General features: G+C 54.5%; 5 protein-coding genes across 6 annotated transcripts; 3 read left to right on the plus strand and 2 right to left on the minus strand.

The window, feature by feature from the left end:
- The first annotated feature begins 3,555 nt into the window (after positions 1 to 3,555).
- On the plus strand, positions 3,556 to 11,280 carry DAPK2 (death associated protein kinase 2). Its single transcript, XM_087703926.1, has 8 exons — positions 3,556 to 3,777; positions 5,585 to 5,723; positions 5,866 to 5,995; positions 6,207 to 6,255; positions 6,469 to 6,495; positions 7,848 to 8,000; positions 8,485 to 8,530; positions 9,671 to 11,280. The coding sequence occupies exons 3-8, from the start codon at positions 5,878 to 5,880 to the stop codon at positions 10,298 to 10,300; spliced, it is 1,023 nt and encodes a 340-aa protein (XP_087560052.1). The 5' UTR covers positions 3,556 to 3,777; positions 5,585 to 5,723; positions 5,866 to 5,877; the 3' UTR covers positions 10,301 to 11,280.
- Positions 11,281 to 16,258: 4,978 nt separating this feature from the next.
- HERC1 (HECT and RLD domain containing E3 ubiquitin protein ligase family member 1) lies at positions 16,259 to 67,184 on the plus strand. Its single transcript, XM_087703927.1, has 78 exons — positions 16,259 to 16,331; positions 22,107 to 23,062; positions 23,825 to 23,920; positions 24,566 to 24,760; positions 25,271 to 25,582; positions 25,732 to 25,828; positions 25,982 to 26,125; positions 26,815 to 26,942; positions 27,410 to 27,554; positions 27,643 to 27,818; positions 28,717 to 28,847; positions 29,594 to 29,759; positions 30,007 to 30,132; positions 30,385 to 30,606; positions 31,003 to 31,155; positions 31,320 to 31,452; positions 31,944 to 32,135; positions 32,245 to 32,466; positions 33,004 to 33,177; positions 33,664 to 33,778; positions 33,880 to 34,000; positions 34,255 to 34,426; positions 34,561 to 34,867; positions 35,824 to 35,944; positions 36,129 to 36,180; positions 38,955 to 39,223; positions 39,785 to 40,000; positions 40,707 to 40,827; positions 40,969 to 41,206; positions 41,701 to 41,891; positions 42,115 to 42,270; positions 42,435 to 42,541; positions 42,950 to 43,060; positions 43,192 to 43,368; positions 43,746 to 43,985; positions 44,315 to 44,398; positions 44,895 to 45,406; positions 45,987 to 46,753; positions 47,340 to 47,538; positions 47,635 to 47,795; positions 47,891 to 48,007; positions 48,404 to 48,635; positions 48,863 to 48,987; positions 49,984 to 50,204; positions 51,190 to 51,461; positions 52,200 to 52,252; positions 52,336 to 52,536; positions 53,072 to 53,246; positions 53,368 to 53,638; positions 54,300 to 54,513; positions 54,638 to 54,843; positions 55,170 to 55,297; positions 55,580 to 55,707; positions 56,224 to 56,424; positions 56,565 to 56,695; positions 56,859 to 57,058; positions 57,581 to 57,695; positions 58,005 to 58,151; positions 58,371 to 58,472; positions 58,620 to 58,793; positions 59,141 to 59,434; positions 59,655 to 59,720; positions 59,796 to 59,921; positions 60,151 to 60,289; positions 60,714 to 60,895; positions 61,042 to 61,197; positions 61,317 to 61,439; positions 61,835 to 61,937; positions 62,067 to 62,236; positions 62,344 to 62,482; positions 62,764 to 62,933; positions 63,382 to 63,551; positions 63,644 to 63,809; positions 64,357 to 64,433; positions 64,787 to 65,039; positions 65,298 to 65,450; positions 65,688 to 65,993; positions 66,504 to 67,184. Exons 2-78 carry the CDS (start codon positions 22,133 to 22,135, stop codon positions 66,687 to 66,689), a joined length of 14,571 nt encoding a protein of 4,856 aa, XP_087560053.1. The 5' UTR covers positions 16,259 to 16,331; positions 22,107 to 22,132; the 3' UTR covers positions 66,690 to 67,184.
- Positions 67,185 to 67,778: 594 nt separating this feature from the next.
- FBXL22 (F-box and leucine rich repeat protein 22) lies at positions 67,779 to 69,991 on the minus strand. The gene is made up of 2 exons (XM_014058707.2): positions 69,310 to 69,991; positions 67,779 to 68,140 (listed from the first exon to the last, which is right to left on the minus strand). Exons 1-2 carry the CDS (start codon positions 69,642 to 69,644, stop codon positions 67,798 to 67,800), a joined length of 678 nt encoding a protein of 225 aa, XP_013914182.2. The 5' UTR covers positions 69,645 to 69,991; the 3' UTR covers positions 67,779 to 67,797.
- Positions 69,992 to 72,200: 2,209 nt separating this feature from the next.
- On the minus strand, positions 72,201 to 84,800 carry USP3 (ubiquitin specific peptidase 3). 2 transcript variants are annotated; one of them, XM_087703928.1, is made up of 15 exons: positions 84,651 to 84,800; positions 80,295 to 80,355; positions 79,379 to 79,510; positions 77,906 to 77,989; positions 77,010 to 77,091; positions 76,308 to 76,390; positions 76,001 to 76,114; positions 75,484 to 75,597; positions 75,051 to 75,197; positions 74,647 to 74,753; positions 74,449 to 74,529; positions 74,221 to 74,339; positions 73,641 to 73,754; positions 73,466 to 73,533; positions 72,201 to 73,029 (listed from the first exon to the last, which is right to left on the minus strand). In XM_087703928.1, exons 1-15 carry the CDS (start codon positions 84,739 to 84,741, stop codon positions 72,864 to 72,866), a joined length of 1,563 nt encoding a protein of 520 aa, XP_087560054.1. In that variant the 5' UTR covers positions 84,742 to 84,800; the 3' UTR covers positions 72,201 to 72,863. The 2 variants fall into 2 exon arrangements, with proteins under 2 accessions (XP_087560054.1, XP_087560055.1); XM_087703929.1 differs by having other exon boundaries at positions 80,295 to 80,420; positions 84,651 to 84,764.
- Positions 84,801 to 92,282: 7,482 nt separating this feature from the next.
- CA12 (carbonic anhydrase 12) lies at positions 92,283 to 107,579 on the plus strand. The gene is made up of 11 exons (XM_087703617.1): positions 92,283 to 92,431; positions 93,377 to 93,397; positions 95,382 to 95,561; positions 95,859 to 96,001; positions 97,064 to 97,159; positions 98,137 to 98,200; positions 98,827 to 98,984; positions 99,460 to 99,586; positions 103,814 to 103,840; positions 104,709 to 104,793; positions 106,549 to 107,579. The coding sequence occupies exons 1-11, from the start codon at positions 92,359 to 92,361 to the stop codon at positions 106,649 to 106,651; spliced, it is 1,077 nt and encodes a 358-aa protein (XP_087559743.1). The 5' UTR covers positions 92,283 to 92,358; the 3' UTR covers positions 106,652 to 107,579.
- Positions 107,580 to 109,074: the final 1,495 nt, after the last annotated feature.

The raw sequence follows: 109,074 nt of genomic DNA on the forward strand, positions 1-109,074 counted from the left end.
GGCTGCCCTTTGCCCCTTGGCTCCGTCACCCCCCCCCCCCATCCGGCTGTGGCTCCCTCAGAGGGGCCGGTCTTCCGCTTAGCCTCACTGGGACCCTCCGAGGGACGGCCTCTCATTCCGGGCATAGCTCCCTTCTATCTTTAGCCTCTGGGAGGGTCACTCTGGCCATAGGAAAGGCAGCGGGGGGGGGGAGAGGAGGCTGGCTGGATCAGCTTCCCCCACCCCCACCCCCAGGCCTCTTGTGCAGCACCAGGGAGCCTGGCTGGCAACGGAGGGGCGGGGGGGGGGCAGCCTTGGAATTGGCCAACCCAATCCAGCTTCCCGGAGTGCCAGAAGGGCAGCCGAGGGGGGCCGGGTGGGTGGGCCACGATGTCTGGGCACTGCTCAGCCTAGGGGGCCCTGCTCCTGCAGGGGGAAAGACCCCCCCCCCCTCATGGCCATGGGGGGAGAGAACCAGCCGCCTCGCTTAAGGAGGGACCAATCTATCGGGGGGGGGGTGTCTTAGGGGACCCCTTTGACAGAGGAGCAGCCCAAACAGATTTGCCCTAACAGACCTGGGAGACCTGCTTTTGGGGGGGGGGGGGGCTGGCTGACCCTTTTAGTGGGTTCGCACAGCCACAATGATGGTTTCAGCCTCCACGCTGGGGGTTGCAATCTACGGTGCGACTTCGACCCCCCCCTCGGTCCCTTTACCTCTCGCCTTTATGTAGGAAGGCCTGCCATCTCCTGCGGTGGGGGCCTCTAACCGGGTGACCTCAGCTAGGTTGGATAACAGGTCCCATCGTCCCCAGCCAGCCTAGGTGGGCCAAGGAGCCTGTTTTGCAGCGTGTGAATGCTCTCCTGCTGAGGTCACCTGGCCAGTGTAAAGAGGGCAGCGGCTGGACAGCCTCCCCCTGTCGCCTGGGCTCTCGGACGGGCTCTGGGTGGTGCCACTGCAGCTGCAGTCCCCCCCCCCACCACCCCCCGGGTCTCCCCTGCCCGACTTTCCTCTCTGCTTTGGAGCTGAGCATCCCTTTGGCCCAGCCGGGATTTTGCGTTCCCAGCTCGGAGCAGCTGCCTCTGCTGAGCATCGGGGCTCTTAAGGCGCCTCCAAAAATACCCACTGCCCTTCATGCCCAGCACGTGACGCCGATGTTTAGATGGCATGCGAGCTGCAAGAGCTGCGTTCTCAGCCGCCTGTCATCTGAATATGCTTTTCCCAGTTCAGATTGGTTTTTATGGTTTTATTTGTATTTGTAGGCCGCCCTTTTCCCTGAGGGGACTCAGGCGGCTCACAGAAAACCAAGGGAGGGGGGAATACGACATTGAGATTACAACACATAATAAAATAGCAAACAACATGCATACTACATTCGGGCGGGGTAACAGTCCTTATCCCCAGGCCTGACGGGCGAGCCAGTTCTTCAAGGCTATGCGGAAGGCCTGGACGGTGGAGAGAGTACGGATCTCTACGGGGAGCTCGTTCCAAAGGGTCGGGGCCACTGCTGAGAAGGCCCTCCTCCTTGTAGTTGCCAGCCGACACTGGCTGGCCGATGGAATACGGAGGAGGCCTAATCTATGAGATCTTATAGGTCGTAGGGAGGTAATTGGCAGAAGGCGGTCTCTCAAGTATCCAGATCCACTGCCATGTAGGGCTTTATGGGTGATCAATAGCACCTTGAAGCGCATCCGGAGATCGACAGGTAGCCAGCGCAGCTCGCGGAGGATAGGTGTAATGCGGGTGAATCGAGGTACACCCGCAATCACTCGCGCGGCTGCGTTCTGCACTAGCTGAAGTCGCCGGATGCTCCTCAAGGGCAGCCCCATGTAGAGCACGTTGCAGTATTCCAGCCTAGAGGTCACAAGGGCCCGAGTGACTGTTGTGAGGGCCTCCCGATTCAGGTAGGGTCGCAACTGGCGCACCAGGCCAGTTGCGATGGGTTTGTAACCCGGGTCTCAAATGCCGAGAGCGCTCAAGTTCCCCAGTTTCAGACAAGGGTGGGGGGGGGGGGGCTTCTGCTTGTTCCCTGCCAGAAAGAGCCCCCACCCACCCCCTTTGCTTATTCCCCAGAGGCCACGAAGCCTAGCGCCATCTGGTGTCTCAGTTGCATCCCTGCACTGCCCACCCAGCCGGCGCCTGGTGCCCCTGGGACCTTTGAGAGCTGGGATATTCTGAGGAGGGGTCGGAGGGGGGAGGGGGGCTTTGCCTGTTCTCCAGCCTCCCCAACCCCTGGAGCCCATCTGAGGAAAGTTTGTGCAGCTGCTTCCTCCGTGTTTGGCTTGGGCTCCTTTTGAGCTGCTTCCTGCCAGGAGGCCCCTGGGGGCATATTAATCCACACCTGGAGGAAAGAGGGAGCCCCCCCCCCACTCATCTGGTTTCCTGTTTCTGACTTTGGCCTGCTGGGGGGGCGACCTTGGGACTCCGATGGGCAGCTGGGCAGAAAGGCTGCCCCCTCCAGCCTTGTCAACCTTTCTCCCCACAATGAAAAGCAACGTGTCCTTTCTAAGTGGGTTGTAAAACTAACCTACTACAAATTGGCCCTTCACGATCCAACACTTTTATTGCTTGGCTGTGTTGGTCTAAGATCAGATGGTTATGGATTAACTCTTTGGCATAGTTAAGGTTGAAGGATGTTTAAATAACTGTAGTCAACTAAAAGTGGAGGTATAATGATGCCAATATGGTAAACATTTGAGTTAAGATATTTGAATTAATATGAATTAATGGAAGAGATGCACCAAAACATGTTGTAACCAGCTGATATACTTTTTTTAAAATAATATATACCTGTGTTCTTTTTTTTTTCTTTTTTCTTCCCTGCCTTGTTTTTTGTTCTTTTTGTCTTTTTTCTTTTTTTTTTCTTTTTCTTTTCTTTTTTCTTTTCCCACTGGTGTGGGCATGCATTGTTCAAGAGTATTATTATTATTATTATTAATATTTTTAAATAATAATTACAGTCAAATGAAAATGGATATATGATGATGGTGACATGTATGAATATCTGAGTTAAAATGCTCGAGTTAACATGAGTTATGTTTGTTGACTGTGGAGGAGAGGCACGAAAGTCTATTTGTGACCGACTGATACACTTTCTATAGCATGTAAAGAAAGATGTTGTACTTGTTTTAAATTAAAATTTAAAAATTTTTTTTAATAAAATAAATAAATAAAAGCAACGTGTAAAGGGGGATTCAATCGTCCAGGCCAAAAGTACCTCAAAAGGTTCAATCGTGGCCACCGGACCAAAGTTGACTGAAAACAACACTCGGACTCTCTGCCTGCCCAAAGCCTCCTTGGGACGGAAGACTTGGAGGAGCAGCGAAACGTCTCTGTTTTAATCAACTTTGGTCCAGTTGCCACGAAAAGCATCACCCGGGAGAAGCTTTTGGCCCGGATGACGGAGTCTTCACTGGCGTCTTGGAATCCTCCCCCTTGCGCAGCCCTTTCCCGGATCTCGGCCACGAGGTGCAGCAGGGGGGGACAGCCAGGGAGCCCCCCCCCCTCTGCCTCACCAGACCTTGCCCCTCCGCCTCACTCCCCAGTAACCCCCCCCCCGGGGGGGGCTTTGCTTGCAGTGGGCAATTCGCCATCGTGAAGCGTTGCCGGGAGAAGGCCACAGGGCTGGACTACGCGGCCAAGTTCATCAAGAAGCGGCAGAGCCGGGCCAGTCGCCGCGGGGTCCGGCGGGAGGAGATTGAGCGGGAGGTGAAGATCCTGCAGCCGATTCTGCACAGCAACATCATCCAGCTGCACGAGGTGTATGAGAACAAGACGGACGTGGTCCTCATCCTGGAGCTGTGAGTGGGGGCTCTGGGGGGAGGGTGTTGGCTGCTCCCCCCTCTTAGAGGAGTCTCTGGGAAGGGTGGAGGGCATTAACTCTTTCATTGCTGGCTGGGGAATTCTGGGAGTTGAAGTCCACCGATCTTAAAGCTTGAGAAAACCCCATTTCCTCCACACGGAGAATCCTCCAGTTTATGAGGCGATTCTGGGTCTCTGCTTCTTGTTTGCCTAGAATAAAAACCAATCTAACTGCAGATCAGTTGAGGGTTCCTGCTCTGCTTATGGAGATCTTCTCCCTTCACCCAGGCAATGGCTGAGCCACCTGTGGGCCTCCCACCAACCCCATAGTACAGTGTTTTTCAACCTTGGCGACTTTAAGTCCTGTGAACTTCAACTCCCAGAATCCCCCAGCCAGCGCAGGTGCGCTGGCTGGGGGATTCTGGGAGTTGAAGTTCACAGGACTTAAAGTCGCCAAGGTTGAGAAACACTGCCATAGTGCCTCCACTTGGCTCCTCTGGCCTAATAACAGTGACTCTGCCCTGCCCTTGTTTGTTTATAAAACTTATAAAGTTTTAATGAAGTGAATATCATTTCAACAAGAAGGAAACTCTTCCAAGTTGTTGGTTCAGAACAAAGGGAGACTCTCCCAAATGGTTGGAGCTTGGAAGACGAAGCTATAAACCCAAACTAGAGAAGGATGTAAAAAACCCCAGCCACCCTTTGAAGTGCAAAATGCCCAAGTTTCTCAGCCCTTCCAGGTAAATATGGGTCTAGGGTCTCTGCGAGGGTTGAGATGCTCAGAGAGGGTCTCTACAAGCCTGGATCAACGCTGAGCATCGCCTTGCGATAAACGTCACTCACGTAAGCTTAGTGTAAATTCCTCCATCCAAGTTTCTGGATCTCCATTATTGCTGGATTAGAGCCAAGGTGGCGCAGTGGTTAAATGCAGCACTGCAGGCTACTGCTAGATCAGCAGTTCAGCGGTTCAAATCTCACCGGCTCAGGGTTGACTCAGCCTTCCATCCTTCCGAGGTGGGTGAAATGAGGACCCGGATTGTTGGGGGCAATATGCTGACTCTCTGTAAACCGCTTAGAGAGGGCTGAAAGCCCTATGAAGCGGTATATAAGTCTACTGCTATTGCTATTGTTTGACGGAGTGCAAAGCAAAGTCTCCGGTCACAGTTGCAGATCTGCCACCCAGCAACAGTCCTGCAACAGGCAGGAGCATTTGGGGCATTTCTGTTTGTCTCGATGGTTCTGGGACTAATCGAGACCCTCAGGATTGTCGTAGCTCATTTCTCAGAGGGCAGGAAGGATGCCTGATTGGGGGAAGGAAGTGGTGTCCTTCCAGAGGCTGTTCTCACAGGCAGGCTGCCAATGCGGGGTGGGGTGGGGTGGCTGCAGAAGGAGCCTTGGGTTGGTCGGAGGACGGACCTGTCCCAGCACATCCAGACGAGCCGTGAACCTCGAACCAGAGGGCTTAAACCCAACCACAGAGGGCTCAGCTGAGGAAAGAAGAAGGGAAACTCCGTACACCAGAGGAGCCTCATCCAAATTGCAGCATCTTCCCAGGAGCAGCAGCAGCCCTTGGCTGAAAGGGAAGCCCCCCTTCCAACCTTCCCGGGTGTTTTTATGAGGACGGATCATTTCAGGGCATCCTCTAGGCCAGGGAAGGGAAGGCAGAGGAAGGCTGTTCTCCTTCCCACAGTTGAGATTTGTATAAGTTGCTCCCCGTCTGTCTATGACGTTATTTCACTTGGGAAGAATCGTCAAGACACGCAGTGAACACGGGGCCGCCGTGCGCTTCCTCCCCTTATTTCGCAGAGTATCCGGAGGGGAACTTTTTGATTTCCTGGCCCAGAAGGAGTCGCTGAGTGAGGAGGAAGCCACACAGTTCATTAAGCAGATTCTGGACGGGGTCAACTACCTGCACGCGAAGAAGATCGCCCACTTTGATTTAAAGGTGAGGAGCGGCTGCCGCTCTTTTCCTCCTGTCCGGACAGTCCAGCCGGGGGTGCAGCCCCCCTGAGCCCCCCCCCCTCCCCGGCTCAGCCTGAGATGAGGCTGATGCTCTGCCCTTCTCTGCTTTCCTCCCCCTCCTGAAGCCTGAGAACATTATGCTGCTGGACAAGACCCTCCCCATCCCTCACATAAAACTCATCGACTTTGGCCTGGCCCACGAAATAGAAGACGGAGTGGAGTTTAAGAATATTTTTGGGACGCCAGAATTCGTAGGTAAGTTGGTGCCCTTTTGCCCTCCACTGATCCAGGGCCCAGGGTGGCAAGCTCCCTCAGTCCGGGGGCCCTGCCTCTGTCTGCCAGGAGTGCAATTTCCTTCCTGGCCGAGGGTGATGGGCCCCGTCTGTCCCTAGCAGGTCTGAGAGCCTTCAAGTCGGGGCAGGAAGCCTTTGACGCTCTGACCCCGGGGTCCCCACTCTCCTTCCAGCTCCAGAAATCGTAAACTACGAGCCGCTGGGACTGGCAGCTGATCTGTGGTGAGTCTTGTCTGCCTGTGTTGGCTGCCCCTCCCGCCTCCTTCCTGAACCTGGTCCCCTTCGGTTGCTCTGGCTGACGGTTGCCTGCTGGGTCGGAAAGCAAATCAGCCAAGAGAAGAGAAGTTTGCTGTTGTTTTCCTTACAGCCCACCCGAGTGAGTGATTGGCTTTAGCCTAAATCTGTGGGTTTTCTTTCTTCTCCCCTTTTCCCCAGGAGCATCGGAGTCATCACTTACATATTGTAAGTACTGGATTATTCGTTCCCCTTATTTATTCTACTATGCATTCATCTCTTCCCTGCTATTTTCACCTCCACATTTCCTGCAAGAGGTACAATCAGTGCCCCTCCCCACTTTATCCTCACAACGACCCAGTCAGGTCAGTCGCTAAGAGAGGAAGAATCCTGTCTCAGGCAGCTGATGGCAAAAGTGGGGGTGGGCTCCATTCCCCCAGCCCCTCCCGAGAAAGAGGCTGCACAGGCACTGGGAGGGGAGGGAATTATGGGGAGGGGCTGGGAGGAAAAAGACAAGAATTGAGCTGCAGAACAGAAGAGGCCGAAACGGAGGAATTAGGCAGATTGGATGGAGTTGCATAGAACTAATTGTTGCAACTAAAAACATCCTAATAGACCAGCAAGGTGGTGGAAAGCCAAGGCTGGCCCCACAGGGGTCCTTGGGCAGGGGAGGGAGAAGATGCTCCATAAAGGGCTGCCCACTTTCTGCTCAGTCGCCCCAGTGAAATGCCCACAGCTGGCCAGGTGAGTAAGCCCACAAGGCCACTGGGAATCCCTGGCCGCAGTTGCACAGAGCCAAGAGCCAAGAGCCAAGGTGGCGCAGTGGTTAAATGCAGCACTGCAGGCTACTGCTAGATCAGCAGGTCAGCGGTTCAAATCTCACTGGCTCAGGGTTGACTCAGCCTTCCATCCTTCCGAGGTGGGTAAAATGAGGACCCGGATTGTTGGGGGAGATATATGCTGACTCTCTGTAAACTGCTTAGAGAGGCCTGAAAGGCCTATGAAGCGGTATATAAGTCTACTGCTATTGCTATTGCTATTGCACAGGCTGCTCACCAGGTGGCAGTGTGGAGCTGTCTTGGGAAGGCTGCAGGCCAGAGAGGAACCTCGGCTGCCTGTCAAGGGAGGAGGGCTTTGGGGGTCCCTGGCATGGACCTCCCAGCCCAGCAGGCTGCACTTGCCCCCTCTTCCTGGCTTCTGTTGTGTGTGCCCAAATTCCTACCAAGGCAGGAAGAGGAGAAAGAGCTCTGGATCTGGGTTGCAGTTGGTTCCTCCCTCCCTCCCTCCCTCCCTCCCTCCCTCCCTCCCTCCCTCCCTTCCTTCCTTCCTTCCTTCCTTCCCTCTTTCCTTCCTTTCCTCCCTCCCTGTGCCAACTGAGCCACCAGGGAGCCTCCCTGGGCAACACAAATGCTTGTCTTGGTTTCGTAACCAGATTCTCCAGGGCCTTCTCCTCTGCCCATGGTACTTGGCGCCTTCTGCCTCCACCGGCCTGCCAAATCTGCTCCTGATGCTCTGCCCCCCCTCCTCACTCCCTCCCTCCCTGCAACCCACTCACACCCCCCCCCCAATTCCCCCTGCAGGCTGAGTGGTGCTTCTCCGTTCCTGGGGGAGACCAAGCAGGAGACGTTGGCCAACATCACCGCCGTCAGCTACGAATTTGATGAAGAATTCTTCAGCCACACCAGCGACCTGGCAAAAGACTTCATCCGGAAACTTCTGGTGAAAGATACGCGGTACGTCGTCCTGAGCGTTTGGACAGAAGATGGCCTGGGTTGAGGGTCCGGCATCCAGCCCAGGCAGTGCCTAGATGATCCCTGCATCTGAGAAGGAGAACTTCTGGGGGGCTCTAAAGATGCCTCACTGGGGCTCAAGGGGGGAAAGGGGAAGGCCGTCTCGGTTCAGTGTGGGGGGGGGGGCAAAGGGCTCTGCTGATCGGGGCTGCCAGAGACGCGCCGGAAAGGAAGAATTGGGCATTGATGGGGTTCTCTTCCTGGGCCCCGAATCTAGGAATGAATTTCCCGTGAGCCCGTGTGGCTTTCAGCCATGGAAGATGCTTCGATTGTAGATAAACAGGCTTAGGTGCCCCCCCTCCCATGCACTTTCTGTTTAAGCCCAGGGAGGCACCGGGTGGTCTCCTTTCCACAGGTGGGGGAGGCATTTGACACATGCTTCTCGCTGGCAGCTCAGGGACTCACTTAGCTCTTTCTCCCCTTTTAGGAAACGGCTCACAATCCAGGAAGCACTCAAGCACCCCTGGATCAGGGTGAGTCACGAAGGGGCCCGGAGGTTTTACCCTGGACGGGAGGAGGACATCCAGGTGCTGCTGAAGCGGGACAGAACTTCGTATGGCCGTCCCTACCTGGGCAGGGGAAGCCCCCCCCCCTTCCTCAGTTTCACCCCCTGGTTTTCATCCTTCAGTAGCGGGAGGCCAATCAGCTGCCCCTTGGGGGAATCCTTCCGTCCCTTGCAGTTCTCGGCTGCAATTCTTGGCCCAGGGGCTACTTCTGGGGTCCTTTTCAGAGGAAAGGAATAAAGCAATCAGGCCTAGCTTTAAAAAAAAAATCCTTTTCTTGGACATATTATTTATTCCATATTTGAGATACAATTTTCTGTCCTGGCACACACGGAGTCGTCCGTACCCGTCTGGGCTCTTGGCATGGAATGATGCAGCTGGTCATCTCGGCTTCGCTTGTTTGGGTCTCGTTGAATGCCGAATTCTCCCCTCCTGCCCTTCTTGGCGTCTCTGGTTGCCTGTAAGTGCAACTTTCCAGGAAGGACTCGGGGAAGGGAGACCCGCACTGGGGGTCAGCCCCCGCTTCCTTGTGGCCTGCATGCCAAAGCCAGGGGGGGTGTCTTGAGGTCAGCATTTCCCAGGTGGATTTTGGAAATTCCAAACCAATTGTAGAATATCAAAAGCCTCTGAACGCTGGCAGTCACCTGTAAACGGATCTGAATTTTTATTTTATTTTTGGATATCCATGAAATGAGTTGGCGCACAATTCTCTCTCTGCTGGGCATCCCGTGTAAGGCAGGCTCTGCCCCGAGTGCGTGTTCCCTCTCGAGGGCTGGAATTTAGCTTTTCCTGGGGCCCCTCCTGCTGTAAAGGCTGGTGGGAGAAATTTCTGGTTCCAGAAATGATTCTGTTTTGACAGAGGCCAGTCCAGAGTTGTGTAGAGATGTGGATGCCATTTCCCTTGTGGGAAGGCTCCTGTTTCACCAAGATTTTGCAAGAAAGATACCAAGTGCATGAAGAGGAGGCAGGAGGAGGGGTGCTTGCTTCTGGCACCTGCACGTGTGTGTATTTGCACCCTGTTGTGATGATGATGATGTTGGTGTTGTGGTGTCTTTAGACCCTTGTCGTGAGATGTTCTTGGTCAATAACCCTCCTCCGGCTTCTCTCCAGTCCAAAGAAGGCTCCAAAGTCCAAGGCCACCGGAGGACCGAGCACAGGCCGCTGAAGACCAAGTGGCTGAGAGATTACACCATCAAAAGCCACTCCAGCATTCCTCCAAACAACACCTATGCCACCTTCGAACGCTTTGCCCGCCTGGTGGAGGACGTCTCTGGCATGGAGAAGAGCTTCGGCACCCTGGCCGCCTCCCACGACTCCTTGCAGGGGGATCTCGACACGCTGGTCTCCATCTACGACGAGAAGGAAGCTTGGTACAAGGAGGAGCACGAAAGCGTGAAGCACGAGCTTTCCCAGCTGAAGTACGAATACCGCAAGATCGACTCCCTGAAGAAGCACCTGAAGGAGGACGTCCAGGCGGTGGGCGCCAACCTCACTGGGGTGGCGGGGAGGTACAGGGGCCTGCAGTCGCACTACGAGCGGCTGAGCAAGGAGCTGTCGGAAGAACTCCGGTGGATCCAAGACTTGACGGGCAGCTTCTGCTCTGAGGGCAGCAACGAGGGCTACGCGCCGGCCAGCTTCGGCTGCGTCTTCCAGAAGGACCTCAACGAGCTGCTGAACAGGTCCTGCTACGAAGAATTCCTGGCGGCCTTAAACCTGAGCATGACAAAATCCAGCCAGTGATGCTGCTGAAAAGAGAGAGATTTCTGCTGCTGCTGCTGCTTCGGTCCGAATCGGTGAGGAATTGCTTGGACGGGATCCTGCCCCATTCAGGAATCCTGCGTGTTGAACTCACACGATTGGGTTTATTTTTGAACAATGTTATTTGACAGGCCCTTGTTACCACCGCATTTTTACATATTTTTGTCCCTGTGAAGATACGTCCCAGTGGAGATGCCTTCGGTTCTGGATGCCGTGTTTGGGTCCCAATGAATTTCTAATGAGGCTTTGCCTATTTTTTTTTTTCAAAGCTGGCCCTATTTTTATCCTTAGGAAGATGTCCCGGGCTTCCCTTCACCTCTCCAGGCCTCCTCAAGACTTGACTGCAGTTCAGCATCCTTAAAAGCTTATTTATTTATTGCTGAGTTGACGTTGTAAACAGGCATTGATTTCCTCTCGTTTTGAAATTCCGTATGAAACTATTTTTAATAATGGAGCCAGATGCGAAGTCGCTTGGGCTCTGCAAAGCTCTCTCTCTGCAGGCTCTCTAGCCGAAAGCCAATCTTGCAAATACCTTGGAGAATAAATGGAGGATTCCGAATGGAGCTGCTCCCATCCCTGTCCCCCCCCCCCCACATGGGCTGCTGCGGAGGGCAGGACCTTCAGCCTGGACTTTCATCTCCCCCCAAACCAACCAACAAGGAAGACATCGGATCTCTCTGCAAAGGGAGAACTGATTTCCGTATTCGGATAATTGGGAAAGGAAAGAGGGAGCGAGACGCGAGGAGCACCCCCTGGATGGCTGTTCTGCTCGCCTCCTTCAGGGAGCTTCCTCGTCTCAGAGAAGGAGACGCAATAAATATTTGTTATTTGTGCAATGTGCTTTCTGGGCAGAGCTTGTGTTCAGAGGCCCCAAAGGACGATCTTGCTCCTTCTGGCCAATCCTGCTCGCTCCCAGGCCAGGCGCCTTCCTCACGCAGAGATTCCTTCCCCTCTCAGCTCGGCTGCAGTGGACACTCAAGATTCAAAAGATGCTCCATGAGGGGGGTGAAAAGGGAGGGGACTGTTAGCAGATAAGGGCTGAAATAAGTGGGGGGGGGGGGGGCTGAGACGCCAGCTGCTTGGTGGGCTCCCTTCTTCTCAAGCCCAGGAAAGGAAGGAAGCTCGGATCTTCTCGAGCCTTGAACCCAGGCCAAGTCCTCCTGGGGCCTGAAGCTTCTTCCACCTTTAGTGCTGCTTCTTAATGTTTATGCCCCATCCAAAGTCCTACGGAGTTGGGCAGCAGATAAATATAGTAAATAAATAAAAACACAGGAAGTGAACAAATCCTTGAGAGAGCAGCTTGGTCAGCTGTTTGTGGCTCTTCCCCAGCCAAGATTTACATACCTGGATCTGGGCTCCTATTTCAGGGGCAAAACATTTAAATCTGTAGTTAGGGCAGGGTGATGGGTACTACGGTGATTTTATACGGGGAATTTAGTGTGTCCAGCACGTTACAGAAACAAGGCGATGCGTCTTCCTCTAAGGAACGGGAAGATTAAAATCTAACACCTGGATGGGAAGGACTGGAGAGAAAACAGGGGAACAAGGTGGCCGAGGTTAAGAAAAAAGCCAGCCTAAATGTGAACCAGGGACACGGTGGCTCAGTCGCTAAGACACCGAGTTTGCCGATCAGAAAGGTCAGCGGTTCGAATCCCTAGCGCCACACAACAGAGTGAGTTCCTGTGACTCGTCCCAGCTTCTGCCAACCTAGCAGTTCGAAAGCACGTAAAAATGCAAGTAGAAAAATAGGAACCACCTTTGGTGGGAAGGGAACAGTGTTCCTTGCGCCTTCGGCGTTGAGTCATGCCGGCCACATGACCATGGAGACGTCTTTGAACAGCTCTTGGCTTTGAGACGGAGATGAGCACCGCCCCCTAGAGTCCGGAATGACTAGCACACATGTGCAAGGGGAACCTTTTATCTTCACCTAAATGTGAACCAAGCAATGCCCGGTGCATTTGAACACTTTCTCCTGGGGGGGGGGAGGGAGAGCAGGGGAGGCTGGGCCTGATCTTGTCGCCTCTTGTCTCCAGCCCATGGACAGCCACCAAGCCATGGTAAGGAGAGAATCGCTCATTAACTTGGAGAACTTCAAAAAGCAGTATGCCAGGAGGCGGTGGAAGGTAAGAACCTGAGCTGTGACCCCAGGGAACAGAGACACCAAGAGCTGCCAGGGAGTCTGTGCCACGCAGCTTCCCTTGGGAGCCTGTAAACAGCCTTCCTTCCCGGGGGAGAACCGGGGGCTCCAGTCAAAAGAGGGAGAGGATTTCTCTGGAAGCCCCCAGCCCAAGAGCGATGGTCAAGGGCTATTTGGCCAGGCAACCAGCCCGGCTCCTTGGGACCTCGGCTAGAGGCTGCTCTGGATCCTGTCTGGACTGGCCAGAGGAGGCCTTGAGGAGGGCATGGCCTTCCTCTGCTCCTCCTCCTGGTTGTAAAGTTGGGGAAGGTTTTTGAACTCAAGCCTTGTTGGAGAAGGGCCTGGCTTGCTCCTTAGACTTTCAGGAGGAGGAAGAGAGGCAGAGGTGGGGGAAGAGCGTGGCATAAACCTTCCTGCCGTGGCTTCCAGAGGCGGCTATTGCTTATCAGCATGAGGGGGTCCCTGAGTTGGGTTCCTGGGCTGTGACCGACTGCCTCTTCCTCCTCCCCAGCTCACCTACAGCATCGTGGCCCTCTGCAACCATTTATCTCGCTCGCTGGTGCGGAAAGTTTGCTTAATGCAAGAAGACAGTTTGGTAAGTGGGTCGAGCACAAAGAGTTGGCAAGTGAAGAGTCCACTTGGGGGTCTGGCAGTGCCTCCTCCTCCTCCGTTGAGATCTTAAGAGGTGCAGGGACCTGGCTGATTTTAGAACCAGCCTGAGAACCTGGCTGCCCCAGGCCAGCTGGACTGCACCTGCTAACCCCCCCCCCGAATGCCCTTCAGCACCTCCTGGGAGACGGACGTTTCCCCTCCATGTCCCAGAAGCTTCTAGGGCAGGACTGTCCTGCAGCAAAAATCTCTCAGCAGCAGCAGCAACCCAGCTTCATCCCAGCCTTGAAATCTAGGGGGTTTTTTTGCCCACGGGTTCTGTGGGCGTGGCTTGGTGGGAGGTGTGGTCACATGGCTGGGTGGGCGTGGTCAACTTTTTTTCCACTTTTTAAAGCATTTTTTTCCTGCCTATTCCAGTGTTTCTCAACCTTAGCAACTTGAAGATGTCCGGACTTCAAGTCCCAGAATTCCCCAGCCAGCATTCGCTGGCTGGGGAATTCTGGGACTTGAAGTCCAGACATCTTCAAGTTGCCAAGGTTGAGAAACACTGGCCTATTCAACCGAACTGGTAGGGAATAAATGCTTTAAAAAGCAGGGAGGGGAGGGGGGGCTTTCCATGATCAGGCGGCTTACAGCTGAGCCACACGATTGTTGGAAACTTTTTTTTAACTACCGGTTTGCAGAACCAGGGACACTCGTCTCTACCGGTTCGGCTGAACCAGACCGAACCGGGAGGATTTCACTCCTGCTTGATCCTGGTGAGGAGTTTGGCTCAGGCTCCCCTTGCTGGTCTTGCCAAGGAAGAGGCCCTCGGGCTGGTCCTTGTGCCCGTCAGCTGGATTGTCTCCTCCAGCGGCGGCAGGTCTCCAGCCTGAAGATCGCACTGCTCTCTGTTTCAGCGCCGTTGCGAAAGTGACCACGAAGAAGACCTGCCCAGCCGAACGGCGGCTTCCCCTTGTCTCCTGAGGCGGAGCAGCAGCATCTCGTAACTGGGAGCCGACGGTTGGACGGCGGCAGCCCAGAGCCGAGCTCAAGGGCTGGGCTGGTGGCCTTCCACCCAGGGACAACATAGGACCCAAAGCTTCCTGCAGGAGCTGCCCCAGGGCAGGAGGAGCCTGGGCAGAGGGCGGAAGGACACAACCTGCTCTCCCTTCCTTTTGACCTTCGGAAGAGATGGGGATGCCACGGGATTGCTCCGGGTCCCCTTTGCCAGCAGCCTAAATGCTAAGAATACACATGGTGCAATGTTGGGCATAGAGGATGGAAGGAAGGAGGGACGGGGGGAGAAAGAGGGAGGGAGGGAAGGAAGCTCAGCTGGATGACCAGTCAAGCAGGCTGAATCCCTTCGGACGCCTTTGGAAAGACACAGCAACCCCCAAGGGAGCCCAGGATTTTCCGTAAACCTGGTGAGCTTCATGCTTCAAATCTGGGATCTTCCCCACATGGATTTCATTCTTGATTCTGTCTCTGTCTGTCTGTCTGTGTGTGTGTGTCCGTGTGTGTCCATCCCGTGTTTCCTTCTAATGAGGAGGTTTCTGCAAAAATAAAAGTTATATATGGCGTAGCAGGTTCAGCAATTTTATTAGCAACTTGTCTCTAAAACGTCTGGGTTTCCCGATAGGCTGTGCATCATGGGTCCTCTGCCCTGATGAAGGAGCGTCTTTAAGAGTGTCGGCCCAATCTCCATGACCGAAAGGCGGCCTCCTTTAACCCTGTGCCATCTGCAGGAGGGAGAGCTGCCCTGCTGCCTTTCCAAACAGCCCCAGCTGTCAAATGCTGCCCTTCTGTGAGCCTGGCAGGCGAAGGGTTGCCCCAAAGACAGGCAGGGCACCTGAGCCGCTCATGGCTGGGGCAGGGGGGGGGAGATGCCCTCTGCAGCCAGGACCCCTCCTGGAGCCTCTGCAGCCAGGGGGAGGCAGCCTCTCCTCTGCCAAAGGGGCACCTGTATGGCAGGAGTGAAGAGGGGAGGCTGGCTGGGGGGTCTTATACTTTCCCTGGGAACCCCTCCCCACACACACTTGGGATTAATTCTGCGTTGGGGGTGAGACTAGCTTTATTTTTCTTCTTTCCTGCCCTTCTCTCCGTGTTCGTTTGAGGATCCCCTTTACTCAAACAGAGGATGGAGTTTGGAAGCAGATTCTGGATTTTAGGCCAGGGATCTTGGGACACAGGCATCCCATGGACACTCCCCGTCCGTCCCCATCCCCTGTGCTGATGCAGCTGCGTCCCTCTGGGCTGAATTTGGACCCCCAGCAGATGTTTGCGGCAATGCACAGCCGGGCGTTTCTGCAGCCACCCAGCTAAGGAGCACAGGAGAAGGCACGGAGGGCCCTGTCCTCTCTGGCCAGGCCTTCTGAGGAGGGGGCTGCCCAGGAGGAAAGATCCAGTGGAAGGAAGGAGCCTAATCCATCCTCTGGAGGGACCCCAACACATCCTTTGTGTCCCACAGAAGATCAGTGGAGGAAACAATTCACAGGAAAGCAACTTTCCAAACTTGTCAACCTGGATTTGTCTTTCTCTCATCTATTTACAAACCCCGGTTCCTCCACCAGTTATCACAGACACTGCATTCTTTTATGTAGCACATACAGAATAGACAATACATTTGAGAAATGTATGCAATATCTATATAAAATATACACATTTGGAAAATGGGATGCACAGATGCAGGAGCGGACCCTCCACGCCCGCCTCTTCCAGGGACAAAGGGGGGGGTCCAACTGCGGGGATTGAGGGGCCTGAAGTGGGGAGGGGTCTTCGGGGCAAACCGGCTCCCAAAAGGATCAAAGGAGGCAAAAGAGAATAAAATCCAACGAAGACTCGGAATCCGAATTCCAGCCCAATGGCGGAGGAGGAAGGAGGTGTCGCTCAGGGGCGCCCACTCCAGCGCCCATGATCCACAGCCACTGGATGGCGGCTGATGGGAGATGGACTTGCCCCAGCCTGTCCGGGGGAGCCAGGAGGGAAGGACCGACTACAAAGCCCATCCCTCCCATCCCCTCTTGCTAAGGGACGGGACGGAGCCGTTCCTTTTATGCGGATGGGAACTCTAGTCGCCGAACGCCAGAGGGCGCCGTGGCGGCCAGCGGGGTCCTCCGGCCCGCCTGCCCCCTCCGCGCGGTGTTGCCGCGCGACGGAAGCGCGAGCCGGCGGCGAGTCTCGCGAGGCTTGGCTGGGTACCCCTCCCTCCCTGCCCCCCCCCTCCGCGCGGGAGGCTTCCTGCCGCCTAAGGAGCCGCGGGAGGATCCGAGAGGCGGCCGCGGACAGGTAGGGGCGGCGGCGGGCGGGCGATGGTCGTCGGGTCGGGAGGGCGGGAGCGTCGCCCCCTGGCGGCCCCTCCCTGCGCGGCTGGGCTGAGGCGGCGGCCGGCCGGACTGCAACTCCCGTCGGCCCGCCAGGCATTGTGGGAGGGAGGGAGGAGGAGGGAGGAGGGAGCGGCGGCGGCGCTGGACAGCTCCGAGGAGGCTCCCCCGCCGGACAGGCCCCCCCGCGCCCCCCAGGTAGTCCCCCCCACCGCGACCCCCCCCGCACGGGAGCGTCTCCTGGGGGGAGGGGGGAGGGGGAGGGGGAGGGGGGGAGGGGCGGCCCTTGGTGTGGCCGGAGCGGTTCCGCCTGGCTGGGAGCCTCCCGGGGGCTCCTCGGAGGGATCCTGTGCGCTGCTGCGCCTCTCCGGCCCTTTCGGGCGCCCCGGACGGGCCCAGGGAGGGCCGGGCTCCCGTGTGGCAGCTGCCCGTCCTCCGGCGCTCCTCTCGGGCCTTCAGCCTGGGCTGTCGGGGCTGCGGGGAGGCGGCGGCGGCGGCGGCGCTCCTGACGCCCTCCAGGTGCTCTGAGGGCAGCCGAAGCCCCTGGGCCCGGAGGGAGGGTCGCTTGGGCCGAGGCTGGCAGGGCTGCTGGGGACGGAGCTCTCCTTACGGCTCTTTCTCCGCTTCTGCTGCCCGAAGAGGCCCGCAGGGAGAAGGGAAGGTGGGGAACAACGGGAGGGAGGCCCGAGGTGGACCAGGCCGCCCAGGGAGGCCTTTGGAGCTCCGTCCTTGGGGGCGATTCTCTCTAGGCCGGTTTATCTCCCGCAGCCAGTCGGGCTTTAGCAAAGGGATGGAGGCTTGGGGGGGGGGGAGTTTGAAGAGCCCTGGAGTCCCCTGGAGAACCTGCGATGGAAGGATCAGGGGTTTCGCTTTTGGGGGGTGGCAGACGTCGCACTCCTTTCATTCTGGGGCAGCAGCAGGAGAGAAATGGGGGGAAGGACCCTCTGGAGCTCAACCTTCCTCTGGGGGCTCCGTGGACGCCTGCGGGGGGGGGGAAGGCTAGTAAGGAGAAGGGGAAAGGCCGGAGCCTTTGGGGGCCCTTTGGGGGCCCTTTGGGAGGGTTCCCTGGAGCCTGGGAATCGGCCAATGGCAGCCTGCCTTCCGTGCCTGCCTCTTGTGACCGGTCCAGGGTCATGGAGCCAACTGGAACGTTTCCAGGCAACCCTGGTGAGAGGGTTCTTCTCTGGAACATTGGAGGGGATGGGCCATCACATTTAAAGAGCTCCCAAGGCCCACCTTGGTTGACATTGGTTGGTTGGGAACTTCATAGTGTGAAAGCATTGTTAATTATGTAAATCGGCTGTATAGAAATGTAGCAATCGATACTAAACTTTGCAAATCCACACGTAGCATGAAAGACGCACAGATGCTCCTCCGTGGGAAGGTCTTTGTTGGCTATTCAGTGGCAGAACACTGAAACGGTCAAAGGTTATAAATAGGAGAAGAGGCTTCTTTTGCCACTTTGCCAGAGCAGACACAGCCAGGGCTGGACTAGATGATCCGGTGATGTGATTTGCTATGCACAGTTCGCACAAGCCCCTAATCCCTTCATAAATATAGCTGCATTCCACGGGGATAGTTTTTTTTTCTATTTACCTTGTAAGTCACTCCTTTGCCTTCATTTGAGGTTGGCTTGGAATTCAACCCTCTCTCTCACCCTCATTGTGTCTTACCGATTGCCCTCATTTTTGTTCTTCGAAGGAACGATTTTGGTTGTCTTGTGAATAAATAAAGGATAGCGGAGCAAATGTAATCTTTAAGTGTGTACACACATACATTTCTGGTGTACACATATAGTGTAAGAAGGCTTAAACAGCAGGATAGCATATCTGCAAGAGAAAGGACAAGTGAGTGCTCTTTTTTCTTGTACTCTTCAAAATACAAGCCTGTAAATGCAGTTTTCACAGAGAATATATTGGCAAATATATTTTCTAACTTGAAGGAGTGTCAGACGTTCTTAGCTTATCAACATATCAGATTCTAATTAAGTATTTGTTTTGCTGATGACACAAGTCCAACTTTTCTGTAATCTGTGCTAGTTTGAACTCTTTCTGCCCGTTGAAAATTGTAATTAGCAGCATCAATACAAATTATAGTTTTTACTCCATTTTTAAGATGTTTAATTTTGAATTTGTGTCTCTATTTTTAAATTGTTTTCGGCATATACAGAGCTAGAAACTCAGAGGAAAGAAAATACAATATCAAAATGCTGAATTCACCTTAAAGTAGAATTCTATCTTCTGTTATGAAGCTTTGTGGCGGCTACTGAGACTTGCTAGAACATTGTGGCTAACCTTGAATCTTCATTCCTCTTTGGGGCATAGAGAGCTGTCTCCTCTGCTTCTTTAGTCTTAGAAATGCCTAGTTATCTGGCCAGAAATGACAGCTGGTTTGGGCTTCTGCAATGTTGGGAATTTGTCCTTAATGGACCTCAAAAATGTCTGTATTATGTAGTAACTAAATTTCATACTTCAAGGATGGCAATTGAGCCATCTAGTTCTCAGCATTGAGCATTAAAAAGATTTAGAGACCGTTAATTTTGAGAAGCTTTTGCATTATTTAAAATAAAAAACACTTTATAAGAAAATATAATCATTGTTCAGATCCTAATTGGTGACTCATCAATTAGGACATTTCTTACTTGCATCTTTAGAAATGTGTTGATCCAATGAAAAACACCATTGTAGTGGTTGGTAACCATGATTGGTTTTGTCCATTTATGCATTGTCCTTTTTTGTAGATGGAATTTTGCAAAACAAAGGCAGGTGGTTCCTTGTTTTGACCTAAATGTTGTTGTTAGGCTGAGGAGTGAGAAAAATTGCTAGCTCACAATATAAAGGATGACAGTCAGCGAATGCAATCACAGGTAACTGGAAGGAAGACTAGATAATTCAGAAAATGTACGGCTAGAATGTCTTTCGGAGAGTTTCTGTATCTCAGCATGTGATGTAACATCCACATAGGGTGGACTTTCATTGTGATGACATCATCTTGGCTGCTTTGTTCTTTGGTGGAAAGGGGAAAGATGCCAGATGGATGCTTTCAGCTCAGTGATCCCTGCATTACTTGAGATATTGAGATATATATATATATATATTAATGTAAAGGATTGGGCAGCATCCTGACCATTCAGGAGTCCATGAAATGCTTTAATCCAAAGAGCTGCCTAGCTTGACCAGAGCCCAAGTCTGTCCAAATGAAATGTAAACTCTAAATAGGATTTATACTGCATTAGCATATCTCGACTATCCATTGTTTATTAGAATATTTTTGCAAAATTAGAAAATTCTCTCTAAAAATGCCCTTCCTCCTGGTGTCTGGCCTAAACCTCCTTTGGTGAAGTGCTCGCTCCATAGCTCTGCTCCTGCCCTGCTCTCTCTCCTGTGGGACAAGCCTTCGCCTATTTCATGTGGCTATAAAAAGTCACAAATGCTGCACTGTTGGAAGCTTTAATCCTGTTGCTCTTCCATTCTGCCCCCAGGTTGCTCTCTGTCTCCTTTGGCAAAGCAAGAAACCTCCAGTTGTTGGATTATGTCATACGCACCTGCCCTGCAGGTGAGGTTCTGGCTCCTGAGGTTTCGCCATAAAGGAAGTGCTCTTTGGGGACATCCGATGCAGTCTGGCATCTTTCCGTTTGATTATAAAATGCCAGCAATATCTTTTGCCTATTGCTGAGTTATGAATTTCATGGTTGAGTCATATTTGGGCTTCAATATCCTTTTTTCCCCTTTTATTCATAACTCTGGACAAAAAATCTGTGTCTGGGTTATAATCCCTTTAGTGTACAGCAAGAAGTTATTCATTAAATATTGTTTATAAATAGTGTTGTTTACGAGAAAGCTTGTCCTTTTAAAAAGAACAATGAACCCAGGAAAAATAATTTAAACATTAATTGGCCAAAGAACAAGGACATTTCTTAGTATCATACACAAATATTGATGACTGAATCATATTTAACCCTTTAACCCTGGGAAATATTGGATATTTTATTGTGCGGTCACCCCACCCTGAATCCCTCTGGGGACGAGTAATGAAGCTTGTCCTGTTTGAGCCTTTTCAGGCGGATTCCTTACAGCCCTGTTGCTATAGCAATGGACGTGTGACAGTGGTTCTTTCTGCAGCCCTCATCATGGGTGTTGGTATGCAGAACACACAACAAGCAGGGAAAAGAGTGTAATCTCTAGCATAAATCCTCCTCCTCCTGTATTAATGTTAGCGGTTACTGTCCCCCCCCCCCCCAGTTGCTTTGTGTATGTCTGCATTGGCATTCAGGTGTATCATACAACTGTATGCATACGTATCTACAGACCTTCTCATGAACATACATGAAGTTGTCTGTGTGAGTTTTAATGCAGGGCTGTCCCATTTCATTGTACCTATCCATATAATAAGACCACCAGTGGGGGAATTAATTTAGATCTTCTTTTCTGCTCATTGACACCAAGTGATCAGTCATACTCATTTCCCCAAATGCCAGTTGGCTGTGTTGATTATTATGTGGATCTCTTCCAATCTGATTTGCTTCTCATTTTAGGAAACGGCTGCTTTAAAGCAGATAGTACGGAAAAGAGGAGAGACGAACTCTTGGTTATCTTGAATGTCTCAGAAGCACCGTTGGCCATCATAGAAAACAATGGTTGGACAGCTCTGCTCTGTCCCATTGCTAGCCTCCCCTTTACGTTTTTAGTTTTAGTGGTGACTGGAATGAGCTGAAATGCAAATAAAACTCTCCGTTTGGTGGTATTGACACTTTGGGACAAATATGTGCATATGCAGCGGGATGTAATCCAAGCAAGGCAAGGGTCAAGGAGGGAAGACGGCTCCTCTGGGCAGAAGAATGACACTGTGCTTTGAGGACAGTGTGGTTGTGGTACGCAAGCAGGAGTTTGCACGAAGGAGGCCCAGTTCTGGGGTTATTTGGGGAGAATAATCTATAGCCTTATCATGGCTATCTGAAGAGTCCCAGCCACTGTGATCAGTGGGCGTTTTTTCCCCCTGGCAATTGTGTGGTCAGCATTTCACCAGGGACAATGGAAATCCAGGAGGTCTGAGATTGGGGTCTGGAAATGCCGTTTCATAAAAGAAGCTCTGGGTTTTTGGGACATACACTTGCCGCTTCATTTTAACCTACCAGGCTTCATTCGCGTTCAGTGAGCGTCCAGTTCTAAGGAGTTGGTGAAGAGGGATTCGGGAGAAGAGCGGGAGCTCGGAGAAGCTGGTGGTGGCGGCGGGTGACTTGCTGACAGAACCGCTTTCCTGCTGCCTGTGCGACAATTCAGCCAGCCAACCCTTAATCCCCAATTTGCAGGAAGGAGGCATGGCATGTGTGCTGGGATTCCCAGGGGTGCAAAATAGGTGGTTTGCTTTGCTCGGTCTCAGCACTGAATCCCCGAATTAGTAGATGAGGGGGCTTTGCAGAAGGACTTTGACAAGCAGAGAAGGCCTCCGACTGAAGCAATTGCTTCCTCTGTCATTTTGCCAGGAGTCAGCGGAGCAAAAGGCAACTAGGGTCCTTCACACAGCTTTACTTTTGTGGTCCTAATGCAGCTGATACACAAGAATATTTTCTCTTGTAGAGGGAAAGAGGTTCTTAATTCAGGCTTTGATTTTGCTTGTTAATGCACAAATCGGGAAGGTGTGGTTGTTGCTTAAACTTATTACTTAAACGTACCCATCGTGCTGCCCGTGGGCGAGGGAGGATAAGGCCGCCGTTTAGTCACCAATGTCTTTTGCGTCCTAGAGCGTCTGGCCCGTGGGTAGGCCAGCATGGCGGCCATGGTTCCCCCTGTGAAACTGAAGTGGCTGGAGCACCTCAACAGCTCCTGGATCACGGAGGACAGCGAGTCGATCGCCACCAGGGAAGGCGTCTCCGTCCTCTACGCGAAGCTGGTCAGTAACAAAGAGGTGGTGCCCCTCCCCCAGCAGGTCTTCTGCCTCAAAGGGCCGCAGCTGCCGGACTTTGAGCGCGAGTCCCTCTCCAGCGATGAGCAGGACCACTACTTGGACGCCCTCCTTAGCAGCCAGCTGGCTCTGGCCAAGATGGTCTGCTCGGACTCCCCCTTCGCCGGGGCGCTCCGGAAGCGCCTGCTGGTCCTGCAGCGCATCTTTTACGCCCTTTCCAACAAGTACCACGACAAAGGCCGGGTGAAGCAGCAGCAGCACTCGCCGGAGAGCAGCTCGGGCTCCACGGACATCCACTCGGTCAGCGAGAGGCCCAGGTCGAGCACGGACGCGCTGATCGAAATGGGGGTGCGGACCGGGCTGAGCCTGCTCTTCGCGCTGCTGAGGCAAAGCTGGATGATGCCGGCCGCAGGGCCCGGGATCAGCCTTTGCAATGACGTCATCCACACGGCGATCGAGGTGGTCAGTTCCTTGCCTCCTTTGTCCCTGGCCAACGAGAGCAAGATCCCCCCCATGGGCCTGGACTGCCTCTCTCAAGTCACAGTCTTTCTTAAAGGAGTCACCATCCCCAACTCCGGGGCGGACACCCTCGGGCGGAGGCTGGCTTCCGAGCTGCTGCTGGGCTTGGCGGCTCAGCGCGGCTCCCTGCGGTACCTCTTGGAGTGGATTGAGATGGCCCTCAGCGCATCAGCCGTGGTCCACACCATGGAGAAGAAGAAGCTGCTGCAGAGCTCAGAAGGCCTGATCAGCTTCGATTGCTTCATGATGATCCTGATGCAAATGAGGCGGTCCTTGGTACGTACGCTCTGCTCTGGGGGTGGGAACGGAAGCGGATCTCGGCCCCTGTGGCTTCTTTGCAACCAGAGGTGGCATAATGTCTGTCCTGTCGGCCTCACCTGTGTGTGGTTGGTGGCATTTGAACCGTTTTTAAAAGAGCTGATCGTCTTTAAAGCCCCACTTTAAATGTTTGCTTTTGGTTCTACTATCAGTTATTTCTGATTCGAACATAGGAAATCACAATAAAATGTTAAATAAAATAGGCAAAACAGAAATAGCATCAGCAGCAACTTAGAACTGCGTTAGTTATTCCTAATTACTTGAGAGGTGCCTCTGCTTATTTTCTAGTTAATAGCAGCTACAAAAAAAAAATGCTCTTCTCATGTTAGTAGCTTGAAACATTGGCCCCTGTCCTGCCTGTCTCTCGTTCAGAAGAAGCAAATAAAAATACAGTCGTTCTGGTGTGAAACTAAAATAAATTAAAAGTAGAATGCCGAAGAAGATGCATACAATTATTTGCAAAAAGAATGAAGAGTTGAATGCAATCTGGGCCGGTCACTGGGACCGGAGGTTTAGTCTTCCAACCTTTTGGGCTCATCCTCAGGGAACGTCTCTCTCGCAGACTGTTGTGCCATAAAGTGCTGCTGTTCTGAGGAAATAAATTCCTTTTAAGTCTGTTTTATTTGGGGAAATATTCTACTGCTGGTGAGGTGTGTTTATATACCTTAATATGCGTGTGGTTATACTTCAGTCATTACTCTTCTGCAACTTATTTCGCAGGGGTCGTCTGCAGACCGAAGCCAGTGGAGGGAACCAACCAGGACCTCGGAAGGGCTGTGCTCGCTCTATGAGGCAGCCTTGTGTCTCTTCGAGGAGGTACGTCTGCCTGCCTGTGTCTGTCTGCCTAGCCACAAGTTAAGGGTGTAAAAAGCCTAGCTCACATTCTTCCAGTCGTGAATTTCTCACTCCTCTGAAAGTGTGAAGGGAACTTGGTATGTGTCCTTGATTCTGTGTCTTTGACTCCTGGGTTTTACTTCAATATTTATTGAATTCCTGTCCTCCTCCTTCCCAAGATTCAAGGTAATTAACTGTTACAGAATATAGAAGAAATGATGTTTATTGAATTTTGGCCTGGCTTTAAAGTAAGAAGGATGAAAACAAGCCCATTCACAGCAGCCCTGCCTCTGCTTAGCCGAGGCCAATTTCTAGGAGAAGGGACTCCACCTGATCTTTCCTTTTGGAGAACGGCCTTGGGGGGCACAGAAATCTCAGTTAAAACTTAAAAGAGAGTTCCGTCTTAATAGAGTCATATCTAATGCGCTCGGGCGGCTTCCGTGCCTGAGATGGAAAAGTGGGCTCAGATGCGCCGAGATTTTAGTCCTGTGTCTGAGAATTCCTGGACCTGAAACCTGACAATACAGCCAGGGCCCAGTAGGGGAAGGCGTAGGGTTCGTTTGAGTTAACCAGCCAGCCGGGCAGTTGCCTCCAGACGTTTCCTGTAAGGCCTGCTTCTTTGGCTAGGTCTGCCGGATGGCCTCGGACTACTCCAGGACGTGTGCCAGTCCCGACAGCATCCAGACTGGGGAGACTCCCATGGTTTCCGAGACCTGCGAGGTCTACGTCTGGGGCAGCAACAGCAGCCACCAACTTGTGGAAGGGACCCAGGAGAAAATCCTTCAGCCTAAGTTGGCCCCGAGTTTCTCTGATGCGCAGACAGTGAGTATCTGTGGTCGGGGAGCGTAGATCGCTTGGCGTAGTAGAAAAAGGGATCGGCTGCCTGTCAGCCTCTGCTTTGCTGCTGCTTCGGCTGCCATGAAACGGGGAGGGGGGGCATGGTATTTGGGAGGGGTTTACTAATTGTGCTGGAGGAAGATTTTGGAGTTCTGCTGCCTGTCGGACTACGCATGCGGAGGAGGTTCCCGCCAAGGCTAACGGCACCGACATTCCATCTTCGTGATGCCTTTTGAAGTTATCTCACACCTGACACTTAGGAGAATTATGATTGGACTGTAACTGTGATGCCAAGGGGTGGGGAATGGGTTATTCTATATATCAATCGCTTTTCGCGCCTAAATAATCAGACTTCACTTCGCTACGCCTTTAATCATTTATAATTAGTAAAAGTACACTTGATTTCTACCTATGGAGTCTCGTGCTTTTCTTTCCTAATTACCCAATGAAGAGGTGCTGACACTAAGTCTCTTGTTTTCTTTCTCCCCACCATAGATTGAAGCTGGCCAGTATTGCACCTTCGTCATATCCACGGACGGGTCCGTTCGAGCTTGTGGCAAAGGCAGCTACGGCCGGCTGGGACTGGGTGACTCCAACAATCAGTCCACTCTGAAGAAGTTGACTTTTGAGCCTCACCGGTCCATCAAAAAGGTGTCTTCTTCAAAAGGCTCAGATGGCCACACGCTGGCATTCACCACCGAAGGAGAAGTCTTCAGCTGGGGGGACGGCGACTACGGGAAACTGGGCCACGGAAATAGCTCCACCCAGAAATACCCCAAGCTGATCCAGGGACCTTTGCAGGGAAAGGTATGCCGTAGCAATGAAGCCACCGCCCACCTTTGTTCCTCTGCTTCTGCCCTTTTGTGCACGTCGCCATCCTGTCGCCCAGTTCATGAAGGAGCTTCTGCATGTGGGGCCGGAGTCTAAAGGGAGAACTTTCTTCCCCTCTTATCCAGGTGGTGATTTGTGTATCAGCCGGCTACCGGCATAGTGCCGCTGTCACCGAGGATGGTGAATTGTACACCTGGGGAGAAGGAGACTTTGGCCGGCTAGGTAAGAGGACTAATCTCATTTCCCACCTCCTTTAAACAGCGCTAATTAAAAAGAATTCGTTTGAAACAGGTTAGAAACTGGCTCTTAAGGTACGCCTGGTAGAATGCGAGGCGTAAAGAGACCCAACCTTGTAAATCCACTTTCTCTCACAAGGTCACGGTGACAGCAACAGCCGTAACATCCCAACGCTCGTCAAAGATATTAGCAACGTTGGAGAAGTCTCCTGCGGCAGCTCTCACACCATAGCCCTGTCCAAAGATGGGCGGACGGTTTGGTCCTTTGGAGGAGGAGATAACGGTAAGCGCCTCGGCTGAGTGGTGACAGTCTTGCTTGAGGCAAGGAAGGGTCAGCCTGAAAAAGGCCAAAATCCTATTTGGACTGTTGCTTTCATCTGCAGAAAGGTTTGCTCAGGTTTTAAGCCATCATCAATTGTAAACATTTGTTTTATTACGGATCAATCTGAACATGAAGAAATGCAGTAGCTGCTGTTTAGTCTTTCTCTCTCTCTCTCTGTCTTTCCCCCCTCTCTCTCTCTCTCTTTCCTCTCTCTCTCTCTTTCCTCTTTGGCTAGAGGTCCCTGCTATAGCCAGACTGGAGAGAGGCAGCTTGAGATCAGTTAATATTAGGTCTACCTTATCCTGGTTCACTAGCACCACAAAGACCAGGGATGCGCACTTGGGAGATAGGTGGGAACTCTGAGTGAACGTGAACTGGAGAGCAGCAGGTCGTGGCACTTGCCCACTGCTGAGACGGCCAGTGCAGCTAATCCGTGGAAGAGCTTGGCACGCAGGTTGGGGAGCAACCCTGGCTCTAGTCATTGTGGCATCATTGCGGTTTGCTGCTGCTGCTGCTGCTGATAAATTCTCATGTCATGGTTAAATATTTGTGATTGAAGTTGGCAGTTTATTTTAGCTGGATGTCAGTTGCCTCGATCTGCAGATTGTCAATTCTCTTTGTGTGTGTGTGTGTGTGTGTGGTCCCAACAGGCAAACTGGGCCATGGAGACACCAACCGAGTGTATAAGCCGAAAGTGATAGAAGCTCTGCAGGGGATGTTCATACGGAAAGTCTGTGCCGGAAGCCAGTCTTCGCTGGCCCTAACATCAACTGGACAAGTAAGCAGAACAAGTTGCGACTCAGCACACAAAAGAAACGGCGTCTCTGGCCCTTAGAAGGCGTTTGTGTCTCAGCGGCCGGACGGAAGCTGCGCTTGGCTTCCTTCGTTCCCCCGTCACGTTCAGTTGGAGCCACTTGCAAAACAGGGAAGAAATAATTGGATACAGAGCTTCCCTGATGTTTGTTTAGTCCAAAAATGGGCAAAGGCTCAATTGATAAGACAACCGAGCCTTAAAGCGTAACAACGCCTCTTCCTGCTTTTAAGTGGTCAACAGGTGCCCAGAGTTGGCTCCGCCTTCGTTCTTTGCAGGGGACGATGGCGGCCTCTGGAAACATCTGCACGGATTTTGTCAATTAAACGAGCAGGATTTCCGTAACCGTGCCAGAGTCCTTATCTGGGTTGTAGTCGGGGCCTTATGGAGTCTGGACTGTGAGGTTTACCCTTCTTTGCCCCTCTTCGATCCAGGTGTCTGCCTGGGGCTGCGGGGCCTGCTTAGGGTGCGGCTCCTCCGAAGCCACGGCCCTCCGGCCCAAGCTGATTGAAGAGCTGGCTGCCACGCGGATCGTGGACATTTCAATTGGCGACAGCCATTGCTTGGCCCTTTCGCACGGTAAGAGGGTGTGTGGCCCCTCGTCCTCCGGCTCAGTTGAACCCGGCACTTGAGACTTCTGTGACGACCCTGAACTGCTTCCCTTTAGATAACGAAGTTTACGCTTGGGGAAACAACTCCATGGGCCAGTGTGGCCAAGGGAACTCCACCGGCCCCATCACTAAGCCAAAGAAGGTCAGCGGCTTAGATGGAGTCGCCATTCAGCAGATTTCGGCTGGGACTTCCCACAGCCTGGCTTGGACAGCCCTTCCCAGAGATAGGCAAGTCATCCCTGCCCCGTGGGAGCTTCCGCGGCGTGTTTCCCTTGCCAACGCCTAATTGTAGTGCCTGATGTTTTTGAGCCCTGGGCCTTTTCCTCCGGGGACCCTTCGTCACCAGGGACCGCAGTGTGATTCTGCATTAACTGCCGCCTTCTAAGAGCCGAGGTGGCGCAGTGGTTAGGGTGCAGCACTGCAGGCTACTTCAGCTGTCTGCTAGTTCGGCAGGTCGGCGGTTCAAATCTCACCGGCTCAGGGTTGACTCAGCCTTCCATCCTTCCGAGGTGGGTGAAATGAGGACCCGGATTGTTGTTGGGGGCGATATGCTGACTCTGTAAACCGCTTAGAGAGGGCTGAAAGGCCTATGAAGCGGTATATAAGTCTAACTGCTATTGCTATTTTAAACTATACTAGATTTCAGTTTTGCTTGTATTTATTTCTGAACCATTCTGTGTATTGGACACAGAAGAAAGATAGCGGAAGGCTGTTGGGGAAAAAGTGGTAGCGCCCCCCCCCCCCCAAAAAAAGCACCTGTTTCCAGCACAGCATCTAGATCGGAATAAACAGGAAGGACAAAGAGAAACAGAAATGGCTGTGAGAATTATCAGGCGGCTTTTAGGTTTGGCTCTGGCTAGCTAGGGTTGAGGTGAAAACACTCAGCAGGTCAGTTTGGAGGCAGAACCGGGCAGCTGAGAGCCCTGGAGGAAGGCCGTGGCACCCTCTGCTGCCATGCTTCCAGTAAAGCTGCTCGGACGTTCCCCTGAAGACGAGCTGCCTTTGAAGGAACCCGGGTGCATTTCATCTCCGATCTCCTGTTCTTGGCTGTGCCTGGTTCTGCCCTTCAGGGGCTGTTAGTGGGACGGGTGTCTGTGTTCCTTAACCTTCCTTCCTCCGATTGCAGGCAGGTTGTGGCCTGGCACAGGCCGTATTGTGTGGACCTTGAAGAAAGCACCTTCTCCCACCTCCGTTCTTTCCTCGAGCAGTATTGCGACAAAATCAACAGTGAGATCCCTCCTCTTCCTTTTCCTTCCTCGAGGTATGAAACCTTTCCGGCTGCTTCTCTTGCTATTACCGTTACTAGTATGGAGGGTGTTTTCTGCATGTCCGTCTTCTTTTATTGTTGTAATATAGTTCCTTGTGTAGGTGTGTGTCCTCCATGGCCCAGTTCATACCAGGGCATGCAGAGCCACGCTGAACCACACAGGAGAAAACAAACTCCTAGAACCTCATAACATCCTGATAGTGCATAGCATAACAGTCTGAGATGTGCCCTACCAATGACGCCCAGGACTTGACCATATATAGACAGAACTTCCCTGAGCAGTAGATTAGAAATTGTACTTTTACAGGCTGTCTTTACTCACATGCTATTGCTCCTCCTGCCTTTGTCCTATCTCAATAAAAGGGGCTCTCAGACCCCCAATCTGGGTCGCTCCATCCCGAGAAACAACATTTCTCAACATTGGCCTCATGGGCGAACCATTTTATCATGAACGCAGAACTAGAATTCCTCCTTTTCAAGGTTTCTGATTTTTAGCAGGAATGTATGGGCTCTCCTGTGAACAACCGGAGGCTTTGCTGCCGGGTGGGAGAGGACGCTTGCTAGTTCCTCTTTCAGCCGTAGCACGAGCACAGAGCGTGGGACAAGGCCCACCGGAGCTTGAGGGTGTGGGGGGGGGGGCTCCCCCATTCGTGCTTTCAGCAGTGAAGTCAGAGGGGGAAGCCCATTTGGAAACGGGGGGCAGGAGAGGCCCCTGTTAATGGCGACGCCTGGTTTTGCAGGGAGCACCACACTTTCCTTAAGCTCTGCCTGAAGCTGCTCTCCAACCACCTGGCTCTGGCGTTGGCCGGCGGGGTGGCCACCAGCATCCTGGGCAGGCAGGCCGGGCCCCTGCGGAATTTGCTGTTTCGCCTGATGGATTCCTCCGTCCCAGATGAAATCCAGGAGGTCAGTCTCGGTCGGGAAGCCCCCTTTAGACTGTAGCTTCCCTTCTGGATCCCTTTGACTCTCCTCCGACCCGTTCGGCAGTCGCTCAGCACCGAGCTCTGAATTTCACCACAGCCTTGAGGGGAAACCTGGCAAAAAGTGGGAAGGAGCAACCGTTTCAAAACACCTTTGCTGAACCAGATCAAGTCTGTTTTGCAGCTTTCAGTGGAAGGTTGACGCCGTTTGGTCCCCCCCCCCCCAATTGCAGGTGGTGATTGAGACCCTGTCAGTTGGAGCGACGATGCTGCTGCCTCCCTTGCGGGAGAGGATGGAGCTGCTGCACTCCCTCCTCCCCCAGGGCCCCGACCGATGGGAGAGCTTGTCCAAAGGGCAGGTAAGGCGTACCTGAGCGTTTACGGGCTGCAGAGGATCCGATGCTTACTCTGCTCCTGAACTGCAAGTTCTCGGAACAGCTGAAAAGGGAGGGTGAAATTTATCTTTCAGGGAAACTAACTACCTTCTGTGCTGCCGGGCAGTGTGAAGGTCAAGTCAACACAATCGGCTGTAAATTTGCTGAAAACCATGTGTGAGGGATGTTGCTTTGATGTCTGTGGTGAAGGAAACCCTTTTCCTCCTTTTCCTTCAGCGAATGCAGTTGGATATTATTCTGACCAGCCTGCAGGACCACACTCATGTGGCCTCCTTGCTGGGCTACAGCTCCCCCTCGGACGCCACAGACATCTCCTCCCTCTGCCTCGCTTACGGGAATCTCTCTGACGCGGCCTACGGGGCCCAGAGCCACCACCCCGATACTCACCTGGCCGAAATCTTAATGAAGACTCTCCTGCGCAATTTGGGGTTCTATACAGTGAGTTCTCTGCCTGGGTTTCCCAACCTACTCCCCCCCCCCTTGCCCCCGGAATAGTTTATTCCAGAAACACTGGCCGGACCAGAGGGCTGATGGGGGAGGGGGTGCAGAGGGGGGAACAACTGTTTTTATTCACAGCCTTAAGTATTGTCCTCACTCTCTCAATTGGATTCATAATGTGGTTATGTCGTCTCATGGTTGCCTTTTCCTAATCAGTGAGAATTGTATTACAGCAAGGACACAATGTGGTTTTTTTTTAAAAGCAGGAATAGAAAGCAGCATTTTTATCGATAGACGCGAGGCTCCTATAGGAATGTGGGAATGAAGGAAATGCACGCAGGGAGGCATATTAAACTTGGGTGTGTGTGTGTGTCTGTGAATCTTCTGCCCCGGCAGGACCAAGCCTTTGGAGAGCTGGAGAAAAACAGTGACAAATTCCTCCTTGGGACGTCTTCCTCGGAGAACAGCCAGCCTGCTCATCTCCACGAACTGCTTTGCTCCCTGCAGAAACAGCTGCTGGCCTACTGTCACATCAACAGCGTTGGCGAGGTGAGTGCCACGGTCCTTGCAGCCACCCCCAGGGAAAGCCAAAGAGGGAAGGACCCGCTGGAGGGGAGTTTTAGGTGCACCCTTCTTGGCTAGAGGTCATCGGGGGAGCAGAGGAGCCCCTCGTTGGTGTCGAGCCCCTTCTGACGGCTCCCTCTTGTCAGCAGAACTCCAGCAGTGTGGCTCTCCTGCACAAGCACCTGCAGCTCCTCTTGCCTCATGCCACGGAGATCTATTCCCGCTCAGCTACTTTGCTGAAGGAGAGTTCCTGGAACGGCAGCGTAGGGGACAAGCTGAGAGGTAGGTGTGTGCGTGTGTGTGTGTGTGTGTGTGCGTGCACGCTGTTCATCTGACTGTGCTCAATAGTGACAGAACTACGTTTATCAGACTTTTTTCCTCCAATTTATCTTGGGTTTGCTGAGTGTTTCTATGCTGAAGTGCCCCAATACGGGTCAGGTCTGGCTTGGCTGGTCCTAGTCCTGGTTTAGAGTAACCGCTGGAGAGGCTTAGCCTGTGTCTTGGGGCCACGTGGGAGCCCTGGGGCTGCTTCTTGAGTCTGGTCAAGGGGCGCCAAAGTTATGTCGGGGGGGGGGGATTCTTGGGACTTGCCTGCCTCCAATTGAGGAAGGGAGGAATTCTGCAGCCAGGATTCTGGGAGTTGAAGTCCAGACAGACTGAGAGAAGGCATGAAATTGTAATCAGGGATACATCATCTCCCCCCCCCCGCTCTCTCTCCTGCTGCAGCCTTCCAGGCCTGCCCCTCATTCACGAGTCTTTTCCCCCCATTCCAGATGTCATCTATGTGTCTGCAGCAGGAAGCATGCTTTGCCAGATCGTGAATTCCCTGCTTTTGCTGCCTGTATCGGTAGCCCGATCTTTACTGAGCTACCTTCTGGATCTCTTGCCCCCTCTGGATTGCCTTAACAGACTCCTGCCGGCTGCCGTGCTTCTAGAAGACCAGGAGTTACAGTGGCCTCTTCACGGTAAAGCCTGACTCAGTATTTCCCTTTTCAAGTGGGGGGGGGGATTCCAGAGCGGAAATGGGCTTGTAATCCCACTTTTCTAAAAAGCGGAATTGCTCCACGTCCCCAGGTGGGCCTGAACTGGTCGATCCGGCTGGAATCCCCTTACCTCAGCCGGCCCAGGTGTGGGTGTGGCTTGTGGACCTCGAGAGAACCGTGGCTTTGCTGATTGGACGGTGCCTGGGTGGGATGCTGCAAGGGTCGCCGATGTCTCCCGAAGAGCAGGACACCGCTTACTGGCTGAAAACACCGTTGTTCAGCGACGGAGTCGAAGTGGACGTTCCCCAGTTAGGTAATCTGGTCAACGGCCTGAAAGATTTGCAGAAATGAGTCACAGTGGAATAATGCTTGTCAAAATAATCCAATAAGTTTCCAGAATTGGGAGGGAAGGGTGGAAAGATGCGATGGTGGGGGCTTTTTAGGTTAGGAAAGTGGGGCAGAATAAGAGAAGTATAAAAATATACACTGGGTTGGAGAAAACAGAGAAAAAACATTGTCTTCATTGTACAATATTAGAACCCATTGAGGTTGTGGAAAAGAAAAGAATCAGGGCCGGATTTTGGACAGATGGGAGCAAGCAAGCACTTCTCCCGGCCGTTAGCCCCAAAGAAACATCACCAGCTTGAGTGGCTTTAAAAGGGAGCAGTTGAAGGCCAAGCATGCTCCGTAGCCATGCTGGGGCTCCTCCGAACCCCGGTTGGTTCCCCTTAATCACCAAGTCTCTGAGCTGCTCCTGTTTCAGGCGCATCGAACTGCGGCTCCCATAAACTCAAGAGGGATTTGGAAAGTTGAGCTGGTAACGCTGGATTTGTGTCTCTGTTGCTTTCAGAGAAGTCGGTGAGTTCCCTGCTGGAGGTGGCCCTCTCCGGGAACGAGGAGCAGAAGCCTTTCGATTACCGCCTGCGGCCGGAGGTCTCCACCTTTGTGGACTTGGCCCTGGGCTGCGCAAAGGAGCCGTCGCGCAGCCTCTGGGTCAGCATGCAGGACTACGCCGTGAGCAAAGGTCAGCGCTGGGGAGCAGAAGAGAGAGAGGGAGCCTGAGACCCCCCTCCCTCCTGGCTCTCTCGGGGGATGGGTCGGGTGTGTCCCGGGTGAAAGGCTGAGGGGGGCTTAGTCCCCTCTTGGGGAAACAGCCCAGGTTTTCTGAGAGAGGGTCTGGCTCCGTTTAGCCAGGGAAGGCAGCCCCTGAGCCGCCTAAGGGGGCAAACTCGGCCTTCTGATCTCCAGGGCAGAAGCCCAGTTTTCCATCCTGTGTGCAGAGAGCTTTGATCCAGCTGGGAATAGGAGGGGGGGGGACTCCTCTGGGTGGCAAAACACTTTCAATGTCCCCTTCGAGCCCCCTCCCCAAATTATATTGTCTTCGCGGGGCTGGGGGTGGCCAATTTCCCCAAAGAGTTCCCCCAAGGGGGAACCACTGTGGAACCTGTGAGGCCGTTTCCACTCTGGATGCTTCCAAGGTGTTTTCTTCTCTTCCTCTCCTCCGGCCCAGATTGGGACAGTGCAACCTTGAGCAGTGAGTCCCTGCTGGACACCGTCTCCCGATTCGTTCTTGCTGCCCTTTTGAAGCACACGAATCTTCTCAGTCAAGCAAGTGGCGAAAGCAGGCAAGTATCCCAAGCAGAGTCTGAGGTTCTTATCTTCCGACTGGGGTCGTGTGGTCTCTGGCCTGAACCATGTGTGTGTGGGGGGGGGCTTGTGTTTTTAGGTACCAGCCAGGAAAAACCTTAGTAGAAATCTATCGCTGTGTGTATAAAGTTCGGAATCGTTTGCTTGCTTGCAAGAACATGGAACTTATTCCCACCCGCTCGTCTTCCAGGGACAGATGGGTAAGCCTGACGGGCAGCCCTTTCCTTTTCTTAAAGAGGGAAGGCATTTTAACGTGAAAGATCGCTGAAACCCACGTGAGCATTTCTCCGTGTTTTGCTTTTTCAATTGAAGTATTTCACATTGGAATCCTGTTGAAATAAGCTTGGTGTGAGAGCCAATGGGTTATTTTTATTCCATTGGAGGAATGGCTTTTTCCCCGTCTAATTGAAGCAGGGGGTCCGCTCACAGCACCTCTCCTTTGCCCTCTTTCCAGCTGTCGGATAATCCAGAATCGTCAGACATCGATGCTCAGGAAAGCCCCTTTACCCGCACCATTGACGAGGAAGCCGAAATGGAAGAGCAGGCCGAGAGGGAACGAGAGGAGGGGCACGCAGAGCAGGAGGAGGAAGAGGAAGAGAGAGAGCACGAAGTGATGACCGCCGGCAGTAAGTGGGCGCTGGGGCCGGGCGCCTCTGGCAGAGCTTTGCCCGGGGACCGAGACATTCGGCTGAAGAATTACTCTCCTCCTTGAGCTCTGCCGAGCAGTTAAGACCTTTTGTTTTTGTGTTGCATGTTACAGAAATATTTCAATGTTTCCTATCAGCCCGTGAAGTAGCTCGCACTCGAGACCGAGAGAGAATAAATGGCGGGCTGGGGCCGCAAGCGGAGGATCAGCCCCCCCAGGCCCAGCAGGAGCGGCGCGGCAGCAGGGACCTCCCGGAAGGCCAGGATGTGTACACGGCTGCCTGCAACTCGGTGATCCACCGCTGTGCCCTGCTGATCTTGGGGGTCAGCCCCGTGGTGGAGGAGCTGCAGAAGCGAAGGGAGGAAGGGCAGGCACAGGCGCTCTCGGGCAGCACTTCGGAAGGGGGCGGCCTCATGACCAGGTGCGAGCAGCTCGGCCCTCTTCTCCAGCCCCTGTGGCTGCACCTGGGCCCTTTGTGGCTGTCCGAGCGGGGGTGCTGCTTTTTCAAAAACTCCCCGCAGGGCTGTCCGTGGGGTCGTTGCCCGTCGGATGCACTTAGGTATCGCGGGAGAGTAGATTTAAGCCAAGGCGAGGAGGTTGTGGCTGAGTTCATGCCAGCAGAAGCCCTCAGTATGAGATTGAGATTTGTTCTATTTATATGCCGCCCTATTCCCAGAGGGACTCAGGGCGGCGAACAACTCAAAGGGGAAAGGGAACACAAAAGTACAAGACAAGCATTTAAAATAGCAACAGCCACACAATTGAGAGGGGAAGAAAGCTCATCGACCCCAGGCCTGCCGACACAGCCAGGTTTTAACGGCTTTTCGGAAGGCCTGGAGAGAGGTGAGGGTCCGAATCTCTGCGGGGAGTTCGTTCCAAAGGGCCGGAGCTGCCACAGAGAAGGCCCTCCCCCGGGTAATAGCCAGGTGGCATTGGCTGGTAGACGGAACCCGGAGGAGGCCTGCTCTGTGTGATCTAATGCAGTGTTTGTCAACCTTGGCAACTTGAAGATGTCTGGACTTCAACTCCCAGAATTCCCCAGCCAGCGAATGCTGGCTGGGGAATTCTGGGAGTTGAAGTCCAGACATCTTCAAGTTGCCAAGGTTGACAAACACTGATCTAATGGGTCTTTGGGAGGTAATTGGCAGCAGGCGGTCTCTCAAGTATGCTCAGTGGAAGAGCTCTGGGCGGTTCCTGGCCTGGCAGGGAAGCCGCCTGTGTGGAAATGGAAGGAAACCCTCTGAATTGGGAAGCTTTTCCTGGTCACGGCCTGTAACGGAGCATAGAGCAGGCCCTGAGACTCCAGGCAAATGAAAAGGCCTTTGCATCCTTGTGTCATTTTTTCCCCCCTCTCTCTTGTACCTTTATGCGAGGCAGAAGTGAAAGTCTCAGCGCAGAAAGTCGTTCGGGCCACACTACGTCAAGCTATAAACTGATGAAATCGAGGAGTGAATCTGACCTCTCTCAGCCTGAATCGGACGAAGAAAATTACTCGCTGGTGAGCAGAACCGATGCGATCCCAAAGGTGACTCTGTTCAAAAGCCCCACCTGTGTTTCTATCCCTCTCCCAGCCGGTGTTCCTGGCCTTCGCTTCCCTCTGTCCACTTCCATGCTACCCCTCTCCAGTCGTCATCCGGGGTTTAAAGCTTACTGTGAATAACGTTTTCTGTTCTTCTCTTTAGAGCGGAAGGCGAAATGTGGATCTGGATTTGGCATCGTCGCATAGAAAGAAAGGTAAACCACCTCGGAGCCCCGGCGCTCTCTGAAGCAGGGCTCTCCGGCCTTCGCAACGGGGAGACCCGTGGACGTCGACTCCCCAGAATTCCTCAGCCAGCTGGGAGTTGAGGTCCACAGGCCTTAGACGGCTGCTCTAAAGCAGTGACCTCGACCCTTTGCAGCTTCAGACGACCTTCCGAGGCTGCCGTGTGGCCCCGTTGTAGTGTGGGAGGTTCTGAGAAGGGGCCTGAGCGGAGGGTTCGCCAGCATATGAGCCGGCCTTGCTGGCCACAGCCTTAGCCAGCAGCGGTCAGAGTTGCATTGGAGAGCAGGCTGATGGCCAGAGATTGTCCCTAAGGGCTGCCTGCTTCCACGGGTTGCTTTACGAGGGGGAGCTCTCGGCCTCCAAATCCCTCAGCCGGCTACGCTGGGGAACGTTCAGGAGCCTCCGGGTGGCCCCGACTGGAGACCCCTGTCAATCCAAGCTCTCAGTTTCCAGGAAGTGCCCCTTGATGGCCTTTGCTTGCATGGGAACACAGCCCCCCCACCCCACCCCCATTTCCCCTGTATGGACAGATTGCAGATTGAATGTTGTCTTCTGTACCCAACGTCTCTCTTTGTCTTCTGGTTCTTGTGTGGTAGTGTGTTTGCTCCTTTTGGGCCAGTTGAGCCCCAGGAAAAAGAAGAGCTTCAAGCAAGTACATGATGGCATGTTCTGATTTTATATTCTCTCTCTAGTTCGCCTACATACTTTATAAAGCATAAAATATGTACACGTCCATCTTGAATATCGCATTATAGAAAAGTGGCATAAAAGGACAAGTAAACATTGGTGGTTCCCCTCCCTCCCCCACCCCCCTTTTGTCAAGGAGAGGCTGGAGCTGCCTTCAGGCTCTCTCCAGCACAGGCCTCCCCTTCCGCTTGCCAGGGGGGGGGTCCCTGGACCACTGCAGAGCCCTCTTGGCCCTGCGGCTCCACCAAGGGAGCCAGAAAGAGCAGCTGCCCAGCCGGGGCTTCCGGGAGAGGGTGGGTTAGCTCAGACCCCGAATCTGCTGGACCCTGGAGACCCCCCCCCCTTTGGTGGCCTTTTCCTTTTTGTGAAAGGTGTGAAAAGTCACTTTGGATGGTTTCTGTGGGTTCGTGAGAGCCGAGGTGGCGCAGTGGTTAAATGCAGCACTGCAGGCTACTTCAGCTGACTGCTAGATCAGCAGTTCAGCGGTTCAAATCTCACCGGCTCAAGGTTGACTCAGCCTTCCATCCTTCCGAGGTGGGTGAAACCCAGACTGTGGGGGTGATATGCTGACTCTGTAAACTGCTTAGAGAGGGCTGAAAGCCCTATGAAGCGGTAGATAAGTCTAACTGCTATTGCTATTGCTATTCTCCCTTCTCTGAAGAATATATTTGGTAAGGAACATGCTGGACCCAGGCCCTTCTGCCCTAGTACGTTTCTTCTGGGCTCTGCAGTTAAAAAAAAGTGCTTTTTTAAAATCAAGGATGTTGAAGGGAGCATCCCCATTTCCTCTCCCTTTTCTTCCACCCACCCAGCAGGTGGAGGAGAGGGAGAGAATTCCCCTCGGAGCTTGCTGAATGCAGGGCAAAGACCGTAAGGCCGGTTTCTGCTGAGCTTGCCCGTCTCCCCTCCCAGGACCCAGAGCAGCACAAAGAAGCCCCTGCGGGGGAGGGGGGGGAATCACAGGGCCCTGGTGGTGGTGGTGGCTGCGTGCCCTGATACTATGTGGCCCCTGCCTCCTCCTCTTCCTCGCCCTTCCTCAGACCACTCTCCCTCTCTCTCTCTTCACTGAGGAGGGGTCAGCATTTGGCATCTGCCTTCGGCTTCCGTGTTTGTGCAGCTCTCCTAATGCTCAGATAATAAGATATTTAGAGAAAGGAAGGTGGCTTCAGACTCACAACATAAAATCTCCCAAGCCTTTGTGGAGTTGAATGCACTTATCGCTGCTCTGGAACTCTAGAATGCAGGAGAATTACAACCGATGAAAGTTTGAGCAGTGGAGTAATTAAAATTATTGCAAAACTGAGGGTTTCGCCCCACTCCCCGGTTTCTGAAAGTTTCATATTTTTTGTGCAGACAAGGTTGCCCTTCAACATTCATTTTCTTTTGGTCCCTGTGCATTTACTTAAAGAGTGACAGCTTTTTGAAATGACAGGGTCTTCTCAACTCTGCATCTGGTTACGTGATGCCTCAACTTACGACCACAATTCTGGGCTTAATTGTGGCAGAGAGCCAGGGACTCTCTATAAGCTCAGCCACTTTGCTCTGAAGCCAAAGCCTGCAGCCAGCCCACCATTCGTGCCTGTTTACTTGACCTTTAGGCACCCCTCTGTTTACATAAATGTCCAGGAAAGCTATAAATCACCCACTCCTGCTTTACACTGATGCAAGTTAAACACAAACCTTTTTCTGCATTTGTATGTCAAGAAAAAAGTTTCTCCTCTTTGTGTGTGGCAAATATTCTTTCCCCCTCTTTACCTCTATGTCGTTTTATTTGCGTATCGCCCTTTGCCAACGTTCCAGCTTTAAGCTAAACAGTTTGAGTGGCTTCTGCTTTTAATTTCCTGGTGAGGCAAAACCTGTCGCCTGGAGATTTGCCAGCAAAACATACAGCTCTCATTTTTTTTTGGCCTTTGATGTGGGAAGCATTGCTGACCATGCGCATGAAATTGACAGGAACCCCCATTTCCATCCGTTTCGAACTGCAAGCCGCGCGTTCACTTCTGCCGGTAGGAGAGCTGCGTTGCCTTGCCGGTGACGGAACTCTGCTGTGTGTTTCTAGGCTCGCTCCACAGCCCGATTGAAACGCTCAGCGACTCGTGGACTCGGCTAAAGCAGCGCGATTGGCTCTCCAGCTCTTCTTGTTTGTTCAGGGAGTCTGAGGTTGATTTCACAAAGTCCGTCGGCATCTACACGTTGATCGACAACATGATTAGCTTCGTGAGTGGGGATGTAGGGAGCCCCCCAGGCTTCAAGGAGCCAGAAGAAAGCATGTCCACCAACCCCCAGGCCTACATCGTGGCCATGGAGCAGCAGCAGCAGAGAGCAGAGGTGTGTGGCATGTCGGGGATCGGGGCCTTGGAGCTGCCAGCGGCCACTGTGCTTGGAAGGGCCCCTTTCGGGTTCCCCCACTCTGGCAAGTTGGCTGGTTGGGCCTTTGTGCTGTGAAAAGTAAGACCGGCCTTCCCACACGACAGGCTCTGGGCCAAACCCTGCTGGCCTTAATACATCACCACGAAATACCAGAGACTCTCGGCACATTGAATGCCACTGAGCCCCCCAGGGATTCACAAAGAGTCGCCTCCCCCCCCAAGCCACGGGCATGGCCCTGGGGCTTCTGCATTCCGTTTCCTTTTGACGTGGCTGCTGTCCCAAACCCCGCACTCGGGGTATTTTCTGTGCACCTCAGGAGGGGATGTGCCTTCGCACGTGTTTAAGTCCTGTCCCCAGCGTCCTCTGGGGTTCTGCAGGCGCAGCCCAGCCGGTTGGAAACCTGCCCTTCTGTTTCAGGGCAGTTACTCGCCAGGGGCTCAAGCATCCCTGTTGCCGATTCCCCTTGCAATTTGCTTTCCAAGCAGCCGCCCCCAATCCCTTCTTCTCCCTCCCCCTCAGCTGCGCCTGGAGGCCTTGCACCAGATCCTGGTTTTGCTTTCGGGAATGGAAGAGAAGGGCGGCCTGGCCTCCCTCGGCAGCCGCCAAGGACTGGGATTCCAGTCTTCCTCATTTCTCACTTCGGTGAGGCTGCAGTTCCTGGCCGGCTGCTTCGGCTTGGGAAGCGTGGGGCACGCGGGAGCCAAAGGGGAGAGCGTCCGGTTGCACCACTACCAGGTAAGGGCCCCGAGGAGAGGAGGCCGTCGTGCGTGCGCCTGCTGGTCTCGGCTTCATGCCAAACTGGCGGGCGGATCTTCCTTAGAACCAGCCGGTGGTAAAATCTAAAATCTTTTGCCACCGGTTCTGTGGGCGTGGCTTGGCGGTGGTCATGTGACTGGCTGGGCGTGGCCAACTTCTTTTCACGTCTTAAAGCATTTTTTTCCTACTTATTCGCGCAAACCACTAAGGGGGAAAAATGCTTTAAGAAGTGAAAAGAAAAAAGGTTCCCACAGTCGCATGGCTCACGGCTGATCCACACAACCGTTGGAACGCATTTTTTTTTCACTTTTTAAAACATTTTTTTATTACCGGTTCTGCCGATCAGGCAGTAAAAAAATCTTTGAAAAGTGAAGAAAAGTTTCCGTCACAATCAGTTGAGCCCTGCAACCGTTGGAACCTTTGTTTTCACTTTTCCAAGCATTTTTTCCCCACTTATTCCCCAGAACCGGTAGTAAAAAAGTGATTTAAAAAGTGCGTGTGTCTGTGTGGGAGTTTCCAACAATCGCCCGGCACAGCTGAGAGTCATGGAACCTTTTCTTTCACTTTTCAAAGCTTTCTTTTTTGCTACCGGTTCGAGTGAAGCGGTCAAAACCGGTAGCATTTCACCCCTGGAGCCAGCCCTCAAGTGGGTCGGCTTGACTGCCCTGGCACTCTTTTTTTGCAGGATGGCATCAGAGCAGCCAAGAGAAGCATCCAGACCGAGATTCAAGTGGCGGTGCACAAGATCTACCAGCAGCTGTCGGCAACCTTGGAAAGGGCCCTTCAAGCAAATAAGCACCACATTGGTAAGAGGAGCGGATTGAATCCGGCGTCATTTTTATTCCTGGGAAGAAATGCGCCAGAGGCTCCTCTAGCTCAACCCTCTCAAAGTACGTCCTTGGTTTTCCCTTTGTGTTTGTGTGTGCCTGCGTGTGTGTGTGTATTAGAGGCACAACAGCGGCTCCTGTTGGTGACCGTCTTTGCCCTGAGTGTGCATTACCAGCCGGCCGATGTCTCCTTGGCCATTTCCACCGGATTGCTGAACGTCCTTTCTCAGTTATGCGGGACGGACACCGTCCTTGGGCAGCCCCTGCAGCTCTTGCCCAAGAGTGGCATTTCCCAGCTCAGCACAGCTTTGAAAGTGGCCAGCACGAGGCTCCTACAGATTCTGGCCATCACCACCGGGTAAGGACTCACGAGGTCAAACCTACCCCCCAAAACGGACTGGTTGAAATACTGAAGTTGTGATGAAAGCCCCAAATTTGCCTCCTTTGCAAAACCAGCAAATGCTGGCCTCCTCCCCCAACCCCCCCCCCTGCCCCTTGCCCCATCCCTCCACCGTCTGCAGGCACCTCGGGAGGGGCTCCTTGAAGGCCCAGCCTGGTGGAAAGACGGGTCCCTAGTGGACATCCTGGCGGTTGAATAAATCGGGCCTGAGGTCGGCATGGAGGGTGCTCCAGGGTCAGCCTCAGGCCACTGAATAGCTGCCCCTGGGTGAACGAGGGCAGCCTCAGGAAGCCGCGTCCCCCTCCAATAGCAAGTCAGATCGTTGGGCGGTTAGTTCAGGCAGAGGAGCAGGAAATCCCCATCCCGGGAACGTCCTCCAGATCTCTTCCCAGGGCTTGGCCACCTCTGTGTGACCACCCTTGACTCCCCCCCCTCCCACCTTTCTCACCTAGGACGTACGCAGATAAACTGAGCCCCAAAGTGGTCCAGTCCTTGCTGGACCTGCTGTGCAGCCAGCTGAAGAACCTGCTGTCACAAGCGGGGGTGATGCTTATGACCTCTCCCTTCGGAGAAAAAGAAGTCAGCGATCAGGATGAAAAGAAAACAGAGTCCAAAGGTGACCCTGAGAGGAAGGACTTCAAAGGTACGAGACTTTTTAAAAGGAAGGGAGAATAATGGTCGGGAGGCCTCGGCAGCAGGAGACGCTCCCTCGGCTGCTCTCAAGCGCCCGTCTCCTGGGCCACGGTGATTGCCAGCAGAACAATCCCTGCTGCCCCTCGCTTGCCCTGCTTTGCAGATTAGGGAATCTATGGCACGGATGCCTCCTCTGGCTGGCAGAGATTCATTCTTTCTGCTTGGTTTTGCAGTTGCCCTCCGAAAACAGCACGCTGCAGAGTTACACCTGGGGGATTTCTTAGTTTTCCTCCGAAGAGTTGTTTCTTCCAAAGCCATCCAGTCCAAAATGGCTTCCCCAAAGTGGACAGAAGTGCTCCTGAACATAGCTTCTCAGAAGTGCTGCTCAGGTACGGCCCACCCAGGTGGCGAAGGAACGTTGGCATCAAGCGAATAACCAAGATTCTTCCATCGCTACGTGGCGCTCGGGCTTTAGGGCAGCGCTTTAGAAACCGCCTGGGCGACAGAGGCTGCCCTTTGCTCAGATCCCTTTCCTCTGCCCTTTCCCTTCCAGGTGTGCCCTTGGTTGGCAAACTGAGGACCAGGCTGCTGGCCCTCCATGTCCTGGAAGCCGTGCTGCCGGCCTGTGAATCCGGTGTGGAGGATGACCAGATGGCTCAGGTGTTGATACTTTGGAGAGAATTTAGCATTTGCATCTCTAAGCTCAAAATTAGGTCTCTGCCTCCAACAGCCTCCCTGGCTCACTTCTCACCTGTGCCTCAGACGCTGCCTTCCCCCAAACAGGGTCAGGGGTCTCCCACCTCAGTTGGCAGCAAGAGAGGCCTCACCCCCTATCTCAGGGTCATCCCTGGCCGCCTTGCATTTTGCGACAGTTGGAGGGTGTTCCTTCCACGGGGATGGGGGTGGGGGTTGCATTGAAGCCCTTATGTAGCCTACGAGGGACCCCCGCAGCCCCCTTGGGGACCTTCAGAGGTGGCCTTTGACCTGAAAGAAGAATGGAGAAGCCTAGTTGCAGCCTTCCCCTTGCAGTTCATTGCACTGAATGCGCTGTGCTGATGCTCCCCACAGGTGATCGAACGGCTGTTCTCCCTCCTGGCCGACTGCATGTGGGAGAGCCCAGTCGCACAAGCCAAGCAGGTGCTTCAGATGAAAGAGAAAGAGCAGGAAATAAAGCTGCAGGTACCATTTCACCTCCTCCCGCCCTGAGTCCCTCGGGAGAGGGCGGCATACAAATATAATAAATGAAATGTAATAAATTGTGCTGGTGGGCTGCCTCCCACTGACGGAGCTTTTCCCCTCTGTCCCTGAAGAAGCAGGGGGAGTCTGAAGAGGAGGACGAGAACCTCCCCATCCAGGAGGTCTCCTTTGACCCCGAGAAGGCCCAGTGCTGCCTGGTGGAAAGCGGGCAGATTCTCACTCACGGCAGCGGGGGAAAGGGCTACGGGCTGGCATCCACGGGCGTCTCGTCTGGGTGTTACCAGTGGAAGGTGCGTAGACCGAAAAGAACAGGTCGGACTCAGGCCTACGGCGGACGATAAAATATCACAGCTGGAGCGACTCTGGTTCGCTTTCTCGGCATTTCTGGCTCCTCAGGACGATGCCGAAAGTGTATTAGAAATAATGGATTCAGTGGTATTTGATCCCAAGAAGGGGAGGTTTTCACCCAGGAATACGTATATTTCAACTGCCCATTTTAATTTTGGGAAGAAATAATCGAAGAGTTGCTTCTTTGCTAAAAAGGGGGGGGGTTTCCATTATTTTGAGCGGGTTGCCATACCCAGATGTTCTTCCTTTTGTCCCATTCTTACATGCGACGCACCCGTGTTCATAGTTAAAGTTCACACAGTCGTTCTGCACTTTCTAGTTTTACATTGTGAAGGAAAACCGAGGCAACGAAGGGACGTGCGTGGGGGTTTCTCGTTGGCCCGTTCATGATTTCAACCACCGCACCACCTCCGACATGTGGCTGTACAGAGCCTACAGCGGCAACCTCTACCACAACGGGGAGCAGGCCCTGACCCTGACCAGCTTCACCCAGGGGGACTTCATCACCTGCGTCTTGGATATGGAAGCAAGGACCGTTTCCTTTGGCAAAAATGGGGAGGTGAGAGGCTTTGGCCTAGTCCTGCCTTGCTAGATCTGCCTATTGCTTCACAAGCGGTTCCCGGTCAAGGTTGAAAAATCCCCTCGGTGGCAACGTTTCAACCTGAACGGAGGAAGAGAGGCACAGTCTGCATTTCCTGCCTATAGCGGGTCCATTCCCATGGGAAAGTTAGTGAACAGATGCGGTGACCTAACCAAAAATGAAAGGGAAGGGAATTCCCAGCCTCAGCTTAAGCAGGCAGAAATCTCATAGACCAACCTGGAGCCGAAGGAGAAGGGCTCCCTTGTGAATGCAGGTCTCCACTCTCCTCATTTTTCTTTTTCCATTAGGAACCCAAACTGGCTTTTGAAGATGTGGATGCTGGAGAGTTGTACCCTTGTGTGATGTTTTACAGTAGCAACCCTGGAGAAAAGGTAATGTGGAGACTTCCGAGGTTTTGGAGCCGATGAGCTCCCGGCCAGTTTGAAAGGGAAACGGGTTTAGAAGTAGCAACTGGGGAGGGAGCAGGGAGACCGGGACACCCAGAAGGGGGTTCAATTCCTTTGGGCTCATGGAAGCCGCCTGGGCTGGCCAAATCTACCTGGAGCCTCATCCAGGAACCTTTCTAGCTTTGCTGCCTGAAATTCCGTGGCTCTTAGGCATGCCAAGAGCGGTGAGGAGCCCGGCTCTCTTCCCTGCTTGAGCTTGCCTGCCTTCTCTCTCCTCCACCCACTTTCCCATTCCGCCCGCTTAAAATTATGCCCAGCCTTAGCTCCCTTCTGCCATCCCGGGGCACTGCGAAGGCCGGTACCTCTGTGTCCTGCTGAAGGGTGGCTCTAATTGGGGAAGGGGCCTTTCTGAGCTCGGTGCAGGGGTCTCGAAGGCCTGAGGGGCAGCGAAGCCACTTCCGGGGTGTCTCTGTCTGCCCAGGTGAAGATCTGCGACATGCAGATGAGGGGCACCCCAAGGGACCTGCTGCCGGGGGATCCCATCTGCAGCCCGGTGGCCGCGGTGCTGGCGGAGGCCACGATCCAGCTGATCCGCATCCTGCACCGGACCGACCGCTGGACGCACTGCATCAACAAAAAGATGGTGGAGAGGCTGTGCAGAATCAAAGGCTGCCTGAAGGAGGGCGCTCAGAGGCTGAAGAAAAGCCGCTCCCTGCAGAGCCGGGAGGAGAACGAGGCGCGCGAGGAGGAGGAGAAGACGAAGCCCTGCGGCCGCCCACACGGACTGGCCGACCTCTCGGAGCAGCAGCTGAAGACGCTCTGCGTGGAGGTCTGGCCGGTGCTGGCGGTGATTGGCGGGGTGGACGCCGGACTTCGAGTCGGGGGACGCTGCATCCACAAGCAAACCGGGCGGCATGCCACCTTACTGGGCGTGGTCAAGGAAGGCAGCGCGTCCGCCAAGGTCCAGTGGGACGAGGCTGAGATCACCATCAGGTACAGTGCTGGTCTTCAGCAGGTGGAGTCCAGGAAACGGGCTGTTGAGTTTGATCTCTGGGCTTGTTGCTTCTGGCATTTTAAGGGTCCGGAGAGCCGATCGTTTACGACACGATTCGCTCAAAGGAAAGACTGCATTAGAGTAGTGCAGCACCGCCCAGAGGCCGAGGCGTCTTCCAATACAGGGCTGGGCTGTGCCCTGCCGGGGGGGGGGGGGGGGGGGAGGGGTGATACCCCAGGTAGGTGCCAGCCATGGGGGCGGCTGTGCCTGTTGAGAGGCACTTTCCAAAGGCAGTTTAGGAAAGTCAGTGCAGGGTAAACCATCTCAGGCGGTTGGAATGAAATGCATCGTTTTAGAGAGAGAGAGAGAGAGAGAGAGAGACAGGCGGCTTGTTACTTTTGCGTTGAATGTCCCCCCTCCCCATAATCTCATTTCCCTGGTTTACCTTGACCTTTAGACCGTCCACCCCTCTGGGTTGTGGTACATTTTGCCTCTGGCTTTGCCTGTGTGATTTCCTGTGCTTTCCTCTCGTCTATCCCTCACTTGCTTCTTCCTGTGTCGTTCTGGTCTTTATTAAAGCTTCCCAACTTTTTGGTCGCCTAGTGATACGCCGCTCTATAACCTGGAACCTTGCGAACCGCTGCCTTTTGACGTTGCAAGATTCCGGGGACTGACGGCCACCGTCTTGCTGGACCTCACCTACCTGACCGGCATCCACGAAGACCCGGGCAAGCAGAGTATTAAGCGGCACGAGAAGAGACACAAACACGACCCGGAAGAGAAAGGAGACCCCGAGCAGAAGACGGAAGGCGACGCTGCCCCCGAGGCACGGGCCGCGCCCAGCACGGAGGAGCCGAAGGGCCCCGGGGCCAGGCTGGAGAGCGAAGGCTCCTCCTTCTCTTTGGACGCCATTTCCTTGGGCATGGAGTGCCAGCATCTGAGCGCCGAGGGCAAGAAGAAGAACCACGAACACGCCGCCAAGAATCACGAGGCCGCGCAGTCGGAAACCAGGGCCGTCCAACTGTCCTACCTTTACCTGGGAGCCATGAAGTCCCTCAGCACGCTGCTCAGCTGCAGCAAGTACGCGGAGATGCTCCTCATCCCCAAAGTCCTGGCCGAGAACGGCCACAACTCCGACTGCGCCAGCTCCCCCGTGGTCCACGAGGAGGTGGAGATGCGCACGGCCCTGCAGTTCTTGATGCGCCACATGGTGAAGCGGGCAGTCATGCGTTCGCCCATCAAGAGGGCGCTGGGATTGGCACACCTGGAGCGGGCACAAGCCATGATCTACAAATTGGTTGTGCAGGGGCTGCTGGAAGAGCCGGGCGGCTCCAAAGCCAAGCCAGGTGCGTCCCCGGAAGGCTGCAGGGGGTGGGAGGTCAGCGCGAGGCCCCTCCTGTGGCTCAGAAGGACACACAGATCTGGGCTTGGCCCCACGGCCTGTGGCTGCCTTTGGCCTGAGCCCCTCTCCCCTCTTTCTCCTCCGGCTCAGCTAAACAAAGGGGGCTTTTTAGTCCCAAACCTGGAAGAGCCCCTGCCTCTCTCTGCAAGTCAGGTGAGGGTGGCTGGGGGCTCCGAAGGTTTCGGAGGAAAGAGATTGGTGGGCCAAAAGGAAGGCGCAGAGAGCAGCAGCAGCTGGATTTGAGGCAGCATCCCTTGGTGCTTCCTGCAGGGCCCTGACCCGAGGCGCTGCGCAGGAAACGGTCCCGGAAGGGCCCTTTGGGTCAGCAGTAGGCAGGGATGCTGCTCCTCCCCTCCAAAGAGTTGCTTCCGGGCGTCCCTTGAGGAGCCGGCCTCCTCTCTGAGTGCTGCTGATTTGAAGCCCCAAGTGGAAAGGCCAGGCGTCCTGCGGTGGCTCAGGCCCATCGCCCTCGGCCCCCGGCCAGCGCCCTGCAAGGAGGCACGAGCGAAAGGGCTCCCTTTGCTTTGCAGAAATAGACCAGCAGGCCGAAGAGAATGACCAGAGCCAGCAGGCCCAGACCCCCGTGACCACCAGCCCCTCTGCCTCCAGCACCACCTCGTTCATGAGCAGCTCTCTGGAGGACACGACCACGGCCACCACCCCCGTGACCGACACGGAGACCGTGCCCGCCTCAGAGTCCCCGGGGGTTCTGCCACTCAGCCTCCTGAGGTACCTCTTGGTTCCCAGGCCTCCTTGTTTGGGGCCGCCATCCGCTGGGCGGGCGGCCTCGCCTTACTCCCTGCCTCCTTTCCTGTCTCCCCAAAGGCAGATGTTCTCCAGCTACCCCACCACGGCCGTCCTTCCCACCAGAAGGGCCCAGACGCCCCCCATCTCCTCCCTGCCGACTTCTCCCTCGGACGACGTGGGCAGGCGCCAGTCGCTCACCTCCCCCGACTCTCAGCCCGCCAGACCCGCCAATCGCACAGGTGGGCCTTCCCAGCACAGCCGCCTGGCTCCCCTTGTCGACTTTTGTGTTGGGCAAACGCAGGCGCTCATTTTTGTCCCCCCTTCCCCCTTCCAGCCTTGTCCGACCCAAGCAGCCGCCTGTCCACCTCTCCCCCTCCTCCTGCTGTGGCCGTGCCCCTGCTGGAAATGGGCTTTTCCCTCCGGCAGATTGCCAAAGCCATGGAGACCACAGGTGAGCAGACACACCTGGGCCAGGCAGGGGTCTTCTGCCCGTCCCTCCACCTGAGCTGCTGGAGAGGGCCTGCGGGGGGGGGCCCACGAGTGGCACGGGGGGGAGGGATCACGCCCCCCCCCCCCAAGGGAAGCCTTGTCCTCCCCTTTCTTGCATTTCACAAGGCCAGAAAATCTGGGTTCCGCCATTCCTTTGGCCCGAATTCATTCTGCGTGTGCATCTTGTGCCTCTGCGCCTAGTGTTGGGTTTCATCCTGTTTTTCTGGGACAATTACGGACGGTGAAACTTCAGCAGGGGATTCTGGGCTGAGCAAAACGATGCTTCCCTTTGTTCCTTCCAAGGCTGCAGCAGGAGGCTTTGCTGGGCCGTTCAGGTGAAGGTTTCTGGTTCCCACAGGTGCACGAGGAGAAGCCGATGCCCAGAACATCACCGTTCTGGCCATGTGGATGATTGAGCATCCCGGGAATGAGGAAGATGAAGAGCCTCAGTCAGAAGAAATGGTGGATGCCCGGCACGGAGGATTAGGCCCAGGAGGAGGGGGCAAGTCCAGCGACCAGAACTACCTGCAGTCTCCGGGAGACATGCCTTCGGCTGACGCCCCTGAATTGGAGGAAGGCTTTGGGGAAAGGTGAGCTCACTGCGCGGAACGTAAGGATTCCTTTGCCACCTCATCTGCCAGCAGCGGGTGTGACTGAAACTATTCCAGGCTCTGTTAAAGAAACGTAAAAAGGTGACCAGGCCCACATTTGAATGGCTGCTGGGTCTCTTGAGCCCATCAGGCAGCCTTCCGGTCCAGAGTGTTGTGCTTCCCCCTCAAGCCACGCCAGCGTTTCTGAGCTGTTTTTGTCCTTCCAGCCAGGAGAACACGGATCATGCAGAAAACGCAGCGTCCGGCAGTGGGCCTGTGGCCAGGGGCCGCTCGGCAGTGACCAGGAGGCACAAGTTTGATCTCGCTGCTCGAACGCTGCTGGCCCGTGCCGGTAAGTCTTTCAAATACTACATCACACCTTCCCTGCTCCTCCTCTGATTCCTTGAAGGTGCTTGCCCTGTTCTAGAGCAGCGGCTGACCAGCTATTCGTAAAAGAAGAAATGGGCCAGAAAAGGCAGCTATAAAGTCTGCTCATCCAGAGCTGAAGGAAAATTATTAAGATTTCAGCTTCGTGGGGCCACGCATGAAGGCTGCCCCAGAGTTGAGGGTGGGGAGCCTGCCCTGCCTCAGGAAACGAGGCTAATGTGGCACCAGCTTCCTTTCGGGGGGCAGTTACCTTCTTCCCCCTCTCAGTCCAGCGTAGTCGTCCCCGGGGTTTCCGGGGGGTACCCCCGCCAGACGGCCAGGCTAAGGAGCAGACGCCCTGCAGACCGAAAGCTGCTGCTCTCTGTAGGGCAGCTCTAGTAACAGAATCTTGCAAGGGTGGATGGGCTGCCTCTTCCTGGGGATTGAGGGCTTGGGGCCCCCTCTGATCCTAGCTGTAAGGTACCCATGAGGCCAATGTTGAGAAGACAGGAGACAACCTTTCTCGGGATGGAGCGACCCAGATTGGGGGTCTGAGAGCCCCTTTTATTGAGATAGGACAAAGGCAGGAGGAGCAATAGCATGTGAGTAAAAACAGCCTGTAAAAGTACAATTTCTAATCTACTGCTCAGTCTATATATGGTCAAATCCTGGGCGTCATTGGTAGGGCACATCTCAGACTGTTATGTTATGCACTATCAGGATGTTATGGCGTTCTAGGAGTTTGTTTTCTCCTGTGTGGTTCAGCGTGGCTCTGCAACTATATTACAACACCTGGCCTTGGTAGCAGCCATTCAAGGGCACCCTCTTCATTCCCTGCCCAGAGGCCTGGCTCAGGCTTGGGATAAAGTATTCATGGGAGGTGTCTGTCTGTCTGTCTGTCTCTCTCACACACACGCGCGCGTACAGACTGCTTTTGACTTGCCCAGTAAACTCTGTGGTTTTCCCCCCCCCCCGGTTGAAGCGGGATTGTACCGCTCTGTTCAGGCCCACCGCAATCAGAGCCGGAGGGAAGGGATCTCCTTGCCGCAAGACCCCAGCGCCCTCTACGACTTCAACCTGGACGAGGAGCTGGAGCTGGAGCTGGACGAGGAGGCCATGGAAGCCATGTTCGGGCCGGACCTGGCCGGGGACAATGACATTCTGGGAATGTGGATCCCAGAGGTACTGGACTGGCCGACCTGGGTGTGTGTGACGGCAGCTGGGGCTGCTGCTTTGCTTCCTTCTTGCTCTGTCGAACGTGACTTAACTCTGTGCCTCGCTCAGCCTCCGCGGTTAACGTGGCTGCGGCTAAAATGTGGGAAACTAGCACAGGTTCTCCCTTCTCTTGACTGTGGCTGCTTTCTGTTGGCCAACTCTCTTCTCTGCGGGCAACTCAGGCGTTCCTTTCTTTAAAAGCATTTCTAGAAATAGGTGCAACCCCACGCTTTAGTAATCAGAAATAGAAGCCTAATGCTTTTTCTCTGATTTAAATTAAAAAGTAACTGAAACAGAGATGGAGCTACCACGGAGAGGCTGCTTGCTTTAAAACTGGAGTTAAACTCGGGCAGTTCACCCTGTTGCTCAACGCTGCCGCCTCCTTCAGCTCCTTCAGGCCAAGGATCCAGGCAAAGCTGCGGAATCCTGGCCTCTTCAGAGCAGATTCCCTCCTGGGCCAGAAGCAGAACCAGGAGTCGCTTGCCAAAGCCCCCAAGCAGAACTCCCCCCAGAGGGGGCAGCCTAGAGGCAGGCTCAGCTCTGCCTGATAGGAAGGCGATTAGCCTGGCTTTCCTGGGGTCTCTTCCTCAAGGCTTCCAGAAAAGGAAATTCTTGGAACTGAACTTGTAGAAATTGCTCCCGTGAGATTGTACCGTGTATTAAGCTGCACTTGGGAGGACTTTTCCACCAAGGAGCAACACCTAATGGGGACACCAATATCGGTGCTGTTGATTGGTTTCCTTGCACATCGTCTTTCTCTTGTCTGCCTCTGGCTGGCGTCTATAGGAGATTATTGGGGGTGGGGGGGTGGGAAGCTCTTGGGGGGCAGGGGGGCAATGCCACCTGCGCCTCTGGCACTGAGCTGGAACGGAACACGTCGTCGGCTGGCTTTCATGGGGGTGTGGAGGAGAAAGTAGGAACGCGAGGTGCTTCCCTGTGCATGAAACCATAACAGCCTCATTGTGTCGTGCAGCATGTTTGTGAGTCTGAAGACAGGGACGAAGTGGTGGTGTGCGAGTTGTGCGAAGCCAGCGTGGCCAGCTTCAACCAGCACATGAAGAGGAGCCACCCTGGCTGCGGGCGCAGTGCCAACCGCCAGGGCTACCGCAGCAACGGCTCCTACGTGGACGGCTGGTTTGGTGGCGAGTGTGGAAGCGGGAACCCTTACTACCTGCTCTGCGGCAGCTGCCGGGAGAAATACCTGGCCTCCCTGAAGAGCAAGAACAAGTCCTCGGCCTCGGAGAGGTATGGGAGGTTGTGGGGCGGCCTGCCCACTCCGCCCCCTGCCCCCCCCCCGCCCCCGTGCGTGGGCTGTCGGGTGGGAGCGCGGCCGAGGGAAGGCTGACCTTTGTGGCCTGTCCAGGCTCCTCTTGCCCCTTGGGCTTTCCTTTGCGGCCAAAAGCCATTTGGAGTCCCACAGCCAGACCTGGGAGCTCTTTGGGGCAGCAGAGAGGTGGCTGGATGGGCAAAGGTTGGGTAGGGGGCCAAGAGGAGACCCACCAATCTCGGTCAGCCTCTCCTCCTCTTGGGAGAGAAGAAGGTTCCAGACTTCCTGTTGCCCTTTCAGTCCATGAGGCTCAAAGCTCAGCCCGTCCCCTGAGAGGCGCTCTTGGTAGGCACGCCCAGAGTTGAGGGACAGAATCGGGGGTCTAAAATAGGCTGAGTTTTGGTAGGTTTGGTGTGTTTTTCTATGGGAAACTTCAGTTAGCCACTGGAACTTTAGAAGGAGTTTCACGCCAGTGGAAACAGAGGAGCCTCTGGAGAAGCCCTGCTGGGGCCCTGCTGGAGCTTCCGATGGGGTCTCCTCCGATGGGGCAGCTTCTTCCTTCAGAACGAGTGGAATCGGCTGCAGGGAAGGAGGAGGAGGAGGAGGAGGAGGAGGGTGTGGAAGCCAGCAACAGGGAAAGAGCTGAGTATTGACGGCTGGCTAAGGAGGTGCGGGGCCTGTGAAGGTGACCTGGGTTCCTTCTCTCTTGGGCGCAGGTACAAAGGCCAGGCCCCTGATCTGATAGGCAAGCAGGAGAGCGTCTACGAAGGTAACTTCCTCACGGCACGAGCGTCGACTTCGGGCCTCCGTGGAGAGGTAAGGCCTGACCGCCCTTTGCTTGCCTCTCGCTAGAAGACTGGGATATGCTGGAGGTGGACGAGGAGGAAAAGCTGACCGGCGAAGAGGAGTTTGAGCTGCTGGCTGGACCCCTGGGCTTGAATGACCGGCGCATTGTGCCCGAACCTGTCCAGTTCCCAGACAGTGACCCCCTGGGGGCCTCTGTGGCCATGGTCACGGCCATCAACAGCATGGAGGAGACCCTGATGCAAATAGGTAAGCTGGGGGGGGGGCGTTTCTGTGCGCCCAACGCTGAGACGCCGTCTCTGGGGGCAGGAAGCAGAGGCGGTCCCTGTGGGCGTGGAGACCTCGTGGAAAGCTGGAAAGGGCCCCCCCGGCCCTTTTTCCTCAGGATGATCAAAGCCTGGGGAGGATTGGCAGGTCAGGGAAGCCAAGGATTTGGACGGGCGCGGAAATAGAGGCCTTTAGCCCACAGTTCCCTGGGAAGAGCGACAGAAAAGGCAGGGGGCAGCAGGGAGAGCCCCCTGGATTGGACCCCGAGCCTCTCTCCCCTCACGCCCAGCTGCCAGGAATGGAACCAGGGAAGGGATTCAGGGAATGAATCCACCGCAGCCACACAGGTTTCGTGCCACAGAGCAGGGCCGGGAGAGGAGGCGGCCAGAGGGGCCCAGCATTGGCTGCAAAGCCTTGAGGGCACCTGGTCCCACCTTGGGCCTTTCCCCAGGGGGCCTCCAAGGCAGCCGTGGGCTCTCTTCCTCTGCTGACCCGGCCTCCCTTTGCCTCTCGGCAGGCTGCCAAGGCTCCGTGGAGAAAAGCTCTTCGGGCAGGATGACTCTGGGGGAGCAGGCGGCCGCTTTGCTGAATCCCCACGACCGCATCATGGCCTTGAGGCGGGTGACGGCAGCAGCCCAGGTGCTCCTGGCCCGGACGATGGTCATGCGAGCGCTCTCCCTGCTCTCGGTCAGGTGAGGAGACTCCGCTGGGCTGGGAGGGGGGGGCACAGGAGGGGGGGGGGCGAAGGGCTGAGCGAGGGAGGCTTTGCCTGGCCTTCCCAAAGGAGGCTCTGACTTTTCCTGCCCTTTGCAGCGGCTCCAGCTGCAGCCTGGCGGCAGGGCTGGAGTCCCTGGGCTTGACGGACATCCGCACCTTGGTCCGCCTGATGTGCCTGGCCGCAGCCGGGAGGGCCGGCCTCTCCACGGGCTCCTGCTCCGGGCTGGGCCCTTCCGAGAGGCCGCGAGGCATCCAGAGCCAGATGACCAAGCCCATCTCCTGCCTGGCCTACCTGAGCACAGCCGTCGGCTGCCTGGCCTCCAACACCCCCGGGGCTGCCAAGCTCCTGGTCCAGCTGTGCACTCAGGTGAGGGGGCTGGCTGTGCTTCCGCTGCCCAGCCTCTCCTTTCGCTCGCGGGGGGGGGGGGGACAGGACACTCCGCATTCGGAGCTAAAGACCCCGGGAGTCTCTTGGCTGGGCCAGGCCGGAGGGGAAGGGGGCCTTTGGCGCAGGCAGCGCTTGGGGGACGGTCGGTAAGTGAGGGAAGAGGAAGTGGTTTCCGGAAGGAAAAGGGAGGAAGCAACCAGCGGCTTCAGCAGCCTTTCTCAGCCCGACAGATTCAGCCCTCAGGCAGCCTTCCACCTGGAGAGGCCCTGAAGAAGGAAAAGCTTGACACCATCACGAATTGCTTAATACGGGAACGTAGTTTGTTTTGTTTAGCATCATTTTAATCTGAGTAAATTTATTTGAATCACCGGATTCGATTATGCCTTTAATCTCTGAAATCTATTATACCTGAAGATGGGAGCGATGAGAAAAAATCCAGTCTCTTCGAAAGCAGCTCCCTTTCCTTGTTTTCTGAGTTCCTTTCATGCGTAATAAGAATGGACTCGTGAGCCGAATTTTGCTTTCAACGTAATGCTGGATCTGCTTTAACGTCTTGTTGGAAAACTCAGCGTGATGCGAAGGAGCCTCTTGTGTTTGAAAAAGTCAGAATTGATGGTTGCTTTTTAATTCCTTCTTTTAGAACTTGATTTCAGCAGCTACCGGGGTCAACTTAACGACAGTGGACGACCCCGTGCAACGCAAGTTCTTGCCCAGCTTTCTGCGCGGAATAGCCGAGGAGAACAAACTGATCACCTCCCCCAACTTCGTGGTGACCCAGGCCCTGGTGGCCCTCCTGGCCGACAAGGGGGCCAAACTCAGGCCCAGCTACGATAAAGCAGAAATGGAGAAGAAAGGTGGTTGCCTCGGGTGCGGGGGAGGGGGGAGGCTGCACAGCCCTCTTGTCCTGCTCCCTCCCCTGGCCTGGGGCCCCTGTGGGCCCTCTGAATGACCAGCCTTGCTCCCCTCCTCCTGCCCTAGGGCCCCTGGAGCTGGCCAACGCCCTGGCCGCCTGCTGCCTCTCCTCCCGGCTGTCCTCACAGCACCGGCAATGGGCCGCTCAGCAGCTGGTGCGCACCCTCGCCGCTCACGACCGTGACAATCAGGGCAGCCCGCAGACCCTGGCCGACGTGGGAGGGGACCTGCGCAAGTGCTCCTCCATCAAGCTGGAGGCTCATCAGAACAGGGTAATGTCCCCACACACACACATACACACACGCGTGGCATCTCCAGAGGGCCTTGGGTCTCTCCAGACACCCATCTCAGCTGACCCCCAGGCAGCCTTCTGCAGCTGCGGGCGTGGTGTGTGCGTCTTTTCCATCTCCATAAATTCCCAGCCCTGGATTTGGCTCAAACCTGGATGTGGTGGGGCCCAAAAGGACCGAGGTCTCTCTCCAATCTCCTGCTCTGGTTTTCAAATCTGGCCGGATTTCCACCTGGGCTCTCCAGGAGCGGCTGGATGGGACGATTCCGGCCCCCCTTCCATGTTGGCCCCCGCCTTCCCTTCGAACAGGTCATGACCTGCATTTGGTGCAACAAGAAGGGCCTCCTGGCCACCAGCGGCAGCGACGGAACCATCCGCGTGTGGAACGTCACCAAGAAGCAGTACTCCCTGCAGCAGACCTGCGTCTTCAGCAAACTGTAGGTGGCTGGGCGGCCATTTCCGTTGGGCCGAGCGAAAGGGGGCTCGGTGGGGGAATCCGGGGCTGGAAGGAGCGACGGCTCCCTTGGAGCCACAGAGCCAGCGGGCAAGTTGGCCCTTTTGGGGCTGAGTTTTGGGTTCCTCTCGGTGGGTCAGGGGGGCAAAGAGAAGGAGCCGCGCGGAAGTTTTGGCCTCCGGGGAACTTGGGCTGCGGGAGGGAGGGCGTTTCACTGCTTGGCCTACAGAGAGGAGGGGGAGACGGTTTCCGCCTTGTCTTGCAGCGAAGGAGATGCAGAAGAAAATTTGGGGTCTCCTGGTGACCCCGGCTTCTCTCTCGCCTGCTGGAGTGTGAGTGGCAAGTACCTGGCGGGAGCCCTGGAGAAGATGGTGAACATCTGGCAGGTCAACGGTACGAACAGCAGCCGTTTTTAGCGGGGCGAAACTAAGCAGAATTAAGTTTGTGACGGGCGTTTTTATTTTGTGAAATGAAATATCCCAACCTTTGTCCTGCCCGATAATAATGGGGAGTTCCGTCCCCCCAATCCTCTCTTTGGGTTTGTCTCTTGGCCAGAACGAAACCCATTGGGGGAAGCGCAGGGTCTGCCTCTTCAGAGCTTCCAGGCGACAGGCAGGGAAATGGGGGGAAGGGAGGGGGAAGCTCCCATCACCTGCAGTGCAGCCCTTCCATTTGGTCAAGCACCAGCAGCCGCTCTGGCCCTTCGGCCCCCTCCTCTTCTGCTGGTTGTTATCAGTGGGCTGGCCCGTCTGTTGCCATGGCTTTCCCAGGCAGCGCCCTAAACTCCAGCTGCCCAGGGCGCCAGCGGAATCTGGCAGCAAAGGCCCCCTAGAAATGGCTCTCGGAGCCACTGCCCTTCGGGGTGAGGGGAGTGGTGGTCCTTGAAGCCCCCACCTGTGTTGTTCCCAGGAGGAAAGGGGCTCCTGGACATCCAGCCCCACTGGGTCTCTGCCCTCGCCTGGCCCGGAGAAAGCCTCTCTGCAGCCTGGACCGGAGATGCGCCGGAATTCCTGCTGGTGGGGCGGATGGACGGCTCTCTGGGACTGATTGAGGTTCTGGACGTGTCCACCATGCGCAGGATTGAACTGGAACATTGCTACAGGAAGGACGGTAGGCACCGGCCCCATCAGGGGGGGCTGCAGGCCTTTGGACTGTGAAGGGGGGAGGGGGGAGATGTTGTCGTTTCCCCAGTGTTTTCTGCGCTGAAAAGGCTTTGGGGGACTCAGCCGTCTCTTTCTGCTGGCCTCCAGTGTCAGTGACCTGCCTCGCCTGGTTCAGTGAGGAGACCCCTTTTGCCGTCGGCTACGTGGACGGGAAGCTCTTGATAGGCACGCGAGAAGCCCGGGAGAGCGGAGGGATTGTCCTGGTGGACGCACACAAGGTACCGCAGAGCCCGCTTGCTCCGGCCTGGCTGAAGGGCCTGAGATCCAGGAGGGCAGGAAGAAGAAGAGGGCGGGTGCCAGCTGGGGAGGGGGCCTTCCGTCTTGTGCTTAAAGGGAACCGAATGGCCGAATGGGGGTCCTTTGTGCTCCTCCCTCCTCCAGGACACCCTGGTCAGCATGAAGTGGGACCCCACGGGGAAGATCCTCATGACCTGCGCGAAGGAGGAGTCGGTCAAGCTCTGGGGCTCCTCGGGGAGCTGCTGGCGGCACTTGTGCAGCCTCTCCCACCAGTCCGTGGTGAACGCCCTGGTCTGGTGCAGCCTCCTAGGGAAAGGCCCCAAGCCGCAGCTGCTGCTGGCCACGTGAGTTGGAAGATTCGATGCCCCTGGTGGCACCTGCCTGGCATGGACAGAAGATTTGGGCTGGGGGGTACTGACGGGTTTCTAAAATTTTAAAATGGCATCTGGCCGTAGTCAAAAGAGGATTCATTCTGTACGGGTAGTCCTCAACCTACAACCGTTCATTTAAAGACAGCTCAAAGGTAGGACGGAAGAAGGGACTTCTGACCTATCCTCAGAAGCTACCACCCTCGCGCTGCCCCTGCCATCACACGGTCACAATTTGGGCGCTTGGCAGTCCAAATTGGTTGCCGCGTCTCCCGCTCACATGATGGAGATTGTCGGATTTGGTGTTTTCAGATTTTTTGCTAGCTGTAAATAAAAACCAGTCTGACCTTTCTGGGCTCCGGGGTTCCCTTTCCGCTCCCTCCCGCCCGCATTTCCATCGGCTGCCGTGTGACTCGCAAGCGCCTACAAGCCCCGCTCAGCCGGGTGCGGGACGGCGGCTCTTCATGGCAGCTTCTCCTCCTCTTCACTTCTCTTTAGCGGGTGCCAGAACGGCTTGGTTTGTGTTTGGACAGTTCCCCAGGACGAGCGGGCCTTCCTGCAGTTGAGCCTGGGCTGCTCCGAAGAGTGGTGGGACGAAGACCTCGGCGGGAAGGTGAGGACGACGACCACGAGTGGGTGCAGGGCGGAAGGCAGAGAGGAGCCGAGGCAGCTTTTGAAATAAGCGGCCTCTGCGCTCGGCACTGGCGGAGCTTCCTCCGCTGCGTGGAGAGGCTCCTTGTAGCACCCCACGCTCGGGAGGGTGAGGGACACTGACCCCCCCCTGCAGAAGTGGAGGAAGCTGAATCACATTAGCTGGACAAATGGCCGTGTCCGAAAGTCTTTGGCCTACGTAAAGAGGCCTCTGCGTTTCAGTTCTTCAGCACGAAAAGCTCTGGGATTATTTCTCTCCCTTCCTTCCCAGGACGCCTTCCGGAAAGTAGCAGAAACCAAGTGTATTTATCAGCTAAAAGGACACATCACACCTGTGCGGACTTTGACTTTCAGCTCTGACGGACTCACCTTGGTCTCGGGGGGCCTCGGGGGGCTGATCAACCTCTGGTCTCTGCGGGTAAGCAGCCCCCCCCCCCCTTCAGTGGCTAAAAATAACACAAGTTTGCAGGGCAAATAGTCGTAGACAATTGATTGACTGATGGGTGTGTACCACCTGGGTTGGGGAGTTGGGCAGAGCCCACATCAAGGACGCTGTTCTTGCTGTCGATACCTTTTTGGCCCTACAGACACAAATACCTGGGCTTCTGTCCTTGTTTTCCCGCTTCTTCCTGCTTAGGATGGGTCCGTCCTGCAGAGTGTGGTGATCGGTTCTGGAGCCATTCAGACCGTGGTCTGGATCCCTGAGGTTGGAGTTGCTGCTTGTTCCAGTAGATCCAAGGTATCGTCTCCGAGCAAAGCCCTCACTGCCCCCCCCTCCCTCACGGTGGGGCTCTGGTCTCACCTGCCGCCAGGCCACACGACGGGCGGTCGATTGTGGTTGCCGTGGTATCTGGACAGGCGCGATGGTCTCCTCCTCTCTTGATAGGATGTCCTGGTGGTGAGCTGCACTTCGGAATGGGTCTCCTCCAACCACGTCTTAGCCACTTGTAGGAGCGCTTTGAAACAGCAGGGCATTTTCGGCTTAAACATGGCCCCGTGCATGAGGGCTTTCTTGGAACGGCTGCCCATCATGCTGCAGGAACAGTACACCTACGAGAAGGTGGGAAGGCCTGGGGGGTGAGGGAGGGGGCGGGGAGGCCATTGGGGAAAGAGTGAACTTGGTCTGCCCAGCCTAGTTCTGGGCTCCAGGGTTGAGGCCTCCAGGGGCCCCCGAGAGGGTCAGAGGGGTGTGCTGGATTATGTGGCTTAGATCCTCACTGTTTTGGCCGCCTTTTACACGGCTCTTGGCTGTCGCAGTTTCCTTTTGAAGGAGCGTTGGAGACTGTAATCCTGGCTCTGTTTTGCTGAGGGAAGCCGGTTCTCTTGGACTTCGTACAGTTAATGAAGTGAAGGGTCAGAAGGGACAACATTGGGGGGTAACCCTCTTCCTCTTCCTCTCCCTCTTAGCCCTACGTGGTTTGTGGAGACCAGCTGGTTCACAGCCCCTACATGCAGTGCTTGGCTTCCCTGGCGGTGGGGCTGCGCCTGGACCGGCTCTTGTGCAGCCCACCCGTCCCTCCCCATCACCAGGCTTGCCTCCCGGACCCCTCGGCCTGGAACCCCACCGAGTGGGCCTGGCTGGAGTGCTTCTCCACCACAGTCAAGGCTGCGGAGGCTCTGGCCAAGGGAGACACCTTCCCAGAGTCCTTCACGGTCCCAGACCTGGAACCGGTGCCGGAAGAAGAGCTGGCCCTCCTCATGGTAACCGTGGGGGGCACAGGGGGGGGGGGGGGCTCCAGAGTTTGCAGGGGCAGCTCCTTGCCTTGCGTGGAACTAGAGTTTGGGGTGTCACAATTGCACAAGCGGCTCTGGGCAAAGTCAGGGCATCCTTTCCACTAAGCAGGCACAGAGAGGGCCGAGAGAGGAGGGGGCGGCCTCAGGGCCCGGCTTGACCGTAAGGCAAGAAGTGTCTTCTTTGCAGGACAACGGAAAATGGATGAACAGCCTGGATGAGCAGATCATGTCCTGGGCAACCTCGCGCCCGGAGGTTAGTGCCGTGGGTGATGGGTTGGGAAGAGCCCCAAAGGGCCCCCCACATCTAATAGCCTCTGTTGCCCCTTAGGACTGGCACCTTGGCGGGAAGTGTGATGTGTGCCTCTGGGGAGCCGGAAGGCATGGGCAGCTGGCAGAGGCCGGGAGGAACGTCCTGGTGCCCGTCTTGGCCGCCTCCTTCTCACAAGCGCAACAGGTAACCGTCGGGAGTTTTCAGACCCCCCCTCCCCCGCGAGACCCATCCTGAGGCTCCCCCGGAGAGAGCAGAGCAGGGACAGACGAGGCAGGGGGACTCCCGCAGGTGTGAGGCCCCAGAGGGGATCCTGTGCACAGAGAGAGAGGGAGAGAGGGGGGGGGGGCTTTGCCTTTATTCGGATGCAGATTTTTGCTGCCTTAAGAAACGAGTTTTCTTTTAATTTCCCCAGGTCATTTGTGGCCAAAACTGCACATTTGTCATCCAAGCGAACGGTACAGTTTTGGCCTGCGGAGAAGGCAGCTACGGCCGGCTGGGACAAGGAAATTCCGACGATCTCCACGTGCTCACCGTCATTTCAGCTTTGCAGGGTAGCTTGAATATTTCGGCACTGAGGATTTGGCCAGCGTCGTGTATTCGACCAAGTGACCTCATGAAGGGCTCCATCCCGCAAACTGGGCTCCGGATTGTTTCCAGAGCCCAGAGGGGGGGCAGCCCCAACATGGCACCATCGGGAACAGTCCGGAAATAAGTTCCCGGAGTCCCTTCTAGGCTCCTCCCTGGCAGAGCCTGCGGCCAACCACCGCTGGGCAAGCAGGGCCTGGCTAAGGTTGGCATCTGCCACAGCCCTCGCCAGGTGGCAGAGGGTGGCCTGGTCCAGCTGCAGAGGAACCCAGAAGGGGGCCCCCGCAGGGCCTCGGGATTTCCAGGGGAAGGATCCGGGAGTGTTTGGGCCACGGGGGAGCGGGAGCAGTGGAGGGAATTATTAACGTTGGCTCTTCCGCTTACGTGAAGGTTTTGTGGTCACCCAGCTGGTGACGTCTTGCGGTTCCGATGGACATTCCATGGCTTTGACGGAGAGCGGGGAAGTTTTCAGCTGGGGAGACGGAGATTATGGCAAACTGGGGCACGGAAACAGCGACCGGCAGCGCCGGCCAAGGCAGATAGAAGCTTTGCAAGGAGAGGAAGTCGTGCAGGTACATCGACTCAACGGTTCGGGCAAGAATTGGGGGCTCTTGGCTCTGAATTCAGGGCATGAAAAGTCCAGAATTGTAGCTGGCTTGAAGAAACTCCCAAGTGTCTCCCAGAAGCCCCACTGATGAGGGGGGGCCCTTTTCTCCAGATGTCCTGTGGCTTTAAGCATTCGGCCGTGGTGACGGCAGACGGCAAACTCTTCACTTTCGGGAACGGCGACTACGGACGGCTGGGCTTGGGCAACACCTCCAACAAGAAGCTTCCGGAGAGGGTGACGGCGCTGGAGGGCTACCAGATTGGAGAGGTTAGAAACCTCGTAGGGAAAGCTGGAGCTGCCTCCAGGGTTTTAGCCCCGCAGCTGGCGAGCGAGTCCTGGGCTCCGGGAGGCTCTTCAGCAGACGCTCCGCTCTCTCTTAACGTCAGGTGGCCTGTGGACTCAATCACACCATCGTCGTATCTACCGACGGTTCCATGGTTTGGGCTTTTGGGGACGGAGACTACGGGAAGCTGGGCCTGGGAAACTCAACAGCCAAGTCCTCCCCGCAGGTGAGCCCCCCCCCCCGCATCAGCCCCCCCTCCCACCCCCCTCAGTCACCTGGCAGGTTTGCTCAGAAATGGGCTTCCCCAAGAGAGTCTGTCCCCGGGGTGGGATCCTAAGGGGGGGGGGCTTCAAAGTCTCCCCCCCCCTTGCTGGCTGTCATAAGAGCTGAAAGGAGGATTAGTTCAGGGGGGGGGGGCTGGGGAGAGGATGTTGTTGTATTGCAGCAAACACGGAGTCTCTGCCAACGTTTTCTATTATCTATGTGCAAATCACGCTGCATCCCCTCCTGAATAGAAATGAAAATGTCCCTCCCTCCCTCCTCCTCTCTCTCTCATGCTATCCGTTCTTCTGTCATTTTTCCTTAAGGCTTTCCCTTTTTCTGTCTCTCTCTCTCTCGCAGAAAGTAGACATCCTTTGTGGCATAGGAATCAAGAAGGTTGCCTGTGGCACCCAGTTTTCCGTGGCTTTGACGAAGGACGGGCACATCTACACTTTTGGGCAAGGTGAGTCCAGGCAAAGTGCCGCCAGCGCTCGGCCTTCGGGGGGGGGGCGGGAGGAGACCTGGCAAGAGGCAGGCCGGAGCCGGTCCTGGGGGCTTCCTGCGGCTCCCTCAGGGCTCTCCTTTATTCCAGACCGGCTGATTGGCCTGCCGGAAGGACGAGCCCGAAACCACAACCGGCCCCAGCAGGTCCCGGCCCTCTCGGGGGTCTTCGTGGAGGACGTGGCTGTGGGAGCAGAGCACACCCTGGCGCTCTCCTCTGCCGGAGACGTCTACGCCTGGGGCAGCAACTCGGAAGGCCAGGTGGGCCCGGGAGACGCGAGGGGGGAGGCGGGGAAGGGTCGTGTCAGAGTCTGGCCAGGTGCCCCGTTGAGGCCGCTCTGGCTGAGCGTTTCCTTCTCCGAATCTAGTTGGGGTTGGGCCACACCAACCACATCCGGGAACCCACCCTGGTCACCGGGCTGCAAGGGAAGAACATCCGGCAGATCTCCGCTGGGCGATGTCACAGCGCTGCATGGACCGCCCCGCCCGTCCCCCCGCGAGCGCCAGGTACAAGGGCCGGCGGGGAAGGGGGGGCTGCGCTCTTCAGCCAGTCCATCCACCAGGACACACATTGGGCCGGCCTCACTCCTGGGGCCCCTCGAGAGGGGAGGGGCCACACGCCAGTTCCCATCTGCCTTGAAGCAGCTCCCGCTCCCCCTCCAAGAGCAGAGGCTTTTCTGGTGGGGAGGGGGCTGTGGGCGGAGGATGGTGCCCCTCCCCTCCTGCCATGGACCTTTCGGCGGCCGTTGCGAGAGGATCTGGGGCTGACGGCCTCTTTCCCTCTGTAGGGGTGTCGGTGCCGTTGCAGCTGGGCTTGCCGGACGCCATTCCTCCCCAGTACGGGGCCCTGAAGGAAGTGAGCATCCACACCGTCCGGGCCAGGCTCCGGCTCCTCTACCACTTCTCCGACCTCATGTACTCCTCCTGGAGGTTGCTGAACCTCAGTCCCAACAATCAGGTGAGGCCCCTGCCTCTGCCCTCCCCCCAAGCCCCCTATGCACACCCCCTCCCAGGAAACCTGCTCAGGGATTTGACAGCCTCAAGGGAGGGGGGCAAGGCTTTGGCAGCTCCCCTGGGCAAGGAGCCGCACCCAGATTGCCCTCCAGAGGTGCTGAGGAAGGGAGGGTGGGCACAGGACCTCCAGCCATTTGGAAGGGCCGGACCCAGGAGGGGGGAGGGGCCGAGGGGAGGGAGGGAGGTCAGTCTGGCCCTTGAGGGAAGAAAAGGGGTCGCTTTCTGAAGTGGCAGAGGAGCCCACTCCTTTTCTGCCCCTGGCCGGGTGGGGGGAAAGGCTGACCTTTGAGCCCAGCCTTGCCGCGGTGGCCCCCGTTCAGAGCCCCTCCCCTCTTGCCCTCCGTCTGGGGGCTCCGTCTCGGGTAGAGCTCTCGGTCTCCCTCCGGTTACAGAGCAGCACATCCCACTACAACGCCGGCACTTGGGGGATCGTCCAAGGGCAGCTGAGGCCCCTGCTGGCGCCCCGTGTCTACACGCTGCCCATGGTGCGTTCCATTGGGAAGACGATGGTCCAGGGGAAGAACTACGGCCCCCAGATCACGGTCAAGAGGATCTCCACCAGGTCAGCCTTCCGGCCCCGGGAGGGATGTGCAACCGCCGTGGGTGTGGCCGGGCACGCTTGGGTGGCTGACCCCTCCCCCCTCTCTTCCCAAGGGGCCGGAAGTGCAAGCCCATCCTGGTACAGATCGCCAGGCAGGTGGTCAAGCTGAACGCCTCCGATCTTCGGCTGCCCTCTCGGGCCTGGAAGGTGAAGCTGGTGGGCGAAGGCGCTGACGATGCCGGGGGCGTCTTCGACGACACCATCACAGAGATGTGCCAGGTGCGGCAGGATTCCAGGATGCCAGCTGGCATCGCTTCCCTTTCAGGCCCGGCCCCTGAAAAGGGAATGAGGACCCAGCTAGATAGCCAGCACTTCCCTCCTCCTCCTCCTCCTCCTCTTCCTGGCCAAAGTGGAGGGGAGGGGCCACATCTTTGCTCTCCCCAATTAAAACTCTGGAGTAGGCAGAGCACGTAAACATATCGTTCTGGGCCGGGACCAAAGCACACAGAGCAATGCCAGCGGCCGGTACTTGAGCCAGCTCTGAAGCTGCCCCCAGGGCGCCTGGTGTGCTTCCCCAACACTGATGGGACGTCCACCCAGAGCAGCCCAGCATCCGGGCAGCCGGCAGTCAGCAAAGCCAACTTGCTAAGGTTTTCCCAGCTTTTTACCGCCACATGCCGGGTCCCTAAAGGCCGTTTGAGCGTTGGGAGACTGGAGGGGGGGGGAGAGTTCGCGGGGGCTGCTCTGCGTCTTCTCGCTGTTGCTGGACTTGCTTTTGGGAGCCATTTAATCATTCAGAAACCCCTTTTCCCCGTTCATTCGTAAGGAACTTGAAACCGGGATTGTAGACCTGCTGATTCCTTCCCCAAACGCAACGGCCGAAGTCGGCTACAACAGGGACCGGTAAGTTAGCCGGCTGCCCTCTGAAAGACACCGGGGGGGAGGGGGGCCTTCTGACCTTCTGACCAGGCAAGAAGGGGACTTAGGGAGCCTGTTTTGGAGTTTGTTCCTTTGGAAAGTGGGCCAGGAGTGGACAGGTTGGTCCCCAGCCATTTGCCACCAGCCCCTCCCCCTCCCCACCTTTCTGTCTTCCCGCCAGCTGCCCAGGGGGGGGGAAAGGGGCCCAGCCGTTGGCATCCAGTCCGTCTCCTGGCTCTTCCTTGGCTCTGTGCACTGGGAGCTTCTCCCTGGTCACAGAACTGGGTGCTGCCCCCGGGGATCTGGTCTGGGCCAATGGCAGCCTTGCATCTTGCCAGGCTTCTCTTGAACCCCTCGGCCTGCCTGGAGGAGCACCTGATGCAGTTCAAGTTCCTGGGCATCCTGATGGGCGTGGCCATCCGCACCAAGAAGCCCCTGGACCTCCACCTGGCCCCGCTGGCCTGGAAGCAGCTCTGCTGCATCCCGCTGGCCCTGGAGGACCTGGAGGAGGTGGACCTGCTCTACGTGCAGACGCTGAATAGCATTCTTCACATTGAAGACAGCGGCATCACCGAGGAGAACTTCCACGAGGTGAGGGGAGCCCCCAGGCGGCTGGCCACGCCCGGGCCCAGCTACGGCCATGGCTTTCCTGACGACAGAGCAAGATTGGCCTGCGGCTCTTGCCAGTTGAACTCCTTGGGGGGGAGGGGCATGGGAGGGGGGGGTCTCCAGAAGGGGCTTTTCCTAGGGGTTGGGGAGGGAGGGGGTTGGAGGGATCCGTCTGTGTGAAAGGCAGCACTGCTTTGCAGAGTGCAACCAAAGGACGTGGCTTGATTTCCTTCCTGCTAGATGATTCCTCTAGATTCCTTTATTGGCCAGAGTGCCGATGGCAAAATGGTGCCCATCATCCCCGGTGGGAACAGCATCCCCCTCACTTTCTCCAACCGGAAGGAGTACGTGGAAAGAGCCATCGAGTACCGGCTGCACGAAATGGATCGCCAGGTAAAGCCCAGCGGGGGTCTCTGCTTTGCTTTGCGGCCGTCCTGGGTGCCCCTGAAGGGCCACTTCTGCCCTCCTGCGGCACAATCTGCCTCACCCTCTCGGCGTCACGGAAGGGACGTGGTTCATAGGCTCCACCCCCGAGATGGAAAGATTTATCCCGGTTCCCAGTTTGTCCCCAAAGACGGTTTGTTCCTCCTGAATTTCTTCGTGGCCGCTGAGCGTCTGCTCCCCTTGCAGGTGGCCGCCGTGCGGGAAGGGATGTCCTGGATCGTGCCGGTGCCTCTGCTGTCCCTGCTGACGGCCAAGCAGCTGGAGCAGATGGTCTGCGGGATGCCCGAGATCTCGGTGGATGTGCTGAAGAAGGTGGTGCGCTACCGCGAGGTGGATGAGCAGCACCAGCTGGTCCAGTGGTTCTGGCACACGCTGGAAGAGTTCTCCAACGAGGAGCGGGTTCTTTTCATGAGGTTCGTGTCCGGAAGATCTCGCCTGCCAGCGAACACGGCGGATATTTCTCAGCGGTTCCAAATCATGAAGGTCGATAGGGTAAGATGGCGCTTCTCCCTCCCGCTTGCTCTGGTGCCTGATCAGCAAGACCAGGGGGGGCCCTGCCCCTGACACGGCCACTCGTCCATTTCCTGGGCAGCCAAGCAGACCCCAAGGCTCTCGGGCTTTAAAGGGGGGGGAGGGCTTTTAAGCCGGGCTCTGCAGCTACGGCCACACCTGGGGAGAGGAGGGGGAGCCCCACAAGCTGAGCAGGTGGGAGTGGCGGGGGGGGGGGAGGATGAAGCTCAGCAAAAGGGCCACAGCAGAATTGCAAAGGTCTGGGGCAACAAATGCTCCGCCCCCAAAAGCGGGGTGGGATCTCAAAGAGAAACGCTAAACCAGCTTGTTAAACTGGGAACCCTGAGCTCCTCCAAAGGCCCACCGACATTCTCCTACCTGCCTTGGGAGGTCCGGGTGGTTTGGGGGGGGGCTCCATTAACCAGTGCCCCCCCCCCCGGCCTGGCCTAACCTGCCCCCTCCCTCCCTCCCTCCCGCTCTTCTCCCCGCCAGCCTTACGACAGCTTGCCTACCTCACAGACCTGCTTCTTCCAACTGCGTCTCCCACCCTACTCCAGTCAGCTGGTCATGGCCGAGCGGCTGCGCTATGCAATCAACAATTGCAGGTCGATCGATATGGACAATTATATGCTGTCCCGAAACGTGGACAATGCCGAGGGCTCCGACACGGACTATTAACTGTGGACAAAATCCCCCCCCTCCTCTCTCCCTCCCTCTCTCCCTCCCTCCCTCCCTCCCTCTCTCTCTATCTCTCTCTCTCTCTCAAAGAATGCCCACACCGGATTTCAGTGGTGACATGGTTTTACGGTAAAGATAGATGTTTTAGGAATATAAACAGTGGCCACCTTTTTAGTTACTCTAAATGTAACAAAATTTAGATGTGTTTATTTTTTGTGACTGTAAGCAGAAAAATGCAAAAAAGTGAGATCAGTAAAGTTTCCCCCTTTCTCCCCTCTTTTTTGTTCACTTTCGATAAGTTTGCATGGAGCCTTCCTGGTGCACTTTGTGGGGAATGGAGCCTTGTTTCCCAGTGAATCTGAAGAGCTGTACATTGTGTATAATTGTTCATTAGAAAGGACAGTTTTACATGAATATTCATATATTTATTTTTGTTTTAATTTGAAATGCCTGTGCAGGGTTCCTTATTCAAATAAAGCAGATTCAAGAAACAAATAGTTCTCTTCTTTAAGGGCCTCTGACGATTATCCTTTCTGTCTGCCCTGACACTTTTAATTGTTTGTTTTTCATTTCTTCGTTTCTGAGTTTGCTCTCTCTTGGTTTTTGCTCACAATTTCCAAAATGAAATTGACATTCCCAAGCAGTTAGGGAGGGAGGGAGGGAAGGAAGGAAGGTTTTATGCACAATGAATAATTTAGAGAACTACACAAACACATGGAAAAACTAAGTTGGTATGAGTTGAGATATACAATTCTTGGATTTAAGTTGTGTTAAAAATCTAGCGTGTTTAACTAAAGAGCGTGTACCTGAGCAAAAGGAAAGATGGTTTGTACAAATATTGTCCTTTAATTTAGAAGCTCCATCTCACAAAATAATCACTGCTAGTTTGAGAAATGGAATAGAGCACAAGTGGCCCACTAAAAGGACAGCCTCAGTTTTTGTTAGCAAACAGCCCCTTTGCTACATCCATGGCAGGTTTGAGTAGAATTAACTTCCAGTAGCCCCATTTTACGTATCTCTCGCAATGCGCACAGCATCTCAATCCACAAACAGAAAGAACAGAGCAGCCCCCCCCACCCTCCTCCCCCGAGCGTGGCTCCTTGCGTGGCTAATGCCACAGCGTCCTCTTTAGGCCCCTCTCCAAGGCCCAGCCGCCTGGCCGCTTGTCCGGAATCATGTCCGCGCTTCTTTCCGCGCGGAGAGTCAGGGACGGGCGCATCTCCCGGACTCGCTGCACCCCAGCAGCTGTGATGTTTCTGCAGAAGTCCACATGCAGAGTTTTTAGGGAGTCGGCATGGAGAGCAACCGCTTCCAGGGTCCGGTCGGTGATCAGGACGCAGTTCTCCAACTGGAGAGTCCGGAGGCCGGGGCAGCTTTTGAGAAGCAGCGCCAGGGAATCGTCTGTGACATGGCCGCATCCGGACAGCTTCAGAGACAGCAAGCCGGGGGACCTGAAAGAAGTGGGAGCATGGAAGGTTAGAAGGGGTGGCTGGGATTTGGCCGCTTGAATGGAAAGCCAGCCCTGCAGTCTCTTCCTTCACCCGGGCTTCGGGTCAATTCACAGGCACAGGCAGGCACCGGGGCTCGTAAGGATGGTTTGGATATCGCCAAGCCAAAAGCGGCCGTGCCTGGCTGGAGCGGGAAGGTCCAGCCTGAACTGGGGATAAGAAGTCAGTCTACGCTCAGCACCTGGGCAGCTTTTCATGCTTAGCAAGAACTATGAATGGCTGCATTGTCTTTGGAGCACATTTTCCAATGAAGCCGAGAGAGAGAGGGAGGGAGGGAGGGAGAGGGAGAGAAAGAGAGAGATTGGCAGATCTGCTTCCTGTCCTCCTGGAGTCATTTCTCCTCCTCCAGGCTATCAAGGATTTTTAGCTACATCTAAAGACTCTAAAAACAAGCTAAGCGGTTGTGTTGATGCTCACTCACTAAGGTAGTGTTCAAGGAACAGGAGTAGAGTTTACAATTTCATTCTTTGATCCATGGTGTCTTTCTATTGTCCCCAATGCTTGTACTGCTCAGCTTTTAAAAATAACATGAATGAAATGTTGAAAAACTACAACTGCTATGATGCTTGTAAACTCCTTTTGACAAAAAATAGTTTTCATTCCAACCCAGGACGGACACCAGTGTCACAAAGAAGATTGAGAGCTCCAGGGTTAACCAGGGGGGTGTGTGTGTGTGTGTGTGTGTGGGTGTGCTGCTGTCCCTTTGTTCAGACCAGGGAAAGAGTTAAACGTTCCCAAAGTGAGGGAGGAGCAGGAGGAGAAGGGGATAGAAATCACATGTCTCCAGCTAGGGGACTAAGAGCCTCTGCTGGAAATAAGCTTGGAATTCCTGAGCCCTGAGCAGCAGTTGGTGGCACAAAAGCCACTGCGATTAGGACGCACAGAACAAGCTTGTTTGAAAACTGAAGTGCTCCGTTTTTTGCTTTTAAGAATCCTTGGGGAGGGGAGCATTGGGGGACCTTCCTGGGGCGCAGAAGCAGTTTAGGGGTGCGTGTAAACAAAACTGCTTTCTCCCCATTTCCTGGGGGGTGGAGGGGGGCACCCAAAGCCATTCCCACAAGCAGGGCATAATGTAGCTGCACCCGCCTAGCAAGCAACGTTTCTTTTCCTACCTGTTGGAAACCTGGAGTAGAAAGTCGTTCACCAGAGGTTTGTGGAGGCTGCAAATGTTCCTCTGGAGCTCGTTCTTCATCCACTCCTCCACGTTGCAGACCTTGACTTGGCTGGAATGCCAGCAGATGGAGAGGTGGCGCAGGGCCGGCCCCAGGACAAAGTTCTCCTTGGTCAGTTCAGCCGGCGAGTGGAAGTGGAGCAGAGGCCACAGCGAGGGGTCCTGGAAGACCCGCCACAGCTGGCTGCACGTCTGGCCCAGCCTCTTCCTGCTGTTTTTGTCCAGGAAGGAGAAGAGGTGCAGGAGGCATTCCCAGTTCAGCTCCGTCAAACGCATTGCCCTGGGGTGCCTGTGGCGCAAAGGCAGCAGGCAGCGGCACACGGGGCGCTGGGCTTAATCAGCTTCCAAAGGCTCCAGATCCTTTGCACAAATATGGTGTGGAATGGAAGCTATTTTTGGCTGCCAGCTGGGAGAGGTTTCAAAAAAGGACAAGGCACCAGCCCCCCCCCCCTCGCCTCCCTCTCGCCTCCCTGTGCAGGGACTCCTTTCGGCCCCTCTGGCCTTCGAAGGGCCACTTCAGCCTTTAAACCCAGACGGGCAACTTCTATGGAGAACCTGTCGGCTTCAGCTCAGGTCAACGGGTCTCGGCCAGAACCCAATTCCAGGGCAGAGAACCCACCTGCAGGGACAGGAAAAGGCCCCCAATTTGGCATGCTTGTGCTGGGGACAGGAAACGGGAGTTGGAGGCTGCTGGGCTTCAGTGCTCCTCCCCTGGGCAGCTGTCACCAGCAGGTGCAGCGCAAGGCGTGGGGCAGAGCAGGAAGACCCCCCCCTGGGCCCTCGGTGGCCAGACCAGCCCTGAGACGCCACAAAAGGCCTCCTGGCAAGTCCTCTTTGGCGCCCACTTGGAGCAGCCGGTTGCCCCTCGGCTGGCGATGCTGCAGGAAAGTGCACCCCTGGCCCATTCCCGGGTGAGCTACGCACAGCTGAGGGCACTTGGTGGGGTGGGGGGCTGCATTTTCTTTCCTGGGTCAATAGGGGGCAGTCTGGCTTTCGGGCTCCTTCTCCCCTAACCCTAAAGCAGCCCAAACGCCCAGCAAAGCAGCTCTGGAAGAGCGATGGGTCAAGCCTGCCAGCTGTGCAAAGGCAGCTCACATCACAGCTGGCTCAGTTCTGACCTCCAACAAAGCCCCCATGCCCCCAGCTGCTGCTCTTGAGAGCAAATGCCAGCCTCCCTGCACCCGTCAAGGCCACGCTCCCCCACCCGCCCAGCCCAGCCCAGAGAAGACTTCAGAGGCAACGTGGAGAGGAATATATTTTAGGAGAGTTTCAACCATGGTCAAGATCACCATCAAATGCGCTTAAGACAACTGTTACTCACCAAATGTATACATGAAAGTTAAATGGCCACCCAAGAAGCCCCCGGGGCTGCCCAGGAGCCCCAGGACACAACACGCACTGGAACCAGAGAGCACACAGTGCGCAGACAGAGCACAAAGCCGGCCTTGTCCTGCTCCTCCATGGGGCCTTATGGGGCCCCAAACCTCTCCAGTGCCAACGTCCAAGAGAAGAGGCGGCAGGAGCCCTTCAGGTGACGAGAGACGTGGTGGGCAGGGAGGGGGAGGCCAGCATCTCCATGGTCCTAGGCCTCTATGCCTGCCGAGGCCCCCTGTGGGGGCAGCATAGCTGGCGTGGCAGAGAAAAAGTCCCCACCTGAGGGCAAAAATCCATTGTGTTGCCACAACCTGCAGATCCCTCCGTCCGGTGGCCAAGGCAGGCAGGGGCCGAAGGGAGAAGGGCTCCCCTTGTCCCTCCTGGGGGAAGAGTGGCAACGCAGCCGGGGAACGGGAGGGGGGGGCCATCCACACTGCCAGGACAGGAGCCTTGGCCAGACCTTCTGCCTCTCAGCGGTGCAGCTCCTATCAGGGAGGCTCGGGAGAGCTGCGTGCGAGTGAAGCACTGGGCTGACCTGGAGGAGGAAACCCGGCATCCCTACGGCAGCCTCCTGGAGCAGCCGCCTCGCACAGGGCTGCCCATTCTCCCTGGCATCTGTGGGCACGCAGAGGGGGACAGAGGGGGCCCCAGGGGCAAGCAGAGAAGCAGCTGAGCGGCTTCCCCAACTGGCAGTAGGAGAGCGCCCCCTGGTGGGAAGACAACCGCCTTCCCGCCAAACACAAAAACTCAGGAAAAGGGTCCGATCGATTGCAATGATACACCTGGGAATGTGATGTCACCACTGACTCACAAAACGGAATCCAGCCTGGATATTGTGAATCTGGGCTTCCTTTCTCCTGGACCACCTAATTTTGTTTCTGGCGGTGTGGGGAGGGGGCAGCAAGACTTCCAGGGGGTCCCTACAGCTCCTCCTCCATTTCGCAGCTCTGGCTCCATCGGCCTGGGCCCTGCTGGAACCACCGCCTGCCTCTCGGGTCCTCCGGGCAGGGCCAGCCACCTCTTCCTCCTTGCTGGGGAGGGGGGCTTGTTCCTCTTCAGCTACCGGCATATTCTACCTCCTCCCCCACCCCCAACGTCCCTTTCTGGCTCTCCTCCCCTCCTTGAAATGAAGAGTTCTGCAGAACTCAAAAGCGTACACATTTGGCTGCCTGGAACAAATGCCACCAGGGACCTTCGTTCTTTCCCTCGAGGGAAACCAGCCTTAAAAACTCTTCCACGCAGGAGGCTCAAGAAAAACGCAGCCCTGGAAAGTCGTCTCCTGCATCTTCTCTTCCGAAGTTCCTCCCCTGCAGAGGCCCAAACGGCAGTTTCTGCTTCTCCTCTTCTTCCAAATCATCTCAAGCCAGGGGGTCAGAGAGTGACGGTCGCAGAATGAGTCTGGACACTGCGCTGACAAAATGAGTAGCCGATCCCGAATTCTGATTTTTGGTACCTTAATTGCAGCAGAATAGTAATTTTCTGTATTCGTATAAAGGATTTTCTAAAAAAGAGTTTCTATTACAAACAGTGCCGCCATCTACGGAAGTACAATCTACAGACTAAAAGGAACAGCCTTCGGAGAAACAAAAATAGCAGCAGTTACATGGCCTGTTTAATGCAGCCCCCTTCAGCCCCGCAGAGGAAGAAAGGGGGCATCCCAAAGTCCGTGCCTGCATCCCGGTTGGGCCGGGGGGCCGGGGGTCGAGTCCTTGATCCTGGGAGACCCACCGAAGCCCCGGCCGGCCTTTCCCAGCTCCTCAAAAGGATTCAAGTTTCCCTCGTGGAATTGTGCCTTTAGAAAGCAAACCAGAACACGGAGACAGGAAAGTCAAACATAGAAAGTTGCTCTTGAAACCAGGTATAAAATCTGAGTTTAAGCAGCATATCAGGATCTGCTGAGGTTTTGCCTTTTTTTTTTCCGGTATGACTAACCACAAAGTTAGCTTGTGTCCATTTTTTAATAAGTCAAATGCTACTACCGACAATGTAATAAAACTAGAACCCACAAAAAAAATTTTTTGAAAAGTGCACAATGAAATCAAGAGTCTCGGATCAAGTATCTGTGGAGAACTGGAAATGTTTTGTCCATCGGACTAGATATGCGCAGGGCGGAGAGGGGCCTTAAAGTTTCTCGGCTCCAGACTTCGCCTGCCGGTCAACGTAGAAGAGGATGTAGGCCTTGGCTTTCGAGACCGTCTCCTCCTCCGTCAGCGTCACCGTGCTGTCGTTGAAGTGGAACCAGCGCCCTTCGTGAGTCGCGTATGCCGTGTAGTGCCCAGAACCGACCCTGAAATGCCAGCACCCAAGAGGTGAAAGGGGGGCCCCTGGGGCTGAGCCCGGCTCGAGAGGGGAGCGGCCAGGCAAAGGCTGCTCACTCCGGCCTCTGCACCAGGCCAGCCATTCACGGTGGCTGCTTGCGCCAAGCCCTTCCCCCCACCCCCCAAGTAATCAAGGCTCCCACTGGGGGTTGGTTGAGCCCCGCCAGTTTATTGCCACCGGTTCACAGAGAAAGCCGACCAAGGCGGCCGCTCTGGGAAGGGAAGGAAGGCCACAAGGGAAGCCACGCCAGTTCTCGGCTGCCCTGCGAGGCCTTGGGAACCCCTGCCCTCCTCCCTGCCACTTGAGGGGCTGATGCTTCCGTCTGCCCACCTCCCCGTCACGTGTCAATGCATGCCAGGATTTCAGAAGTCCAGCCCGCAACCCAGAGCCTTCCAAGTACTCACCCTGACCCATGGTGCACAACCACAGCCGCGAGGTCATAGAGGCAACTGTCCGGGCCGCTGTTTTCCGGCTGCACAGGGAGGAGCGGGGGGGGGGGGGGGAGGAAGCCAAAGAAACTGAGTGTCCTGACGCTTCGGCCTGACCACTCCCGCCTCTTCCCGGCGACGGGCGCCTTACCTCCAGCAGGTAGCACTTCATGTCCAGGCCGCGCAGAGGGAACTCGACAAAGGTGTCCACCTTGTTCCTCAGGTAGGCCGTCCAGTGGAAGCGTTTCAGGTGCAGGCACAGCACCTGCGCATTAAAGGGACACACGGCAGAAAAAGCCTTTAGGGGCTGCATTGGTCAAAAGAGTAAAATTAAAGCAGTTTTGCAGCAGCTTCGGGCACAAGAGCACAGAAACCAATTATTTCTGTGAGAAAGTAAAAATTCCACAACAGCAGCAGTTATTTAACATATTTCTATACCCTTTCCTATTCATTTGTCAATTTTAATAGATTTGTATGCCACCCAATCCCGAAGGACTCACAGCAGCACACAAAAACTCAGAGGCACCCCAAGGAAAGCAGGGAAGGCCCTTTGGGTGAGGCCAAGATGTTCATCCAGGGGTCTCAGGGGACCCTGCCTGAAAGCTGGCTCAAGAAACGGCTTCCCTGCCACAGCCCCTCCACAGCCTTCACTGGGAGACCTTGTTGAGAAACTGCAGCTTTTCTTCCTCCACCAAAAACATCCCGCAGGGTTTATCTCAAGTGGGGCTCACTTTGGGCAGCTTCTGCATCCAGAACTTCTTGGTGGACTTCTGCTTCTTCTTACACTTGTGGCACATGTAGAGCTCCGAGTCATCAAGTTCTTCCAGATCGGTGAAGCTACGGAGACAATCTGGAGCAGCGAAGAGGGCGAGTGAGTCCCCTGCCCCGTGGCTCTGCCATTCAAAGGAAGGAAGGACGGACGGCCCCAGAGACCGGAGAGCCGCTTCCAGAGAACCTACCCCGCAACGTGCAGATTGGTCCATTCTCTTGGTTCTTGTTACGTTTATTCCGGAACTGACTTGGAATATCTAGCGAGAGGTCTAGAAAAGCGAAGGTCTCGTGAAAAGTCTAGAAAAGACTCTGGGGTGGGCAGGGTGGCAAAGGGAAGCGGTCCTTGGATACTTTCAAGAGGGCATATATATTTTTAAGCCCTTTACCTAGGAATGGATCAAACTTTCTGGATTCAGTTCCACATATCAAGCAGTTGACTTCATTCTGAAGGACGCCTCCGAAGATCGTGGTGACAACGGTAGAAGTGCCATTCCTGAAGAAAAGGGGGAGGGGGGGGGAAGCATCAGGACAGGGGGCTCCTCACAAAGGCTGTGCCCGAAAGTCCAATTGCTCTACTGTTGTTTGTGCATTTCACCTTTGTGTAAAGGCAACCCTCAAGGAGGGAGGGAAGGTTGGGGGCATGTGCTAAGACACCCTCCTCCTCCTCCTTCTCAGCCAGGCCGCCCACACGCTGCCCTCCATCTCCCAGGGGCCTCTGCTGTGGGAGGCAGCCACAGCCACCCACTGAAAGTGTCCCCAGCCACGAAGCCCCCAGAGGACTCAGACTTACACGCAGCACCGGCTGCCGGCAGTCAGACCAGGCTCCTCTTGAAGAAGCGCTGGGGAGGTGGCACCGTTGAAGCCCTCCTGCAGCTCCAGGTGCAGGTGGTCCAGGAGGTAGCGCATGAACTCGTGGGCATCTTGCTGCTGGTACCCCCTTCACAGAAACAAAGCCAGGAATCGATCGACTGGCCCCCAATCCTTATGCGCACAGGGAAGGTGAAAGGGCCCAGCTCCTGAGTGATGCGGGAGGCCGTTTCTTCAATCCTCTGACCACACGGAAGGTTTCTAAAGCCCTTCTGGGGAAGTCCTGGTCAATGCAAGACTCTTTCCAAGGTGCAAACTCCGGGGCACTGAGACCCCTGTGCCTGAATGCGCAGGACGGGGACACCCTCGGTGTTGGTGTGGGTGTGTGAAGCTGCTGCTCCTCCAAAGAGGCCTACCTGAAGTTGGGCATGATTTTCCAAACCACGTAAAAAAGGGACTCGGGGCTGAAGGCGGTTTGACTTCCTTGCCACAAAGCACAGAGGGTCTTCCGGAATTCCTCCACCAGGGAACTGCCGAAGGGAAGCAACTTTCGTTCTCAGAAAGGAAACAAATGAACCCTCCCCCTCCAGGACTGGAAAAGTCACCACCGAGGGGGTTTTTCCCCCTTCTCTCGTTCAGTCATTTCAGAGACTGCTTTGCCCAAACCCTGCAGCTTCCTCTTGGCAAGGCCTTTCTGAAGGGTTTCCCACTGCCTCCTTCCCAGGGATGAGAGACAGTGACCGGCCCAAGGCAGGACTAGAACTCAGGCCCCTGGTTTGTAGCCTGATGCTTTAACCACTACATCTAACTATCCCTCAGCATGCAACCAAGATGCCGCTTGTTCCATAACGGAGGCCTCTTTCTCCGCCAGCCCCTTAAGCCCCGCTCGCTCCTTCCGTCTCTCCTCTGCTCCCGGGGGGCTCAAGCACTCACACGCCGTTCTCCCCTTGGCTCCGCGTGTGGTACGTCCGCCGGCCTGCAGTCTTCCCGTTCCGAAGTTCCACCGCTGGCAGCTCTTTGAAGTAACAGCAGAACTCTGGAATGTTACTGTGGGCAGAAGGAGGAGAGATCAGCCAGAGGTGCCGGAAGGGCCACGCGCTCCACCCTCCGTGCTTTAACTCTGCAGGGGGCCGTCCCGCTTACGACTGCCCGGAAAGGAGCCTGCATGGCAGGACACAGAAAAGGCTCCGGCATGGACGGGTCTCTTGGGGGAAGAGCCCCATTCCCAAACGAGGGGTACCTGAGGGACTGAAGGATGGCGTTCATGAAACACGTGTTCCCCAAGTTCCGAAGACCTGTGGCGCACAAGTTTGCGGGGCTCCCCTGCGAACCAGGAAGACCCCCTTGAGTGGACAGACAATACCCCCCCCATTTTCTTCAACCTCCTTCTAAAGAGATGCAAAACAGACCCCCTTAGCCAACTTCTAAAATATTTAGGTAAGTCTTTCATTAATGTTGGCCAATCACAGAGAATTTAGAGCACAGAAAATGATAATTCAAACTTTAGACTGTTTGTTACATACCCGACACCACACAAAATCCACCAGTACATTCCCATGTCCCCCCCCCCAACTGGATACCCTGCCAGCCCTTCTGCTGGGGACTGTAGGAAGGACCCCCAGCGATGGGCTCCAGGTGGCTGTGTGTCGGATGGAGGCCTGGACCCTGCACAGTTGGGGTCTCCCTGCCTTCACTTAGGATGAGGCCACACGTAACCTCTAGGCTGAATTAAAGGGCAACTCATTACTTGGCCAGAAGTGAATTATTCAGAACCTCTGGCATTCAAAATTGAGCACCGAGTGCTGCCAACGCTGGAAACTTCACTCGGGGGGGGCAATTAAATGTTAAATCCAAAGATGGTTTTTTGGAAAGGATCTTCTCTGATCCAGGAGATTTGCTCCTTCAAAGTCCAGGGCGGAGAGAACAAAGTAGCCACACTTACATTTACTTTTAATAACTTGCTGTTTACCGAGGCACTTTCAAGAAGTTTCCTTTTCCTATGTCGCTCTACTGTAAAACCTGAGCTGTGGAAGAGAATAAACGGGCGGTTTAAGACATGCTGAACAATACAAAGAGAGAAAACAAAGCTAGTTACAATATATAACACTTAAGGCAGGGAGGGCTAAATGTGTTTTATAATAAGGAAATGTTTTTCAATGGCCTGTTACACCTGGAATGTCCTTTGACTCACAGGGAGATTCATCCTCGTAGTTTCAAAACATATTTCTGTCTTTTCTAGAGAACCACCTCAAGCCCGGTTTTATTTTCAGTTATCAGATTATACCTTCCTTAATCTGATGGCCACAGTAAAGAATAACCTAAAGCCTTTGATCTAAAATAACTTTTTTTAAAAAAATTAGATTAACCCTTCTCCCGCAAGGCCCATTTCGAGCACCAGGACTCATCCCACCCAAGCCCCCACCCAGACCCTCACGAAGCTCCTCTCTCCTGGGGCCCCTTTCCCAGCCTCGGCTATTCCACCGAGGAGAAGCTCAGCTCGGCCTTCCCTGTGGGGACACCCCCAGCAGAGGCTCCCAGAGAGGAACGGCTGCCAGAAAGCAGCTGCTGGCCCCATTCATTTCAGGGGGGCTTCCTAGGACTCTCCTCCCAGATTGAGGACCCAGATTGTTGTTGGGGGCGATATGCTGACTCTGTAAACCGCTTAGAGAGGGCTGAAAGCCCTAGGAAGCGGTATATAAAAATCTGCTATTGCTAAATCTGCTATTGCTATTGCTCCCATGAAAACTGGATCCCTCAGCGAAGCAGGCAGACCGTTCCCAGGGAGAGGCTGCTGAAAAGGAAGCCCCCGCCTGCCTTCAGACCAAGAGAGGGGCTTACTTTTCCAAGTTCTGTAGATGCTCCCGGACTTTCTGCACCAGGCCTAGCTTGGTATCGTTTACTACGAAGTCATCACAGCGATAACTGTGGAGAAAACAACAATCAAAGGATGACCACCACCGGCTCCCTGGCAAAGCTGAGGCTGCTGAACTGCGAATTAAGAGGCGGCAGCGCAGAAGAGGACCGGAAGGCAAAGGCCCCCCACAGCCTCCTCCAAGGGGGACGAGGCTCAAAATGCGGAAAGAGTAGAAGGAAGCCCCAATTGTGGGGGTGTCACCACCCACCCTCTTCCTCCAGACACCGAGCAGGGCTTCCCCAAATCCCCAACTCTTTTCCAACCAATTCTGTGATTCCTGGCCCAGCTCAGTCCGCAAAGATCCTGCTTGGTCTTTCTGCCAATCGAATCCATTCAGAAGCCCAATTACTCCTTCCTCTCTAACCACCCTAACTGGCAGGTCACTCATCTGGACTCGGCTTTTACCCCCACAGTCCGGCCAAAGTAGTAACTGGAGCCATAAGCTGACGGGCTGGATGCGGCCATAGAGGCACCGCGGAAGCTGCTCGAGGCGAGCAAAGTGGAGGAAAACCAACCAAGATTATGGGATGTGGACAAGAGGCAGAATGTTCTCCCAGAAATAACAAGTGCTGCCCTTTTCCTGGCAAGTGTTTTCTTTGTTTTAGCAACGCTTTTCAGACTGGCATCTTTTGATTCCTAATTGCAGCCTAAATTAAGGCCTGTCATAATACGCTGGAGACCAAATGTAGAGAAAAATGAAAGGTGGGCAAGAACCCTGTTAAGGCAGCTGAACTTTGCAGGCGTTCACAGAGGAGGCAAAGAAAGGCTCTACTTCAGCACCTGCGGGGGAGACATCGTCCACGACCAGAGCAAGAAGCAGCCTCAGCAACGAAGGAACCATCAGCTCCAAAAGCCAAGGCTCCCTTGCTCATTTTAGAAGCCTGGGACACTTAAGGAGCAAAGGCACAGAAGGGGGGGGGGGCAGTTCTTCACCATACGGGGAATTCCTCTCTTTGCCTGAAAGTGGAACTTCTGCCCTCTTCTCTTTAGGTTTAGTAAATCACCATTCTCTGTTTTAGCCAAACTATAAACTATAAATGAAGTTTCTTCTGCAAAGCAAGATCAGACACTGATTTGAACTGAGCTGCCACCTTCCCCTCAAAGGCTCCCCCGGTCAAACTGACCCTTCAGAGAGAAAGCTTGGTTGGGTGGGCATTTGGGGCCCAGGTTTAAACAAAGTAGACTCCCCATATGAAGAAGTACAGAATTGGGCCAAAAAGTTTCTTAATCCAAGTGACTTGCCAAGAGCTCCAAATCAACATACAGAGGAGGAGCAAGGAAAGGCCTGGAGGAGAGGAGAGAGCCGGGGGCCTCTTCAGCCTCCTCCCACAATGGGGCCACACTCTCAATCTCCACCCCCCACCCCCCCAATATCAGTGGGGCGGCTACTGACTTACCAGTAGGTGCTGTAACTACTACAATCCATGCACACCAAGTGCTGAACCTTTTCTTGCTTTTCTGCTTTCTTGTGGTTCATTAAAGACACTTGAGCATCTTCGTAATGCTTCTTGGCGTGGCCGTTTACATACCTTAAAGGGTCAAGAGAGAAACCAAAGTGGGATTTTGGGAGCCTTCTCCACAAAAGGGCCTGCTTTTTCTAACTTGTGAACTAGCCGGAGAGGCAACTGCATTGGCTCCTGTTTAATATTGTCCAATTTCTTTCAGTAAGACTCAGCAGGTTTTGAAAAATCAGTTTCCAAACGCCGGAAGGGTACGTAAATGGAGGGGAGACTGGAAGGGTTCTTCTGTCAGTTTTGCTGGGTTTATATTCCTGCTGCTGGTCCAAACAAAGGGAATTTCAAGTATTTTGAGAAAAGCCAATAAGATGCTTTTATCTCCCCTGCCATTTTAGATGGCAACGCCAAATATTTTTGCCCCCAGGAGCCTGCAAAATGGAGGGCTGTTTTTCAGCAGCCACAGAAAGCAGCTGCGGGTGCCCGGCCTACAGCAAAATCAGGGCAGCCTCATGGGAACTGGGGACAGACGGTTCTTCCTTGACCATTAGACACTTCTACCAAACACGGGCAGCCATTTGCTTTAAGCGTGACAGCGCCTCGTCCTTCTGTACCAGGCAACTCTGAAGCCAGGGCCGTAACTCTGGTTGGAATCTTGGCCAGCCTTCCCCAGATGTGCTCCTGGTCCAACCTGCAGGAGTTGAGCCCATACAGATGTGGCGGCAACAAAGGAAGGGCAGCCGGTCTACCCCAAAGTCCTTCTCGAGACGTAACTGTTGTCCCAGGCCACAAAGCGGTGGGGAGGCTGTGAAGGCAGCCCCCCCCCCCCCCGGGAGAGGAGCCTGGCTCCCGCACTCACCTCCCACAGTGGACGCTTGAGCAAGTCAGGCAGATCCAGGGGCTTTTGTTGGAGCGGCAGACTGTTGGGGCAAGAAGAAATCAGACAAAAATCAGTCACACCAGGTGACGCTTCTGCTGCAGAGAACTGAGGGAGAGAAAAGGATCTTCTTAGTAAGAATCATGCTGTGCGGACTTTAACATTCAGTAATTATATAAGCAGGAAAAGTTTTCCCGTATGAAACATTTTCAGTTGCAAACTCCCCTCCCTCCTCATGTTTTAACCACTTGGGTTTGATGTATTTAATGCTCGGTCCTATGTTCAAAATAAATAAAACCAACCATATTATCAGCAGTGCAATCTGGATTATGAGTTATTTAGGAAGCCAAACTGAGGAATCCCAGATTTACCAGTGGAATCCCAGTCACCATTGGCCCACCAGAGCAGAGACAAAGCGGAAGGACCCTATGCCTCATTATGATACCAACAACTGCAGAGCATAAGGAAGATTAATGCGCAGCTAACTGGGCAACCTATGTATCGGAAGGACAGAGGGGAAAAGCAGCCTTTTGCCCAACAGCACAGCCCTTTGGCTGCCCTCCAGCTGGGCAAGGCAGACACGGACTGCCTTGGACCATTGGCTAAATTTCACTAAATCTCAAAACGAAAGACCAGGAAACCCAGCCGTGGCTGAGCTGTAGCCGCTCGAGTCGCTTAAAATCTTAAAAAAGGAAAGAAAAGGCCTGACTTTGAACGGCTGGATCCACCTCGTCTCCTGAAAGTCCTTGTCTTGCCAGTGCAGATCTCTGATGTTAATGGCGATTTGTCAGTTCTTATAGATCACCAAGCTGCAGTTAAGCTCCATTAACTTGGTGTGCTGGAAAAAGATATGACGGACAGCCCTTTTCACAGACGGCCAATCGGCCTTAATTAGAGAACTCAGTGCAGTATTCTCCAAGGCTGTATGAATCCTCCATGGCAGTCTTTTTTTAAGTCTAAGAACATCATCAAATACTTGTCTAGGAGGGATGTGGTGAAAAATAAAATCTGTGATGTTGTAAGGAAGCCTGGAGTCACATCCTCCTTTTCGGCAACTTCCTGTTCACTGAGTAATTCAGAAAGCATATTTTCTATTGCGCAATAGAACAGAAACAATGCCACGGTTTCTACAAGACTCTGAAGTGCCCAAATGCCCTTCATGAAGTGCCCCTGTGATGTGCAACGCTCCTTTAAAAGGTGAAAATATGCCATCGTAATGAACTGCTCCCTCCAGGGAGGCCTGTGCAGCCGGAGTGCAGAAGCGGCAATTCTGAACCAGCCAAAGCAAAACTTCAAACTCTGATACCCGATGCAGAATTCCCACAGGCTGTGGTGACCCATTCCCTACTCGACCTTTGGACTCATCCTGATATCTCAAGCCCTGCCCTTCACTTAGCCACCACCAAAGCTTTGTTTGGTTTTTGTGCTGGGCAAACAAGAGGGCACAAAAACTGGTGGCAGCAGCAACTGTAGCCCCCACTCTGGGTTGTGCGGGCACACACCGAGAAAGAAAGCATGCGCCACTTCCTTGTGCCAGGCCTCTCTCAAGTATCGCCCCAAAAACAAAAGACTGACCCGGACAAGCACAACCCCTACAACATGCCCTGCCTTGTGTCTCGCCACCAGTGCCACTTCTGCTTCAAAAGGTGGCATGGAGTGGTCAAGCCAGGGTGAAATTGCACACCCCTAGGAGAATGGTGTGGCCTGTTCACCCATCAGGAGATGCAATCCCAGCTAGGAATGAATCCCAGGGTCCAGGGCCTGGGAAAAACACCCCATCTCCCCCCAAGCTTCTCTTCCACTTGTTCCTCACCTGCCTCTTTTGCCCTGGAAAGGAGGAAGACACTGCAGGGTTAGCCACATTATGAGCAGGTCCTCTTTTTCTGGTCTCACAAGTATTGTGATGCTGCTGAGTGGAAACTGAACTGGGCAGCATTAATAGCTGCCAAGGGAGCAATTAAGGTCAATGTGTAACCAAATGAGGGCTGCATTCATCCACCTTGTAAAGGAGCCAGGACAAAGGTGAAGGTCAGGTGCCTTCTTATACCAAATAGGAGGCATCCTGGAAACAGTTTTAAGCTTTGTGGCCAAAAGATTCTTCCTATGAAACAGCGGAAAGAAGTGCCTTTCCAAAGCCTTTGACGGAGAAGGAACTGGGCTCTCTCTGTGGTGCCCAAGTCCTCCGACTTTCATCCGTGAAAAACACCTGCAGCTATTGAGGGGACCAACTTAAGAAAGACCATCAATCTCCAGAACTGAGGCCACCATCAACCTACACAGTAGATTTTCTTTCTTTGCTGTGGGGATACAAACACCACAGCAGCCTCCGTGACCACGTTTTTGTAGTTTTGTAAATGAAGGCTGCAACTCTGACCTAAATATGGAATCTCTCTCAGCCAGCAGGATGGAAGCGGGATTCACACTTTCATCTCTGCAGGTAGAAGCACCTGGGTGGCCTTTGCCAGGCTGGGAAGCCCTGCGGGTCTGGCCTGACTAGTGGGCACTGGCGTGGAAGGCAGAGGGAGGTACCCTGCTGGAGGGGCGGATTACAGAAAGGCCCAGCTGGTGGCAGCAGCAGTACGGCTGCCAAGAAAACCACATGGATGTCCATAAAGTCACCCACAGAGGCTTACTTTTGTTTAAAAAAAAACAATATTTACTTCATTAAAAGCTCATTTCCACAATATCCTGCCGTGGACCGCGCCTGGGCCAGGTTTCCACCTGGCAAAAGTGAATCGACTTGGAAGACAGCAAGTCGATTTAGGTTACAAGACAGATGAGTCTTAAGCTACTTCAATGGGCATCATCCCAGCCAGCAATGGGATCGTTTAAATCCATCTGTTAACATTTTTTTTCCAGTGTAGCAAAACCACTCCAAGGCCCTGACATTTATACAGCAGCAAGACAAGTTTTTTTTTTAAAAAAACACCCCATAAATTATAATGCAATTCAGCTTCTCCACATTAGAAAAAACATCCTTGTATTGTTTGTCATCAGAGCAAGAAAAACATCCAGGAATTTCACTCGCTGAATTCCTTCCTTGCGGAACAAATGAGAAGAGAGTTGTGAAATTTCACTTGAAAACTCCCTGAACAGGAGGGAAAATATAGGAAGTTTATTTGTTCTGGCCCAGAATGTCACGGCCTTATGCTACAAAACCACTCAAAGCATCACTGAAAGGACGCAAACTATTCAACGATTCTTCAGACAGTCCAAAATCTTGGATTTTATCTAAATCTTGATTATGCAATTTTTATGATGTAGATCTTAATAAGCCTTCTCACAGTTGATGGGGCCGAGATATTAAGAATGTATCACTTATTCATTACTTGCCTTAATGGCAAGGAACTTTAGGCCGTATATATAAAAAATAGAAAGAAAAGTACATCACACAACTGAAATGGGCTGATTCTTTTCACCCTAAGGCTGATTTCTAACAGAAACAACCATTCCTGGCACAAACTACTTTGCTCCAACACATTTGCTGCGATGATCTTAATGGGAAACATAAACTATGAATTGGTCAAGCTGTGCTTTACTGCTCTCCCTTGCAAAATCCACCAGCTGCCAGAGCTTTAATTCCTTTCCTTCTGCCCTCGGGACCTGCAAGGGAGAAGCCAGAGACCCTCCGCGTGGTACTTTTAAAGTCTGGGGCTTCTAAGCCACCCAAGGAGGAGGAGGAGGAGGAGGAGGAGGAGGCGGCTACAGGTGCGCTCTGCCTTCCGAGGCGGCCGAGGAAGAAACCGAATCAAGGAAGGGGAACCTTCCAAGCGGGGCAAGAGAGAAAGTCTGACTCTGACCGAGGAAGGAGGGGCAGCACCGGCAGACCTGGGACAAAGACCCCCCCCCCCATTGCACGACCCTCGTCCTCTGCCAGGAGCGGCTGGAGGGGGAGCAGCAGCCGGGGGGGGAGGGGTCCAACAGGGGGAGCCCCAACTACGGCGCCCCTTTTAAGACGCCGCCCGAGGGGGCCACAAAGCCACATCGGCCCCCGGCCGGTCCCCCCGCCCGCCAGCCCCCCCCCGGGACACCTTGGGCCAGGCCCCTCCCCCTCCGACCGGCCCACCTCGCAGGGCGGTTGTGGGGGAGGGGAGGGGGAGGCTCCGGGGGCGGCAGAGGCCAACGGCGGCAGAGGCTCCCCCGGGCGGGCACCGCACGGACCCCCACCGCCTCCCCTCTCCTTCGGCCGGGGGTGGGGCTTCTGGGAGCCGCGGTCCTCGCAGCGGAGCCAGGCCGGAGCCCCCCGGAGGGCCCTTTATGACAGCGCCGCCCCCTCGGAGCACGAGGCGGCCCGGAGGCCCCGCGGGCGGGGATGATGGGCGCGGGAGTCCCACTCACCGCTGCAGCACCAGGAGGAGGGCGAGCCCTGCGGGAACTTGGCCGAGTCCGGCGCGAGGCAGACGCTGCCGCCCAGGTGAGGACACTCCATGGCGGCCCCGCCGATGCCCCCGCCGGCCTCCTCCTCCGCCGCCGCCGCTCCTCGCCCCGCGCGCGCCCCACGCACGCGACGCACTCACGCACGCCACGCCACGCACGACGGCGACGCACGCACCGCGCCTGCGCCGCCCGCCGGGCTTCCCCCAACGCAACGCCGAAGGACACGCCCCCCCCCACCCCGCGCGGCGCCTCCCTTCCGGCCGCGGCCGATCCTCCCGCCGGGTTTTCCTCCCGCCCTCCCGCCCGCCCCTCAGGGCCTGGATCCTCGAGGGGAGGGGGCGAAGAGGGCGGAGTCTCTTCCGGCTGCGGAGCGAAGGCCTCAGCGGCCCCCGCAGCCGCGGGTCCCTTCCCTGTCCCTGCCCCGCATCGCTCAGCCTTCGCTCGGGCGCCGGAATTGCGGGCGCGGCCCTCAACTGGCTTTGTGCCGCGCTCTAGAGGCGGCGGCTGCAGTTCCCGGGTGGCCGCCAGGGGGAGCCTCACCCGCGCCGGTTGGCCGCAGATGGGGGGGGGAGGTTCTCCTGCGGGGAGGGGGCGGATGATGCGCGTGGATCTGTCCCGCACGGGGGGGAGGGGGGCGAGGCTTTGGCAGGGGGTCTCTCCCGGCATGGCGCCCCACCCCGCCCTTGGAGGCCCCGAGACCCCCTGCCTTCCGCAGGCGCCTGGCCAGGCGGAGGTTGGCATCGCTGCCCCGAAGCCCCCGGGCAGCCCTGGGCACCCAGGACGCTCAGCGGGGGTGGCCGCCTCCGAGGAAGCCTGGGAGGGAGGGTCTCCCTCGGGGCGGCCCTGGGGGCGGAGGGCTGGGCGGAGGGTCCGGGGGCTCCATCCACCCGTCCTCCTGGCCCTGGCGACCCCTCCGCTGCTTCAGGGCTGGCCGGGCACGGGGCGCTCCGAGCGGCCACTGTACACAAACTCCGCCGCTTCCTTCCCTCCGGCCTCCGCAGCCTCCGTGTTGCCAAAACAGCCGCCGCGTGTTTGGGGGAAAACGCCGGTCCGGCTGATGCTTGCTTATCCTTTGTTCAAGCGAGCCTCCCCTCCGAAGCCCCCTCCCCACCGCCCCCCCCCCTGCAAGGGGCCCTGGTGAGCCATTCCGAGGAGCCCCTGGAACAAAACCCAGGAAATGGCAGCTCCTCTTCCTCCTGCGAAGAATGGGTGGGCGCAGCGGGGGGCAAAGGAAACACACAGAGAACAGCTGACAGGTCCGGAGCATCCTTGGCAGCATCCAGTGTTTACCGCTGGAGATAATAGGCCACGTGCTTCTCCAGCCTCTTGTTTTGGAGAGGCGGAGAGGGAGCTATTTCAGGCGGCTGTCCAGCCGTCCCGGGATTTTCCTGGCAGGGTCCAGTGCCAGAGCCCCGGCCTGGCCTCGGACACTCCAGGTGAGCCACACAGCCAGCCTCTCATTGAAACACCTCTTTGACCAAAGAACTGGCCACTAATGACAGTGGCCGAAACCCAGAGCTTAAAATGAATAACTTTGTCCACTTTCTGATCCTCCCTTATGTTCGCTCCAGGCTATAAAAAGACGCTTCAAACTTCAGAATTAGTTCCCCTTGTTTATTTTGGCAGAGCCGCCGCAGGCTGTGAAAATGCCCACTAAAAACCCCGTCAATCTCTAGGTCCCTATGGCTGCCCTTTGCTCGCTGGGCCCAGGACAGGTCAGTCTGAAAGCTTGCAGGGTATCCTGATTGTGGTCAATTGCTTAGAGCAATCCCAAAGCACCAGGAATCCTTGCAAGGGATCTGCCTGCTGGATCCTTTAAAAAGCCTGTCAGAGATAGCAATAGCAGTTAGACTTATATACCGCTTCATAGGGCTTTCAGCCCTCTCTAGGCGGTTTACAAAGTCAGCATATTGCCCCCAACAACAATCCGGGTCCTCATTTTATCCACCTCGGAAGGATGGAAGGCTGAGTCAACCTTTGAGCCGGTGAGCAGCCGAACTGCAGATAGCAGTCAGCTGAAGTGGCCTGCAGTGATGCACTCTAACCACTGCGCCACCTCGGCTCTAGATCACATCACCTGGAAAATGGACAGCCCCCAGATCTGAGGGCATCGGGTGAGGGAAGGCCATGCTGTTGGAACAGGTGCCAAGTCACATTGCTTGTGTCAGGGGGCAGAATGGGAAGTAAGTACTGGACGTGAATCTCCAATCCACAGTAACAAAAGTATAAAAGGATTAACCTGCAAATGGCCTAAACTATCCTCTATCCCAGTGTTTCTCAACCTTGGCAACTTGAAGATGTCCGGACTTCAACTCCCAGAATTCCCCAGCCAGCGAATGCTGGCTGGGGAATTCTGGGAGTTGAAATCCGGACATCTTCAAGTTGCCAAGGTTGAGAAACACTGCTCTATCCTACCCAGGCTTAACCAAGGAATGCAAAGAAGGCCCAGGGAGAGAACCGCCCTCACCTCTTGGCCATGTCCTCATGTCCGTCTCGGCCGTCCCCCTCGGCCTCCTCCTCCTCTCCCCACTCAAGTCTGTGCCAGAGATAAAACGGGAATTGGGTGGAGTCCGCAGACCTTCCGTCAGGATCTATTTTGAAACGGATGGTTATAGGTGCAGTGGGCAAACCATCCATCACCCCAGACAAAGAAACCACCGAAAAAATAGAATTTCTCCCAGGAGGGTCTCTCTCGCCTACCAAGGCTCACGACAGGGTTCTCCAGCCAGATCCAAAGGAATCCAGGAGCCAGGAAATCACCCCCAGTTGAAACGCTCCTGATCCTTTCACGGTTGAGATCTGGGGCTCCTGTCTGCCCCCCCCCCCTACACATGCACAGCCTGCTTTTAATGGTTTATTGCTTTCAGTGCTGAACATGTTGCCTTCTTTTTATGGCATTTCTTGTCATGCCTAGGATGGTCCTAAATTGACACCAGAAACATGGTTTTCTCTGTGCAGGGGAAGGTGGGGTGGGGGCCCCCTATTTCCCCCAGAACGGCCTCAGGGTTTATTGATTGCAGTTTGTCGTTTCTGAGCAAGACTGGGGAGGCGAAGGGGAGGGCCACTGAAGGGGGTCCCCACTCAGCCAAGGAGGTCCCCTAAGCAAGGCCAGGGAAGACTCCCTCCCGGGGCCTGAGGGCTTCGCCTGCAGAGGCCTCTCCTGCATGGGTCTGTGTCTCGAGCAGAACCTTTTGCTTCCTGGAGGAACGCAGGAGAAGCAGGGGAAGGTTGCAGGCTGCCGTCACCAAGGAGGTGGAGGGTCCTTGATAGAGCCAAGGTGGCGCAGTGGTTAAAAGCAGCACTGCAGGCTACTGCTAGATCAGCAGGTCAGCGGTTCAAATCTCACCGGCTCAGGGTTGACTCAGCCTTCCATCCTTCCGAGGTGGGTAAAATGAGGACCCGGATTGTTGGGGGCAATATGCTGACTCTCTGTAAACCGCTTAGAGAGGCCTGAAAGGCCTATGAAGCGGTATATAAGTCTACTGCTATTATTGCTATTATTGAAATGTGGGAACTGTCGACACGCCTGATTCCTTGGGCTCCGTGCAGGATCTCCACACAGAGACCTTTGTCCAGGGAGGCCTCCGAAAAGCCCCTCCCGCAAACAAGCCCTAAAGAGGCACCAGAGGCAGCTGATTGCTGTGGGAACCTGGTGGCCCTCCTGGGTGGGGTCACGCTTGGCCTCTGCTTTGGGGTCAAGCTGAGGGGGAGCCGGGCTTTCCCACGGCCGGCCCTCTTGAACTTGGTGCGGCCTGAAATGCTCCGGCCAGATCACGGAGCTGGCAGATGCCTGGGCAGCCAAGGCAGGGAAGTGCCCGGTGGCTTCCTCATGAAGATGGACCGGGGGAGCTTGACCAAAGCCACAAGCGAATCAGGTGAAGGGTCAAGAGCAGCTGGATTTAATTGCCGACTCATTGGCGCTTCAGGAAGGCCTCCTGTGGGTCGCAGGCTCTGATGCTTCTCTGAGAGGCAGACCAAGGGCTCCGCTGGGCGGCTGAGCAGGCGCTCCACACGAGGAGGCTGGAGATCAGAATCAATATTTAATGCCAGCCCTTCCAAAGAAGCTTGGAGATACGTGGGCTTCAGCTCCCGGAGTTCCCCATCCATCCATCGTGAGGTTGAGAAGCCCCCCACGAAAGAGGCGGAGGGGTTGCAAAGCCCCCCAGAAGAGGCTCCTTGCGGCCCCTGTGGTGCTCAGGGGGAAAGCTGTTCCTTGCTGTGTCTTCCAGGAGCAAAGAGCCGAGGGGGATCCGTGCCTTGACTCATCTCCTGATTCAGCCCCGTGATTAACCCCGTGCCGGCTTCCTTCCCAGGTGGGTTTGTGCGGCCCTGTTGTGCAACTTTCCCTGGCTCACGCAGAAGGAGCATTTCTCGTTTGTTCAGCTCATGGATTTTCTCTCCTGGCAGCCCTCCAAGTCACGTCCAAGCACCGTGATGGTCTCCTTTGAACGAGCTCCCTCCCTGGGGTGCCAGCCTGAATTTCACGCGCCTTCCCCCTGGACGCTTTCCGATGTCCAACATTTCTGCAGGGTTTTTCCACAGAAAATAGAGCACAGTGAACAACATTGAGACATTTGGGGGAAAGCCCACAAAACCCTCCCAGTGACAGCCCCCGAGGGAGCCCCTCCCCTCAGGAGACCACCGGCTGCATTTGAAAGTTCTTTGTGTTATCATTGTGTTCCCTCTCAGTTTGGGACTAAGGAACTCTTGGCGGCCCTCATCCCTCGTCAGGGACTTGCCCAGGCTCAACCATCGAATGGGGGGGAAAGGCAGACCCCCCCAAAAAATCTCTCTGGATCAGGCCCAGGTGGGAGACAGGGAATGGGGCCCAGCCCCTGGTGCTGCCTTTACACAACGTGTCAGGCCATTGTCCAAGCGACCCTCTGAGGCCGACCTTGGGGAGGACAAGGAATTTTCCAAACTCTCTCTGGCTGCCCAGCAGCTCCGCTCAAAGTCACCTTCCCCAAGAGCGTGTTGTGCCTGTGTGAGAGTGATGGAGGTGTGGCAAAGGCTTGCAGATACATGCGCATGTACGCTCTCTCCCTGCTGGGACATTTAGATTTCCCTGATCCGCTCCCCAGCAATGACGCTGCAGCCTCAGGGCCAGAAGAAAACTCACACGCTTCGCCCTGACTCAGGGCCCCAAGGAGGCAGGAAAGCTTGGCCACTGGGCATCATTGGGCCAGCCTGATGGTCACTCCTGTCCAGGGAAGCCCATTCGTGTCCCCGGATCATGGCTGTTTCTTCTTTCAGCCAATACTGTTTATTTCCTTCTTCTTGGTGCCAATAAACCTGGACTTCCATTGTGGCCATATAAATACAGTAAAGGAATCCTCTTCCACTTGGATTCTGGAAAGGCAGCCTGGATATCGGTGACTGTATTATACTGAATTTTCTCCCTCCATTGTTTCCCCTCCTGACTCACTCCAAATGGCATTTTTTTTAACTTTGTGTGTCCTATTGTTTTTAAGTTCTTTTAATTTCTTTTTATTCTGTAAGCCGCCTGGAGTCCTTCAGGACTGGGTGGCATAGAAACCTAATCAATTCAATTCAATTCAATTCAAATTGAGAACACCAATAACAGCAGCTAGCAAGTTCTCTGGCCCTGCTGGTCAGAATGATGGGAGTTGTGGTCCAGTTCTTCTGGAAAATGACCCGGGGAAGGCAACAGGGGACACGGTGCGTGAGAGATCGGTTTTCACGGACTCCATAAAACACTCCAGGGAAATTAATTGCATTTGCCAAAGAAAAGCATTTAGCGTTTTTTCTACTACGCATTAAAACCTTTGCATAGTGTTTCCAGTAAAGTATCTCAAACCTATTTACAATCAGGGTTGAGAACAAGAAAAAGAACTCTTGTCAGGAAAAACACAGACCATAAAAGACGGACAAAATATAAGAGAAAGATAGAAAAAGAAAGAAAGTTCACCTTGCGAGGAAGGCTGAGGGAGGAGGGGGCCACGGAGCCCCCTGAGAGAGTCTGGGCTCTCAGAGGAGGGAAGCCAGCCTTTCAGAAGAATGCTCTGGCTGTCATCTACCAGAGATGCTATTTATTTTGGTCAATAACCAGATAAAGCAGAGCAAATATAAATTAACTGCAGCAGAGAGAGGGAAAAACAAACAAATATCCAGAGAGGCTAAGAGGAGGATGAGGATTTGGTCACGTTCAGGAGCCTGTTTGCCTTTACACCTTCACAGGGGAGACCCAGAACTTGGCTAGTTTCTCTTGCTGAAGTTTTTAAAATGTTGTAAGCCACCTGGAGTCACCTTTGTGTGAGTTGGGTGGCTATAAGCGTTTGTTTAATCAAATTTATAGAAGAGTTACGGGTCTCCTTCTCTGAGCCCAGGGAAGGGGGCAGCCAGGATGCCAGAGCGCAAGTAGGTCAGCCACGTGGCCCTCTGGACGCCCGAGTGACTCTAAGGGCACCTCTAGTTTCCCAGGTAAGCGCATCCTCTGAAGCCACCTGAGAGAGACCTTTCCATCGGAGGCAGAGAAAAGGATTCTCCCACGTGCAGCACCTGGATTGGCCACAGCTGCCTCTTTCACCCCATTCCTATTCCTGGGAATCTAACGCTGCAATTTGATGGTCTTCTGTTTTAATGGTAGGTTTGAATAACCGCACAGCCAAATTGCTTCTATTTTCCAGGACACTTTTCCGAATTGGAGTTCGGGTACACTGGTGACACAAAACCAGATTATTGCTGCAAAACCAGTCAGGGACAGAGCACAAAGAATATCCACCCACCAGTTGCTGTCAGGGAAATAAGAGCAGAAGAGCAAAGTGGGAGCTGCAGTTTGGGGGCTGCCAGTCAAAAGGCCCTACCAGGCCTCATCCCTGCACAAAGAGAAGCTGAAGGAGGGGGGGATGGGTTGGGGTCTTTTGGAGACTTGCACAGCAATTAAGTGTGAAGAGAACCGCAGGCCCTCGGGGCGCAATGCAGCTTTGGGCTGCTCTTGGGTAGATCTAGAAGGAAATGGGGGGGGGGGGGCACAGCCTGGGACACAAATGAAAACTTCCACATCCTTTGCCGGCCCCCGGAAACTGCAGACAAGGCGGGGAGCCGCATGAAGAGCTGCGGGCGGCTGAAAGAAAAGCCCAGGGAAATGTATATACACGCACACACCCCAATCGCAGGTGTGCAGAAAGTGTCCCGTGGTGCACGCGCGCACGCGCACGCACTCACACACCCGCCGGCCCAGCTCAGCCGCAAGCGACGGCTCTTCCCCAGGAAGATTGGGATTAGGGGCAACACAACCGGCCCCTAAGGGGTGCGAGTGCCCAATCTCTGCTGCCCAGGAAAAGGTGGAACACAAATGGGGGGAGGCTGAGCTGGCCCCCCTCGGGCCCCCCTCCTGATGCTCCGGGGGTTTATCGGGCGCCAAAATCCCGTCAATGGCTTGGAATGCGGAGCGGACGCTCCGTCGGGGAAAACCCCGAAAGACAAGGAAGTGAAGGGCCAAGGCGGTGGGTGATGGGCTCGGGAGTCCGGCCCTTGCAGGGGGAGGGAGGGAGGGCGGCAGAGGGGCGTCTCCCGGGGGCCGGTCGTCGGCTGACATCACGGCTCGGGGGCGAGGGCGGAGGCGCCGGGCGGGCAGGCAGAGCGAGGCTCGCCGCTCGGGCAGCGCACAGGTGCCAAGCGAAGAGGCAGGAGCCGCAGGACGCCCGAGATGCCCGCCTTGCCCGCCGCCCTGCTCGCCCTCCTGCTCCACGTTCACCTCTGCAGGCCGGCTCCGGTGAACGGTAATGCCTTGGCGGGGAGGGTCTTTCTGGAGCTGGGAGCGACCCTCACCCAACCCTCCTGGCTCTTCCTCGCGCCGGCCGGTGCGTCTCCCCCCACATGGCTGCATGTTGCGCTGCCTCCCCGTGGCAAGGGGAAAGCGCTCAGACCGGGCCGGCGTTTGCCCTCAGACTGTTGCAGAGCGTTTAGTGCCGGCTTCGGATGATGGTTTCTGGAACCTCCTAGGGGATCGCTGGGGAGGGAGACGTCGAGGCTTCCAGCCAGAAGCCGGAGAAAGACAAGGCAAAACTCCGGCGGGGCGGCGAGGGGGGGGCGGCTCTTGGGAGACCCCTGCAAGGGTGGAGCCCCTCCTCTGCAGAGACCCTGCCGCCCCTCCCTGCCCGGACGGAAGAAGCAGCAAAGTCCGCGGAAGAGCCGCCTTCTGCTCTCGGCTAAAGGCAAATTGGAAGCCTGTCCCGATTCCAAAGAGAGACCCGGGAAGGGAAGGGGAGAGCTGCGGGGGAGAGGGGGGGGGAGCCGGTGGGCTCAGCAGGCAAAGGGAACCAGGCTCCGAGATGCTCCAGGAAATGTTTCCTTCGGTGAACGGGAGTAATCCGATCTGTGCTGCTTCTCCTCCTCCCTGTTCCTCCAAAGGGACGTTTCCAAAGCTGAGGTTGCGGCACAAAACGCTCTCCAAGATCTGCGCGGACAGACCTGGCGCCCGGCTTCAGTTGTAGGGGCTGCCTGGGGGCAGCTTTTGAAAGGATGGGGGCCATCTAAGCGCCAAAATCAGGTTTATTCACTAAACAATGTTTTCCAGAGCAAAAGAAACAGGAGGCCCCTCCAGGCACAAAAGTTCTGCTGCCAATATTCCCTGGCGGTTTTCTTACCCTTCTGGTTTTGTATAATTGGGGTGAGTTTCAGGCTGCTTTAACATGACGCTGATGTCCCTTTCCTTTTCCTTCCAGGGTCAAAGTGGTCCTACATCGGTAAGTCCCCCCCTTAATTCACGAGATTAAGTCCTATTTGGTGGCTCCCAGTCTGAGTAGATCCAGGAGGCGCAAGTGAGTTCATAGCTGAATCTTCTCGGTGCCACAATCTGCACAAACCTCCCATTCATTCCTATCAGTTTGGGAGAAGAAGGAAAGGCTCCATAAGGCTAAACCACAGTCATCACTTTGGGAAAACCACTAAGTTGCTTTCGGGCAGCTTGTGGTTGAGCGTGTTGTGGGAACCGAGTAGTCCTTCCCATAGCTTGGGGGAAGCAGAAGACCATGCTAAGCCATCATTGGGTTGCCTGTTGCATGTTAAGGGACCACATCGGCTCTCTTTTCTTACCTCGGTTTTGTGGTGGCTGAGAAGGTAGGTCCCTACCAGGTGAATCAGTTGGGTGAACCCACCACACCAGGTGAGCGACATGAGCTGCTGCCTGGGGACAGGTGAGGCTTGAATGAAGACCGGTCGGAATGGAGCAGTCGGAGCCTGGGGCTTCTCTAGACCAGTGTTTCTCAACCTTGTCAACTTGAAGTCCTGTGGACTTCAACTCCCAGAATTCCCCAGCCAGCTTTGCTGGCTGGGGGATTCTGGGAGTTGAAGTCCACAGGACTTCAAGTTGACAAGGTTGAAAAACACTGCTCTAGACCACCTGGGACAGCATCGGCTGGGGTTTGAGCACATGGATGTGGGGGACTAACCCGAACCCCATCTTGTCTCAGGACCCCACTGGGAAGATACCCGGAGCTCGGCTACTGTTGCAGGGAGGGTGTCCCATAGATTGCAGCCACTTCAGATGAGCTTTGGGGCCACACTTGAGAAAGGAGGTGCTTCCTCTCCCAGCCCAGAAGCAACCCAATCTGGATTTCATACGCAGGCATCTACCATCTCCCCCTCCGCACACAGCCTGTGAAGGAAACCCTTTCAGGAAGCCATCTAAGCCTGGCCGAATGCTCCTCCCACTGGGGACCCCACAGTCATCTGAATGCAGCTGCACCTGGGTCATGCACCTGACCCAGGTGCAGCTGAAGACCCTATGGCTGCCTTGAGGAGACTCCTGTTGAAGTTCAGCAAGGGCTCCGGGCTATTACAAGGAGGTCACTCCTCAGTCCAGGCCCCTGCTGTTCACATAAGAAACTGTGTGGCCTTAAAACAGGGCTCCCCAAACTTGGCAACTTTAAGACTTGTGGACTAAGTCTTAAAGTGGCCAAGTTTGAAGACCTCTGATCTAAGTGGAGGGATTGCAGAGGAAGGGATGACGAGAGTAAATTATACTGGCTGGGGAATTCTGGGAGTTGAAGTCCACAAGTCTTAAAGTGGCCAAAGTTTGAAGACCTCTGATCTAAGTGGAGGGATTGCAGAGGACGGGATGACAAGAGAGTCAGTTATGCTGGCTGGAGAATTCTGGGAGTTGACGCCCACGAGTCTTAAAAGTTGCCAAGTTTGAAGGCCTCTGGCTTAAAAGGAGGAGCTTCCTGAGAAAAAAGGATTTGTGCAAGAACACACGATTCTTAGGAAAGGCAGAACTAGCTACGTATCTCCCAGATCAACGATGAATCAATGCTGAAAGTGCAGAATAGGCAATTCTGCTGATGAGGCAAGATAGGAACCCTTTGCTCCTCTGGTTTTTTCTTGCTCAAAGAACTCAGGTGCTCTTGATCCTCCAGTCTTATCCTGGCCACCATCGTCTCCCTCAGACGTGGGCAAGGCCAAGAGAGAGAGGAGAGAGAGAGAGAGAGAGAGACTGACTCAGCAGGAATTGGGAAGTGGATCTTCCCGATCCTTTCCCCTGGCTTTTTCTCAAGCACCTGATAGTTACTCAGTTTGGGGGGGCTGTCTTTGTGCTGGCTGCCAGTTGCAGGGTCTTCATTGTCTGCCTGGAGCCTGCTGGCCTCCTGTGGCAAGGAGTGGCGGCTGAGTGGGGGAAGGGACCCATGGAACGCTACCTTGACTTGAGCATCTGGAGGTCTTCTATCGTAGGTCCTGATGGGGAAAAAGTGTGGCCAAAGAAGTACCCCTTTTGTGGAGGAGTCTTCCAGTCTCCCATTGACTTCCACAATGACATCCTCCACTATGACTCCGCCCTTCTGCCAGTAGAGCTGGAAGGCTACAACGTCTCCTCGGAGGTCAAGTTCCTCTTGACCAACAATGGGCATTCAGGTAAGAGCAGCTGACAGTGACGGAGGAGGGAGACTCTGAGGGAACCTGAAGGGCCAGGAGCATGGCTAATCAAGCCATATCCCTGGCCTCCAGATGTTCTCCACAGGCCATGCTAGCTAGGGATCACAGCATTGAGGTTCACACATCTGGAGGCACAAAGCTGGGGAAGCCTGGTCCTCAAAGTTTGAGCCTTAAAGAAAGGCCACCTCGGGCACTTTCCAAAGTTCAGGGATCTCCTGGGGGGCCTAATGCTGCCGTGTGTCCACTCCACCTCCTCTTTCCTCTCTTCTTCTGTAGTAAAAATGAATCTCTCTTCGGCCATGCGCATCCGGAATTTCTCCTTCCAATACTCAGCAGCGCAACTCCACTTACACTGGGGAAATCGGAACAAGCAGGAAGGATCCGAGCACACGATCAGCGGGAGGCATTTCGCGGCTGAAGTAAGATCTTCCAGCCCTTTGGCGGGATGCCTGCCGCTGCACTTAAGGGCAGGCCAGGAAACAGGGCATCGGATTTCCAAAGCTAGAGATGGTTTTCCTTTCTGTGGATCCAGAATGCCATCCCATGAGATCTTTTCACGGTTTCCATCTTGAATAGAACAGCTGCTGTGCCTTGTCGGGTTGAGAGAACAGCTGTCTTCTTTCTGGCACCCTCCAGATGTCTTAGGGTTTGGTTGCCGTGGCCCCCAGCTTCCTTCCCCAGATGTCCAAAGTCAATGAACAGGAGAGGCTGCCCTGGCAGAAGTGTTCCTCAGCCTGGGCAATCTGCGGATGGGTGGACTTCAACTCTCAGAACTCTGCTGGCTGGGGAATTCTGGGAGTTGACGTCCACCCATCTTCAGGTTGGCCAGGCTGAGAAACACTGCCCCACAGGTGCTCCCTTCCATTTCTCTTCTTCTCTCCATGCCATCCTGAGCATCCTCTGACCAACACAACATTCTGGGGGCTTTCCCCAACCTTTGCCCTTCAAGAACTTGCATCGACCTTCACTCTTTTCCCTGATTTGTTCCTTCCTCCAACAAACTTCCCATTTGCAAACAGCTAATCATGATATAAGCAAATCCAAGAGCAGCCTTTTCCCCCCTTCCTCTGTTCACTTACAAATTGTTCCGTGGGATAAAATGAGCAGACGAACAGCAGGGAGACAGAGACTCCTGTTCTCTAGCCTGGGAAGTCACCTTCTTCAGCTCATCCGTTTTGGGTCTCCGGTTTTCATGGGTGTCCCGGAGAAACGGCCGCCATAGGACCCTGACACAATGGGCGGATCCAGCCACAAATTGTCATTATCCTCAATTCCTCCAATTCATAACCACAACATTGTTTCATGTCTCGGACTAATTATAAGTCTAGGGAAGGCCTGGGATGCCCCCAAGCCCCAATTTAAGGTCATCAACGAAGACAAAAGACTTCAGTTCAGGGCTCAGCCAAGGGAATTGGGAGGCCTGGATCTCCCAGTTGTGAAGCCCTAGAAATGGCAGTGACCGTTTCCTTCTCCTTTTGCAGCTGCATATCGTCCACTACAACTCCGAGCAGTACGTAGATCTGAAGTCAGCAGTTGACAAGCCCAACGGACTGGCAGTCTTGGCCATCCTGATGGAGGTAAGGCTCACTTCTCCCCTGGTGGTTTTGGTCCTGCCAGGACCTCCTGAGAGTCCAAAGTGCCCATCCTTTCCATCGGTGAAACCGGCCCATCCTTCCTGTTCCTGCTGGAGGAGCTTTGTCCTTCTCTGTGTGGTTTCATAGAAGCGTCCGTGAAGCCCCCAGCTGAACTTCAAGTGGACTTTGCTTTGGGGTAGTGATGTCAAACCCCTCCTCTCCTGCAGCCCCTTTCAGAGCCGAGGTGGCGCAGTGGTTAGGGTGCAGCACTGCAGGCCACTTCAGCTGACTGCAGTTCTGCAGTTTGGCGGTTCTAATCTCACCGGCTCAAGGTTGACTCAGCCTTCCATCCTTCTGAGGTGGGTGAAATGAGGACCCGGATTGTTGTTGGGGGCAATATGCTGACTCTGTAAACCGCTTAGAGAGGGCTGAAAGCCCTATGAAGCGCTATATAAGTCTAACTGCTATTGCTGTTGCTATTGCTAGTTGCTGAGAACGTTGAGTTATTTTCCCAGAGTGATTATTTTGCAAATGAGCCACTCTTAAGAATTTTTGAGTGCAGGCAAAGAAATCACGCAGTGCAAGATATGATTATTATTCTTCTAGCAAGAGCAGCGGAGGACTCTCTGAAAGCGGATGTAAAGTCAGGAGGGTTTATTTGTCCTGAAATGAAATCACTGCTGCCCACAAAACCGGCCGTTCATTTGCTGAACAAATGAAGCCATAAATCAAAGCGCTGGGCCAAAAGGATTCAGCTTCCCAGACGGAAACCCAAATGCCTCTCCGGGGTCAGTTTGCAATCAGTTGCTGAGCCCCTGAATTTGCACCCCTCTCCGTTACGTGAATGCGCAGGGGGCTTTTCTTGCAGGATTGAGCCCCGCAGTTTAGATGCTCTGAGGCCCACCGGTGGCCCCACGTGTGCTTGGCAGAGACTGCAACATTATTCCAATGGGAAATGACCCCCGTCCCTTTCATTGCAGGAGGGAGATTTCAACCCGTCCTTTGAAAAGATCTTCAGCCATTTCCAACACGTGAAATACAAAGGTAGGAAAGAATTTGTGACCGAGAAGGAGGCCCAGAGCAGCCAAGAGAAGATATCAATCTCTTGCTTCGGGCGTCAGGTTCATCTGCAACATAGAACAGTTGCAGTAGGTGTGTGCGTGTAGATGTATATGTACACACAGACCAATCTGACTTACAAAATACAAGAACGAGGCAGAACAGACTAAACTGTTTACAAGCAAGGCTGGGTAATTTTCTGCCCGTGTTTGATCCTCTGAGGTCTCTCTCTCTCTCTCTCTGGTTGTCTGACTCACCGTCCGGATTTTCTCTGCCTAAATGATAGTAAACAAACTCTGAACTGTGGCCTTTGTCCAGATGACAAGAGCATCACCTCAGCCACATACGGATTTTCAGCAGGGGCCGCATGGACCGGCTGGGCCAACCTCGATCTTTACAGCAAAACATCTGGATTTTTGGCTGGATGTAACCCCACCCCCTGCCAGGGCTGGCTGCGGAGAGCCCCAGCTCAGTTGGCCGAGTTGAATTATCTGAAAGTTTAAAGAAAAGGGCAAGATAAATATTCAGGGAATGTTCCATCCAGAATCAAAATAAGACAGCTGCAATTCACTGCTTTGAGCCCAGCTGATGAAGCGGCTGTTTCCTTTCAGGCCAGGAAGCCATCGTCCCAGGTTTCAACGTCCGGGATTTGCTCCCAGAGAGATTGGATGACTACTACCGCTATGAAGGCTCTTTGACCACACCGCCATGCTATCCAAGCGTCCTCTGGACGGTTTTCCGAAAACCCGTAGAAGTTTCAGTGGGACAGGTAAGTTCCATCAAGCACAGATTACATCCAGAGAACGGAAGCGGTTTCACAGGTAACGGGGGGGAAAAGAAGAATTCCCTCCAGTGCTTTGCAGGCTTCCTGGGGCCCTGATGAAGGCCGATCCTGTAACAGACGTTTCTTCCTTTCAGGATTTAATTCCCCCAAAATAAAACTATCCAAGTTAATTTAACTGGGAGCCACAGAATAAATGAAGGAATATATCATATAATTGCAGCACCCTTTCCACTTTCCACAGTCCATTCCCTTCATAAGAATCGGACCAATTCAGACTCTTCTTAACTCTAGATTTTTGCAGAATTAAGGAAAACGCCCTTTTTATACGGTTGTTTCCACTGCAATCAATGGTCGAAGCCCCTCACCCTGTAAGCCCTGGTGACCTTCACCCGGGGGGGAAACGCCCTTTGCCCTCTCCTTCCGCAGCTGCAATGGCTGACCGGAGAATCTTCCCTCCCAGCTGCTGGCGCTTGAAACCACCCTCTACTGCACAGAGTCAGACGACCCCTCCCCTCTGAAAATGGTGGACAACTTCCGGAGAGTCCAGGAATTTGACGAGAGGATGGTTTCCGTCTCCTTCCAACAAGGTAGGAAATGCCCCCCGCCTGCCAGGAGGATTCAGCATGAGGATGGCGCCTTAGGCTGACTTGAACGAGAGGCGAAGCTGGGAGAGGCTCTCACCCCAAGGGCGCTTTTGCCAAAAGGCAACTGGACTTTCACAGGTGTTTTTTTTCTTTGAAAACGTTTGGCTTCTCCTCCAAGAAGCTTCTTCGGTTCAAGCAGTTCTACAGTTAGAATGGAAGAAGCTTCTTGGATGAGAAGCCAAACGTTTTCAAAGAAAAAAGAACCCCGTGAAAGTCCACTTGCCCTCTGGAAAAAACACCTCTGGGACAACCCGGGGGACTGAGGATATCCATAGAGATTCTCCATGGGTTGGGTTCAGCTTACAGGCCGAGTGGGCAAGACTGGCATCCCAGGGGGCAGCCATGTGGGGGAGGCTACGAAGCAGAGTCCACCCTGCTGTGTCTGCGAGGGCTGGTAATTACACCGTAGACGTTCTCTAAAAATACGGATTCCAACTTCAGCTTCAAAACAATAACATCTGCATAGAATCACAAGGTACTTTTGGATGAACTTGGAAATGAGCAAAGCGGTTAGAGCAACCTTAGAATTAAAGGTGCCCAGATGGAAGACGGTGTCCCAGGCTGCCCCAAGAGTCCTTGGTCATCAGAGGCCCTTTAGAAGATTTGATAAAACCAGGGATAAAATTCAGGGGCAGGGGTGGGGGTCCCACGTAAGCTGGGTAATTTCATTGACCTATAAGGAAAAACGTTCCCCTTCAATGCTGCTTTTCGGAACAGTCCCAGACACTCTGTTATAGCGCAGGAGTTGTGAGGAAGAGTGGGGGGAAACCTGTAAACATTTTATAACAGGGTGTTATTTCCGAGGGCAGTAAAATATTTACACCTGCCCTGGAGAATGTAAGAGCCTGAGCAAAATTCGGTATGGGTACTGAAACTTTATTACGGTTTGTTGTAAATTGGGAGGGGCACTTAAGAGAAAAGAGCTACCTTTTGGGGAACAAAACTCACACGCATCTTGATGGTTAAAGGGTTAAAGCAACTCAGCTCTCTGCGTCAATCAGACCAATATTTCTCAACCGGGTCAACTTTAAGACGTGTGGAGTTCAACTCCTAGAATTCCCCAGCCAGCCTTGGGGATTCTGGGAGTTGAAGTCCACATGTCTTAAAGTTGACCCGGTTGAGAAACACCAGAGTAGATCTTAAATGGGATGGCCTCTTCTTCCCTCCTGAGTTGCTGTCTCTAGCACCTTCCTTCCTAGGCCCATAACCTGCCCCGTCTCCCCGGGGTCACCAAGGGCATTTAGTCCTCAGCAGAAGCAGCAGCAGTGGGACCATCTCTTGTGCATCTCAAAGAAACCCCAACTTTGCCTTGCAGGGAGACTCTTTCTGGGGAGGTTCAAAGGATCAGACGAAGCTCTGCAAGAGGTTGAGTTTGACACGTAAAAAGCAGGAAAGGCTCATCACGCTGGGTTGCCCAAATCCACCGTCATGGGTGCAAAAATTAGCCATCTGAGGGGGGAACGGGAAGCTCCAACCACAGCCTCAAGCCTCTTAGTTGGGGGTTGCAGGACTGACCCAGCAGTAGCCTTCGTTAAAAACAACACAACACAGACCAGCCAGGGCAGAAACAGGAGGAAAAGATAGGGAGGCTGTGATAGCTAGAGCAGTGCAAAGTTATGAATAAGCGGGGATGAAGCCGGTTCTTTTGAGCAGGGCAGGAAGACTATATGAACAGCCCCCACTTCAGTCATCCACAAGTGATGCTGAGCAGACCAGGGTTAGAGGGATGGGACAGGTTTTGGAGTTACTTCCAAGATCAGTTTTTCTGGGGAATTCTGGCAGTTGAAGTCCACCATTTTCAAGTAGCCACGGTTGAGAAGCACTGATTTTCTAGGCCTGCAACGTAGAGCGAGCCCACCTGTGAATCACAGGTATGCACCGGGGTCAGAAGTGAATTACAGTCCCTCCCAAGAGAGGCTTGTTGGCAAAACAGAGCGGAAATCTTAGGGTGGCACGTAAGAAGTTGTAATTTACAAAACAAAAGAGTGACAAAGATGGCTAATTTTTTTTTTCTTGAAACAAGTTTGAATATATCTGTATGTAGAAATATGACGATGTTTATACAAGCAATGACTGGTTTGGGAAAGAACAGCCGAGGGGAAGATAACGCCAGGATCATTGTATTCTTTTCTATTTTGGCAATGCTCACAAATTGCAATAAATTCTGCTCTTAGCCTTGCACCGAGTACTTCCTTTAAGCATCAAAGGCCGCGATGAAAACCTTCCTGGGCTGAGCACCGTTGGCTGTCCTAGTTGTGCTATACACACCTTGCACACTGCCTAAGTGAAATTGGACAGCTGCTGCACAGCCCGTAGAGAATTTTGCAGAGGCAATCTGGGAGGCGGCCAGGGGGTCTTGCAAGAGCCGGTTCTCCTGCGTGGAAGAGGAAAGGCGAGGCGGGGGCTTTGGTCGGCAACCTTTTGGATTCCTCTTGAGACTGCCCTGCTTAAGGCACTGCACAAACACATCCAGCACACATCCAAGGCGGGGGGGGGGGGGAGGAAGGGGAGGGAGCTGTGTTTTGTCCTATTTTCAAGTCTCAGAGTTATGCAATTTATTGGGGAGGCAAACCTGAGCCCAGGGCAGCAGCTCTCACCCAAGTCCAAATCAACCACGGAGCTCCGGGGGAAACCAGAGGGGCCCAAACATTGTGGGGAAAAGGACAGGCAGATGAGCTTCAGGGAGAACCAAGCAAGGCGGGCAGAGCATTAAGCAGTTCTGGGCAGGGATCCCTTCCCCAACTAGCCCCTCAGGGCGGGCGTCCCCTCCTCAGCCGGGACTTCAAGGGGGAGAAGCCGGGTCTATCTGGGCTTTATCTGGAGTCACAGGGCAGCCAGCAAGGCTCCCATCTAAGCCCCAGATGCCCGGGGGGGGGGGGGGGCGTTCTCTCTGTTGGCTCTCGTGCCTCCCAAATAAACCGACTTCTTGGCCCAAGCCGGAAGCCAACTTCCCTCTGCTGAACTTGACTCGAAGTGACTTTCTGGCACCGTGTCCGGCATGATTCAGCGATGATCTTCTCCCCCCCCCCCCAAGAACACCGGGCACCTTCTGGATTCTGCTCCACCCTTTTCCAAGGACAGGCGAGAGGTGAGAACCAGCTCAGGAACCTTTGCGACCCAGGGGAGGCTGTGGGTGCCAGGACGACGCCCACAGCGTGCCCAGTTCTTTGTGCCTCCGACTGGTTTCTGCTTGCCTTGGCGAGCCACTTGTTTCAAAAGCACTGGGCGAGGGCAAACCCTGAAGACGCTGGCATCAACCAGCTTCCCAGGGTCTCTCCGACCTGCATTGGCCGTAAGGCAGTTCTTAATGAGTGACTGTGGAGACCTCACTGTTTATTTAATCCGAAAGAACCGGCCTGAAAAAACAGAAGAAGGAAGAACTGGAAACAGATGAGGTCAGCTCAGCCAAGAGTGGCACTTCGCATTAGAGCATGCAGAAGGGGCACCGTGGCTATAAGCAGGACTAAAAGAAATGGGGAAAAAATCCAAACTGATCCAATAGTTTTATGCTCCAGAGGTGGCTGAAATTTGGGGATATGGTTTCTGCCCCGTAGCAATTGACGAAGCTGTGCGTTTCCTTTCCTGAAAGTGCTCCGGCAAAGCAGCCAGTGAGGCAGGAGGATTGCAATGGGGCCGCAGAGGCTGGTTTGAGAAGCGCTGAGCTACGAAGGCCTCACTTCCAGGGTCCTCTGTCCCGGGGGATGGTGGGGCTTCCCAGGCAGGAGCTGCCCAAGAGCCTCGGCCACCCAGGTCAGTGGCTGCTTGGGGGTGGCCAAGGGTCTTGGGCTGGTCCAGGCTAGGAAGCCCCACTGACCACAGGGACAGAGGATCCTGGAAGTGAGGTCTTTGTAGCTTGGTGTTCCTAAAACCTGGGAGCTTGCAGATGTGTGAACTTCAAGTCCCAGAATCCCCCAGCTTCTAGAAAAATCGGAGAGACCTGGCTGGGTGGCCAAGATGATGACCCAGCTGCCCTCCACTTCTACTTTTGCCAGTTGGTCAACAGCTGCCCTTCTCTCCCCTGCCAACCAGTATTGGCACAGAGTGAAATGCCTCCTTCCTGCCGTCCAGAGGCCAGGATTGTCATTCCCCTTAGAGTCGTCTTTCTCCATAGTCATTTCAGTGAGACTGTTGTGATTTTGCATTTACATTTTCCTTCTCCCTTTTCTCAAGATCCGGCTCCCGGGGAAGGCAGCCCAGGTATGTTTGTCTCAAGAGCGCTTGGCACAAAATACCCTCCTCCTCCTCGGTTTTCCAGTGGGCTTTCCATCTCTTCCACCTGCAACTGCCATTGCTCTGATAACACCTGGAATCTACTGACCTCTTGATCCTCTTCTCCTGCCTGTCTCCTCTGCGAGATAACCTCCTGCTCTGCAAGGGATATTAACTTTACTAACTCAGAATCAACCTATTGGAAAGGTTTAAGCAGCATCTCTTTGGTTCTTCTAGACCTTCGCAAATTACAAAGGTTCCTTCTGAGAGATGATTGACCCTCATTCGCGTGGTCTAAAGACAATTGGCCAAGCGCACACACACACGCACACCCCCTTCTTACAATGAGAGAGCAGAGCAGATCATTCAGTCGCACAATTTCAGGAGCCTTTCAGGAGTTCCAGCTCTTATTCCAAAATTCTCTCTAACCACTTCATTTTATTTCACCTGATAAAAGTACATGGGAAAATGTTCCAGGAAAGCTACTTATCTCATTGGGGTTTGCCTCAAGAGCTAATTAAAAAGAGCCGAGGTGGCACAGTGGTTAGGGTGCAGCACTGCAGGCTACTTCAGCTGACTGCAGTTCTGCAGTTCGGCGGTTCAAATCTCACCGGCTCAGGGTTGACTCAGCCTTCCATCCTTCCGAGGTGGGTGAAATGAGGACCCGGATTGTTGTTGGGGGCGATATGCTGACTCTGTAAACCGCTTAGAGAGGGCTGAAAGCCCTATGAAGCGGTATATAAGTCTAACTGCTATTGCTATTGCTAATTATATCACCTTACCCAAGGAGGAAGATTCCCCTACGGACAAGACTTACTAATACATTTTTTCCTCCAACCACCTGATCCCACCACAGGTTTTGTCCTCTTTGTGGTGTTGGCCAGTGTCCTTGGCATCATCTTTTTCACCATGGTAGCCTTCTGGCTGATTCGGAGGAAGAGGTAAGACTTCTGCTCCACTTCCTCTTTGTTTGTGGTCCTGGCTCCCCTCTGTTAACACCTTCCTGCCCCCTGAGCAGTCCTGATCTCCTTGGGCCTTGAAATACCCAGAACAAAATGTTCCTTCTGGAGTCCCTGGCCCTCCTACCCTTTCCCGGGTCTGAAAGCAACCTCCTTGCTTGCTGTTTGGACATCCGCTCAGGCCATTTCACCAGCGGCTCCAAAGGAGACAGAGGACAGATGGAGGCATCTGGTCAGCCTTTGCATCAGGAATGGTATCATCCTTGGCTTAGATTAAGGCTATCCAAGCATGACAACTAAGACTTGTGGATTTGAACTCCCAGATTTGAAGTCAAGGTCCACAAGTCTTAAAAAGTCCAAAGGTTGAACAATCCTTAGATTGTTGTTCTTCCAAGAAGAAGAGCCAGGAGAAAGCATCCGGGGTCAGACTACCCAGCCAGAAGGGACAATTCCCTACTCCAGCAGAGAAAGAGCCGAGGTGGCGCAGTGGTTAGGGTGCAGTACTGCAGGCCACTTCAGCTGACTGCTATCTGCAGTTCAGCAGTTCAAATCTCACAGGCTCAGGGTTGACTCAGCCTTCCATCCTTCCGAGGTGGGTGAAATGAGGACCCGGATTGTGGTTGGGGGCGATATGCTGACTCTGTAAACCGCTTAGAGAGGGCTGAAAGCCCTAGGAAGCGGTATATAAGTCTAACGGCTATTGCTATCGGAGAAGTCGCGGTGGGAAGTTGGTGCTGGACCTGGTGGATCCGCAGGAACGATGGAATTTGAAACGAACCAAAGGTGACTTGCTTTGCTTGAAATGGAAGCTGTATCCTCAACTGGAAGGGGGAAGGCGCCAATGCTCACCTAGAGCAGCTTCTTTGAAATAAAGTATTTCTTCAGAGCCAAGGTGGCGCAGTGGTTAAAGGCAGCACTGCAGGCTACTTCAGCTGACTGCTAGTTCTGCAGTTCGGCTGTTCAAATCTCACCGGCTCAAGGTTGACTACTCAGCCTTCCATCCTTCCGAGGTGGGTGAAATGAGGACCCAGACTGTGGGGGCGATATGCTGACTCTGTAAACCGCTTAGAGAGGGCTGAAAGCCCTAGGAAGCGGTATATAAGTCTAACTGCTATTGCTATTGCTAAATAAGTGGGAAGGAAGGAAGGAAGGAAGGAAGGAAGGAAGGAAGGAAGGAAGGAAGGAAGGAAGGAAGGAAGGAAGGGGCAAGAGGCTGATTCTGTATATATGTCTAAGAAATAGGAGCCGAGGTGGTGCAGTGGTTAGGGTGCAGTACTGCAGGCCACTTCAGCTGACTGCTAACTGCAGTTCGGCGGTTCAAATCTCACCGGTTCAGGGTTGACTCAGCCTTCCATCCTTTCGAGGTGGGTGGAATGAGGACCCGGATTGTTGTTGGGGGCGATATGCTGACTCTGTAAACCGCTTAGAGAGGGCTGAAAGCCCTATGAAGCGGTATATAAGTCTAACTGCTATTGCTATTGCTAAATGCCAAAGCCCACTCATCCTGACTTTCTCCAAGCAGGTCACCTGATCAAAAGGGACCCCAACTGTGGTGTGAACATGCATCTGTTGGAATATGTATTTGCACTCAAAATCCCTTTTGATCGCCTTCTTAGTGTCCCCTCTGGTGCACTCCCCTTCGGCCACTCCAGCTCAGGAAATAACAGCCCTGGGACACAATTCCTGATGCCCAGCTCCTCTCTCCACCTTGGCTAACTCCAGGCTTCTCTTTCCCAGCCTCCGAAGGGCCAAGGAAGAGAAAGTGGTGATCTACAAGCCCGCAGTCACCAAGGAGGAAGAGGAGGAGGAGGAGGAGGAGGAGAACATCTCCAAAGCTTAAACCTCTGCAGTGCTCAAGCTTTACATATCCTTAACAGCTGGATGAGCCAAGCGTTGGTCTCTCTGTTTATTGGCCAAGTTGGGTTTCTGGATCCCTTGGGTGCAAAGAGAAGAGGGCGCTTCTCCCTTCTGTACAGGATTTTAATGGGCGGAGACAAAGATCTCCCTCCAAAGAATCAAATAAATTCTGGGAGAGTTCTGGGCTTTGCTTAGGATTATAGCACCTAAATGTGACATTTATGAATAATCATAATAATCTGCCTCAGAAAAGCTACTGTTTATCTACTGAATAGATGAATTTCCTTCCTGCCCCCCTAAAATAATTACTGCTGATGTTAGGAATAGATCACTAGGAAACTTAAGTGTTTATGTTAAGGTCTTAACAGCATGGATTCTCCAAACCTGGCAACTTTAAGCCTTGTGGGCGTCAACAGTCACTTAAAAGGCATATAAATCTAATAAACCTAACTGTCCTCCGCATGGCTGGCCGAGTTGAAGTCCTCAAGTCTTAAAGTGGCCACGTTTGGAGACCCCCCTCCCCGCCTTAAAGGCATAATTCAGTTCTCTTTGAAGTCCTACTGATTTTAGCAGGAATTACTTGTCTTTTTCACCTCTTCTATTTAAGTCTAAAATAAGCTATACTAAACCTGACTTCCAAGGAATATGTGGAGATAGAATGGTGGCTCTGGGCTGTACTTGGGTCTCTGGGACTGAAGACCGAGCAACTCAGGTTTTAAGAATTGTGCCAGGCTGAAGGCAGCTACTCCAAGCAGAGAACGGGCAAAAGGAAGGTCAGATGAAATACTCTTAATACTATCTACTCTGAAATCAGGGGGAACTAATCTTATTGGAGGGCTCCAGGCGTTGATTCCTTCCTACAGTGACTTATAAGGAACTTGCAGGTTTGAAGAGTCTCTTATGATGGTCTCCTAGAGCAGTGTTTCTCAACCTTGGCAACTTGAAGATGTCTGGACTTCAACTCCCAGAATTCCCCAGCCAGCATTTGCTGGCTGGGGAATTCTGGGAGTTGAAGTCCAGACATCTTCAAGTTGCTAAGGTTGAGAAACACTGTCCTAGAGATAATGTGCAATTTTATGTATCATTGTACAATACATATTTTTATTAAGACTTTTGAGTTTGTGTCTTTCTCACGCATACAAATGCACTGAGGAACACCAAGTGAAATTCTATTCTTGGTTGAAGACCTGACTATATTTACACTTTGCATTTTCTGAACTATCCATCAAGTTCTCCAGCACTCCTAAACCACAACAGAGACTTTTAACATCAAAATTGTTAGGTAAAGGTACCAAAATAGTCACCTAAAGGGTTTCAGAACACACATCTTGGATCTCAGCGAGAGCTACACCTTCGGCTGCAGACACCTCCAGAATAAGCACCTTCCAACAATCTCCAGAATTACCCAAAACTCAGGGATCTGCATGAAATCAGGATACACGTTTCTCAAGGGGTGGGTGGAAGCCACTGCTCCCCCAGCTCTTTTCAATGCAACTCGGGGCATCTCACTTGGCAGGAGTGCCAAAGGAGCTGGGCTGCCCCACTAAGGCATTTTATATCAAGATGGCTCCTTTATTCCACAAGATGGGAGATTCAGCCCTGTAAGGCAGAGATCCTCAAACTGTTTGAACAGCGGGTCGATTCATCGGAAAACATCTGAAAGGCTGTTTTTAAAGCACTCCATGGGCTGATACTTTGCATTGGCCGTCTGCATCCAGCCCAGCGGAGCCCAGTTTGAGGATGCCGACTGTAAGGTGAAGCTTTTTCAAATCCAACCAGCAAAAAGCAAGCAAGGCAACTGCAGAATTGAAAACACCTGAAGCACAGGTAGGTCTCTAGGCCAGTATCTTGCCACCTTGGCAACTTTAAGATGGGTGGACGTCAACTCCCAGAACTACCCAGCCACCTCTGGGGAATGGCCCAGCCTGAGGTCCACCCGCCTTAAAGAAAAACTTTGGCCCAGACAAACGCAGGCTTCGCAGTCCTTTCCCCACCAGCCAAGATTTAAAACTTAAACCCGTGTTTACACAAGGACTTAACATAAAGCACATTATTATTAATGATGATTAGGATGACTTAAGGAAACTAACCACAATTCAAATTTGGAGCCGGCGGAAAACCAAAGAAGTCGAAAGAGAAGGGAGGAGGAGGAGGAAAGGGGAGCCAGGGGGGTGGATGGTTTCCCTTTGGAGGAAACTCGTCCTTTTCAAAAGCCAAGCAAAAACAAAAGCTGATTTTGTGCAGAAATAACAATCAATTGGCACACCCACCATTGACACACACAGACTCCTGCAAGACAGTTTATCCCACCTACCTGCCAGTGCCAGCAATGAAGACCCGGGGACCATGGCTTGCAGAATGTTGAGCTCATCCACGGCTTACAAGCCACAACTGTAAGGTCCCATC

This window comes from Thamnophis sirtalis, unplaced genomic scaffold, assembly GCF_051295495.1.
Source record: "Thamnophis sirtalis isolate CommonGarterSnake01/CBP01778 unplaced genomic scaffold, rThaSir2_p1.2 scaffold_2, whole genome shotgun sequence".
NCBI lineage: Eukaryota > Metazoa > Chordata > Lepidosauria > Squamata > Natricidae > Thamnophis > Thamnophis sirtalis.

Coding starts and splice junctions, on each gene's coding strand:
- DAPK2 (XM_087703926.1), top strand. CDS start 5,878: ATGCTGCTGGACAAGACCCTCCCCATCCCTCACATAAAACTCATCGAC. Junction 6,256..6,468: donor GGACTGGCAGCTGATCTGTG/GTGAGTCTTGTC, acceptor CCTTTTCCCCAG/GAGCATCGGAGTCATCACTT. Junction 8,531..9,670: donor TCAAGCACCCCTGGATCAGG/GTGAGTCACGAA, acceptor GCTTCTCTCCAG/TCCAAAGAAGGCTCCAAAGT.
- HERC1 (XM_087703927.1), top strand. CDS start 22,133: ATGGCGGCCATGGTTCCCCCTGTGAAACTGAAGTGGCTGGAGCACCTC. Junction 26,126..26,814: donor CTTTGGAGGAGGAGATAACG/GTAAGCGCCTCG, acceptor TGGTCCCAACAG/GCAAACTGGGCCATGGAGAC. Junction 62,237..62,343: donor GCAGCAACTCGGAAGGCCAG/GTGGGCCCGGGA, acceptor CTCCGAATCTAG/TTGGGGTTGGGCCACACCAA.
- FBXL22 (XM_014058707.2), bottom strand. CDS start 69,644: ATGCGTTTGACGGAGCTGAACTGGGAATGCCTCCTGCACCTCTTCTCC. Junction 68,141..69,309: donor CTACTCCAGGTTTCCAACAG/GTAGGAAAAGAA, acceptor CACTTCTTTCAG/GTCCCCCGGCTTGCTGTCTC.
- USP3 (XM_087703928.1), bottom strand. CDS start 84,741: ATGGAGTGTCCTCACCTGGGCGGCAGCGTCTGCCTCGCGCCGGACTCG. Junction 75,598..76,000: donor AGCCAAGGGGAGAACGGCGT/GTGAGTGCTTGA, acceptor TCCCTTCGGCAG/TTCCCTGGTGGAGGAATTCC. Junction 73,030..73,465: donor GTTGTGCACCATGGGTCAGG/GTGAGTACTTGG, acceptor CTGGCATTTCAG/GGTCGGTTCTGGGCACTACA.
- CA12 (XM_087703617.1), top strand. CDS start 92,359: ATGCCCGCCTTGCCCGCCGCCCTGCTCGCCCTCCTGCTCCACGTTCAC. Junction 92,432..93,376: donor CAGGCCGGCTCCGGTGAACG/GTAATGCCTTGG, acceptor TTTTCCTTCCAG/GGTCAAAGTGGTCCTACATC. Junction 95,562..95,858: donor GACCAACAATGGGCATTCAG/GTAAGAGCAGCT, acceptor CTTCTTCTGTAG/TAAAAATGAATCTCTCTTCG.